The sequence below is a fragment of the Capra hircus genome, chromosome 2 (genome assembly GCF_001704415.2).
Source record: "Capra hircus breed San Clemente chromosome 2, ASM170441v1, whole genome shotgun sequence".
Taxonomy (NCBI): domain Eukaryota; kingdom Metazoa; phylum Chordata; class Mammalia; order Artiodactyla; family Bovidae; genus Capra; species Capra hircus.
In genome coordinates this window covers 738153-869573 of record NC_030809.1, presented here as the reverse complement: position 1 = coordinate 869573, position 131421 = coordinate 738153, and the positions used below count along the sequence as shown (strand labels likewise).

Sequence of the window (131421 nt, the reverse complement as noted above, 5' to 3'; positions counted from 1 at the left end):
ACCCCATCCCCTCCTGGAGCCACGGACACCTGGGTCCATCCAGACAGGGTATCAGAGAGGAGAAGGCGAGGCTGAGGTCACAGGCCGGGCGACACCTTCAAAGAGGAGCCAGGGAAGACAAAAGCGTGTATGAACGCACGTGTACGGAATCTGGGGAAATGGGACTGAGGAGCCTGTTTGCAGGGCGGGAATAGAGGCGCGGACCTGGAGGACCGACGTGTGGACACAGCGGAGGAAGGGGCGTGGGGGCGAGCTGAGAGAGTAAGACTGACGCACACGCGGCCGTGTGTGGAGCGGACGGCGAGTGGGAGCCGCTGCACCCCGCAGGGGGCTCGGCTCGGCGCTCTGCGAGGGCCTGGGCGTGGGGCCAGGGGCAAGCAGGAGGAGGCTCCAGAGGGAGGGGGGGTGTGTAGCCGATGCTCTTCGCTGTACCGCAGACACTAACACAACTTTGTAAAGCCATTATACTCTGATTAAAAATAAACAACAAGATAAAAGGGACTAAAGAAGAAAAGCCTGACCAGGTTTGGGACAAGTCACCCCAGGCTGGGTCACCCCCGCGACGGCTGTCTCCTGGGGTTTCTCCTGGGTGTGCGGGGCATCTTTCTCTGGCCTTCGCGTGGGAAACTCCCTAAGGCGAGCTTGTGAGATGGGTTCTGCTGTGATTCCCTCATTTCACCCTCACAGAGGCTCTCTGGGGTCGGCGCCATTATCATCCCCATTTTCCAGAGGAAGAAACCGAGTCACGGACAGATTTCACGGCTAGAAAGCGGCAGAGCCAGGGTGTGAGCCGAAGGCACCCTGCCCCGGGCCAACATTCACCGCCTGCCCGTCCAGGTGAGGAGTGGCGGGACAGGCCCCAGAGCCAACACCCAGAGGAGGCCTGCTCGGGGATCTGGAGCAGCAGAGCCTCTACTGGAGCCTATGGGTCTGCAGTGGCGTCTGGGTTCTGCTGAGCCGCGAGGTGAGCCGGTCATGCAGATGCGCGCCGCCAGTCCTCTTCGGACGGTCGTTACAGAGTGCTAAGTCGAGCTCCCTGTACACATAGTGGGTTCTGCTACACGCGGGTCCTCATTATTAATAGTTCCCTGGTTCACACCCAGTCATACGTATGCATCGATCCCAGTCTCCCAGCTTATTCTTCCCTCTGTCCTCCCTCGGTGACCATGTTTGTTTCCTACATCCGTGACCCCATCTCTGTCTTGGAAGAACATTCGTTTGTACCATTTTTTAAGACTCTGCATATAAGTGATATCATATATTTGTCTTTCTCTGTCTGACTTTGCTCATTATGACAATCTCTAGGTCAACCCATGTCACTGCAAATGGCATTATTTATCCTTTGTTACGGCTGAGTAATATTCCGTGGTGTATACATACATGTATGTATAAATACACACCATATCCTCTTTACTGCTCTCTCCGTGGCCATTTTGCTTGCTTCCGCGTCCTTGCTATTGTAAATACTGCTGCAACAATCGTTAGGGTACACATATCTTTTCAAATTATGGTTTTCTGGCAGCTCTATTTTCAGTTTTATTTTAAGGAACCTCCACAATATTCTCCATAGTGGCTGAACCAATTTATATTCCCATCAACAGTGTAGGAGACTTTCCTTTGCTCCACACCCTCTCCAGCATTTATTGTTTGTAGACTTCTTGATTATAACCATTGCGACTGGTATGAGGGGATACTTCACTAGAGGTTTGATTTGCATTTCTCTAATAATGAGCGCTGCTGACATCTTTTCATGTGCCTTTTGACCATCTTTGTATCTTTGGAGAAATGTCTATTTAACATATATGGAAGTTTTTTTGTTTATTTTCTCTGGCTTTGAAGCAAAGCATTTGCTTCATTAATTAAGAGCAGGACTGTGGGATTAGTCAGGCCTGAGTTCCAAGCCTACTTCCTGCCAACGGCCCCATGAAGTAGGTCCTATTGTGATGCCCCCGTTATAGATGGGACCATCAAGGCTTTAACACGTGAACTGGGGGTCAATCAGTTCAGTTCAGTTGCTCAGTTGCTCACCCCATGGACAGCAGTACGCCAGGCCTCCCTGTCCATCACCAACTTCTGGAGCTTGCTCAAACTCATGTCCATCGAGTCGGTGATGCCATCCAACCATCTCATTCTCTGTCGTCCCCTTCTCCTCCCACCTTCAATCTTTCCCAGCATCAGGGTCTTTTCTAGTGAGTCAATTCTTCACATCAGGTGGACAAAGTATTGGAGTCTCAGCTTCAGCATTAGTCCTTCCAGTGAATATTCAGGACTGATTCTTTTAGGATTGACTGGTTTGATCTCCTTGCAGTCCAAGGGGCTCTCAAGAGTCTTCTCCAACACCACAGTTCAAAAGCATCAATTCTTCAGTGCTCAGCTTTCTTTATAGTCCAACTCTCACATCTATACATGACTACTGGAAAAACCATAGCTTTGACTAGATGGACCTTTGTTGGCAAAGTAATGTCTCTGGTTTTTAATATGCTGTCTAGGTTGGTCATAGCTTTCTTCCAAGGAGCAAGTGTCTTTTAATTTCATGGCTACAGTCACCACCTACAGTGATTTTGGAGCCCAAGAGAATAAAGTCTCACTATTTCCATGTTTCCCCACCTATTTGCCATGAAGTGATGGGACCGGATGCCATGATCTTAGTTTTTTGAATGTTGAGTTTTAAGTCAGCTTTTTCACTCTCCTCTTTCACTTTCATCAAGAGGCTTTTTAGCTCCTCTTCACTTTCTGCCATAAGGGTGGTGTCATCTGCATATCTGAGGTTATTGATATTTCTCCTGGCAATCTTTATTTCAGCTTGTGTTTCTTCCAGTCCAGCGTTTCTCATGATGTACTCTGCATAGAAGTTAAATAAGCAGGGTGACAATATACAGCCTTGACGTACTCCTTTCCCAATTTGGAACCAGTCTGTTGCTCCATGTCCAGTTCTAACTGTTGCTTCCTGACCTGCATACAGATTTCTCAAGAGCCAGGTCAGGTGGTCTGGTATTCCCATCTCTTTCAGAATTTTCCACAGCCTGTTGTGATCCACAGTCAAAGGCTTTGGCGTAGTCAATAAAGCAGAAGTAGATGTTTTTTCTAGAACTCTCTTGCTTTTTCCATGATCCAGTGGATGTTGGCAATTTGATCTCTGGTTCCTCTGCCTTTTCTAAAACCAGCTTGAACATCTGGAAATTCACAGTTCAGGTATTGCTGAAACCTGGCTTGGAGAATTTTGAGCATTACTTTACTAGCGTGTGAGATGAGTGCAACTGTGCGGTAGTTTGAGCATTCTTTGGCATTGCCTTTCTTTGGAATTGGAATGAAAACTGACCTTTTCCAGTCCTGTGGCCACTGCTGAGTTTTCCAAATTTGCTGGCACACTGAGTGCAGCACTTTCACAGCATCATCTTTCAGGATTTGAAAGAGCTCCACTGGAATTTTGTCACCTCCACTAGCTTGCTCTTCGGTAGAGTGTTCTGTGGACGCCAGTTCAGTTCTGTTGTGGAGTTCCTCGTCCTCCTGAATTTCTTTTTGTCTAGTTGTTCTCTCAAGCGTGGAGAGAGGAGTGTTGAAGTCTCCGGTTATTGCTGTGAATTTGTCTATCTTTCCCTTCCGTTCTATCAGCTCTCCACACCTCCGCAGCGCTTGTTTGGAGGATACACATGTAGGCTCGCTGTTTTCTGGTGGACTGACTCTTTTGCGTCCCTCTCTGCTCCTTGTAAACTTTCTGCTCTTGAGTCTGCTTGGTGCAGCCGTGCTCAGTTGCTCAGTCGTGTCTGACTCTTTGCGAGCCAGGGGCTGCATCCCGCCAGGCTCCTTTGTCCACAGGATTTTAGAGGCCAGAATACTGGAGTGGATTGCCATTTCCTCCTCCAGGAGACCTTCCCAACCCAGAGACTGAACCCAAGTCTCCCTCATTGGACAGACAGATTCTTCTCCACTGACCCACCCGGGAAGCCCCAAGTGTACGTCATCTGATATTCGTAAAGCTGTTTCCGGCTTTCTTTTGGTTAGGATTTGCATGGTAATCTTCTCCGTTGTTTTGTTTGTCAGTCTACTTACTTTTATATGTTTGAAGTAAGTTTCCTGTAGACAGTATATGGTTTTAAAGCTTATTCTCCTAATCTCTTTCAGTTGGTACCTTTAGAACATTAATATTTAATGTTATTATTGACATATCAGGGCTGAAATTTGTCATTTTATTATTTATTTGCTTCTGTTTTGTCTTCCCTGCCTTCATGAAGGTTACTTCAACATTTTTGAGGATTTCATTATTTTGATTTATCTATGGCACTTCTGAGTTCATCTCTTGTCATAGGAGATGATGGTGGGGATTCTGGTCTCAGCCGATGCCATCCTGGTCGGGAGACACAAGCGTGCCTTGTTACTGCTCTCCACCCCCGGCCCCGAGTGTGAGCAGATGGTCACGACAGTCCTGCCTCCTCCACTGGCCTCCTGTAAAATAAAGCAGTTTTATTATCTCAAGAAAATAGCAACTAGATGTGTTTTGGGGGCAGGAACCCAAAACATAAAGTGATTCTCCCCTGGCCATAGAGGAACCACCGAGCCTGTGGTTTTTAGTTACTATGACAACAGAGAACTCCAAGTCCGCGTCATTTGGAGGGGTAACGATTTACCTGAATTCAAGCTACACCTTCAAGGCAATTCTTTCATTTGCTTTGAGTCTGGAATCCTCTGCACGACTGAGGCTAACTTTTTTCAACTAATTGCTTTGCTGCCTGGCTGAATTCCAAATGCTGTCTTTCTCTTCTCTGGTTTTCAGCTATTTACATTTCATACAGTTGGGTTGTGCAGACCTCAGGCGTTTGTCTGGACTGCCAGGGGTCTGAACCGGGGTGTGGACCCAGGCAGGCTCAGAGCCCAAGCTGTCTTCCCTCCACCACTGCCTGAACTGGATGGTGGAGAGTAAGGGCTCAGATCCACTTCCCTCTGTGGGGAGGAGGCTTCCCCGCTTTGGCAGGGATTCATTCAAAGGGCCAGTTCTTTTCATCTTTGGGGAAAGCAACCAGCTCATTATTTGAGAGTCTAAAGTAGGCATTTCCTCCCACCCCCGTGGTTGAGGTTCTGTCTGTAGCTGCTGGAGGAAACTCGGAATGCCTCCAGGTTGGGGCTTTGTATCCTGCGGATGGGTACTCCCCAGAGAAGACTTCATATTTCACATGGTAGGGTTACTGAGTTCCACAGTCTCCTTTTAAAAACAGTGACGGGACATTTCCCCCTTCTTACTACACGTGGCTGATAATAATGAGTCCGTGGGGGAAAGGCTAGTTGGAGGGAACACAATAAAAATACCCCCCGAGCCCATCAGTCACCTTTGCCGTTCGGTCGCTGTCGTGCCCAACTCTTTGCAGCCCCATTTCTGGCATATGATTCTATTCCCTTCTATGTTTTATACACAGAATTTTAAATTTCATATCTCATGGATTCTTTTCTGTTCTTATACAATTTTGTTTAAATGTCCAGTCCTTATCCCAAAGGTGATATTATTTTTTTAAGTAGAAAGAGAAATTACCCCTCTTTCATGCCTCCTTGTTCCACTCTCCACTGGTAACCTCTGTTATCAGTTAGGCGTGGATTCTTCTAGAGCAGTATAAATGGTTGGATTAAGGCCAAAACTACTGTTGCACAGCTTTTTTCACTTTACAGGACACCGACAACTTTCTATCTTGTACATTTAAATCTGGTTTTTCCCTCTTTTTTCGTACATTTAAAATTTTTAAAATGTGTTCAAAGTAAGTCATGCCCAATTAAAACTATTTCCATAGGTAATGATTACTACAACCACCCCAACTAATCCATTTAGTCATTTCACGGGTCGCTTCCTTTTGTAGCCAGAGTTTTTTCACTTAACGCAAAGCTATTCATCCTGATGTTGTAAAGACCTTGCAGGTTCCATGTGGTGGTGGCTTCATATAACCCATCAAACGAAAGGACCACAGTTTTCCTGCCCATTCCCAAATGCCTTTACATTTTGAGCAAGCATGATTCTTGTTTTTTGTTATTACGAAATAAAAAAAATAGACATCTATCTCTGAATAGGATCATACCTTGTTTTTTTCGGGAAGATAGCATTCCTACTATTTAAAACTGTTTTCCGAAGGGTGATATGAAACCACGCCTCTGTAAGCAGCTCGCAGAAAAGCTCGCTTCTTCCCGGCCGTCCCAGCAACGTGCGCTTTGTTTCCGTTTCTGCCCTCTTGACGGCTGCGTCTCGTGTCTAGCCCCTAGTGAGGCTGAGAAATGCTCCAGAGCTTGCCGCCTGGCTTGCCTGCCACTCATGCTCTGGTTTTAGAGCACTTTTGATCAGGCGGGAGCTTAGGGAGCTAAAGGGCCAGAGCCAGGAGCCGGGCCCTGCGGACAAGCTGTCGCCTCCCGAACCCAGAGCTTTGCTCTTTCTGGGTAGACCGTGACTGTCTTTCTGCGGCAGCTTGACAGTTGAAACTGGAGCTGCGTTAAAATAGCACTGCCATGCAAGCTTGAACCTAGAGCCGGTTTAGAATAACACCGACGCCTCACGTTCCTCTCAGCCAGGCTTGTGGGGCCAGCTTGCCTGGGATTTGTTTGTTCAGTGGTTTGACTCCCGGCCGGAAAGCCGGCACGCGGGGCTGGGCAGGGTCGTGGGGGTCTGGGCGCAGCCTGCCTGCCTGGGGACCGGCTTCTCCCGCGCTCCCTCCTGGTTGCTCCAGACCTCACTGTGCAGCCCGCTCACCAGGCAGGGCTGCCACTCAAGGACTCTGCGAGTGCGCGTGAACCGACCTCTGGGTCCTGTGGCGTCCCGGGCTCAGAAGCCTTCACGGGGGAGGATGAGCCCTGGCTGCCGCTTGTGTTTGCACCTGGGGCTCTTGTCCCGTCTCTCACCGAGCGGGGCCCCCGGTGGCTGCTTCATGCTCCCTGAGCACGCCTCTTTCACTCAGGTATCAGACGTTTGCTGTGTGCCAGGACCTCTTCCTTTGTTGAAGAGGGAAACCTTCGATTTTTCTGGGATGTCCTGCTTTCACCTGTGATATCCCAACAATGCTTTCTTGACTGCCTTTGGGCAGAGAATTTTCCAGTACTGTGTGCCCAACTAACAGCGTTGACTAGCGAGTCCTGGGCTCCGGGCAGGCTCCAGGTGAACCCTTGGCACACATCACCTCAAGTGACCCTCATGTCCACCCCAGGAGGAAGGGGTTGCCACCGTCGTTCTGTAGGCAAATAAACTGAGGCTCAAAGAGGTGAGAGGGCTCAAACAAGATCATATACTGGTGGTAACGGAAATCAGGATCGGAACCCATATCGAGCTGATGGCAAAGCCTTCACCACAAGGCTCTACTGGCCAACTAGGGGGGGAAATAAAAGACCCCAGGCCCGCGGGTCTACTGACTGAGATTCATTCAAAGACATCAGCTGAGCGCACTTCTGCACCTGGTATTGTGCCGGGTATTAGGGACACAGGGACCAAAGGGCTCTTGCCTTCAAGGAGCAGCAAACAGAAGCCAAAGACGCAGAACCAACAGGAGACCCCTCTCTCTCAGAATATGTCTATGCGGCTCCCCAGCGGCTCAGCGGCCAAGAACCCGCCTGTGATGCAGGAGACGGGGGTTTGAACTCTGGGTGGGGAAGACCCCCTGGAGGAAGGCATGGAAACCCACTCCAGTACTCTTGCCTTGAGGATCCCCTGACAGAGGAGCCTGGTGGGCTACAGTCCATGGGGTCTCAAAGAGTCAGGCCCGACTGAAGCTCCCAAGCAGGCGTATACACACTGGGTGCACAGCGGAGGGATTTTAAGGGTCAGCTCACATGGCTGGAAGCTGGTGAGCCTCCAGTCTGCAGGGTAAGCAGGAAAGAGCCCCAAGGAAGAGCAGACTTCGTGGCTTGAATTTGAAGGCAGTCCACTAGAAGAATTTCCTCTTCATTGGAGGATGTTAGCCTCTAGTCTGTTAAGGAGAGAAGGAAATGGCAAGAACCCACTCCCATATTCTTGCCTAGAGAATCCCATGGACAGAGGAGTCTGGTGGGCTGCCGTCCATAGGGTCATACAAGAGTTGGACGTGACTGAAGCGACTTAGTGGCGGCAGCAGCAGCAGTCTGTTGAGGCCTTCAGCCGATTGGATGAGGCCCACCCACATTACAGAGGGTGGTGTGCAATGTTAATCTCAGCTAAAAACACCTGCGCAGCAACATCCGGGCTGATGCGTGACCAGACGTCTGGGTGCCGTGGCTTAGCTAAGTTGACACATAAAATTAACCGCCATAGACCATGTAATTTAAGACAGGTGTTCCATTTTATCCCCCTTATCTTAAAAAAAAACTTTGTTGAGCAGCAGTTGGCAAATGTAATTGTGGACATTTAAAGTGTTCAGCATGATGACTGGTATGTGTGCACACTGTAGGATGATTACCAGGATCAGGATAACTAGCACAGTCGCCACCTCACACAGCCAGCATTCGACAGTCTGTGTGTGCGGGTGTGTGGGAGAATCCTTACAGTCCACCCTCCCAAGCTTCGAGTGTGCAACACTCGTTATTAGCCAGGCGCCATGCTGCACGTCAGATCCTCGGAAATTGTTCTTACAACTGAAAATTTGTACTCAAATCACTCTATTTTGATTTAATAGAGTTAATCACGGAGAAAGCAATGGCACCCCACTCCAGTACTCTTGCCTGGAAAATCCCATGGACGTAGGAGCCTGGTGGGCTGCAGTCCATGGGGCTGCTAAGAGTCGGACATGGCTGAGCGACTTCACTTTCACTTTTCACTTTCATGCACTGGAGAAGGAAATGGCAGCCCACTCCAGTGCTCTTGCCTGGAGAGTCCCAGGGACGGGGGAGCCTGGTGGGCTGCCGTCTCTGGGGCCGCACAGAGTCGGACACGGCTGACGCGGCTCAGCAGCATAAGCAGCGTGAATCACTCTGTTTTGACTTGAGCTTGAATCACTCTATGGTTTTCTCCGCATCCAGTCTCTGGCCACCAGCTTTCTCGTCTCCATTTCTGTGAACCAGAATTTGTGTCTATGTCTTAGATTCCACATATGTGTGGTGCCATACAGCATTCAGGACAGGCGCTCTCTCTCTGTTACTTCTTTAAGCTTTTTATTTGAAATAGAAGGTTCACAGGAAGTTGCAAAGGTATTAGAGGGAAGCCCCATTTACTCTTAAACAAGTTTGCCCCACATCTTGTAAAAATATAGCACCCAAACCAGGACATTGACAGGGGTCCAATCTGTGTGTATTCGGCGTCAGTTTATGACACAGTACATTACTCTAGCTATCACCTAGACTGTCCCTCACTGCAGAGACACCCCTTGGCGCTATCTCTTCAGCCACACCCACCCCCCCACCCGCCCTCCCGCCCCTCCACCCGCCCAAACCCCTGGCAACAGCTGTGTGTTCCGCATCATCACAATTTTGTCATTTTGAGAATACGGCAGGTGGTCATTTTTATTGTACACTGGCGTTTAGCTGATTAAAGGACAAGGTATACCTGATTAAGGACAGGTGTTCTTAATGCTTATGGCGTCACTTTCTCTTTTGAGCATTTAGAGGAACCGAGAGAGGTGCCCTTAGCTTCCCTTCATTTTTGAATGGGGAAACTGAGGCTCGGGGCAGAGCCGTAACTGGCCTGAGGTCACGGTTGAGTTGGTGCAGAACCAAGGCAGGCGTGCTTTCTTGGCTGCCTGTGAGCAGTCTCCATCTCCCGGCAGGGGCCCGGGGCAGTGCTCTTGGCTTTGGTTTCCCCAGAAGGAGACGCCAAGACAGGAGTTGGAGTGCAAGTCTTTATTTGGGAGGCGCTGCGCCCACTGGAGGGCAGGGGGAAAACGGGGCAGGGAGGGAAGCCAGGGAAGGCGTGTCAGCGAGCCTGTCTCCACGGTTGCCGCCTGTGGCTGCCGGGAGCTCGACCCGCCGGGGAGCCTGGGAAGCAGAGTGGAGCTCACGACCCGAGCGAGCCCGCCCAGGGGCACCGGTGCGCTCACTCCCACTGGGCTTGGTTAAGGGCTGCTCCTGGGGGGCGAGTCCCCTGCACCCCAGGCCCAGTACTCAGAGGATACCTCGGGCGGGGAGCAGGAGCTGGCACTCGGGGGCTGGAGCTCTGTGAGTTCAGCAGGGGATGGAGGGCCCGGGCAGTGTCTGTCAGAGGAGGAAGAGGTGTCTGCCCCCTTCAAGGAGCAGAGGACACAGGGGACACCCTCCACCCTGCAGTGCGACGGCTCATTCCACTGGGGACTCTCCCTCCAGCGACCCTTCCTTCCTCTCCCCGTCCCTCCCACCCAGAGAGAGTCAAGGCTTTCTGACCACTGCCCCCACCCACACGCGCTCAGGATCTCTCCTGGAGAGAGGCGCCCGTTATTACAGGCTGGTCGCCCACGTGTGGGCACCTCCTCTTCCCTGAGCTTCAGAGCAGCTGGACTCCTGGCCGCCCACCCTCAGCTGCCCTTCCCGAGGTTGGCAAGTCCTCTGCCATCTGCTGCCGGAGGTGGGGATCTGCACTGGCTCCGTGTGGGCCCTGTGCGTGAACTTGAGCCACGCGTGCGTGCTTTCTGCAGTTGCCGCTATCTGTGTGCACCTCTGCAAATGGCAGAACGTGTCATGCGTTCAGAGGAGGGCGTCACATGCGGCCGTTTCAAGGAGTGACAGCAGGGTGAACGTCATGCCAACCCCGCCCAGGCTGAGGAATACAAGGCCTTTCAGTTCAGTTCAGTTCAGTTCAGTCGCTCAGTTGTGTCCGACTCTTTGCAACCCCATGAATCACAACACACCAGGCCTCCCTGTCCATCACCAACTCCCGGAGTTCACTCAGAGTCACGTCCATCGAGTCCGTGATGCCATCCAGCCATCTCATCCTCTGTCGGCCCCTTCTCCTCCTGCCCCCAATCCCTCCCAGCATCAGAGTCTTTTCCACTGAGTCAACTCTTCGCATGAGGTGGCCAAAGTACTGGACTTTCAGCTTTAGCTTCATTCCTTCCAAAGAAATCCCAGGGCTGATCTCCTTCAGAATGGACTGGTTGGATCTCCTTGCAGTCCAAGGGACTCTCAAGAGTCTTCTCCAACACCACAGTTCAAAAGCATCAATTCTTCGGCACTTGGCCTTCTTAATAGTCCAACTCTCACATCCATACATGACTACTGGAAAAACCATAGCCTTGACTAGACGGACCTTAGTCGGCAAAGTAATGTCCCTGCTTTTTAATATGCTGTCTAGGTTGGTCATAACTTTCCTTCCAAGGAGTAAGCGTCTTTTAATTTCACGGCTGTGATTACCATTGCAGTGAGTTTGGAGCCCCCCAAAATAGTCTTTAGCACCCTTGAAACTGTATGAGCACACCTCCCTCCCCGCTTATGGCTTATAGACTGCTTTGGATTTCTACATAAGAAATCATCCTCTTCAAACCTTCAACCTTGTATTTCTTTCTCTTGCCTTACTATACTGCAAGAGCTTTCTGTTGAATGCTGAATAAAACTAATGACCGTGGACACTCTTCTCTTGTTCTGTACCTAGAAGGAATGGTTCCAGCATTTCATCATTAAGTATAGTTTCTGATGTGGGTTTCTTGTAGATCGGCGGTTGTCAAGCTCTACCAGCACTAAAGTTACCTGGAAGGCTTATTAAAACCCAGACTTCTCCCCGACCCCAGCCCCCAGGGTTTCGGATTCAGTAAGCCTGGATGAGGCCTGAAGGTCTCCATCTCAGACAAGTTCCCTGGCCATGCGGATGCCCTCTGAGAACCACTCTGGTAGAAATTCTTTATCGGGTTAAGGAAGTTCCTTTCTAGTCTCAAAGTTTTATTTTAAAATCGTAAATGGAAGTTTTTTTCAGCTTTTTTTGAATTTATTGAGACAATAGTGTCTTTTCTTCTTTGCTCTATTAATCTACCAAACTGATTTTCTGAGATGAAGCTTGCGTTCTTGGGACCCGTTTGATTTGCTCTGATGGTGTATAATCTGATCTTACCCTCCTGTTTGCATGCAGCTGCTAGAGTTTTACTGGGAGTTTGTTTTCTTTCATGAGCCCCTGCCGTGTCTATAGGTCCCCTCTCTCGTGCTCTTCCTGTCAAGCACCGTGCTGCTGCTGCTGCTGCTGAGTCACATCAGTCGTGTCCGACTCTGTGCGACCCCAGAGATGGCAGCCCACCAGGCTCCCCTGTCCCTGGGATTCTCCTGTCAAGAAGGCTGGAGTGGGTTGCCCTTTCTTTCTCCAGTGCATGAAAGTGAAAAGTGAAAGTGAAGTCGCTCAGTTGTGTCTGACTCCTGGCGACCGCATGGACTGCGGCCTACCAGGCTCCTCTCTCCATGGATTTTCCAGGCAAGAGGAATGGAGTGGGGTGCCATCACCTTCTCCGAAGCACAGTGCTTAGCTTGGGCCTAATATGAAAAATACAGAAGTCATTATAGTCACTATTATACCCTTATAACTGAGCTTATCCTGCCATGTTGTCCTTGCCTGTCGGCCTCACCTCTCTGCTAACCTGTGAGCCTCCTAAAGGGAGGGTTCACGCCTGCTCACTCACTGCTTCATCCGCAGAACCTGCCACTGAGCTGGATAGAGAGTAGGGATGGCTGTGCTTATTTAGAGCAGTGTGGAGTGGGTCACAGGGAGGCTCCAAAGGAGGGCACGTGTGTACACACGGCTGATTCACAGGCTGCCCTGGCGGCTCGGTGGTGAAGAACCCTGCGTGCTGGACAGGAGAGGAGGTTTGATCCCTGGGTGGGGAAGATCCCCTGGAGAAAGAAATGACAATCCCCTGCGGTATTCTTGCCTGGGAAACCCCGTGGACCGGGGAGCCTGGTGGGCTACAGACCACGGAGTTGTAAAGAGTCAGACTCAACTTGGCAACCAAACGACAGTGAGCTGATTCCCGTTGTTGCACAGCAGAGACTTACACAGCGCTGTAATCATAGTCCAACAAAAATGTGAGAGCGTGGGTTAAATAGAATAAAACGAGGGTTACATAGCCGTGCACTAAGAAACCAGCAACTATAGTAAGGCGTTCATCCTGCGGGGGGTGAGGGGGCACAGAAAGTAAGGAATAGGTTTTGGTTGGATGCTTACTGTCTGCCAGGAGCTGGCCCAGTCCTCAAACCATCCAAAAGGTCAGCGCTGTTCACAGTTTACAGATGAGGAGACAGAGGCCCGCCCCAGGCAGCCTCTCAGCAGAGCTGTGAGGTGGCTGAGGACGCTGACGCTGCCTCATCTTTGAAAAACGTGTGTGTGTGTGGCAGGAATCGTTTCACATGCCGCCTGCCTTCTAAAAATGAGAAGCAGATGCCCAGCTCTGGTCCGTTCTTGCACGGGCTGCTAGGAAGCTCAGAGTCTAATTACGAGCCTCACCAAAAGCGCTAGTGTGATCTTCATGGTTACAGATATGCTTGTTCTTTCCCACGGCCTTTATGTCTGAGATTTTCTCCTGCTTTGACGTCTTTATTTTTCTCTACTTTTTAGTCACTTTTTGCTGAACGTTCCCTTATTCTAAGTGGGCTGGAGTCCCTTGAGAAATGTGTCAAGGGAATAGAAAATGAAAAATAGGCAACAAGTGGCCCTCCCTGGTGGCTCAGTGGTAAAGAATCCGCCTGTCAACGCAGGAGACGCGGGTTCCAACCCTGGCCTGGGAAGATCCCACATGCCGTGGGGCAACTAAGCCCGTGAGCCGCAGCTACTGAGCCTGTGCTCCTGAGCCCGGAGAGGCAACGACTGAGGCCAGCCTGCGTGCCCAAGAGCCCGTGCTCTGCAATAAGAGGACGCGCCGTGACGAGGGCCTGTGCACTGCCACTGGAGAAAGCCCTGCTCCCGGAGGAAAGGCCTGCACGTGACGAAGACCCGGCACAGCCAGCACACAGAAAGGAGCTGCCTGCAGAACAGGCAGCGAGCACACTGGGCCCGCACGAGTGCTCCTTCCTGAATGGCGCCCTGTCCATGCCCGCTCAGGTCTCTGCTCGCCCAGGCCCTGGGAACTGCCTGGGGCAGCTATCACTTCTGTGATGAAGATGTTTCAGATTGAGATAATTAACACTGAGATGCTGTTCCTCAGGATGCTGAGACTCATTTAGAGACCCAGGAAGTGTTCAAAAAAGAAACTACGGAGCTAACTTTGCTGTTGGCCTTAAACCCTTCAAAGACAGCTCACTCCAGGGAGTTACTGATTGCGCTTTCTTTGCAACTGCTGGTTCACCACATACACACACACACACACACACACACACACACACACACACACAGCTGATGAGCACAGCTGATGAGTGCTGATAACACTCTTGGGGTTTTCCAAGCATGCGCTCCTCTCTAGGAATTCCAAGGGTGACTCCTGTCCCTGAGATCGTATCAGCAACCACCTCAGGTCCTTGCTACCCGCCTGACAAAGTGCGGGGAAGCAGGAGATCCAGCTCTGCTGCCCAGAACTGACGGGACGGACTTGGAGTAACAGAGTTCAGCCCCTCTTCCACTCTGAGCCTCGTGAAAACCTGCCCAATGCTGGATTCGGCCTCAGCTTGTAAGGGAGTAACCGCTGGCACATCGTGGTGGACAGACGGGAGACGCCACCGCCTGCCCGCCAGGGAGCAGCCAGTGCTTATACCTATGGCTTTTCTCGTTTATTTTTTATGTAACTGAAGGATAATTGCTTTACATGGTTGCTTTGGTTTCTGCCCTACCTGTTTCTTAATGAAGGCTTTGCTGACCCAGCTTCTTATGGTAGTTCAGCTTCCCTGTTGGCTCAGCTGGTAAAGAATCTGCCTGCAATGCAGGAGACCCGGGTTCCATTCCCGGGTCGGGAAGATCCCCTGGAGAAGGGATAGGCTACCCACTCCAGTATTCTCGGGCTTCCCTGCTGGCTCAGCTGGTAAAGAATCCGCCCACAATGCAGAAGACCTGGGTTCGATCCCTGGGTTGGGAAGGTCCTCTGGAGAAGGGATAGGCTACCCACTCCAGTATTCTGGGCTGAGAATTCCGTGGACAGTCTATGGGTCACGAAGAGTCAGGCATGACTGAGAGACTTTCACTTCACTTTCAACATCTTATGTGTCCAGCTTAACCTAAAAAACACTTATCATCAGAAAAAAAATAAAGCAGGCAAGGGGCTTCCTTGGTGGTCTGGTGGTGAAGACCCACGTTCCTGATGCGGGGCCCCAGCTTAGACTCCTGTTCAGGGAGCTAGATCCCACTCGCTGCAACTAAGACCCTGCACAGCTAAATAAATAAGGTGGAAAAGCAGGCAAGAGGCTCCGAAGCGGGCGGTGCAGAAAAATCAAGGCCTCACAGATCAACACCCCTGCCTGTTTCGCTTGCTCAGGCAGCTTACTTCAGGTCACAGCCTCCCTGTCACACGGCTGCAGCGTGCCAGGCCCTCTGCCAGGCTCCTACTCAGGCCTGCCACCCTGCTCACAGCAGCGCCTTGGTGTGCGTACTGTCACTGTGCCCGTTCTGCCAGGAGGAGAGTGAAGTTCAGAGAGCTGAAGCCACCCGCTCGAGGCCTCAGACCGGCAGTGGCAGAGCTGGAGAGCACGCCCTGGCCGCCGGGCCCCAGAGCCCAGGCTCCGGATGATGCCGCCGTCCTCGTGGGCACACAGTCGGTGCTCACCAGGCATCCAGGGTCTAAACGCGGGCGGGCTGGGGAAGCAGTTCCGGCTCCTCCCCACCTGCAGAGCTCTCCTGCGCTGGCAGATGAGCCTCAAGCTGCTTCCACGCTGGCACAGCGTTGGCTTCACGGCTGCAGGCAGGGGAGCAGGAACCATGGGGACACGTCCCCGTGCACCTCCGGCCGCCCCTGAAGCCCTCCCTGAGGCTGTTCCTCCACTTCCCTTGCAGAGACCCTTGACTCTTTCATCTCTCACCAGGAAATCCCACTCTCAGGGGCCCTCGCTCAGCAGGCAGGACCCAGGACCACCGCATGGATGGGGCTGGGGGTGGTGAGGGGCAGAGAGGAGCCTGCGGGGTGGGCCCGCGCCGTCTGGCCGCCGGAGAGGAAGACTCGTCTGCATCCTGAAGGAAGGACACGAGGGGATTAGGGATGAGACTCGAGCTGAAGACAGATGGCGGGGCCCCAGCAGGCTCCCTCTGTGAACCAGGTTTCTCTCCTGGCCCAGCCTCCTTCTCCTCCGGCTTCAGGGTGGCTAGGAGCTGACAGGGAAGCCCTCTCCTGGTCTGTAGGGCGGACCCAGCACTGGAGGTGGTTGCCCAGCTAACGGCCACATTTCCCAGCGTCCCCTGGGCCACGCGATGCTGAGTCCTCACCCCTGGAGAGGAGGCAGGGGTGGCGTGGCCCCTGGTGGTTCAGTGGCGGGCGTGATTCTGCAGCCTCTCTCTTCTCCTCCGGAGGCTCTTGGTCAGGGCCCAGAGTGGAGCTGATAGCGCCTCCATCAGCCTGGGCCCCTGAGTGGTGGCGTGGAGCAGTTCCCCTCTGCCCCAGACATGTTTTCACCATTCGGAGCCGAAGCACCTGGGACTGTTGGCCTGAGCAGGAAGGAGGCGCAGAGAGCATCAGGGCCGCCACACACGTCGTAGTCTCTCTGTTAGAGCAGCTGACCTCCCTGGACCCACGCTGCTGCTGCTGCTGCTGAGTCGCTTCAGTCGTGTCCGACTCTCCGACCCCAGAGACGGCAGCCCACCAGGCTTCCCTGTCCCTGGGATTCTCCAGGCAAGAACACTGGAGTGGGTTGCCATTTCCTTCTCCAATACATGAAAGTGGAAAGTGAAAGTGAAGTCGCTCAGTCGTGTCCGACTCTTAGCGACCCCATGGACTGCAGCCCACCAGGCTCCTCCGTCCATGGGATTTTCCAGGCAAGAGGACTGGAGAGGACTGCCTTCTCTGCCCTGGACCCATACTTGCTCCCAGACCACGCCTGCGCCTTTTTCCTGCCTGGCATCACCCTTCTTAGCACAGTCGGTAGAGCTGCACACCTTGCAGACACTCGTTCTAGGCAGACTCGTGGGTGCGCGCACCAGGGAGCAGCGCCAAGAACGGCCAGAGTCACGTCGGCCGCCACAGCAAACGTGGGAAGAGCCTGAGAGGCGCTGGCAGGAGGTCTCACTCACAGAACAGAATGCTATACAGCAGTGAGGAGGAACGGATCGCAGTGACCGGCCGTGTCAGAGCCGTCCGGGAAGCTTCATAACACACAGATGCCTAAGCCGAGAGATTCGGTCTCGGAAGGCTTGGCTGGAGGGGTTGTGGCCCAGGAATCTGTGGTTTAATGACTTTTCCAGGAAATCTTGTGCAATTTGTTTAAGAACCTCTGGCCCAGCAAGAACATTTGGACGCAGCAGGAACTGCCTGGTTATCGGAACGCCGTCACAGCCCAGGTGGCTGCCGTGAAAAGGAAGCCGCGTGTGAGCTAAGTCGTGTCCAGCTCTGCGCGACCCCGCGGACTGTGGCCCACCAGGCTCCTCTGTCCATGGGATTCTCTAGGCAAGAGTACAGGAGTGGGTTTCCAGTTCCTTCTCCAGGGGACCTTCCAGACTCAGGGATGGAACCGACGACTCTCACGTCTCCCGAGTTGGCAGGCAGGTTCTTTACCACTAGTGCCACCTGGGAGGCTTAAAAGAAGACTGGAGTGGGTTGCCGTGCCCTCCTCCACGGGCTCTTCCTGACCCAGGGATTGAACCTGGGTCTCCTGCACTGCAGGCGGGTTCTTTACTGCTGAGCCACCGAGAAGGCGCAGAAGGAGGCCAGGGCCCCCCGAGACTGCTGGCTGCAGACGAGGGGAGGGGTACTGGGTCAGGGGAGGGGCAGAGGTGCCCAGGAGGACAGTATGGTGGGCAGGGGTTGCAGACTCTCCATCCTGGCTGCGGGGCGGCGTCATCGGGCCTCTCTTGGCAACACCCCAACCTCCAGACGGAGTCTCCAAGGGGGAGGAGGACTCTGCCAGGTTTTGAAAGGCTTCCAGGTGATTCCAATTTGAGAACCACAAGAATGTCTGGTTAGGAACCAGGTTACGGAGGTCGCCCACCCAGGCTCGAACTTGACTCCCCCACAAATGTGTCATAGCTCCGTGACCCGGGCAGGTTCCGTCATTCGCGCCTCAGTGTCCTTGTCTATAAAGTGAGACTAGTAATCGCAACTTCACGCCAGCCTGTCGGGAAGAGCAGGCAAGATGTGTGTAAGCAGCCTGGCGCATGCCCAGCGCAGCCCACGCGCACCCTCACTCCGCCGTAGGGGGTGGGCATGACGGTGACCTTGTAGGAAAGGACAGCTCCGTGGACTCTGTCTGGTTGTCCAGAATTCCTGTCCAGCCACCCTCGCCTGGAGCCTCAGCCATCCCGCCCGATGCTCCCGTCCTGCGGGGCTGCGGGGGAAAGGTCAGGAGACCACAGCATTGGGCAACCTCCTGCCAGGGCCCTGCAGTTACTCTTTACTGATTCTGAACGCAGCGTGAGTCAGGGAGGCCCAGGGCCGCCCAGGTCAGTCCCTACGAGAAAGACAGGCTCCCCTTCTGTCTGGGAGGGAGCCCCCCCCGGGTCACCCTCGGGCTGCTGAGTCCAGCAGGCTGTGACCTGGGAGTTGCCAGGAAGCCTTCCCTTCTCTCCTCCCAGCTCCGACCTCTGGGTCTCCACGGGTCTCTGTCCTCTATTAGAACGCAGACATTGGGAGCGTATATACGCAGCGGTCACATGGAGAGGGCCTGGGTGTGTTATATAACAGCCACCATTTATCAGGTGTTACATGCCGGGCACGACTAAGCACCTCATGTGACCCCACACAAGCTCGGTGAGCCAGACAGTCTCCACGCCCACTTTATGGAAGGGGAAACAGAGACTCAGAGAGGCAAAGTGTACCGCTGAGGAGGGCCAGTTCAGCATCAGGCCATCCGACTCGGGGGCACGTGGCCCTTCCGCTGCGCGTGATGCTTTGTGCCGGGGCTGCGGTGTGCAGGGTGTGCGGGCGGAGTGCCTGGGCAAGCCCCGTCCTCTCTGCCCTGAGTCAGGCCCTGGCGGGGAGTGGAGAGTGGCAAGCCGCTTCAGACTGGGCGCAGCGAGGCTGCAGGAACGCGGGCCCTCCTCCTCCAGCTCTCCACCCTGCAGGGCTGCGGGCGCTCCCCTGCTCCAGGCCTCGGCACGGCCTTCCCAACGCCCGGAAGCTGGCTCCCTGCTCACCCACCACTCCAGGCCACCCTCCAGAGTCAGCTCAAACAGCACCCCGTCCCGCCGAAGCAGGTCGCCTCCCCGGTATTCTCGCGCCCTCACTGCCCCCACTTTACGGCACTCGTCACAACTGCTAGCTATTTGTGCTTCTTTTCTTGCTGCCTCCCTGGATACGGACTCCTGAGGGTAGAGATTGTGTCTGGCAAACAGTAGACGCGCGTTGAACATTTTTGGAATGAGCGAACGAGGAGTTAACAGAGGTTTTGAACCAGCTTTTGCGAGGATGTAACAGCTGGCCCAGTCAAGCCCCCTTCAGGCTCCCTTGGGACCTCCGTCCTCACTCCCCAGGGTCAAGCTGACCCCGTGTTGAAGGAACCACCCTATGGGTGGGGGAGGGGGAGGAGCTGCTCCACAGGAACTCAGGCCTCGCTCTGGTCTCCCCGGGGCTTTCCAGGGACCAAACGGTGCGCTGCAGGCAGCTGTCTGGGGTGGCAATGTGGAGGGGACCCTCGCCCCAGGCTTGATGAGGCAGCCCGCGGTGCTCTCAGGAGCCACCCAGCCTGTATCCACTGGGCCCCGGGTCTCAGGCCGGTGTTGAGGGTCAGGACTGAATGCGAGTGCTGGAGGAAGAGTTCACGGACGGCATCTCTCTCCTGCTGACTCCACGACACCTGTCCAGAGGCCAAGCTGGATTTCGGAGGGGGCAATTGTGGTCCAGATTGTGGAGATCAGAAGGGCCAGTCTGGTTGTGGTGGCCAGAATAACCGCCCCCCAAGGGGGTCCATGTCCAAACTCCCTGAACCTGTGAACACGTTACCCTACATGGCAAAGGGGAATAAAGGCCACAGGTGGGATCAAGGCTGTGAATCAGCTGACCCAGAGACGCCGGAAGAGCCTGGCTTATCCAGCTGGGCCCGATCACAAGGGTCCCTGGAAGTGGGAGAGGGCAGAAGAGTTGGGGGAATGTGTGATGCTACAACGCAGGCCCTGGAGCTGGAGGCAGGGGCCACAAGCCAAGGCGCGCAGGAGGCCCCTGGGAGCTGGGAGACAGGAGAGGAGAGAGTCCCCGCTCGGGCTGCCCGGAGAAGCAGCGCCTTCCAGACTTCCGACCTCCAGACCTGTAAGAGTATAAACCCGCTTTGTTTTAAGCCACTGTTTTAAGCCACTGAGTGGTGGAGGAAACACGCGCGCTGGCTATACTGTCGCGGTGTGGACAGGTGAACGGCGTCTGCAGGGGCCCCGGTGGGGACTGATGTTGCTTCCTCTGCCATCGAGGCCAGGCTCCTGGGCTGCAGGAGCCTGAAGCACAGGAGTCACGCTTGCGCCATGAGAAGTGTCTCAGACTTGCTGCTGGGCCCACCGCGGCCTCACGAAGAGGACCTCGTGGTCAGTCTGGGCGCATCCGGGGCGAGAAATGCCTGCTTGGGAACCCATCTGAGTTCTTCCGATTTTAGGCACTTACCATCTGGAGGCATGTACCTCCACTGAAACTCTTTCAAAAAATACAGTTTTCTCAACACTCTCATTGGTCTCAGCTTCCCTTGGAAGTGGGCTTATTCTGTCGGAATCCAGTCATGTGAAGGGCGGTGGGAGTCTATTTCAGAGATTCTAGGTAAACGGTGGCCAGGAGGGGTGCTGGGGGGAGGCTGTGGGATCTTCACTAACCACCCGGAAACCACCCAGCCCTGGGGCTGAGTGAGCTGTTCTGAAGCTTGCCTCTGCAGAGAGAACACGGCGGTTTGCAAGGAGGGGCACAGGGAGCAACCTCCCGGGGCTCCAGAGCAAGCCCGGGGGGCCTTCACGGGGTGGCCATGGCCTCCCCGTGGACAGGAAGGAGGGTGTCCCTCAGGGCACACGCAAGCTTCCCCAAGGTCCACACCCTGGCTTCCCATTGCCACACTCACAATGCAACTTTCCGGCCACAGCCCAGACCCTCGCCCTGCCATGCTCGCTCGGTCCTGGCAGCCTGGCATTAGACCCCTGGGCTTGCATTTTCACATCGTATCATTGCAACTGGCCATGGTGACCCATGGGATGAGTCCCGTGGCCAAGATGGAACAACCTCACAGTCTTAACCAAAGTTTGGGCTGCTCAGCCTCAAATTCCTGGAGGCCTAGGCAAGCAGATGCTTCAGCTGCAAGAAAGTTCCCTGCTCCTGCTGTCTAGAGGGAGCTGAACGAGATTCACGCTGTTCGTGTTTCTGTCGATTTATTAGCCAGTGACGGAAGCACAGCTGGACCCACACAGAGCACCCACGGAACGGACATACACCTGGGGAAAGCACCCCGCCCCTCTCCCTGCCCACCTGAGCTCAGACTGGCCCATCCCCAGAGCCCTCCCGTCCCGAGTGGTCTCGGTGGGTTTGGCCCCACCAGGCCCTCTCTCCTGAGGCAAAGCAGGACATGGAACGTTGACCTGGGGTCAGCAGAAAGCCCAGGACTGATTCTACCAGGGGTCTCCCCTCCTGCAGAGAGGCCCAGGGCCACTAAAGCGTCTCACATCTTACGAAGGACATTCTTCACCCTGTGGCCAGCCTTCCCGGTCTCCGGGAACCCCCCATACAGTTTCATCTCAAGACTCTCCAGGAGGGTTTGGAACCAAGCCAGATGATGAGATGCTTCTCAGGCTAAGTAAGGAGTCGCTAACGTTGCTTCAACATACGTCTGGAAGCACGTACTATGCTGGGCGCTGGGCAAGGGAGATTTCAACAGCTGGTCAGAGGCTTGGGAGCTGGAATGCTGGTCCCACCTCCATCTACCAGACCTCTGCTCCTTCACTGTGGGTGAGGCTCTGGGCTAAATCTCAGACCAAAGCAGGATTGTGGGTCCTTCCTTCATGAGGACACACAGGCCAAGAGGGCAGAGGAGAGGCGTGGATGTTTCTAGGCTCCAGAGGGAATTAGGCTCCACACAGAGGATTTGGGGGTGGAGAGGGGGGTGTTTGGAGGAGTCCCCGTGGGTCACGCTGATCTGCAAGACAGACCACAAGAAATGAGGTCCCTCTCGGGAAGCGAAGGGGGTTAAGTCTGAGAACCGCATGGGCGGCAGGCGAGGCGTGAGCACTGGGAGGAAGAGGCTTCCGCGCGGGTGCTCCACCCGGAGCCCTGGGGTCTCTCGACACTGCCCGGGGGCTGTTCCGGCCTCCGTCGCCCAGGCGGACGGCCCACCCCAGGGGTAAAGGGTGGCGGGCCCGGCTCAGGGCTCCATGCACCACCACTTGAAGGCGAAGGGCTGCCGGCGCACGTTGGTGCCGCAGTGCACCTCGCCGTGCAGCATGTGGTACGGGGTGAAGTCGTCGATGAAGGTGCAGCGGAGGCCCAGCGGCTCCAGCAGGGACCGCACCTTCTCCTCCAGGCAGCAGCGGCCGTTGATGACGGGCCCGAAGGGCTTGGGGATGCCCAGGTGCTTGCCCAGCACCAGCATGTTCACCTGCAAAGGGGGCGGCCAGGTCAGGGGCAGCATCAGCTCCCACCCCAGCACCTTCTCTATGCTCAGCAGGACCTGGTGCTGTCTTTGAAGCAGCCTTGCAAACAGCCACTCGCCCCTTCAGGTAGCGGGGGAGGGACGCGGTCTGGCAAGAACTCTAGCCAGCTGCGCACGTGCAGAGCTCACGGCGAGAGCTTCTCCCTCTGGCGGCTGCCCTCCTCGCTGGTAGGCTGTGGCAGCTGCCGTGTCTGTGCTGTGGAATCCCGAACTCCCAGGCTACAGCCGATGGGACCAGGGTAGATGTGTACCCCGAGCTGGGCCAATCAAATTCCCTCCTCGGGTGGCGCCGTCACCGTGGTGGGAGAGCTGAGTCTCTCTCCCTGTGTCTGCACTTCTGTGTGGCCATATTAATGTCTGTCCCCAGGGACAGGGAGGCTAGGGAAGCCAAGCAAAGGAGGAGGCAGTGGGGTGGGGGAGGAGGGATGAGGGGGGTAGCCGTGGAAACAGGAGCTGGTTCCAGGCCCTCCTAACGCCCCCCACAGCGGCCACCCCTGCCACGGGCCTTCCTGGGGTCCTTATGCTAAATCTTTGGCTCTGGCCGAAACCCACTTTGGTGGTCTTCCGTTTCCTACAAACACAAGAATCTGGAGCGCTGCACAAGCTTCTGGGGGCGTGGACCTTATTGCAAGGCCTTCCTGGAGATGCAGGAAGGAAAGGGAGTGATAAGAGGCTTTGCAAGTGGGGAAATCAAAGAGGGCAAGCAGTCAGAAAGGGGAAGGAGGAGGAGGGATGAAGCAAGGGTGGTGTGGACAGGCTGCCCGCAAGCCTCTGCTGATGGCGGAGTCTGGTTCCTCCAAGGGACGGAGGTAGGGAGGGTTCGAGAGGGAGGGGAAAGAGGCAGCAGGGAGCTGGCTGACTGTCGGCTGCGCTGCCGGAAGGGTGGGCCTCAGAGAGCGCCCGGGGGTTCGCTGTTAGAAAGGCAGCGAGTCTCAGGCCCCTGAGGGATCAGAACCCCTGGGGTGGGGCGCCGAGGTCCCACTGTTCCAGATGCAAGTTCAAGTTTCAGAGACACCAGGGGCAAAGCCCCCAGGCTCAATCAAAGGCCACTTCTTCCACAGAGCCCTCTTGGGTTTCCAGGCCTACCTCTCGGGCTGGAAGTGGTTTCACCTCTGAAATGGCACATTACTTTATCACACAAAGTAGATCTTTGGGACAAACCCTCAGAGAGGTGAAGCGAGTTTCTCCTCGACCAGATTTGACTGGCAGCTCGTTGGGAGCAGGGAGCAGCCAGAGTCATCTCTGCATCTCACACAGGGTATGTGGCGGGTGGGTGAGTGTCTGGGAGCTGGGAGAAAGGGCTGTCTGACCTTCCGGTGGGTGCTCCACGCATGGCCTCATGTAATCTTTCGCTCACTGCACAAATACCGAGTGGGTCCCCGGGAGGAGAGAAGGGCCTTCCCAGATGGCCCCGGAGTGCGGGCTTGGCCAGGGAGCATCTTGTGGTGACTGACAACCGGTCAAGAAGAGGTCCTTCTGCTGGGACCGTGGGGCCTCTGAGTCTCCGTGCCCCCAGCCCCGGCCCCTCAACCCCAAACACAGAGGCAGCGGGCGCTGGCCCCCGGGGGAGTGAAGGCTTGGCACCTGATCTGACAAAATCAGAAGCCCCGGCTGACGGCCTCACCAAGTCTGGGAAGAAGGCCACGGCCTTCCTCCTCTCCATCTTGAAGAGCTGCGGGATGTCCACGATGTCGCGCTCGGCCAGGCCCAGCTCCCGCTTCAGCACCTCCCGGTTCCAGTCGATGCAGCTCTGGGGAGGGGGGGGGGGAGTCAGGGAGGCCTTGCGGGTGCAGGGTGCGGGGGGTGGGGAGGCCCCACGGGGGCACGTCTCGCTGAGGACGGACAAGATGCCCAAGTGCCCACAGGTCAGCCCTCCACACGAACCTCCTCCTTGTGCGCCTTCATCAAAACACACCTGCTTGGGTCCCCCCGCCACAGCCTCACCCCCTGGCAGGGCGCACGACAGCGTGGCTCAGGGTGTCCCGTCCTCCACCCGCTTCCTTCTCCAGAGCCTCACTCCTCCGGGATCTCCTCGTCTTACCGTTCAAAACACCAGACACCGCCAACTCACACATTTCTACCTCCCAGCCACTATCCCACGGACAGAGGAGCCTGGCGGGTGTCAGTCCACAGGGGAGCAAAGAGCCGGACATGACTGAGTACGCACATGGGAGCCACTTTACAAAGCCCAGCGCCTTCCCTCGGCTCAGACGCGCAGGTGCAACCAGCCCCCGCGCACCTCCACTTGGGTGTCTGACGGGCACATCAGATGTGAGGAGTCCAAAGACAGACTTTCATTTCTACCCACCCTCCAGCCATCCCTTCCGCATTCTTCAGCTCTGGAAATGCGTCGCGGCTCAGCCCAGATGCACTGACATGCGTACTCTACCACGCACAGCTAGCGGGAGCTTGCCTACCGCGCAGGGAGCTCAGCTAGGGGCTCCGATGACTTGGAAAGGCGGGTAGGGGGTGCGGGAGGGCAAGGGGGCGTGTTATACAACTGACTCCTCGTAGAGCAGACGCTAACACCCCATTATAAAGCAATCAGGTTCCCGGGTGGCTCAGTGGGTAAAAAAAGGTCCGCCCCCAATACAGGAGGCGCAGGAGAGGTGGGTTCCATCCCTGGGTCGGGAAGATGCCCCGGAGGAGGGCCTGGCAGCCGCTCCAGTACTCCTGCCCGGGGAACCCCATGGACAGAGGAGCCTGGCGGGCTACAGACCACGGGGTTGCAAAGGGTCGGACACGACTGAGCGGCTAACCGCGCGCGCGCGCACTCCAGTGAAAGAGAAAGCCCTGCAGTCACTCCCGGCGCCTCCATCTGCTTCCCAAACGCGCCGATCTGACCCCGTCCCCACGCGGGCGGAGCGCCGTCCCCGGCGGCCTGGCCTCGCGGCCTCCTCCGCCACGCGGTGACCCGACCAGGCTCCTCACAGCTGCCCCCTGGCAGGAGTGGAGCCGCCGAGGGCCCGCCGCGAGCTCCAGCCGTGCGAGCCAGCCCACGTGGGCGCCCGAGGCCCCACCCGCTGCGCACGGCCAGTGGCTAAGCGCAGGGGCAGAAGGGCAGGCCTGACTGGCTCGCGGCTCACCCCACTTTGCTGAGCCTGACCCGGGCTGCCGGCCGTCAAGGACCCGCCCGCCCTGCCTTCCCCCCACCAGCTCGCCCTGCCTCCTCCACTCGCTTCCTCCGTCCCTCCTGCAGGCATGGTCCCTAATTCAGTCCCTGAGAGGGTCACCCCCGTCCGGGCGTGTGCTTCTTGGAGGGCCCTGCGCTGGATGCCGTCTGTTCTTCTAGACCCATTGCCCCCTTCTTCCCTGCACTGCGTCCTGGGGGACTGACCCTTGGGAACCAGGGGTTCCTGTACCCGCAGGCTTCCCGCCGGGCTCAGCCCGCGGGGGCGGTGGCATAAGGTGGGGCGCTGCTGGGACAGTGTACTTGGGGTCACGGCAGGTTGGCTGTGCAGTCCCAGCTCCCGTCTTACAACCTCTTTTTAAAATTTAATTAATTGGGGGCTAATAACAATATTGTGGCCCTGTTTGGAGCGACCCACCCAGGCTCCAGTAACATGCTCCTCAGCCAATTCCTCCAGGCCTGGGAGAGGTGAGAGCGCCCCTCTTCCTACCTTGGGGATGCAGAATAGGCCCTGCTGATTTCCTTAGACCCGCCCTGCACCTCTGCAAACACCCTTTTCTGAGCCACTCTCTGGTTATCCGCTTCAAGTGCCCTTGCTTCCTGCTGGGACCTACAGTCACTACCCCTGCCCCTTGCCATAACTGAAAACAGATCCTCAGCCCAGCAGCAGAGAGGTCACTCCAAAGCCTAAGTCAGATCGAGTCCTGTCCTGTGCTCAGATCCCCAGTCGCACTCAGAGTCACAGCCAAAGCCCCAGCACTGCCCTGTGGGGCCCTGTCTCTCCTCATTCCTCTTGGGCCCCCAGCTTCATCCTTAAACGCTCCAGGCCTCTTCGTTCCGCCTCAGGGCCATCATCTGTGCTGTTCCCTCTGCCTGGAATGCTTGTCCTTGCATGCACCTGGCTTGGCCCCTCATTTCTCTCGAGTGAAAGTGGGGATTTAGAGACTCTCTGGGCCTGTCACCGCCCCCCCGCCCCCCGCCCCCCGCCCCCCCACCCCCCCTTCCCCCCGCCCCGAGCTGTCCTGAACCATGAGCCTCAGACCTCTGTCCACAACCCCATCCCCAGCCATGCCTACCCCCATGCCTGGCCCACGGCCCTGGTACCTGCACAAACTTATTGTAGCTGATGAGGCTTCCGTTGGAGAGGACCTGGCTGATGGAGACGGTGTTGACCTGCTGGTTGCCTGTGAAGGAGAGGGGCAGGGTGGGAGTAGCCCAGCAGAGGCCAGGCTTGCAGGCGAAAGGCTTGTGAGTCGGCAGCTCCCTGGCGTTTCCTCCTGGCCTCTGAGCAAGCCTGGGTGTGTGAGGACGGCAGGGGCGGGCTGCTGCAGCGCATGAGCGTGAGGCCTTCACCCAAGCACATCAGAAGTGGTAATGCTCCTTACTGGAAATGTAACCCCCAACCCTCACCGGGCATTGGATGATGATGGCTCTTTTTTTTGGCTAGTGGTGGGGCGTGGAGCTGGGTCACCCACCTGCCCACCAGAACCTGCCCTGATGGACACTGCTGAACCCTGTTCCTGACCTCCAAGAGGCGACTGCAGGGCAAAGGGGCTCTCCCAGACCCATCTCTCCTGCTGGCCTGATGAAGTGTTCATGGAGACAGGCAGGACACGGGAGGTCAGAGCCAGTATCTTTTGAAGCTCACAGCTGCCATTTACTGATCTCTTACCCTGCACAGGCCCCAAGCCAGGGCTCTACACTCAACACCTCATTTAGTCCTCACAGCAACCCCACAAGGCATGCATTTACACCCCCATTTTACAGATGAGGAAACTGAGGCTCAGAGAAGTAAAAAGATTTGCCCCACGTTTTGCAGCTGGGAAATGGGGGTACTGGTGATTCAGACCCAAGCCAAGTGCTCATGAAGGGCTGAAGCCTCGACCAAGGGCTGGACCCACCTGCCCACGTGCAGGCTCGGGTCCCCCCACCCTGGTCAGAGTAGAGACGCAGGTCCACGGCATCCCCACTGAGGCCGCTGAGCCAGCGACTTCCCCTTGCTGAGCCCCACATCCTCAGGTGTAAAGCAGATGAGTCACCCTCACAGGCCCTCCTGAGGTCAGATGGGGTCAGATGCCTGGAGCACGCAGCCCGGGGCCTGGCACACGGTGGGGGACCACCGAGGTGCCGGGCCTCTCCAGCCGCTGCGCTATCAGCTCTCTGGGGCCACCCAGTGGTTACACATGGCCCGACAGCTGTGAATCCCCTCGCTGCTCAGCTCAGCCTCTCTCTGGGCCCTGCTCACTGCAAACCCCTGCTTCTAAAGAAGATAAAGATGGCTTTCCCTCTGCCTGGTACATGAAATTTGGATTTGAGAATTTTCCAGGTTTGATCTGAGCTCAAGGAGTCTGTTCACAGGCCCGATGAGAGAGGGGGGGATGAGGGCAGTTGTATTTCTTCCATTTTACAGCTGGGGCTCCAGGCGGGTGGGAAATAGATGTGGGAAGTTGCACTTGGGAGCTTTTAAGTTCTGTGAATGCTTTTCGCTTGGAGGGAGGTTTGGTCCAGGGCAGGAATGTTCCTGAGCCCGGGCTCCAAGCTCCCAATAGATGTTCCACTGATCAATCAGATTTCACTCGCAAAACACACATTATTCAGACTTTCAAAACAGCGAGGGGCTGAGCATCAAATCCCAAGTGCTAGGCCCTTCGGCACAGAGGCCCCTATATGACTGCACTGGTCACGTGCCCCAGAGCGGAGCGCGTCTCTGCTGTGCCCACGGCCAGACCCCATCGTCCTCCGTGGCGCTCCCTGCCAGCTCTGCCCGAGCTGTGGACAGCGGGGCCTGCTGAGCCAAGGGGTCTCAGACCTGGAGGCCAGGCCCCCTTCCAGTGGGACGTCCCTCTCTCAAGCCGTGATGTGGCAAGGGGGGGGGCAGGAACGCGGCGACGAGGGGCACAGCACCCACCGGCAACCCCTTGGAACAGGAGGGCGCTCCCGTGGCCCCACTTCTGCTTTTCCTGGAAGAGCTTGAAACAGGCGCTGGGGCTGGCCAGGAGCATTCGGAAGCCCTGTGTGCAGAGAACAGACTCAGCTGAGCCCCGCGCCTCCGCTCGGCTCAGCCCCGGGCCCAGAGCTGTCCCTGGGTCTTCACCTTCCCATCAGCGGCAGGGACGAAGCTCAGAAACTCATCCACGTGGCCGACCGCCAGCCAGTCCACGAAGAGCTCCACGGGCGGCTGCACCTTCTGGGCGTGCAGGAAGTCCCGGACCACCTGGGTGACCCGGCGGCCCCTTGACCTGGGGCCCAAGGGGCCAAAAAAAAGTTAGCTGAAGAGAATATACACAGAAACAGAAGGACGAGAGTTCAAGATTTCAGCAATGTCTGTAGAAAGCTTGCCCTGCCTTTGTAATTCGGAAAGATGATAAATAAATATATATTTAAGTTACACTCAAGGTGAGTTCTCTAAGAGGCAGACACAGGCAGGTCAATCACAGCTTACCATCCCGGTCTCCTCATCCAGGCAAATCCTCAGGACCACCCTCAGACCCCACCCTCGTGTTCTCCAAGTGGCAGATGTCACCCGCGTAGTCAACCCGCGGCTGGGCAGTTCTTCCTAGAATTTAACTGACCTCTCTCTCACTACAGACTCAGCTTCCCACGCATCAGCAGGGAAAGAGGGTGATCTTGTCTCACAGCCCCAGCATTTTACTTTTGTGAACTCAAACCCCCTTTTCCTCTTGCCTTCTGAGAAAGTATTGAATGGCATGGCGCAAACGTCCTCTGTCGGTGAGATCATGTGTCTGAGGACAGGTGGTCCCTTCAAAGCTTCTGGTTTCACCTGTTTCTGATCACAAGTCTGTTCTAACCACTTTGCTGAACTTGGTGGGCGGTCTTGGCCTATTCCCATGGCAAATAACGCTGTCGCACGGTTCCTTGCGTCTTCCATCAGCACCCCTCTGCCGTGTTACCCCCCTTCTTTAGGTCACTGCTGTCTCCGTTTCCACGTCCTGTACCTCCCTTTCGCTCTCAGGGAAAGATCTGATGTTAGTCATTTGTATCGTAGTGTGAACAAGCCTTGATTTAAATGCAATTTCTCCTGGGACTGTTGAGGCTTAAAACCGTTCTCTTCTATAATTAGTCACTGGTATCGACATGGATTTATTTTCTGAATCAGAAGACCCAAGTCTAGCCATGACTCTGCCTCCCGTGTGACTCACCCTCTCCGGGCCCACTTGTGAAACGGGAGTGTTGGACTGAATGGGCTCTTGGGGCCTGCTTGCTCTGGGCATCTCAGACCCCTTGAGAGGAGTGTGGACGACGTCCGGGGGGCAGCCCTCTGCCCCTAGCAGCACTGCGGCCTGGACTGCCATTTCATCACTGGCCATCTCTGCTTCTCTCCCAGGAGTGGGACGGCCCTCCCCCAGCCACCATCAACACCCACCCTCAGTCTCTCACCCAGGCAAGTTGCCCCCGAAGAGGATCCGCCCCAGGGGGTACTCCTTCCCGTTGGCCACCACAGGGGGGCTGACCTCCAGGTTCCCGAAGGAGTCCAGGCCGCTCACAGAGTTGTCTCGTGGTTCCCGGGTCACGTACCCGAAGTCTGGACCCTGGTGGGGAAATAGAGTCAGGCTCGGGGTGGGAAGGCTCACCAGGAAGCACTTGAACCAACCTGCTGGGCTCTAAGCTCCTTAAAGATGGGGCGTGCATGGCCACCCATTCTTCAGATAGAAACACTGAGTCCAAGATGGACATCTGAGCTGACTATTTCCTGCACACTCAGATGCTCATGCTCCCTCCAGCCCTGCTGCCGTTTCAGAGCGTGTTATTCCCCCGGTCACGGGGATACAGGAGAGAGGGCCAGGCGGTCCCCACACCCCCGTGAGAGGTGGAGCGGGGGCTGCGGCCACGCCTGTGTCCTCTGCGTGGCCTTCCCGTCAAGTCTCGCCCCGGGGCGGGTATCTGGCTGCTCTAGAGGGCCCTGTTCTCGGGGCCTAAGGGGCGGGTGATGGTCCTCTGAGCCTCAGCTTTCAATCTAGGAAAAGGAACAACTCCCCAGGGCCGTCTCTTACAAGGAATTTAGACAGTGCTGAGGCCAGGAGAGAGCTCCTCCCACCTTCATGCCCAGCGAGGGGTGGGAGAAGCCTCCACTCTCTATGGCACCAAGGGGACCGCCCCTTTTTTCTCAGGAGGGGTCGGTTAGGACATATGCTCTCCCTTTTTACGGAAGTAGAGTTGAGCACAATGGTCTGTTGATTTCTGCTGTAAAGCAAAGTGACTCAGTCATACATATATGTCTATGCATTCCTTTCCTTATTCTTTCCCACGGTGGGTCATCGCAGGATGTTGAGGATGGCTCCCTTGCTGTTCAGCAGGATCTCGTCGTTTATCCATTCTGCGTATCATAGTTTGCATTCAGTTCAGTCGCTCAGTCGTGTCCGACTCTTTGCGACCCCATGAATCGCAGCATGCCAGGCCTCCCTGTCTATCACCAACTCCCAGAGTTCATTCAGACTCATGTCCATCAAGTCCGTGATGCCATCCAGCCATCTCATCCTGGGTCGTCCCCTTCTCCTCCTGCCCCCAATCCCTCCCAGCATCAGGGTCTTTTCCAATGAGTCAGCTCTTCGCATGAGGTGGCCAAAGTACTGGAGCTTCAGCTTTAGCATCATAGCCCAAACTGCCAATCCTCCCCTCCCCTCTCCGCGTCCCCCTGCCAACCACAAGTCTGATCTCTGTGTCTGTGAGTCTCTTTCTGTTTCCTAGGTAAGTCCATTTGAGGACACCCGCTTTACTACCGATAACAATGCCAGCTATCTACGTTTGTGCTTTCTCTGTGTTGGCATGAAGAAGCTTCACAAACATCTCCGAGACCTGGGCTAGCATATTTTTACTGATGAGGAAATTGAGGCTCAGAGAGGGGAGATTACTCACGCAAGGTCACACAGCATGTGGGTGACGGAGCCGGGCTGCTCTGACTCCAGAGCCTGTGCGCTTTCTGTTTTAGTTGGAGGATAACTGCTCCACAGTGTTGTGCTGGTCTCTGCCACACAGCGTGAAGCAGCCCTAAGTATACGCACGCCCCTTTCCTCCTGAACCTCCCTCCCATCCCCCACCCCTAAGCCTGTGTTCTTAACAGCTGCACTCTCCTGCCTCCTCTCCCCATCTGGGGTTGCCAGATTTAGTAAATAAATATAGAGCATGCTCAGTTCAATTTGAATTTTATATAAACAATAAATGTATTTTTAGTATACTCCATGCAGTGGCTGACTTTATTTTTCTGGCCTCCAAAATCACTGCACATGGTGATTGCAGCCATGAAATTAAAAGATGCTTACTCCTTGGAAGGAAAGCTTTGACCAACCTAGACAGCATATTAAAAAGGAGAGACATGACTTTGCTGACAATGGCCTGTCTAGTCAAGGCTATGGTTTTTCCAGTGGTCATGTACGGATGTGAGAGTTGGACTATAAAGAAAGCTGAGCACAGAAGAATTGATGCTTTTGAACTGTGGTATTGGAGAAGACTCTTGAGAGTCCCTTGGACTGCAAGGAGATCCAACCAATCCATCCTAAAGGAAATCAGTCCTAGGTGTTCATTGGAAGGACTGATGTTGAAGCTGAAACTCCAATACTTTGGCCACCTGATGCGAAGAGCTGACTTACTGGAAAAGACCCTGATGCTGGGAAAGATTGAGGGCAGGAGGAGAGGGGGACGACAGAGGATGAGATGTTTGGATGGCATCACCAACTCAATGACATGGGTTTCTGTGGACTCTGGGAGTTGGTGATGGACAGGGAGGCCTGGCGTGCTGCAGTTCATGGGGTCGCAGAGAGTCAGACACGACTGAGCGACTGAACTGGACTGATGCAGAGTATGGGACATCCTTACGCTAAAACAGTTCTCGCAGTTCAGCCGACATTCACCTTAGCCTGGCTTCTCCTACATTTTACCTGGCAGCCCTGCTCCCATCCCTGAAAAGCGTGGCTCCCAGTCTGGCCCTCGGGGCAAAGCCCCCCGGCCTGTAGGCCCAGCTGCGGCCCGAGCACTCACCAGGATTCTTTCGTAAGGGAAGTTTTGCAGCTCGCCATTCCTGGGGGAGTCGAAGACCACTGGGAAGGTTTTGTGCGGCGCCTGGGTGTAGCCCAGCTCCATCTCGTCCTGCAGGCCCGGGGGGCACCAGTGGTGGACGGTTAGCAGCTTATCCCCCTCGCCTGGCACTCAGGGCTTCGGGGAAGACTCTTCACTCTGCCTTGGGCCGGCTCTACCCTTTGAGGACTGAGGCGGGCAGAGGCCGTGATGCCCGCTGGCTGGAGGAAGGGCTGGAGGTTCGGGGGTGGGGCCCTGCTTACCTAGGGCCACAGAGCAAGGCAGGTCGGCAATGAACAAGCACATGGTCTCGGGGTGTCCCTGTGCTGGGTCACAGGGGAGTGGGGGCAGAGAGGGCTTTGGGGTGGCCTGAGTTGGACAAAGAGGCTGCTGGGCACCAGCCATCACACATGGCCTCCGCGTGTGGCCCTGGGGGACTGACAGCAAGCGGGGTGGAGGTGGCCTGAGGAGGCACAGACCCGCCTCCTTTCAAGCACGTGCCATGCCCAGGTCAGTCCTGGAGGCAAAGATAACCCAGCACTGATGGACTGTGTGTCCAGCGAGAGGCTCACTAGGATGTCCCCGGCCCTGCTCCAAGCATCTTACAAGTGCTAACTCCTGCAGACCTCACAATATGCCTATGTGGGGGCACCGCGATCATCCCACATCACAACAGATGGAAGTGAGGAACAGCGGGTCTAGGTATTTGCCCAAGGGCACACAGCCAGTCAACAGCAGAGCCAGGATCCAGACCGGGCCAGTTCTTGTCCTAGTGTCTCGTCCTGAAACAACTCCTGGGAGGAACTTCCAACTGAAGCAAAAGCTTCTTAGCTTGGTGTTCAAGGCCTCTCACCTCAGTTCTTACCCTTTGCAGAAGCTTGCGTGCACGCTAAGTCGCTTCAGCCATGTCCAGCTCTGTGCGACCTTATGGACAGGAGCCCACGGGGCTCCTCAGGTTCTCCAGGCAGAACACTGGGGTGGGCTGCCATGCCCTCCTCCAGGGGACCTTCCCGACCCAGAGGCCGAGCTGGCGTCTCCTCTGCGCCCTGCACTGGCCGGCAGGTTCTCTACTGCTAAAGAGATGGAGCTGGCGTCTCCTCTGCGCCCTGCACTGGCCGGCAGGTTCTCTACTGCTAAAGAGGTCGAGCTGGCGTCTCCTCTGCCCCCTGCACTGGCCGGCAGGTTCTCTACTGCTAAAGAGGTTGAGCTGGCGTCTCCTCTGCGCCCTGCACTGGCCGGCAGGTTCTCTACTGCTAAAGAGGTCGAGCTGGCGTCTCCTCTGCCCCCTGCACTGGCCGGCAGGTTCTCTACTGCTAGTGCCACCTGGGAAGCTCTCGCAGAAGCTTGATCCTGGCCAAGGAGAACAGCTGAAGCCCCTTCTCACATCTCCCACCTCTGGGCCTTTGCACAGGCTGGTCCCCTGCCAGGACCACCGTTCAGTGAGCTCCAGCACCGCCCTCACCAGCTCTGTGGCCCGAGGCATCTTGCCTCTCTGAGAGTTCCTTCTTCACTGACAGGGCGCTGTCAGGAAGGTGAAACGATGCTGGGCATGGCCTGCAGGGAGTGCTTGATAAACCGCACAAGTCATCATCCATTCGCCAAATCTGGTCCAGCTCAAATGCCCCTTCCAGGCAGTCCTCCACTGATCTGCTTCACGGACAAGGGTGATTCCACCCGCCTCCAGGCCCCACTGGCACTTTGCCAGCACCCCTGCTTTGTTTTAGACAGTTGGAACAGCGACTTCCATCCCAAACACTCTCTGTACCAGGGCTTCTCAGCCTCGGCTTTCTTGACACTTGGAGCCAGCTAATTCTTTGTCGTGGGGGCTGTCCTGTGTATTACAGGATGTTTGGCAGCATCCCTGGGGCAAAAACAACCTTCCATGGAGGATCACTGGTCCAGGCCATTGAGGGCAGGGAGTGGGCGTCCCCAACTCTGCCATCCCGCACCCCCCGCCCCAGTACCTAGCCCAGATCCTGTGGGTGAATGGATGTCATATTCAACGTCAGTGTGCCTGAGTCTCCAGAAGGTTCTGGAGAGGGGGAAGAGCTCTGGGTCTAGAATTAGGAAGAGCAGGGCCCTGGGGAGGGTGGACGCAGCCCCGGTCCTCCTGGATATTCCCCGCAGCCCCTGTGTTGGAGCCAGCCTGCAGGCTGGGGTCACTCGAAGTGCTCACTGCCCAGGGGCTGCGGTACCTGGATCCAGCGGTCGTTGCGGTTCTCGGCCTGCGGGCAGATGGTCAGCTTGCAACCGGCCCTTCTGGCCAGCTCTGCCACCGCGTCCACGAAGCACGTGTTGTTCCTCACGCTGTGGACGAGCCCAGGGAGAATGCTCAGGACACAGGCAGACGCAGGGGCCAGAGGACACCCCACGCCTCCGACTCACCGGCACACGTACACCTCCAGGGGCGGCTGGGTGCTGGGCGTCATAATCCAGGGGGCCACTCGGAACACCACGGTGTCGGTGAAGATGGGGGACTCAGAGAAATCCTGCAGGTTGAGACCGGAGGGGAAGCAGACTGGCCTCGGGGCCCAGCGCTAGCAAGGTGCTAGCTACTGGAGCAAGCTGCTAGCTCCTTAGTTTCTGGAGAGGCAGCCGCGGGTGGCCAGGATCCTCCACACGGGGGCGCCCGCCTCTACTGGGCATGGAGGCCATTGCCCACCCTGTCTGTCCCGGACGCCCCTACCTCGTTGGAGTCATCCAGCAGGGTGACGTGGAAGGTGACGAGCCCCGAGAAGCCGGCGTCGGGGAAGGACAGGCCCTCCACGAAGAAGCGCTCCTCGTCCCCGTGGAAGCGGGGCACCTCGTAAGACACCTTGTTCTGGCCCAGCACGTGCCGGTACGCCTCGCAGGAGTCCTCGGGGCCTGGCAGGGGGCAGAAGGGCCTTGCGAGGGGGCCCCGGGGGCAGGAAGCATTGCGCAACCTCCCCGACACAATGGAAGCCACACAACCACCCCCGCTTCTCACCTCCCACTCGCAGAGGAGAGAGAGAGAGGCTTAAACCCGAGTTCGGGCAGGTCTGGGTGGGGCAGGGAGGGTGTTCCTAAGGCGGCGCTGAGATCTTTCAGAGGGCAATTTGGTGGCATCTAGCAAAGCAATGTTTACCCCTAACCAGCAAGTCCATGCCCAGGTAGTGTCTTTCCTATAAGATACAAGTGGGAGGTGTTCGCTGATTATTTACTGAACACCTACTATGCACCTAGGAGGTGTGGTTCAGGACTCAGGACACCGCCGCGAGCACGGTCCCTGCCCTCCAGGAACCGAGATTTCTGAAAAATCGAAACACCGCAAAAAACCGTACGTTCATGGGACCAGATCAGTTACAGCACCTCCATGCTTTGAAATACGACGCGACTGTGGAGGAAGGCAAAGCAGAGCTACACAAGAGACGTGTAGGATGCATAACTCGGCGAGAGAAACCATGCGGAAAGCAGAAAGTGGGCGCACGCGCGCACACGCACACACACGCACGCGCACGCGCACGCCAAGCACGTTCAGGGCACTTAAAAACACGTCAGCAAGAACACACAGGAAATGGGTCACAGAGGACACACCTTAAGAGTCAGGCTCGGGAGTCGGGTAGAGACTCTACATACTTCCGTATTTCTAAACTGAGCACATTATTACTTGCGTTGCCCAAAAAGGTACATCTTACAGAAAAACCCAAATACATGTTTGTATGTTTTGGAGATATTATATATCCTTGCTTGCATCATGCTAATGACATGGTAGCTAGGTAAAGCAACGGTTTGGGGTTTATCGGGGTGGGCGAGAGATGCAGGCTGAACAGAGAGGCAAGGAGCCAGGGTATCTGGGACTGGCTTTAAAACCCTTCACCAAACAAGGACGGACGCATCACGTAAGAGAAGCAGAATAGCGACCCTTGTTGGGTCCGAGTGGTTGGCATAGAGGGGTTCTTCACAGTGTTCTCTCTGCTTCTGGGTATGCTTGAAAGTTTTGATAATCTAAAATTTTAAACGTGCTTAAAATATATTTAAAAATGCATTCATCTGCTAAAACCACCTCGGGCACGGCTGTGCCAGGGACGCCAGGCAACCAGTCATGAAACCTGCGCATCTGATGCTTCTTCCTCTGGGCCCTCAAGGAGGCTCCGGAGCCAGAGCAGAGCCTGCACCCCAGCCTGGGTGGGGTACTGAGCACCCCCCCCGCCCCCCGGGCAGGGAAGGAGGGGCATCAACTCACCGCAGGCATGGAACACCCGCGCCCGCTCGGCGTCAGCGCTGGAGGTGTGGAGGACGAGTTTGTGGTCATCAAACAGGGCGTCGGGGCCTTGGGTCCGCAGAATCATCACAGACATGTCTTCCAGGTCTGGGCAGCCAGACACAGGGCCACGGCTCAGGAGGCCTCCAGCACCCCAGCCCCTCCCCAGGGCAGAGGGTGCCAAGACCTGGGTCTCTGCCCCAGCTCTGCCCGCCCGGTGGAAATACTGAGAGCCACCAAGACCAAAGCAGGAACATGTCTGTGCGTGTGACGGGGGGAGACGCTTCCTGCCCTCTCTGTGCCTCCGTTTCCTCCTCTGCCCATAGAAACCGAAGTTCAGAGTGGCCAGCCTGCTGCCTGGCCCGGGGCAGGTGAGCAGGAGCAGCGTGCAGTGGGAAGGCGGTCCAGGCAGCAGGCGGGTGAGGGCTCTCCTCTCAGGCCCAGTGTCACTCGCTACTGCCCTGGGCCGGCCCCTCCCTCCCGGGGCCTGTCTCTGAAATGACCCTGCCAACTTTCCGAGTGGCTTGGGCATCTCGCGGGTGAAGCCCCTGACCCACACCCAGGACACTGCCACGGCAGCCTTCATGGGGCTGTGCACGCGGCTCAGGATGGACTTAGAATGTGGAAAGTGCTCAGTCGTGTCTGACTCTTTGTGACCCCATGGACCATACAGTCCATCGAATTTTCCAGGCCCCCATGAACTATACAGTCCATGGAACTCTCCAGGCCAGAATGCTGGAGTGGGGAGCCTTTCCTTCCTCCAGGGGACCTTCCCAACCCAGGGATCAAGCCCAGGTCTCCTGCATTGCAGGCGGATTCTTTACCAGCTGAGCTACCAGGGAATGTGGGGCATCTCTGAAATCCAGGCCAGCGATGCCAGCGGGAAGGAGGCTGGATTTGGGCTTATAGGAACCTTGGACCTGCCTCAGGCTGACTGAGTGACTTCGGGGATCCCCTGACCCCTGAGTGTCAACATCGTCATCTCTGAATTTGGGGGAGGCTGCCCTCCCGTGTGGATGCTTAGATGAGAATTTGGGGAAAGGCTCTGATGCAAAGTAGGTGCTCAGCATTAGCACTTTCCAAGCCTGGAGGGGGAAGAAGATGAGGCCGCTCTTCTCCAGAGCACTGCCCTGGTGGGGTGCCCGCTGGCGCTGGGGTGCCCGCTGGCGCTGGGGTGCTGGGGAGGGGCAGGGTGGCTGGGCGGCGGCCCTGGCGCCCCTCACCTTGCAGGCAGCGCACGTGCTGGTCACAGTTGTCCTGGTCGTTAGAGCTCATACTGTCTCTGTCGCAGTTCACCAGCAGGACGGCTCCGTGCCCGCTGGGTCCCCAGACCCACTGCCGCTGCAAAGCACAGCCGGTGATGGGGGCTCTGGCCAGGCCTGCGCCCCCTTCCCCAGCTCCCTCCTGGCCATGTTCCTCACCCCTCCTCTCTTCTCTGCCCTGAGCCAAAAGAGGCGCTCCCGCTGAGGAACCAGCAGCTCCTACTACTCATTCGTCAAGTTCAAACGACAGCCTCTTTCACAGCTGTCTGCGGCATGCCTCCAGCCAGCATCCCCTTTCCCAACAGGCAGCTTTCTGAGGGTGAGGTCCATCTTCCCTCCTTGGCCCCTGCTCCTCCTTCCAGCTGCAACGCCCCGCCTCCTGCAGAACTTTGGAGCCCAGCCCCGGTGGACTTCTCCCTTGCTCACAAAGCCCAACGCGACCTCCTCTGAACTCCCAACATCTTCACTGCCACCACAATTCAGCGCAAAGGTCTTTTATAGTTTCAGACTTGGTAGATTTCCTTTTCACATAGATTAGGGGGTCCACATGCTACAAATCTAGCTTACTGCCTATTTTTCTAAATAAAGTTTTATTGGAACATCGTCACACCTTTCCCCCTCGTATTGACTATGTAGCTCTTTCATCCTACACTGGCAGAATCAAACCATTGCAACAGAGACAAGATTGCCTGCCAAGCCTAAAACATTTACTATCTTGCTCTTACTGAAAAAAGAAAAAAAAGTTTGCCAACCCCCAACCTAGATTGAAAATCCAGAAGGACTTGTCTCTACAAAGGGAGGCCTAGCCCAGGGCTGGACATGCATGTGCTTAAAACTCTTGATGATGCTTTTTCTGCCAGTGAAAGAAGATCCCCAGCCATTCTTGGGTTGGCTCCACTGGCCTTGACATCAGCTGGGAGGCAGGGGGATACCTCTAATGACCTCACCCCTTTGAATCCAGCCTAGAGCAGCTGCGAACTCCATGCCCCTTTCTGGGTCCAGGCCGAGATAGCCTACCTTGTCCACAAAGTCCCTGTCCTGCCTGCCTTCACAGTTCAGGTCACAATCCAGGGTGATATCTGCAAGGACAGGGCAGAAGGTGAGTCACGACAAGCCTCCTAGGGGCCCAGCGCAGGCCCATGACCTCCACCTTTTAGCCTCAGTCTCAGGGCCCATTCTGGGGCCAGACAAATGGAAGTCATTTCCAAGAGGTGGGAGCATTTGGAGCCTCCCTGCCCGGGCTGGGGAAAGAGGCCTTGGGGAAGATACAGGGTCAGAGTGAAAACCCAGGTCAAATGCTGCCCCCTCCAGGAAGCCTTCCCGGAATTCTCCCTCTTCTGCCCCCCGGTAGCCCTTACTGTCTGGGGGCACTCTGCCCCGTGCCTGGGTTGCCTGGTTCTGTCTGAAGCTCCCTCGTCTCCCAGGGGTGGGCCAGTGAGCCCGAGCGTTTGCGCCAGACCACCGCGGATCTGGACCTAGGCTCTGGAGCCAACTGGCTGTGTGGCCCTGAGCCTCAGCTTCCCCTCACATCCCCGCCTCCACCCCACCTTCTTAACCACTCTCCCCAGAAGGTGGGGGAGGTTTTACAGCACACATGAAACCTTCAAGGGAGCGAGAAAAAAAACTGAAATGATTTTTAAATATGTGAAAAGATATTCAACCGCCATACAAGAAGGGGATGAGTCTCAGAAACGCAAGGTGGAGTGAAAGGTGTGTACAACGTGACCCCACCCAGACAGCGTGCCAAGGCAGGCAAAAACAGACGATATGATTTGGGTGTGCCTATTCAGATGACAAAAACATGCAGAAAGGAAGAGTATTTATCACAAGACAGCGGGTACCGTAGGGGAGGGAGCAAGTTATGATCAGAGAGGGGCTTGGGGGTACTTCGGGGTGCTGGTCATGTTCCCTGTTCCATTTCTCAACCTGGGTGATGGCTGCTCGAGGGCTTGCTTTCTAACTGTTCTTGTATCCGCCACCCCCCACCACCCGCCCACCCCCCTCCCCGCCCAGCCAATACACACACAGTCATATCGGGTTGGCCTAAAAATTCGTTCAGGTTTTTCCATAAAGTGTTAAGAAAACCCAAACAAACTTTTTTTGCCAAACACATACACATGTATTTTCCTGTATGTGTATTTTCCAGTAAACAAGGTGTGGGTGTGTGTCCGGGGAGGGGGAGGCAGGGAGACCCCCAACCTCAGTCCTAACTAAAGGGAGGCAAAGGAGAGCAGCAATGAGACGCTGACCTCTCAGGCTGGAAAAGCAGAAAAGGCTGGAAATGGACAGTGTTGGCTAGACACTCCCCTGCGCGGCTGGCAGGTGTATGAGAAGGTATGGCCTTTCGGGACAGCCATCTGGCAGTATCTATCACAGCTGAAACGTTCACTCCCTGTAACTCAGTGGTCCTGCTTCCAAAAACGCCTCCTGCAGGCAGAGCGTCTTCAGCTCTCCTGGTAACTTTCTTGCCCTCCGAAATGGCTGCCCCAGCGTGAACCCACCCCTAGTAGAAGGAGTTTCTGGTCCCACATCCTTGGCAGTTGAGTCTCTTTTCATCTGGGTTCTGAGCACTAGGGTTTTCTCCACTGTGATTTGCTGGTTTCCGTTTTTTGCTTATTTCTATTAATCGTTTGGTGGTTCTTTCTTACTGATCAGCATCCTCCATTACCTGCAAACGCTGATCCAGGCATACGCATGGCAAATTGCTTCTCCATAGCCTGACTTTGTACTTGTCCTCTGTTGTATAGATTTCCATTTCAGTAGAGTCTAATTCATCAATCTTGCCCCCACTGGCTTGTGCTTTTGTTTTGCCTTGTTAAAGAAAACGTCTGACTACTTTGAAGTTGAAGAGACATTCTCTTCTAAAAGCTTTAAAATGTTGACTTTCACCTGGATGCTTTTTTAAATTTTATTTTATTTTCAATTGGAGGATGATTACTTTACAACATTGTGATGGTCTCTGCCACACATCAGCATGAGTCAGCCAGAGGTATACATCCGTCCCCTCCCTCTTAAACTCGAGTCCTCCCACCTCCCTCCCCATCCATCCCTCTAGGTGGTCACAGCACTGGCTTTGGGCTCCCTGCATCATACAGCAAATCCATCTGAAGTTTGTTTTTGAGGATGATATAAGGCGGGGACCCACGTTCACTGAGCATTACAGGATAGCTACATGCGCCTGGGTCTGAGTTCTGGTTCTCTGTTTGTCCCAGTGGTCTTTTTCCAGCCCGGCACCACCTTCACTCTGCCCTTGGCTGAGGCCCCCGACTTACCCACACAGGTGAGGTAGAGCACCGCGTAGGCCAGGGGCGAGGAGTCTCGGCTGGAATGGTAGGAAATTTGAACCTGTAGAGAGATGGGCCCAGGGTCAAGCTGGCTGCAACTAGGAGCCTGGCCCCAAGGCACAGGTCTTGGGGGATCTGGCAAGGAGGGGCGGCGCTCCCAGGAACCTCTGTGCAGCCACCAACCCAGCTCTTCCTTTAGCCTTCTCTGCCACCTATTTTTCCGTGCCTCGGTTAGCTCATCTGTAAAATGGGAACTATTTGTGAGGGATTCCATGGAGACCTGCATCCCAGTGCTGCTGCTGACTCCTGTGTGATTTTAGCAAGCCCCCGTTCCCCTTTGGATCTCAGTTTTGCCATGGATAAAACGAGGAGCTTGGTGCTGCAACTAAGACCCGGTACAGCCAAATAAATCAATACATTAAAAAATAAAGTAACATAAGGAGTTTGCACTGGGCAGGGTGTAGGGACACCCCTGTAACTGTGGCATTTGGACAGGCCTTTACTTGAGCCCAGCGCCTCCACGTTCTGTGACTTCGGCCGAGGCCCTTCACCTTTCTGAGCTGCCTCAGTTTGCTCCTCTGCAGTACGGGTTTTATACAGGTCCCTACAATCAGAGGACGGTAGTTCAGATTTGAAACAATCCATGGAGAAGGCTGATAGGGTAGGAAATGCCCAAGAAATACCAGCTCTTGTTATGAGAGGGCAGGGGGCGTGGTGTATGAGCCGGAGCAGCGCTCCTGAGTCAGATGGCCTGGGCTGGCAGAGGACACCCTGGGAAAGTTACTGGGCTGTCCGGGTCTCCCTCTCCTCCGCCGTGGATGGCTCGGAGGGACTGATGACAGGTTGTGCGGATTAAAGCCGGAAAGCGTGGGACGTTTGGCACCGTGCCCACAGCACACGCCCAACAGCTGTTTAAGGTGAGGCTGAAGACGGTGATGACGATAAAGCGAACTCCAGGCGGATGCACCGAGGCCGTTTCACCCTCCGCCCTCCTCCGGTACCTTCCCTCCTGATGCGGTCCCTCAGCTCTCCGGCTCCGATGTCCTGGCTCCCAGGGGGCTCAGGAACTTACCAAGACCCATCCCTCCTCAGTCCTGAGAGCCCCGAAATCCTGCAGCTGCGAACCCCCGAGAGTCAAGCCCCGCGGGATGCTCGCTTCAGGCACACGGTTACCCGGACCCTGGACAAAGGCAGGGACGTTCTGATGACCCTCCTCTGTCCCTGTGGTCCTCGGGGCCAAGGAATTCAGAGCGCGGCCGCCCCCGCACCGTCTCTGGCTCAGGGCTGAGCGCCCATCGCAGGCCGGCCCACCTTCTCGCCGGGCTCCAGGGGCCTCTGCCCTGACCCTCACCCACGCGGCTACTCACTAATCACGTGACCTCGCGTAAGGCACGCCCCTTCCTGGTCGATCTCCTTGTAAAATAGATTCGTGGAGTCCTGCCCCACCTGCTGCAGGAAACTCCCCGGATGGGCTAATTCGGATCCCTGGGTGGGAAGGACGTGGGGCTGACGGAGGGAGCTTGTCCCCAGGAGTTAGGCAGCTCTGACCCCTGAGCTCTAGATTCCCCACTGACCAGCTCTGTGGCTGCGGGGCGGTTGCTCTGAACCCTAGTGGCCTCCCCCGAGAACCGCGCACGAGACCCCGCCGCTGAGGCCGTGGTCAGGGCGGGCGAGGGCACGCTGCCTAGCACTGGGCGCCCGGTCAGGGCTCCTTGAAGGGCCAGTTTCCCGAAACGGCGCCCCTGACCCAGCGGGAGCCTGCCGCCTGCACGGCAGACCTGACTCCCACTGCGCCAAGCTCGCGGACCACCCCATCCCCCCCATTTTTCAGACGCCCCGTGCCCGAGGGCCAGAACACTGCCTCCAGCCCGGCCGCGGTAGACTCGCTCTTGTGGCTGACTGGGCAGAGAGAGGAGAGGAGGGCAGGCATCCTGCCTGAGAAGGGAGCGGGGTCAGGAAGGCGGCGGGTTAGGGAAGGCGAGGCCCTGAGGGAAGGGGCCCCCGAGGCAGCTGCTCCCCTCTCCACCTCTGCTTTCTCTCCCCCATTCATAGTACCGGGGACCACGAATCAACCCTCAGCCACAGGCGGGGAAACAGGCTCCGAGAGGCGATGAGAGTGGCCAGCAGACCCACAGTTTGTGTTCCTATGTCGCAGAGCTGGCGGCCCCAGGGCCAGGCTCTTGCTCTCTGGGTTACCCCGCATTCTGGATAAGAGAGGGCACTGGGCCCTCGTGGAGCTGGGTCGCCCCCCACCCCCAGTCACCCCCAGACAAGGGCGCGCGCTCACGTGACTGTCGTTGAGCTCGTTGCTGGGAGAGTTCATGACCACGACGATCTGGGAGCCCACGTCAAAGTGCCACCGCCGGGCCTCCGCCCGCTCCCGGTCCCTCTCCACGCTGGGGCAGATGTAGACGTCCACGCCGGGGGTTCCGTAGACCTCGAACATCTCTGTGCCCTCAGGAACTGACCTGGGAAAGACACAAGCCGTGGGAAGTGCTAGAGGGCAGCCCTCGCTCAGATGCTTGAACTCTGGCTCGAATGCTTGCTTCCTCCAGGAAGCCTTCCCAGACTACCCCAGGCTTCTCAGATCCTTCCAGCAAGCTCCTAGGAGTCAAACTTGGACCCCGACCACATATACACAGTCTCATATTCCCAGGTTCTGTGTTGATGAACATTTCCCTTGTGAGTTCTCCAGGTATTCATTGTAGGGTTAAAAAGTCCGTGCTGTCCGTCCGATGGCCCTGGGACTTCCTTTCAGCCCTAGCTGGTCTGGGCATCTTGTTTGAAATCAGTCTCCTCCGTAGGGTGCCCATGCACCTGCGGGAAGAAGCACCCACTGCCCCAGAGCCTTCAAGCCAGCTGGAGTGCTGAGGACAGCCCTGCCCAGGGCAAAAGATGGGTCAGGAGGCAGTGGGATCACCCAGGGAGAGGCCTCTGTGGGGAGAGGACCCGGAAGGCTTCCTGGAGGGAGAAGCACACACCCAGCGGGGGGCACTGGCTGAGCTCTTGCTCTGTGCCAGCCATACTGAAGTTTCATAACGTGCATTGTCATGTAATCCATTTTAAAAACCCAGGTAGGTACTATTATCTCCCATTTTACAGACAGGAAAACTGAGGTCAAAGTAACCTGTCTAAGGTCATGGAGCTAGTAGGTGGCAGGACTGGGATCCACATCCAGGCCTCCTGGCTCTTGAGTCCACATTCTTACCTGGGTGTAATGACAGCAGAAGTCGAAACCCCCAGGCCCCTGCCCTGCACAGTTAGTGTGGGGGGCTTGAGGGGGGCTTGACTGAACCTTCCCAAATATCGCCTCATCTAGTCTTCTGCACAGCCCCATTTAATGTGGGGAAACCGAGGCTCAGGACGGGCGAGGGGCGTGCCCAAGCTGCACTGCGGCCACAGCCCCCGCTCCGCCCCAGGCCCTCTCCCTTCTCTGCCTTCACTTGGAGGAGAGCAGGCCTCCTTCACTCCTCGCTGGCATGATTCTGGCACTTCTCAGCACAGCTTCCCTTTATAGAAAGAGAAACATACAGAGCCCAGACTGGACTCCATCAGGCGGCTCTCCCGCCAGGGCGCGGCCTGCTGGGCGTCCTCGCCAGGTAGGAGGAGCTGACGCACCTGTGTCTCCTCCCAGGCAGGGCTGCCAGGTTTAATAAAACAGAGCGCATGCAGTCAGACCCGAATTTCAGGAAACCGGCAAACAGTTATCTTCGCCTAAGTATACCCTGCGCAATATTTGGGACATCCCTCGACTGAAAAATCACTCATTGTTTGTTTGGACCGCCAGTTTAACTGAGTGTCCTGGGTTTTATCTGGTAACTTACTCCCGAAGCTGACGTTTCCAGAGCTCTATTCTGCTGTGCCCTGGGTCTGTGAGCCGGACCGCCGGGGGACAGGGAGAGCCTGCAGTGGGAGGCGTGGGGACACAGAGACAGAGAGACAGATACGGAAGCGAGAGAGACGAAGACTCAGGCAGCTGGAGCCGGGGGTGAAGGGCCCCCAGCGGCCCCCCACCACCCAGGTGCTCCTCGGGCCCCAGGCCTCCGCAGCTAGAGCGGCACACCTTGGGTGGTCCTTCAGACATGACGCCCACCCAGTTCCCAGGCTGCAGACTCTGGTTTGGGGTATTTCAGCCTGGCTCTCCTGTACCTTCCCAGCCCAGGCCCCGTGTGAGCCTCCAGGGGGACCCCAGATGAAGACGGAAGCAGCCCTGTGCAGGAGGGTCCCAAAGAAGCCAGGGGCTCAGGGGTGCCAGGACCAGGGTCAGGACCAGGCCGGGCTGCCCTACAGCCAAGTGGCCTGGAACAGCTCACCTGGCCCTCGAGCCTCGCCTTTAAAGTGGGGTAATGACACCCGCTGGGCCAACCGCAGGCAACCATGAGGCTCAAACACGGTTAACAGATGGGGCAGTCTCGGAAAACCACTGGCCAGGAAGGGGGACGGGGTTATTAAGGTAAATTAGGACATAGGAGGCAGGCGTATGGGAGCAGGCTGAGGCTGGGACTGGGGCATCTGGGGAAGCTTCACGGAGGAAGGAGTGAACTAAGGGCAAGGAGGAGACACAGCTAAAGGGAAGGGGTTTCCAAGTGGAGGCTTCGGAGGTCAAGGGCAAGCTCAGGCTGCAACGAGCTTGCTGTCATGTCGTTCCTGGGTAATGGGAGCCAGCGGTGGCTCCTGAGTATGAGGGCGACCTGCAGAGCCGCGGTGAGGTGGCTAAGCCTGAGGGCTCTGGGGCCAGGTCGCCCAGGTTCAAATCCAGCTCCACTGCTCCCTAGCTGCCTGGCCTTGACCTCTCTGCGCCTCTGCGTCGGCATCGATGAAGGGGGGTGATGAGCAGATGAAAGCAGTGTGTTTGTATGATGAACAGAATGAGCGAAAGCTGAAGGCCCCTGCACCCATGCCGCTACTTCCCTGCTGGAGAAACTGAGGCCCAGAAGAGATCGGACTAGAAGGCAGTGCCCTGGACCCCCGGTTCAGGGTGTATACCCCTCCCCCAGCTGTGTGTTAGGAAGACTGAAGCGGCGGCTGCTGGGGGAAGCCCAGCGGCAGGATGGGAGGATCTGAGCTCCCTGGTGCCTGGAGGGCACGGGAGGTGGCCCGAGGCTCACCTGGATGAAGTCCCGCCTCCGGTCAGGCTGCCCTGAGCACAGCCTGCTGCTCCAGACAGCACCCCAGCCCAGCCCTGGGCACACATAGCTGGGGGCTGTGCCCTCCCCCACATGCAGAACCGTCCAAGACCCTCTCCATCACCAAGCCCTCTCAGGCAGCTGCAGGACTCCACAGCCTAGGAGCTGGTGCGCACTGGGGAAAACACGGTGGAATGACCCACAGTTCTGGTTTGCCAGGGACCAGGACATTTCCTGGGGCGCAGGCCATTCAGTACTAAGACCTAGAAAGTCTTAGACAAACAAGGACCACTGGTCACCCTCACAGCATCAACCTCAGACCTACTTGTTGAAAATGCTGATTCCAGAACCATAAGTTTTGCACGCAGAGCTCTTTTAAAGCAACTGATGTCCAGTGAAGTCTGAAGACATGGCTAAGGAGGGCTATCTCAGAAATGCTGGGCCCTGCTGCCCCATCCAGGGGGCGTGGGGGGACGCAGCGTGACCTCATGCATTCCTGGGCGTCCAGATAGCTCAGGCTTGCCTTTAGACTCATCCACCCTTTCAGCGGCGAGGATGATGGTGACAGTGATGATGCAGACGGCAAGCCACCGGATGTCAGTACTACTCCCCCACCTTACAGGTAAGAAAAGGGAGGCTCAGAGATGACAGGTGACTTGTTCAAAGCCACACAGCTGGTGAGGGACAGAGTCAGGACTCCAGCCAGCTCTGTCCCCACTCCCTTGCAAACCCAAGCCCACTCTCTCCCTCCCAGCTCCTAGGACCTCCACCTCTGGGAAAACAAAACTAGACATTTTAGAGCCGGGAAACTGATGGGAAAGGTTCTCTGTGGCTGAGAACAGAAAGGTTGACGAGATGACCACCAAGGTCCCCAACGAGCTGGCCCATGGCAGCAGGGGAGGCCAAGGCCCAGAGCGCTCCGGATGCCAGCTATCCCTCTCTGTTCGGTGAGGTCCCAGATTCCCAGCCCCACCAGCTTCACCAGAAGAACGTGGTCCAGGAACTCACTGCCCTTCCTTAGTCCTATGTCTTCCTGTCCCTGAAAAATGGCGGCCACACACACCCCTTTTACAAAGTCCAGGTAGTTGAGAGTTAAAGATGTGTCTGCCTCCCAGACTCTGCTCTCCACACAGGCAGGCCAGAGCTGTACACCAAACAGAATTTGGTGGAGACCAAGGGGAGCTGCTTTGCCAAACCAAGGAGGAGGCTCAGAAGCCTCCGTGAGCAGAGCCTGAAAGCCTCTCTTTGATGCCAGCCTCTCTGGGGCACACATGTGGAAACTGAGTTCCAGCAAGGAGCAGAAATGTGCTCACGGCAACATAGCAAAGGCTGACGGAACCAGGGTCAGCACTCAGGGTTCCTGCCCCAGGCGCCGCAGCCTCTTCATTCTGTAAGACTGCCTCTGCTGAGCACGCGGTGAGCTGTCTGCCCTTCCGACTAGGGACAGCATTCTCAGTCCTGGCTGCAAGCCAGTGCGTGGCTCATCACCTCTGTGTATTACCCCTCTCCCTAAGAATCCCTAACAGGGAGAGCAAAACCCCTTTACCAAGCCGGGACCATCTCCAACTCAGCGGAAAGAAGGAAGACAGGGTTTAGTCCGCTAGTGATTAGAGATCCCCAGGGGTCTTGCTCATCCTGCAGGGGTCTTCCTCCAGGGAGCCTGCCCTGACTGCCCAGCCCGTGCTAATTTCTCTCCTCTCCTCTCTTCCTTCTCCCAGCGGGGCTCAGAGGTTATTTCCCTGCCGTCTTGTGGATGGTTTGGGGACACTCGAGGCTGTCTAGAGAGCCAGGAAAGATGGTTAAAATGATGATGGTGGTGGTAATAATGGCAGCAGTTACCATAAGTGAACGCTCACGTGCCAGGCACCGCCTGCGTGCCCTCCATGCACGATCTCATTCGTCCCAACAGCCCTTTGAAGTGAAGGCCACGGTGCTCGGACCGCATCCTGGCCCTGCCTCCCCTCCCTGGCTGTGTAACAGGGGGCAGATGACGCAGCCTCTCTGTGCCTCAGTTTCCTCATCTCTGAGACGGGGAGGAAGACAGTACCCACCTCACAGAATGGTTGGAGTGTTAGTTAGCGTTAGTCACACACACTCTAGGGCAAGTGACAGGCAGGCGGGCTCTAGGCATCATTGCTGATATAATTACGACCTTCATTCTACAGATGAAAGAGTGACATGGGAGGTTAAGTGACTTTGCCAAGGTCAGACAGCTCTCAGGAGGCAGAGCCAAGACCGACCACACGTCCACTGCCTTCCTCCTGTTGGCCCACAGTCTGAGCACCCAGGACTGCCAAATCACAGCATCTCCGAGTCGGAAGGGGCTTTAGAAGTAATCTGGTCCCGCTTGCTTGCAAGACAAGAATCCTTCCCGCAGCACCCCCACGAGGTGGTCCGGCCTCGGCTAGAATTTCAGGACAGGGTTCTCAGAGGTCAGAGGCCAGAGGCCGCGCGTGCTTGTTCACCGCTGTGTCCCCATGCCTGGCACACGCTAGACCCCGAAGGAATGTCCTCACCTGATGAGAGTGCAGATGAACAGGCTGGGAGCTCCCCCCATCCCCGAGACGGGCTGGCCACTGGGGGCCCGAGAGTCTCTCTGTTGAGGCAGAGGCTCCCCCCCACCCCGTGGCTGTCCCACCCGCAGCCTCCTCTGGGAACCCCAAGGATGGCCTGTCTATCCACATCACCCCAAGATACGCTGCCTCTGCCACGCACGGTCCAAGGCCATCCTCCATCCTCTAGAAAATTCTGCAGGGGAGGAGCCGGTCTCAGGCTTCCTGTGGCAGGTCAAACAAGAGACACAGCTGCCCGACGGGCATGGGGTAGGCAGGGCAGGTGAGTCACCCCCACGGGTATGCAGAGCTGGGGGAGGCGGTGGCGCCAGCTGGCACGGGCACCCCTCCTCATCATCTGGGGCTTCTGTCTGTGTCGGGAGCAACCAAGTCCCCTTCCCAGTCCTCACTGCCCACCCACCCTCAGCCTGCTGCAGACCAGCGCCTCAGCTCCTCTCCTCTAGTGCCCGGGACCAACCCCGTCTCTGCTTCTAAGTTAACTCCAGTTTTTAAAGTCCTGGTTTAAAATGCTGGTTCTCAGGTGGGGGTGACCTTCCCTACAGGGCACACTGGGTGATGTCCAGAGGTGTTTTTGGTGACCACAAGTGAGGGGTGATCACTAGCATCTGCTGAGCAGGGGCCAGAGATACACTGCTTAACATCTCGCAGGGCACAGGCTGGCCCCTCAGCAAGCAGTGACCGTGCCAACAGTGCTGAGAAATGCAGGCTCGTCTCAGGAGAGCGCGGAGAGCTTCGCGATGGGAAGCCCACGGTGCGGGCTTCTCCTCTCCTACCCCCAGAGTACCTGCCTTCCCCGCTCAGCCTTGGACCTAGGACCCCTGAGGACGCCTTAAGAAGTAAAGCGGCCGGCTTCCTGGTGGTTCCCAGCGCCCAGCTCCCGAAACCCTGCCTGAAGTCTCCTTTTCTTCCAAGACGAGAGAGAGAAGACGGGGCCTCCCCCTAGCCTCTGGCTTTACGGCCACGGTCACGGCGGTAGCAGGGGCATAAAGCGCGGGTGCTGCTCTGTAAGCAGAGAACACCGCCACGCGCGGCTTTGAGCACTGGATTTGCCGCTTTGTAGCTGTGTGGCTGAGCCAATGGCTTGCTCTGCCTGTGGCTCCATTTCCACATTCATCACACAAAAGAAAGCTAGTTATAAACTCAGCCCCTCGGGTTGTTGTGAAAGTCAAGTTTGGGAGTTAAAGTTCAAGGATTAAATTCAAGAGGCTTGTCAAGCTCTTAGAACAGTGCTTGGCACAGAGTAAGTGCTTTGTTGAGTGTAAGTGATTTCTTTTTCTTTTTTTTTTTCAAAAGGACTGATGCCCAGTTTGCAGAGCTCATAAGCTGGGGATGTGGGTACCCCTCTTCCTAGTCTTGTGTGCCCAGTGAGACCCCAGCCCAGCCTGCAGGTTTGTCAGGACAGGGGCAAGTGCCCAGCAGCCTCCGAGGCCCTGAACCAGAGCTACAGGGCCTTTCCCCCCATTTCAGTCCCCCACACTTCACGCCCCCTGGCTGGGGTCTTGAAGAAGCCCGGCTGAGAAGGCAAACACCTCTTTCCACGCCTGGCTGCTGTTCCAAGGCCAAGACTCAGGAGAGGGCAGCCAAGACAGGAAGCGCCCCAGACGGTCTGCAGGGAGAGCCCGGGGTCGGCACCAGGGGCCCGCAATGCCCACCCCCAGGCTTCTGGCTCTTACCCATAAATGTCCACCAGGGTCTCGACTCCAGCCACACACACGGCACTGGTGGGGTGTTCCAGGGACACGCGCACAATCCTCTGCAGAGACATGCTGGCCTCCACCTGGGCTTGAGCCTCAGATGCCCCTTGGCGTGTGGTTTAAAAGACCCTGGCCCCACCCCACCAGCCCCAGGTGCTAGCCCATTGGCTCCAGTCCCAGAAGCCCAGCCCCTTCCCCGAGCTGCGAGCTCAGGATTGGGGGGAAGAAGCCGGGAGTTTGCATATGACCCTATGGCTCTCACCCAGGCCCACAGACAGTTAATTTCTCACTTTAGGGGGAGAACATTAAGTCCCTTAGGTACCTGGCCAGGGCACCAGGACCCTGGAGGGGTCACAGGTGCAGGGTGTTGATCAGGGGACCGTTCTCGATTTCCACTCTCAGCCTCTTCACCCTCTTTTTCTGTCTGTCTTTTCAGAGACAAGATGCTGTCAGTGGGGAGCTTCTCTGCCGTGCTGGGAAAACTGGTGGAAACGCAGATCCCGGGTCCAGCCTGCAACTTGATGAGCAGCCTGGCACCTGGAGGCTTTTTTTTTGCACCACTTTTCCAGTCTTTAGTGAATCTGTTACGCTACTGCTCTGCTTCATGGTTCGGTTTTCTGGTCGTGAGGCATGTACAACCTTAGCTCCCCATCTAGGGGTCAGACGTGCACCCTCTGCCCCAGAAGGTGAAGTCTCAACCACTAGACCCCCAGGGAAATCCCCCAGAACTTTTGTTTTTCACAAGCAGCCCTGTTTCTGAACTGAACTGAACTATAGCGTTTCAAGGCATTTTGAGGAACACCAGTCTTTTTCTTAAGAGCATGGATTTTTCAGGCTGGATTGCCGCCCTGCCGCAGTTACTTCCTGAGTGACCAGGGGCAAGTCATTTAATTGCTCTGTGCCTCAATTTGGCACCTGAAAAATGGTCATTGTGAGGGTTAATGGGGACAACGTGAGAAGAGCTCTAGTGTGGAGCTCAGCATTATTTTATTATGGGTGTTGTTGTTATTGTTACTATTATTATTAGATGCCAAAAGCTTCTGGAAACACTCTCTGGCCAGGAGGAGCTTAGAAGGTCAGAGCAGGAAGGCTCCCGCTTGTCAGGTGGGGAGACAGACCAGGGAGGGCGTTTGGCCGCCTGACACAGTGGGAGCAAGGTCTCTGGGAGAGGAGTCTTGGGCTTGGACCCAGGCTCCGCCGGGCGCCGGCTGTGCGGCCCTGGGGCTTTGTCCCCTCGTGGTGCCCTCATCCGTGGATGGTGCGGCTCGGCACCAGCCCAGCAGAGATAATAGCGGACACACCCTGCCCAGGGAGGCCCAGAAGGTGCTGAACAGAGGTTTCCTCCCTCCTCCCTGGTGATGCTAACAGTTTGGGGCAGGGTGGGGACAGGGTCTGATTCCTAGAGTCCCTGGCTGGGGTGTTTGCACAAGTTCCGGGATCTCAGCAAGTCTGAGACTGGCGCTCCAGTGCCCAGCTCGGTCTGCAGAGGGTGTTCTTCGCAAGGAGAGATGCTGGGTCCAGGGACAGCTTCGCCTTCGGGCTGTAAAATGGCTTTGGGGGCTGAGCCTGCTCTGGGCAGCAGTCAGAGCTCGGGAGGAAACGCCAGGCAGGGGCCTTAGCCTGCCTGTGGACACAGCTGGGAAACAGATGCACAAGCCAGGGCATCCCTCTGGGCCTGGCCTGCTGGACAGGACCAGCCTCCTGCTCAGAGCCCCGGAGCTCTGTACGTGGAGGTGGACCCCTGCTTCCCCTCTCCCCAGAGAACGCATGACAGCTTTTAGAAAGAGATTTGTGCTTTCGTCACACTTAAGTGTCCATGACTGACAGGCAGCCACTTTTTGCTTTTTAGTCCACAACAAACCTCAAATAAGGTGAATGAGTGAGCGAGTGTCAAAGGAGCATTTCAAGGCAGCACCAAGGACGTAGGATATCTTCAGGCCTCCGAAATCAGACCACTGAGGCCAGGTAGCTTAGCAGGTTTCGAGGCAAGAATGAAAGGGAATTACGATGGCCTGTGGCCCTGAACATCAGTCCTGCTGGGGACTGTCCCACTCTGTGGACAGGACCCCCGCCCCCAGAGGAAGCAGACAGCCCAGGGAAGGGAGAGGGATGAAGAGACACTGATAACCATCTTAGCAAAGCAGGAAGCCTCACGACGGGCATGTGCCAGCCACTCTGCTGTGTCAGCCTGCCTGCCTGGCACTGGGGGCTCTCCGCTGGGTAGGAGCTGCCCGTGGCCAGTGGAAGTTGAGCCCAGGAGCTGATAGCATAGAGGGTGGAACTGAAAACAGCCCTCCCCGCCCCGCCCACAACCTCCACCACACTGACTTCCCCCAACTCCTGCTCACGGCCCAGAGAACAGAAGCAGAGACCGGCCCAGGGAGACATGCGTGTTGACATTTTTATTCATCAGAAGGAAGGTGACCGGTCACCTGGAACATTCTCAGAGGGAACATCGGCCCCACCCCAGCCCAGCAGCCGTTCCAGAGCTCCCGGCCCCCAGCGCCCTCCGGAAGGCCCGCCCCGCCCTACCCGTCTCTCGTAATGCCTGCTCCCCTCCCACCCGCGGCCTTTCCCCGGAACCCTGGCTGCACACCTTTGGCAGCTGAAGAGCCCCCTCCCCCTCTTGGCTCAGCCCGGGGGCATCAGGATGGTGAGCGGAAGGCACCCAGGTTAGACCAGCAGGCAAATGTTGTTCCACCGAGCCTCCTGGAGGGGGAGGAGCCAGGCACACCGCCCCGCCCCCGAAACCAGAGCCGCTCCGTTTTCATCAATTTCACAGGCCAGTGTCTGTGGTCGCCTCTGATGGCCAAGTGGTCGCGGCTAAGAGGGTTTAAAGGGCAGGAGGCTCGGTCTGAGTCTCAGCGGGAACCAGGGGCTCAGAGCTTCGGAGCTGGCCCCAAAGACTGGGGGGATGAAGGCAGGCGGGTTCCCCCCTGCCCTGCTTGTCCGGGGAGGCACCCAGCCCTGTACGCCGCCCGCTTGTCTGTGCCCATCTCGGTACCTCACCCAGGGCCAGGCTGCCAGCTCCCCGTGGCAGCTCTGCCTTCCCCCCTGGGGGTGGGGGGCTCACAGGGGCCTTCCTCACAGGTGGAACCCAAGCCGCAGGCCGGGTGGCAGAGCTGCTGGGAGAGAATGGGCGAGCCTTCCCTCCCACTGCCCGCAGAGCGGAGGGGAATAATTAAGGGCTATTAAAGGAAATTAAACCACACCCGCAGAGATAACCTAATGGTCCCTCCCACCCTCTCTGACATCTGGGCCTCCCCTCCTTGTTGGGTCTGGATCAGCCAGGCCTCATCGCACCGGGAGCCCAGACTTCAAAGCCTGGGAGGCCGCGGGGGCGGAAGCGGGTCCCCCTCGCGCTCAGCCTGCCTCCTTGCTCTGGCCTCTCAGTGTTGTCTGAGCCAGATAATTAAAGGCTTTCCAAACAGGAAACAAGCGCCCTTCTGAGGATGGAGGCAGGCATTAACAGGGGTTTTGATGCCTTTTCTTTTTAAAACAGGCCCACGGACACCAAGTTTTCCTGTCCTGATTTGCCTATGTAAATATGGCTGAGGGGTGCCGGGAGGTTACAGCCTGGGGGTCCGCAGGAGACAGTAGCTGGTAAAGGAAAGAGGGGCCCCAAAGCCCCCTTCCTGGTCTTACTCGAGTCACAGGTGGCCTAGAGACCCAGGGCCCAGGCCCTGTGGGCCCCATTCTTGGTGCAAACATGGAGGGAATCATCGCAGAACGGAGGGGGGCAAGTGGAGCTGGGGCACCCGCCGAGGGCATGCGTGGCCATGTGTGGCCACCCCGGACGGTGCTCAGGCTGCTGGCGGCCTCCAGAGCCTCTGTGAGCCGTGGGTGGGGAAGAGGCGAGGGGGCAAGGAGGGCCATCCTTCTCAAGCTGAGTGTGCCGTGACCCTCCCTGTATCCTGGTACCCATGGCGACCAGCACGCTTGGGGGCGTTCGGAGGAGGCGCGCACGGCCCCCCGAGGATGGCGGCCAGGTGGAGGCTCTTCACGCTGGCTGGCTTCCCTGGCGGGGGGCCGGGAGGACGCTGGGCGGGCTGGCTCAGGGCACCACGTGCCACCATTTGAAGGGGAAGGGCTTCCGGCGCACGTTGGTGCCGCAGTGGACCTCCCCGAGCAGCTTGTGGTAGGATAAGTAGTCATCGATGAAGACGCAGCAGAGGCCCAGCGGCTCCAGCAGGGACCGCACCTTCTCCTCCAGGCAGCAGCAGCCATTGATGATGGGCCCAAAGGGCTTGGGGATGCCCAGGTGCCTGCCTAAGACCACCATGTTCACCTGCAAAGGGGGCGAGAGAGAGGCCTCGCTGCTGGGGCCGCGCTACACCTGGGCCCCTTCTCGGTCCACGGTCGGGCAGACCCACCCCCAGGGCCTGCTCGTCTCCTCTCATCCCTGGGCACCAAGCGTGGCCCTCGGAACTAGGGCCTCTGGAAGCAGCAAAGATACAGATTCTTATTTGGAAGACAGGGTTGATTACAGGCAGGGCTTGGGATTTCCCTGGCGGCCCCGTGGTTAAGGTTCTGCACCGTCGTGTAAGGGGCGTGGGTTTGATCCCTGGTCAGGGAACTAAGATCCCACATGCCGCACGGCCAAAAGTTAAAAAGTAGCAACAATACCAGGCAGGGCTGCCAGTAACATACATGGTAACGTCGCATCAATAAAAGTCACCCCTCCTCCAACACTTTCCTTGTATCAGAAGATCGGATAGCAGCTCTGTTAGAACAAGACTTCACCGTCATCTGCCAGAAAACTTGTCGAGCAAAAGTGCCCGTCCGCAGGTGTGCGGGTCACAGGTGCGGAGCGTCTGTGCAGAACACACCTGCTCAGCGGTTCCTGGAGCCCTGATCGTGGTTACCGTCTCCCGAGCATACGCCAGGTGCCAGGTATAGCATCAGAAACCGCACAGCCTCGCTGTGAGGCCACGCCTTGGACAGGTTACATAGCATAATAAGGGCACACAACCAGAGGGCAGGGAGACGGAACTGTGACTCAGGCCTGACTCACGCCAGTGCCGCGTGCCCTTTCCTCTGCCAGAGCGCAGCGCTGCGGCTGCCAGGGGCACTCAGGGGCGGGGGGAGGGGGGCAGCTGTGTTTGTCTCCCTGGAGGGGCCGTAACGAGGGGAAAGGAAGTCTGCCCGTTGCAGCCAGCCAAGGCTTCTCAGAGGTAGCATCGGACCCCAACGGCGGGCCCGAGGAGCCGTCCGTGGTGTTCAGGGGGGACACTGGCTCGCTGGGTCCTCTCGGGGTCGGGTGGGCGGTCTGACGGGCGCCTCGCCCCTGGCCCCACTCCCTCCAGCCTGCCCTGCAGGGCCATCCGCCACCAGGACCGATGTGGAGCTTGGAGGTCCAGTGGTGTCAGGCCCATGGCCTTGCCGGGAGCTGCCTCACTGCCCGCCAATGGGCTGGAACATCAGGGGTGGAAGGGGGGCATGCAGAGGGGCACAGGGCGGGGGGAGGACCGGGGGTGGCATTCAGGGCTGTGGCCAGCCCGGCCCTGCTCCCCGAGGACTTGGGGGACAGCAGGCCGATCCATTTGCTCCCTGGAGACCCCAGGCAATGACCTCTGCTCCAACGGCCTCTCTCCACGTCTGACAAATGGGGGGTTAACCGAGCGTTCCCTGAGAGTCCTCCAGTGAGGACACACCGGGATCCTCTAGCTGGGCCTGCCCTGAAGCCGGGAGATTCCCATAAAGGGTGGTGTTTCGGGGAGGGGCTCCCAGCTGGTGTGGACAAGGCCACAGCCCAGAGAGGGTAACCACATTTGAAGCGCTCAGAAACCACACGTGGCGGCTTCCATGTTACACTGGTATAAAAGGCTTTCGTCGTCCGAGAAGGTTCTGACAGCGCCGCCTCAGAGCAGCGGTTCTCAGCCAGGCTGACGTTACCTTTCGGGGTGCTTTGCAACCATCCTACGATGCACAGGACATCCCCCACCCCCAGCAGACTGTCTTCAGCTCCGAATATCAGCGGAACCGAGGGTGTGAAGGCCTGTCTCCAGAGGCCCTACAGGGAGCCCATAGCGAGGGGTGAGGAGTGAACGCGGTCCTGCCTGAATCCAATCAGGATCTCATGATTCACGCCCCGTCCTTGGCTTGTCCAGCGACGGGGATTCGAGCTAGAGGCCCCAGGCTGAAGGGGGAGGGTCTCCCGTCCTGGGAGCCCCCACTCGCTGTTGCTGATGCCTCCGCATCCTTCCCCGGGGGTGGAGGGGCACTCTGGGCAGCAGGGGCCCCAGCCATGAGACCCCAGTGGCTCATCTGCTGCTCAGCTGCCCGCGTTGCTGACAGCTAGGGTGCCCCTGGGGAGCAGGACAGGCAGCCAAGGCCCCCGAGCGAAGGCCAGGGGCACTGGATCCAAGCCAGGCTCCCGCTCTCCATTTTCAGGGGAAAGTGCTCCGGCCTGCGGCCGCCCTGGGCACCACAGGGTGTCTGGCCGTCCGTGGCCTCCACCCACCAGATGCCGTGGCGTCCTCCTCGTGGGGCAGAGTGCCCCGAGGCAGGCAGAGTCATCCTGGCGGGAACTAGTGACGGAGATGCTCTCTATCTGCCCCCACAGGTGAGCCCTGCAGAGGCCCTCGGACAGGGAAGGCTTCTCCCCCAGACCCCTGACTGCCCGCCCACCAGGACCCCCGCGCCCCCAGGGCGGAAGGAGCCCCACCCCCTCGGCGCCCTCACCATGTCGGGGAAGAAGGCTTCTGCACAGGCGCCGTTCAGGGAGAACAGCTGCGGGACGTCCACAATGTCCTGCTCAGTGAGGCCCAGCTCCCGCTTCAGCAGCGCCCGGTTCCAGTCGATGCACCTCTGGGGGCGAGGGGAGAGGCCCCGGAGCCCAGGGAGCCGGGAAGGGGCAACGTCAGCTGGGCCCCGCAGCCAGGCCACCCCCACGCAGGCCCCCTGCGCCCTTCAGCTGGTATGAGCCCCACAACAGCTCTCTGCAACTGCTACCCCAGACGGGACCCTGAGGCTCGAGAGGCCTGCCCAAGGGCACCGAGCGAGGAAGGCGTGGGCCTGGGGCCTGCACCCCACCGGTGTCTGGCTCCCTGAGTGCCTGCTGCCACCCCCCGGCCACAGCCAGGCTCATCCTCTCGCCCAGCTCCGTGGGCAGGGGAGAAGGGGGCCTCCTCCCACTGACTGCGTGGACTCTGTGCCAGGCCTGCCCCGGGCACATTCAGGTATGAGCCCCCCACTCCTGGGGCCTCCTCCCACCCCATCTCCTCACTAAGTCTCCCGGACCCCCACCACCCCATCCCTCACCCCTGCAGACCCCCACCTCTCCCGTCTCACAACACTTCTCGGGGGAGTCAACGTTACTCCATAGAAGCCCATCGTTTCCCCAGAATGGACCAAGATCTCCCGTCAGACTAGCACGGTGGTGTCTATTCCATCAGACTGCGGGTTCCCAAGAGAGAGGCCCTGCCCGGCCCACAGGCCTCTGCAGTCCTCAGGAGAGTCAGGGGTCCCAGCGGAACCCCTCGTCCCCACCCCAGCGGTTCCCGGGGCTGCTCCCCCCTCCGCTCCCCTCACCTGAGCATAGAGGTTGTCGTCCCTGAGACGCCTGTCTGCCAGCATCTCGTTAATGCTTCTCTTTACCTGGTGCTCTAAGCCTGCGAGAGAAACAAGTCTGTGGCCGGCTCAGCGAGTCCTGCCTCGGGCCACCTTGGGCCTGGGCTAAATAATCTGGGCCACAAGCTTCTTCCACCCCAGCCCCAGGGTCTGAAGCTAGGACAGAGAAAACCAGGAATCGGAAACCCTGATGGGGCTAAGGTTTGGCATCACAGGGGACTGGAATGCAAAAGTAGGAAGTCAAGAAACACCTGGGGTAACAGGCAAATTTGGCCTTGGAATACGGAATGAAGCAGGGCAAAGGCTAATAGAGTTTTGCCAAGAGACCAGTTTTGCACTGGTCATAGCAAACACCCTCTTCCAACAACACAAGAGAAGACTCTACACATGGACATCACCAGATGGTCAACACCGAAATCAGATTGATTATATTCTTTGCAGCCAAAGATGGAGAAGCTCTATACAGTCAGCAAAAACAAGACCGGGAGCTGACTGTGGCTCAGATCATGAACTCCTTATTGCCAAATTCAGACTGAAATTGAAGAAAGTAGGGAAAACCACTAGACCATTCAGGTATTACCTAAATCAAATCCCTTATGATTATACAGTGGAAGTGAGAAATAGATTTAAATGACTAGATCTGATAGACTGCCTGATGAACTATGGACTGAGGTTTGTGACATTGTACAGGAGACAGGGATCAAGACCATCCCCATGGAAAAGAAATGCAAAAAAGCAAAATGGCTGTCTGGGGAGGCCTTACAAATACCTGTGAAAAGAAGAGAAGCGAAAAGCAAAGGAGAAAAGGAAAGATATAAGCATCTGAATGCAGAGCTCCAAAGAATAGCAAGGAGAGATAAGAAAGCCTTCTTCAGTGATCAATGCAAAGAAATAGAGGAAAAGAACAGAATGGGAAAGACTAGAGATCTCTTCAAGAAAATCAGAGATACCAAGGGAACATTTCATGCAAAGATGGGCCCAATAAAGGACAGAAATGGTATGGACCTAACAGAAGCAGAAGATACTAAGAAGAGGTGGCAAGAATACACAGAAGAACTGTACAAAAAAGATCTTCATGACCCGGATAATCACGGTGGTGTGATCACTCATCTAGAGCCAGACATCCTGGAATGTGAAGTCAAGTGGGCCTTAGGAAGCATCACTACGAACAAAGCTAGTGGAGGTGATGGAATTCCAGTTGAGCTGTTTCAAATCCTGAAAGATGATGCTGTGAAAGTGCTGCACTCAATATGCCAGCAAATTTGGGAAAACTCAGCAGTGGCCACAGGACTGGAAAAGGTCAGTTTTCATTCCAATCCCAAAGAAAGGCAATGCCAAAGAATGCTCAAACTTTACCGCACAATTGCACTCATCTCACATGCTAACAAAGTAGTGCTCAAAATTCTCCAAGCCAGGCTTCAGCAATACCTGAACCGTGAACTTTCTGATGTTTAAGCTGGTTTTAGAAAAGGCAGAGGAAACAGAGATCAAATTGCCAACATCCACTGGATCATGGAAAAAGGAAGACAGTTCCAGAAAAACATCTATTTCTGCTTTATTGACTATGCCAAAGCCTTTGACTGTGTGGATCACAATAAACTGTGGAAATTCTGAAAAAGATGGGAATACCAGACAACCTGACCTGCCTCTTGAGAAATCTGTATGCAGGTCAGGAAGCAACAGTTAGAACTGGACATGGAACAACAGACTGGTTCCAAATAAGAAAAGGAATACGTCAAGGCTGCATATTGTCACCCTGCTTGTTTAACTTCTATGGAGAGCACATCATGAGAAACGCTGGACTGGAAGAAACACAAGCTGGAATCAAGATTGCTGGGAGAAATATCAATAATCTCAGATATACAGATGACACCACCCTTATGGCAGAAAGTGAAGAGGAACTAAAAAGCTTCTTGATGAAAGTGAAAGAGGAGAGTGAAAAAGTTGGCTTAAAAGTCAACATTCAGAAAACAAAGATCATGGCATCTGGTCCCATCACTTCATGGGAAATAGATGGGGAAACAGTGGAAACAGTGTCAGACTTTATTTTTGTGGGCTCCAGAATCACTGCAGATGGTGATTACAGCCATGAAATTACAAGACGCTTACTCCTTGGAAGGAAAGTTACGACCAACCTAGATAGCATATTCAAAAGCAGAGACATTACTTTGCCAACAAAGGTCCGTCTAGTCAAGGCTATGATTTTTCCAGTGGTCATGTATGGATGTGAGAGTTGGACTGTGAAAAAAGCTGAGCGCCGGAGAATTGATGCTTTTGAACCGTGGTGTTGGAGAAGACTCTTAAGAGTCCCTTGGACTGCAAGGAGATCCAACCAGTCCATTATGAAGGAGATCAGCCCTGGGTGTTCATTGGAAGAACTGATGCTGAGGCTGAAACTCCAGTACTTTGGCCACCTCATGTGAAGAGTTGACTCACTGGAAAAGACCCTGATGGTGGGAGGGATTGGGGGCAGGAGGAGAAGGGGACGACAGAGGATGAGCTGACTGGATGGCATCACTGACTCGATGGACGTGAGTTTGGGTGAACTCCGGGAGTTGGTGATGGACAGGGAGGCCTGGCGTGCTGCGATTCATGGGGTCACAAAGAGTCGGACATGACTGAGCGACTGAACTGAACTGAACTGAAATCCTGGTGATGGATTATAAGCTCCTTGGGAAAGGACTCCTGAGCTCTTGGAGGCCCTAAATAATTGCAATGTGTGTGCATGCTAAGTCGCTTCAGTCCTGTCTAACTCTTTGGGACCCTATGGACTGTAGCCCGCCAGGCTCCTCTGTCCATGGGATTCTTCAGGCCAGAATACCAGAGTGAGTTGCCATGCCCTCCTCCAGGGGATCTTTCCAACCCAGGGATCGAACCCACGGTTCTTACGTCTCCTGCATTGGCAGGCAGGTTCTTTACCACTAGCGCCACCTGGGAAGCCTACAATGCAGCCACCATTATTGAGCACCCACCGTGCTCTGGGCCTCCTGTTGTATTTATTAGTGATGATCCTTCCAGCAATGCTGGATCGGGTTGGTTATCACAGCACATTCAGAAAGAGGACACATAGCACTGGGAGGTTCGGAACGCACCCTTGAGCCCAGAGTCAGCAAGCGGAGGCCAGGCTCTGGATCCAGACCTGCCCTTGCTGAAGGCTGTGCCCATGCCTTCCAGCGCTGCACGCCCCAGGTGAGGACACTGAGCTCCATGGTGGGGAAGGCGGAGGTGCTCAGGGGCCAAATGGGTCTGTAGAGGGGGCTCTGCAGAGAGGCCCCGAGCACCCTCCTGGCTCCGCACCTCTCCCCCTCTGTGCTGCACAACCCTGGGCCAGCCGCTTCTCCTCTCTGAGCCTCAGTTTCCTCCTCCGTGGAAGGGGATACAGAGAAGAGGGTGGATGATCTGATTGGGCAAGCGGGCGGAAGTGTCTGCAGACAGGTATGAGGGAGGGCCCATAGATTCCTGCTTCTTTCTCCTCTTGGGCTGTGGCCAGAAGCAGCCCTGCACTGGAGGGGACCACCGTGCCTAGGGCAAGCCGCGGGCCGTTGGCTTCCATCCCTGGCCCAAGCAAGGGAAAGCCCCCATCTTTGGCTCCCATAAGAGGGAAGATCAGATATGGACTCTGAGCTGAGAGCTGGCAGACAAAGGGCCTGTAAGCGCAGCCTGGCCGTGACTGGCATCAGCAGTGCCCAGGGCTGGCAGCCGGAGGACAGGGTCTGGTGGGGTAATGGGCTCGCTGGCACTCACCGTCAAACTGGGCTGCTTCCCCGTAGCCCTCCTCTTTCTTCTCTTGGAACAGCTTGAGGCATGCACTGGGGCTGGCCAGGAGAAGCCGGAAGCCCTGGCACAGAGGAGGAGGAGTGGCTCGGTAGACAGGTCTCCCCGAGGCATGCGCCCCCGACCCAGGAGGGGCCTGGGTTCCCAGGCCACACTGCACATGGTGCTCCCCTGTCCATCTCCCCCACCAGCCACAGGCCTGTCTGAAGTTCTGATCCTCCAAGCCACGCCACACTTCCAGACCTTTGTCCATGACCTTCTGCTCACCCGGAAGCCCTTCCCCATTTTGTCCACCAAGAAACTCGACCACTCGTCACTAGGAGGCCTCCCCTCCTGGCTGCCTGCCCCCCGTGGGCTGTGCCCTCCTCCGTCACCTCTGTAAGGAAGTGAGTGTCTGCCGTGTTGGCCCAGAGCCTGCCATCTGGAAATCTCACCCTGCTGGTTAACTACCCTTCTGAGCCTCGGTTTCTCCATCTATAACATGGGGGCAATGATAACAGTGCCCTCTTCTCGGGCTGCTAGAGGAGTAAACACTCTAAGACATGGACACCTAATACGTGCTCAGTGAATGTTGCCAGTTATTACCAGTGCCATTCCCGGGTCTTGGCTGAGAGGTTCGGATCAGAGCAAATACCCAGTAAGTGTGAAAATGGGTACATGGATCATCAGAATATGAGTGCCCTGCCGACCTGGGCTCTGACCTCCTCCAGGAAGCCTGCCCCGATGCACACTGCCTGGCCCAAAGGGCATCTGACCCCAGGCTTTCTGTGGACGGAGGTCATGACCTAGCTTCAGGTGGCCTTGCCTTATCCCGCCCCATCGGGTCAGGGTGGGGCAGGGTGGCTCAGGCAGGACGGGGGGGACTTACCTTTTGGTCGGAGGTGGGCACGAAGCTGAGGAACTCGTCCACGTGGCCCACAGAGAGCCAATCAGAGTAGACCTCCACGGGCGCCTGCACCTGCTGGGCACCCAGGAAGTCCCGCACCACCTTGGCCATGCGCCGCCCGCCAGACCTGCCGGGGGAGAGCGCAGGGTGCCCTTGTGCCCGCCGTGTGCCAGCATGCTGCAGGCCCTTCCCGAGCCCCGCCCAGGCCTCCATCAGCCCTCTGAACAGGCCTCTTCGGTCCCCACGTCCCGGCCCATCTCCAGCTGCTTCCAGGGACTGTCCATCCTGAGCACCACCCGAGAGCCTGTCCCTCCCTCACCCCGAGGTACCCTCCCCTGCCCACAAAACAGTCAAACGAGAGCCCTCCCTCTGCCAAAGAGAACTGGAGACCCTCATCTCAGCTCCCGAGACGCAGAGAGGGTCAGGTCCTCACCAAGGCCCTCAGCCTTTGGTTCCCAGTACAACCAGAACCTGGCGAGCCAGCCCCACCTGCTCGGTCCAGCGGGTCCCCTTGGTGCCCATCTCTCACTTTCTTCATATTTAACTCCAGGGCCACCTTCTTTCTCTCCGTGGACTTTGGAAATGGCAATGACCCTTCCACTCATTCCCTAGCTGTGTTTTTCTTTATAGTCCTTGGTGCTATTTGGCATACTGGACATTTCGTTTGCTGTCTGGCATCTCACTAAGCTCTGGAAGAGCCTGTATTTCCCTGTATCCCTAGTACCTCTTATAGAACAGATGCTCAAACGTATTTGTGAAAGTCGTTTGGACAGCTGTGTGAGAGCCCACAGTCTATATAACTCGAATGCCTCATCGACAGAACTAGAAGGCGCCCAACCCGCGGTGACACGTGACAACGTTGATTTGATTTGGGGGATGGGAACATGGACAATGTCTTTCCTGTATCTCTATTATTTTAACGTAGTGTTGGCAGTTTTAAAAGACCTCTTCAAAACAGTGAGATGGTGGAGAGGAATGAGGCTTCAGAAATCACTCGTGAGCACAAAGCCGGAATCGGAGACGAATCAGGGGGAAGGGGGCAGAGCCCTAACCTAAGCCTGGCCCTCCCTGGGGCTCTGCAGCCCTCTGCCTGGTGGCCGGGGGATGGACCGGATGACTCCCGCTCTAGGAAGCGTCGGACCTGGTCTCTGAGTCACATCAGAGCTGCCACCAGGAGGCAGCATCGCCCCCAGATCTTTTTAAATGTGACGCGCAGAGCGCGGAGAACCCGGGGCAGGAGGGCAGGAGGGCCTTTGCTGAGCCCCTACTGCACGTCTGCCCGGGGCTCCTCACATTCGGCATCTTACTTAACCCCCAGGACGACCCTGTGAGGTGTGTACAAGCAACAGGTCCAGGTCCTGCTCTGACCTCAGCCCCACACACCCTCTGTTCACTCTGCTCCCCGCTGGCCTCCTCGCTGGTCCTCTGACGTCTCCAGCACATCCCCGCCTCAGGGCCTTTGCGCTCGCTGTTTGCACTCCCTTCACATTCTCCTCCCAAACTGCCACGTCTTTAGCCTCTCACTTCCTCCAGGGAAACGTCAGCCTCTCAGCAATGCTTCTTCTCTCTAGCGTACTGTATTTGCTTTGCTCATTTATTATGGTGGCTTGTTGTCTGTCTCTCTCTGCTAGAATGTATGCAGGTCATCCGTTTTGTTCACTGCTAAGGTCGGAAGCCAAGAGAGGAACGTAGGACAGCAGCCTGGAGTTAAATTTTGATTTGGGGCCCACACGGGAATCTGGTTTCTGACTCTTTGGCTCACTTGCTGTGTGATCCTAAATGGTAGAGGTCCCTCTCTGAGCCTCAGGGCTCCATCTGTCCACCAAGAGCTTTGCTCCTGGTTTTCAACACGATGGCCAATGGGCTGGGACCCAAATGTGCTGGAGACCCTGCCTCTTCCTATCTGGGGTCCTTGCTCGGGGCCTGGGAGTTTCTAGAACATTCTTTAAATCCCCAGCACTGGGCCTCAGGCCTGGCATATAAGAAGTCTCAATCCATATTCACCGAATTGACAGATGCGTGCATGAATGAGTGTGCTCACTTCTCTTATCTAAACCCCAACTTTCTCATCTGTAAAATAGGGATCACAGTCCTCCCAGCCTCATAAGGCTGTTGTAAGAATTAGCGGGTGTGATCTGGGTAAAGAGCTGTGTTCATGGCGTGTAGGTGATCCATTGAGTTCCAACCTGCTTCGTGGCAGACCCACTGCTAGGGGTCCAGCTAAGTAATATCTAAGCAGCTAGAAGGTGCTTAACCTGAGTCCTTTTATCCCCAGGAACAGCTATTACACAGCTTCAGATCAGTTCAGTCGCTCAGTCATGTCCGACTCTTTGAGACCCCATGAACCGCAGCACGCCAGGTCTCCCTGTCCATCACCAACTCCCGGAGTTTACCCAGACTCATAGGACAGGGGTTTTTTTTATAAGCCCATTTCACTGATGAGGAAACTGAGGAATGAAGTACAGAATAATTTGTTCATTTAATAATGTGCCTGATTTATCCCCAGTTCCTTCACCAGTGCCTGGCACATAGTTGCTGTTAAGTCGCTCAGTCACGTCTGACTCTCTGCAGCCCACTAGACTGTAGCCCACCAGGCTCCTCTGTCCCTGGGATTTCCCAGGCAAGAATGCTGGGTTGGGTTGCCATTTCCTCCTCCAGTGAATCTTCCCCACCCAGGGAGCAAATGCGTCTCCTGCATTGCAGGCAGAATCTTTACCACTGAGCCCCCAGGGAAGCCCTGCACATACTAGGCATATAATAAATATTTTTAAATGAAGTAATCAAGCACCTACGAGGTGCCAGGCCCTGTGGAATGCACTGGCCAGGTGATGCACCCCAAATCATATGGCCAGTGAGCGGCAGAGCCAGGACTCAAACCCAGACGCACTGGATGTGCAGAGCCTGTGCGCCTTCCCCTCGGAGCCCTCTGGGAAGCTCAGAACGGCTGCCCAGACCGGCAGGGCCTTCTGTGCCCAGGGCTGTGGGCGGGATCCGGCCCCAGGGCGGTGCTGGGCTTGAGTCACCAGCAAGATGAATGGGCTCCTCTAGTCCTGGCCAACCTCAGCCCGGGGCATCCAGCCTGGGCACCCAGCTTCACACCTGGGTTGGCACCAGGAAGCCTCACCTGACCTAGAACGCTGAGGCTGCCAAGGTCACCATTTGAGGCTGGGTGACCTTCCCTCAGCATCTGAGGCTGCTCCAGGCCCAAGGCCAGACAGCCAGGGCTTGGAGAGGCAAGCTGGGGTACACCTGGGCTCCAGGCCAACCCCACACACAGGGAAAGGCGGCCTTTGGGGCCTGCGGTGGGCTCAGTCTTTAGGCAGGAAGCAGGGGCTTACACTGGGATCCCTGGGCTACACACCCCATTCTTCAACTGCCAGCAGCCTGGGTGGGGATCCTGGGGACCCTCCCAAGAGGGTTTAGCAGACACTGTCATCTGTCTGGAGCCCTAAACCCTAAACACCTGTTTCCTGCTCGATGACAGCTGCCCAGGGTGGGGCCCATCGATCACCTCTGTCACCCAGGTGTCCTGATTACAGCCACGTGGTGATGCCAGCACCCTTTCCAGCTGTTGCCAGGACAACACTGATTTTATCTCCTCCCCAGAGAAGTCGAAGGATCCATTCCTACTTCCGTGCCGGATTATACATCACCTCCTCGCTCTTCTGATGTTTCCAAAGCAGCCAGAAATTTGCTTTTTATATGAAGGTTCCTGATATATATATATTTTAATGTTGGTGACTGGGCTTCCCACTGGCTCAGTGGTAAAGAACCCGCCTGCGAGTGCAGGAGACTGGGGTTCAATCCCTGGGTCACGAAGATCCCCTGGAGAAGGAAATGGTGACCCACTGCAGTGTTCTTGCCTGCAGAATCCTACAGACAGAGGACCCTGGCGGGCTACAGTCCACAGGGCCACAAAGAGCTGGACACCGCTGAGCAGCTAAGCAGCAGCAGCAACACTGGGGCCAATCACGCCCGTAAAATTCTAGGCAGCTCAGAAGGCTGTGGCCACTAGTGTGTTCTTTCCGAAGATTCTGTGGGCTTTTCGACCTAAGAGTCCAGTCCTCTGAGTCCTTGATTCTAGGAGTCCATGCGGCAAGTTAGGACCACTTCTCAGACTGGAGAGCTGAGTCTGTGTCTGTGGAGGGGGTGGGGGGCAGATGTTGCCTTGCATGCCCCGGGGCCCTCCCCGCCCCCCGGCTTCTCACCTGGGGAGGCAGCTGCCGATGAGGATCCGGCCCAGGGGGTACTCCTTGCCCTCCACCACGACTGGCGGGCTGACGTCCAGGTTGCCGAAGGAGTCAAGGCCAGAGGCACCGGCGACCTGGATTTCCCGGGTTACGTATCCAAAGTCGGGACCCTAGGGGAGAACCGGGAAAATCCACACCCCCCGCCCCCCGAAGGAGGGGTCAGTTAGAACAGGAAGAGGCCGCTCTTGGGGTGGGGGCCGAGTGGTGCTCCTGAGGGAATCTACTCCCTAAAACAACCTCTGCTGGATTTTCACAAGGTCTCCCTAACCCTGAGCATTGTGCTATTGAAACCCCCCTCCCCCCCAAAAAAAACCCCAATAGATTCAGGCACGTGCATAGCTGAGCCGCTTCGCTGCTCGCCTGAAGCGAGCACAGCACTGGTCACCGACTACCCTCCAATAGAAAGAAAAAGTTAAGAAAGTAATTCCACTTGGTAAGCAATACCCAAGCCAATAACAGAACCGTAAGTAGAAAAATCTCAGATGCTTGGAAATGAGACAACACGTGGGTCAAAGAAGAAATCAAAGGGGAGATTACACCGTATTTTGAAGTGAGAGGTATTAAGCAGGCAGCACGTTAAAACCCGTGAGCAGCATTCCTTGGGAATGACACATTAGGGAGAGAAAGGGCTGGAAAGTCTCCGTTTCCGTTTCCAGCTAGGAAGAGAAGAGCAAGTTAACCCTAAAGGAAGCAGAAGAAAGGACACAATCAAGACAGACCAGAAAGGCAGTCGCTCAGTCACGACCGACTCTGTGCGACCCCATGGACTGTAGCCCGCCAGGCTCCTCTGTCCATGGGATTCTGCAGGCAAGAATCGTGGAGTGGGTTGCCATGCCCTCCTCCAGGGGACCTTCCCGACCCAGGGATGGAGCCTGCACCTCCTGTATCGCAGGCAGAGTTTTTACCGTCTGAGCTCCCAGGGTAGAGCAGAGATCAGTGGAAAATACGATGGACGGGTCAAGCCCAGGGCTTGGGGTCAGGCCCTTTGTTGATGCAGACTCAGCCTGCAGGGCTCACGGTCACCTCCCCGGGGACTCGCCTCTGACCCCTCTAGGGTGGGGTAACGCCCCTGTTCTGTGTGACCAAGAGCTCCTGGACATCCCTAGTGGAGCATTGTCCTGGCGGTGGGGGAGGGTGCTGGTAAACAGGTGGAGACAGGTGCTCTGGGGCAGCGACCCCCTCAGAAGGCGGCTTAGCCTAGCGGTCAAGAGCAGGGGCCGTGAGGCGGCCCCTCTGGTTCTACATCTTGGCGCTGCTGCTACCTAGCTGTGTGGCCGCGAGTAGGTTGCTTAACCTCTCTGAGCCTCAGTAAGGAGGCAATAATAATGGTACTGGTTCGCAGGAGTCCATGTGGATTAAACGAGCAGCTGTGAGAAGCTGCGGGGAGGGCCTGGGGCTCAGGGCGTGGTCGCTGGAGCGGCCTTGCTGCCCTCCTGTGCCCGGCAGGCGGCGTGGGGCCTGGCACGTAGTACGTGTTCAGAAAACACCGTTACCAAGGAGAGGCCCCGGCGCACGAGCAAGAGCTGTGAGGGTCACTAAGGATGCGTGCCCTCCAGAGGGCAGTTTGCTCTCCCCGGAGCTGACTCGTCTGTTCACAGCCCCTGGGGGAGACCAGCGCCCCTCCCAGAAAAGGGGTGGTTTCCATTTCATCCACATACTGCTCCCCAGCCTCCCCCTAACTCCCCCTCGCCAGAGCCCTGCTCCTGTGTCCCTTTGCAGCCCCTGAAGCACTAGGGCCAGGCAAGACGGAGCAGCGGGTCCCGCGGGGCAGGCACCCACAGTGGCCACACGCTGCCCTCTGCCGCCTACCAGTATCCTCTTATAAGGGAAATCCTTCAGGCCTCTGTTTCGGGGGGAGTCGAAGACCACGGGGAAGGCTTTGTGTGGGGCCTCAGTGTAGCCAAACTCCATCTCATCCTGGGAGGGCGAGAGAAAAAGGCCTCCGTGACCGCCTCGGTCTCACATTGAGAAGGGGCTGGCACCCCAGGCCCGCGGCGGGCAGGGCAGCAGACCCTCCCCAAGGCCTCAGGCGGGCAGGAGGTCCCTCAGGGACCCAGCAGGGGAGGGCTCTGCGCCCTGGGGGGAAGCAGGGGACACGGAGGCGGTGGGAGGAGGGCACTCCCAGGCTGCGCCCACCCGAGTCCTGGCGCCTGGCCCAGCTTCTCTAGGGAGACTGAAGCCGGGTGAGAGCCGCAGAGGCCACTGCCCGGAGCCGGGGTGGGGGACGGGGCTCGGGCTGCCCCCCGCACCCGGGCTGCTCCTCGCCCACCTGGATCCAGCGGTCATTTCGGTTCTCAACCCAAGGGCAGACCATCAGCTTGCAGCTGGCCTTCAGCGCCAGATCAGACATGTCACTCAGAAACTTAGCGTTCGAGCCGTGAGAGTCTAGGACACTGCAAATCACAGGAGAGGGCGGGGAGGTGGGGCTGCTGGCCGCAGCCTGGGGGGGTGCAGAGCGGCCTGGGTGCCGTCCGTGCTGGGACGATGCAGATCACAGGAGAGGGCAGGGAGGTGGGGCTGCTGGCGGCAGCCTTCGCGGGGGGACAGAGGGGCCTGCCCCAGGCTGCCCCCGGCTTCAGACGCAGTCCCCGCGCTGGAGAGGCTCGTGGGCGAGAGACAGAGACGGACCCCGTCTCAGGCGGGAGTGACGGGCAACGGCAGGCCCGGGGCTCTGGGCCCTGCTGAGGGGACCGGGGACCGAGTCTCATGGCCACGGGGACAGTGAGGGGGAGGTGCCCATTTCCTCCCTTCTCTCACAACTGGCCTCAACAAAGGCGAGTGAGCAAAGGGAAAGAAAGGGCCCTCCTGTCTGGACACCTGAGCCGGGCCACCAGGCAGACCCGTCTGACCTCAGCCTTCCTTCTGACTTAAGCTCCAAGTCGTCTGCGGCCCTTTCTGGTGGTCTGACCTCCTCTGCAAGGCCCTGGAGTAGCCGTGCCAGTCCAGGCTGCCCTGCCCATCCAGGGGCTTGATGAGGATTCTGAGAGATGGCAGAAGGACCAGGGACCCAGGTATGCCCGGGGCTCACAGACAGTCCTGGAAGCTGAGTTCTCACATGCTCTGCAGGCCCAGGGGCACAGCCCTGTCAGAGGAAGGCTGGGACTCCTGCCACCCCCAGGAACCTGAATAGGGCCTGGCCCCTCTGCCTGGGATAAACCCAGGATGTTCCGGGACTGCTCCAGGCAGGGCACAGTAAGGATGGGGAGCTGGGGCTGGGGCCTTTGCCACTCAGAGCCAGCGGGCTGATGGCCCAGCCAGCTCACTGCTGTCCCGCACCCAGGTGTGCCCGTGGGGGCCCCTCAGTGAGCCCGGCCGGCGAGTGTGCAGGACCAAGCCCAGCACCGCGCTCTGCTCCCGTCTCTGGGAGTCCAGAGGCGATGGGTGAGCTGCAGGAGGGAGAGGCCTCACCTGCACACATACACCTCCAGGGGGGGCTGGGTGTTGGGGGTCATGATCCAGGGGGCCACGCGGAAGGCCACGGTGTCTGTGAAGAGGGGCACCTCGGGCAGAGTCTGTGGGGAGAATGGGGACTCAGTGGGCCCTGCAGGGAGCTCCATCGGGCCTCGGGAGCCCCGGCCCCTAGCCTCCCAGCCCTGGAGCCTCCTTGGGCCCTGAAGCTCCCCGACCCCGTCTCCGCCCCCAGCACCGCACCTACCTTGGTGTCTACCAGGCTGACGCTGAGGGAGACCAGCCCCAGGAAGTTAGCGTCGGGAAAGCTGAGCCCCTCCACATAGAGCTGGATCCTCTGCTCCCCAGGCTGACGGGCCACTTCGTACGACAGGTGCTGGGGTCCCAGCACCTGCTCATAGTCCAGGAGGGAATTCCCGCCTACAGAGACCCGAGTCAGCATGGGCGCAAGGCTGGCGCAGGGCCATGTGGTAGCCGGGGGGCACCCACCATCACCGTAACTCTGGCTGCCCAGCGCTGACGCAGGGGTGTGGGGGCATGGGGCAGGAGACCCGAGGCCAGGAACGCAGGGGCAGAGCCAGTCTGCATCAGAGAGACTCGGGCTCCTCTCCAGCAGTGTCGAGTGCTAGCTGAGTGACTTCAGCTCAACGACTCAACCTCTCTGCACCTCAGTTCCTCATCTGTAAAATGGGCTAACGTTACGTTTCTCACGAGGTCGGTGCAAGCTTTACATCGGACAAGGAAATAAAAGCAGCTGGCCCGGAAGGTGGAAACAACCCAAATGTCCGTCAGCGGATGAATGGATAAACAGAACGCCCACGTGCCGGCGTGTCCTTCATCCGTGAGAAGGAACGTAGTAGCGGTGCGTGCTACAGCGCGGATGACCTTGAGGACACTGCGCTACGTGACAGGAGCTCGACACAAAAGGCAAATACCGCCGGGCTCCATTTGCAGGAGCAGGTCCGTAGGCTCAGAAAGCAGATTAGCGGTGGCCTAGGGCTGGGGATTGGGTGGCGCTAGTGGTGAAGATCCCACCTGTCAACGCAGGAGGCGTGAGAGGCACGGTTCAGTCCCCGGGCCGGGAAGGTGCCCTGGAGGAGGGCACGGCAACCCCCTCCGGTATTCTGGCCTGGGGAATCCCACGGACAGAGGAGCCTGGCGGCTACAGTCCGCGGGGCCACAAAGACTCGGACGCAGTTCAGGGCTGGGGTCGGGGGATGGGACTGTCGTTGTTTGGTCGCTCAGGCGTGTCCGACTCTGTGATTCCACGGACTGAAGCCCATCAGGCTCCTCTGTCCATGGGATTCTCCAGGCCAGAATACTGGAGGGGGTAGCCTTTCCCTTCTCCAGGGCATCTTCCCAACCCAGGGTCAAGCCCAGGTCTCCTGCACTGCAGGCGGATTCTTTACCGTCTGAGCCCCCAGGGAATGTCACTAAATTCTTTACTTGAAAATGGTTACTTCTATGTTCTGTGAATGCCATCTCAATTTTTTAAACAAAGCTCCTGGCGCTTAGCAGTTCTGGCCCGCCTCCTTTCCCTGCCTCTCAGGGTCGTCTGGGAAGCGGTACCCTAGCATGTTCTTACAGCAGGAAGGCTTGTCAGCTCACCTACGGAGACGGAGCTTATGTTCCGCAATCACAGTGAGTATTTCCAAGCCAGACCCCTCCCCCCCGCAACTTTCCAACGCGGGTGCAGAGAAGCAGCATTCTGGCTCCTGCTGGAATTTAGCTGCAACGAGTTCTGAGTCAGTGTGAACAGAGAGAGAAGAGGAAGAAGGAAGAGGCAGGAAGGGCTCTTGCTATTTATAAAGATGAGTAAGGTCACCTCAGGGTTAAGGATTGGTTTTGTTTGGTTCTAAGCCACAGAATTTGATTAATAAACTCTCCGGCAGAATAACTGGATTCCAAAGGCAGGGCTGGGCCTTGACTTTGCTGGTCCCTGCCCCCACCTAGCCTGGACAGCACTTGTCAGCCCTTGAGAGCTCAATCTGTGCTGACTCAGCAGAGGAGGGATGGGGTCGGCGGGAGGGCCAGGGCCGTGGAAAGAAAAGGGGCTTTGGTGCCCAGGAGACTGACTTGGAATGCCTGCTCTACTCCCAGCTGGTTGTGTGAACTTAGGGAAGTGAATTCACATCTCTGAGCCTCAGTTTTCCCATCTATAAAATGGGTCTAGCTTGAGACCCTCTTCCTTGGGCCAGTGGCTGCTTTTAAGTGGTAGTGAGAGTTACAAAATGATGATGGAAGAAGGGAGAAATGAGGATAAGAGAAGAAAGAAACAATTCGGGAAGCAGAGGCTGGAGCAGGAAGGGCAGAGGCCCCTCCAGGCCACTCACCCCGGGCACAGAAGACCCGCATTCTTTTGGAATCAGAAAGCGGCACGTTCAAGACCAGCTTGTAGCTGTCAAAGAGCGCATCAGGGGCGTCGCAGGTCAGCACCACTGGGGACATGTCCTGCAGGTCTGGAGAGTGTGGTCCCCATGAGACAGCCCCGCGCTGCCCCACGCGCCATCCCGGGCAGCCCGTCCCGTCTGTTGCTCACCATCCTGCGAGGCCAGCTGGGTGTTGGTGAGGTCCATCCCCGTGGACCTGAGGCTGTCCCGGTCGCAGTTCACCAGCAGGATGGCCCCATAGCCCTCAGGGCCCCAGCGCCAGCTTTCCTGTGCAAAACGAGAGGCCTTAGGGCCAGTGGGCCCCAGCAGTCTCTGGGAAGGGGTTCTGGACATGGCTGGAGCTGTCTGCCTTGTTAGCTTGGAGACTTGTATTCCAGGTTTACTTGAAGATTTAAAGAGGGAAAATAGATTTGGGGACTGGAGCTCCAGCTCTCCAGACCCAGAGTCACGCCATGCTTGTGCAGTGAGCAACCTAAACAGCCGTCCACAGCAGCCCCTCCCAACCATCACACCGCAAAGGGAAGGGTGACAGCGGCAAGCCCAGAAATGGCCTCTGCCAGCCTCCTGAGTTTTGGCCCTGCCTGGGGGCCGAGACTGCGAGCGGGCGAGAGAACTGCTGGGACTCTCCCCACCCGGGTCCTCTCCTGGGGCCTGTCCCAGCGGTCCCTGATGTTCACCTGTGACCCTGCAGGCCCTGCAAGGAGGATGGAGCTGACAGGAGGGGAAGGTGGCTGGAGTCCTGCCTCTGCGATCAAAGCTCTTCCTGACCTGCCTCTGCTTTATTCTCACCAAACTCCGCAAGTCAGAGCTCATTTTCCCCAGTTACAAGAGAGGGGAAAGAGGCTCTGGGGAGGTGAACCCTAAGTCACAGAGGTGGGATTCACACCTGGGTCTGGGGGGCCTCTGCTAACCTACATGGCACTCCTGCCCACCGTCTCTGTATCAGGGCCCAAGGCATGCTCTGTGTCATAGGCCGCACTCACTGCCTTGCTCAGCAGCCTTGTGCAGTGAGCAACCTGCACACCCTTCCAGGGCGGTCCTGCCCCGTCTTGTCCACAAAGTCTTGCGTGTGATCCAGGCTTCCTCCCTGGGGTCCTTCCTCACAAGTGTTACTGTCTCTCCTCCCAGGATAGCCTTCAGACACTTCCTGCGGGAAAATGCCTGGAGCCCACCCCACCCTCCCTCCCTCTCTTCGGAATCTAGCCAGGGTAGTCCACACAGCCTCCTCTACCGGAAGCCTTCATTCAGCCACTTGACAACATTTTATGAAGCACCTATCATGCTTAGGGGTCCAAATACAGCCCAGGAAGTAGAAAAGACCTCAAGCAAAAGATCCTAGGTGTAAGGTGGCACTAGAGAGACCCAGAGAGGGTAAGCTGTTTTCCAGGAGTCACACAGCACGCTGATCACACAGGGTCAGGCCCACTCATGCTGACTGGGAGTCCTCAGATGGCTTCCCCACACTGCTGGATACACAGAGCCCGGGAATCCATCACCCTTCTGGAGGCAGAGCTGCCCCGCCCTAGGACCACCCCCAGGTCTGCCTGCCGACCCTGCCATCTTGGGATAGCTGGAGGCGGCCCACCTTGTGGCCTTGGCTCCTTTTCACCTTGCCCGTGCGGCCAGTGTCAGCATCGAGGGAGATGTCTGAAAAGAGATGGGGAGAGGTTAGCTGGGCGCCCCGGTTCCCCGTCCCACCATAGCGTCCAGGTTGGGGCAAGCTTTGACCCCGCCCCAAGCGCAGGAGAGCTGGGCAGCCCTGTTCTGGGGACCATACCCAACGCCTGGGAGGCCTGCCTCTGTGGCTCTGGGTTTCGAGGGACCCGAGCCTTGGGCTCCTGACTTTCTCACTCGTCTGCATGCCCCGAATTGCTAGCCCTTGCGGGCCCTGACTCTGGAGGCCAGCACGAGGCCTGAGCTTCCAGCTGCTGGCTCCGCAGTTAGGGCCGCTGCGGGGGATCTGGCTGAACGCAGCGTGCATCTCCCCACATTTAGTGACGAGCCTTGAGGCTCCGGGATTCTGGATGGAGGAGGCCTGCTGTGGTCTGGCTGGAGACCCGTGGGCCGTGCAGTTTCTAGGTTCCTGTGGCTGTAAGCACGGCTGGGCTCCAGGGCTGGGGGTCTGGAGCAGATGCACGGCCTCTGAAGAAGCCGAGCTCCTCGGTGGACGAGGAAGATGGCCATGGGCCTCCCTAAGCCCCTCAAGCAGCCAGCGTGGTGGGGAAAGGGCAGGGACGTGTGCTGGACTACACGCGGTACTTACCGACGCCCGTGAGGTAGAGCACGCTGTGGCCCAGGGCCCGGCCCACCGGCTCCCCGAAATAGGAGATCTTCACCTGTGAGGACATGGTTAGCCCTGCGGGGATGGCTGAGGAGGGGGGTGGAGGGGGCACCCCAAGGGCCCTGCGTAGATGGGGGGGTGGGGGCCCCGGCTGCTCCCTGCTGGTGAAGGCCCGGGGCCCACGGGCTCTGCGCCCTGATCCAGAGCCACTTTCTCCAGCTGGAGAGAGCGGATGCCTCCCCGGCTCCCAGGGCTGGGCCAAGGGGCCAGGAGGGCCAGACAGAGTGGGGGTGGGTCCCCAGGGGGCAGCCGGACCCTTAGGAATCCATGGGGAGGCCAGGGTGAAAGACTGAGGGAAGGGGCAGTCGTCGCCAATGACTCAGGCAAGGTAATCAGTCTCCCCAAGCCTCTGTTTCTTCATCTGTAAAATGGGAACAACGACCCTTCCCACCCCACGGTCGCAGCCCACGCGCACAGAGCTTTTCCCACGGCCCACAGGCCATGCAAAGGGCTCGACCTGGGCCTCTCAGAGAGCCCCCAGGCTGGGCCCAGTAGTCGGGGCTCAGAGGGGCAGTCTGAGCTCCAGGACCCCTGCTCTCCACAGCTGCACGGCTCTCACTTTCCCCGTGTCACTGGAGAAAAAGCTGAATCGGTGAGTCTGGGGTCACTGTGTGTGTGCAGGCGCCTGGGGGCGAGTGAGAAGGCGTCGCATCGTCTGTGAGAGAGGTTTCCCGCTTCCTTAGTGGGAGACACGCGTGCATCCAGGTATGCGCCTGTGTCCGATGCACGCGTGCGTGTGTGCGTGCACGCACGGCTGTTGCTGAGGGCGCCTGTCTACATGGGAGCGGGCGGGGCCTGTTCGGGGTCGGTGTGGAGCTGGGATCCAAGGGGGTGTCTGTGAACTTGAGGGGGCGAGCAGGCAGGCTGTGACTTTATGGGAGTACTCACTCCCTCATGTGTGGATGCTGGCGTGCTGGGTGGCTTTACAGGCTTAGGAGTCTGTGAGCTTGTGTCGGGATGTGCCGTGGGTGTGGATTTGGGCATTGTAGGCTTGTGGGGCTGGCTGACTAGGGCGGTGTGTGAGTGGGGCGTGCGTTGTCGGGGGCTCTGACCTTCTGCGGGGAAGGGACCTCTTACCTTGAGGTCATTTAAAGCCTTACTGGCTGCGTCCACGGATATGACCACGTCCACGCTGGCATCCAGGGGCCAATGGGCCCTGCCTATGGGCTCCGTCACCCGCGCTGGGTCATAGACCATGAAGATCTTCACCCCGGAGCTCCCAGACACCCCAAAGTTCTCAGCGCCCTCGGGCACATCACTGACAGAAAGGAGAGAGGGGAGCGTCGTGGGCGCAGAAGAGACTAGCAAGGTGGGGGGCTGCCAGGCCTTCAGACAGCACCCCCATGGCTGGGGTGGGGCGTGGGGTTGCCCCTGGACAGGAGGCCAACCCGGTTAGGCCCCAGGGCCCCATCCCAGCTCTCTGCTGATGCCCACGTGACCCACCCTGAGCTCAGCACCCCTGGCCTCGGTCTCCCCATCTGCAACACGAAGGGCTTGCGGCAGAGCAAGGCTGCAAAGCTTTGTTTCAGGGGCAGAGTTGCTTCCCCGGACCTTGAATGGAACCCTGGGCAGAAGGCAGACAGAAGGGGCCTGGGGGTGATGACGGATCATAGTGTTTAACCGTTCCGCTCCCATAGCTGCTCCTGAAACTCCAGAGAGCAGAGATGGAACCCCTCTGGACAACCCCAACCCCACCCTTCTCCCGAAACTTCTAGCTCCGATGCTTCCAAACTCTCCAACCCAACTGGAAACCCACCTCTCACGTCCTCTGCTGCCGTCCCTGACCCCCTAGAGTGTTAGACAGCTTCCTCGGCCCGCCTGCAGGTGCTCCAGGCTGTTCCCCAACAAACAGAGCACGCTCTTCCTACGCTCAGAAGCGCTGGTCCCAGCCACACGCAGCATCATCCCAGACGGCACACGAGGCCCCCCCTTGTCAGCCCTCTCCCGCCTGCAGCCCCTCCCCACTCCCGGGGCCTGCTCTTCCCCACTCACTCTGCTCAGGCCTCACTGACCTTCCCGATGTCCCCTGAAGCTGCCGGGCTGTCCTGCCGCAGGGCCTTCGCACTGGCTGTTTCCTCCGTAGAAAATGCCCCTCCCTCACCCTCTTCAAGGCTCCAATGTCGCCTTCTCCGTGAGGCCACCTCCCCCCGAACACTCAGCCTTTCCCCGTCTCCCCTCCCACTCTCCTTGCCTCTGTCATTCGGTTCTGATTCTTTCTTAAAAAATATTTATATTTATTTATTTGGTTGTGGTATGTGGGAGCTTAGACCTGGGCTCCCTGTATTGGGAGCACAGGGTCTTAGCCGCTGGACCGCCAGGCAAGTCCCTCTGTTCTGATTCTTAATCACACCGTTAGTCACTCAGTCGTGTCCGACTCTTTTGTGACCCCGTGGACTGTAGCCCGCCAGGCTCCTCTGTCCGTGGGATTCTCCAGGCAAGAACACTGGAGTGGGTTGCTGTTCTCTTCTCCAGGGCATCTTCCTGACCCAGGGATCGAACCCAGGTCTCCTGCATTGCAGGCGGGGTCTTTGCCATCTGAGCCCCCAGGGAAGCCCCAGTCAGACTGTTACCTGCCGCTCATCTCTCCTGCTAGGAGCTCAGGTCCCTGAGGGCACGGAGTTTTCTCTATTTTGCGCGTTGCTGCAGCCAGAGTCTATAACAGTGTTTGGCATGTAGTCCTCCTCACAAACACTTATTAAACGAATGAATGGATTCAGTCTCCCCTACTCCGCCAGGGCATTCAGGCCCATCTCTACCCAGCAGAACAGCACTTGACTGACGCCGGAGCCCAGCGCAAACTTCTCCTGTTCCCCTGACGCCCCGCAGCCACCTGGTAGCCCGGAACTCGGGGCTCCAGAAAGGGAGGGTCGTGGAGCTCCTGGTGTGCCAGCCCCCAGGCGGGGGCTGCCCTCATCGGGGCCTGCACGCTGCTTCTCACACCACAGCTGCTCCCGGCCGCAGCGGAGAGGGGCCGCTCTTCTGGACCAAAGACCCAGAGGGGTGCTCTGCAAGCTTGGGCCGCAGAGCACCTGAAGCCAGGCCGGCGGGCCTCCGAGGGCGCACCTGTCCTTCCTCGCTCCCTGAGTGACCCTGAGCTGGGCACCCTCCTCTGCCGTCCCTGGGGGAGGCCCCAGGTTTCCGTGAGGCCCTTGGCTGTGTAGAGTGCACGCTAGAGGGGAGCTGGACAAGGGAACTACGTGTCAAGCTTCTCCACTGCCGTCCCCCAGGACAGAGCCATCAGCCTCAAGGCCACCACCCAAGGTCAAGGCCATGTGCAGACGTCCACCCAGCTGCCAGAGGGGTCCTTCGATATAGCTCCTGTCTCCATTTTTCCCAGACCCCTGAGAACCCAGCCAATATAAACCCCCCTGGAGAAAACAGACAGGCCTCCCTAATCCCCAGCGTGCCCTGGGCCCGGTGACAGTGGCAGCGACGATCACGGTTCCGATAATCCCTAGTCCCACGCAGGATCTGGTGCTTTGACGTACACCACAGCCCCACAAGGTGGTTATTATTCTCCTTGTTATAAAGGTGAAGCTGGAGCGAGGGGCAGCCCCGGCGGTCCAGTGGTTAAGAGCCTGCCGGCCAACGCAGGCGCCACGGGCTTGATTCCTGGCCCGGGAGGGTCCCCGTGTGCCGCTTCAAAGCCATTAAGCCCGTGCTCTGCGCCAAGAGGGCAGCCCCGCTCGCTGCAACTGGAGGAAGCCCGGGGACAGTAGCAAAGGCCCAGAACAGCCAACAATAAAAATAAACAGTTTTTAAAATCTCTAAAGATAAGGCTTTATCTCGCTGAGTCTCGCTCCACCGAGACCGCTGACTCTAGAGAATGCCTCACCTGTGACTGGAGCCTAAGGCGGCTGCAGCGCTGTCCTGATTCCGTGCATGGAGTTGCGCCTGATCCGCTCATTCTTTCCCAGATACATAAGCTGGCCTAAATCCACAGTCACAAACGCATGTGGTGTGAAGGCTGAAGGGTCTTCGCATCTGCGCTCGGGAGGAAGAAGAAACCGAGGCGATGGGGACTCTGCCCTCCACCAGAAAGCCCCAGACGAGGACCTCCTCACGGCTCTGCGTCCATCTCAGCCAAGCAGCTACAGACACCAAATTCAGTCTGCGTTATTTATCTTGTCTTCGTCAGTAGAACAATAAACGGAGTCCTGATTTGTAGACTTTGCCAATTTCCCTGGTGTAAACACTCCCACTAAGGTCAGTTTCAAGTTATCATCGCAACATCATTGAACCCAGAGTTGCAGAGAGGTGCAAAAGAGGCCCCTACATGCCACTCTCCTACACAGACAGAGGGGGTGCTGGCGGAACGCAGGTGATGGCGGGAGGCAGGAAAATACCTGGAAACCGATGCGTGTTAAGTACTTTTTATCTTTTTCTCTTCAGTTCAGTTCAGTCCAGGCGCTCAGTCATGTCCGACTCTTTGCAACCCCATGAATCCCAGCACACCAGGCCTCCCTGTCCAGCACCATCTCCCGGAGTTCACTCAGACTCACGTCCATCGAGTCCGTGATGCCATCCAGCCATCTCATCCTCTGTCGTCCCCTTCTCCTCCTGCCCCCAATCCCTCCCAGCATCAAAGTCTTTTCCAATGAGTCAACTCTTCGCATAAGGTGGCCACAGTACTGGAGTTTCAGCTTTAGCATCATTCCTTCCAAAGAAATCCCAGGGCTGATCTCCTTCAGAATGGACTGGTTGGATCTCCTTGCAGTCCAAGGGACTCTCAAGAGTCTTCTCCAACACCACAGCTCAAAAGCATCAATTCTTCAGTGCTCAGCCTTCTTCACAGTCCAACTCTCACATCCATACATGACCACAGGAAAAACCATAGCCTTGACTAGACGGACCTTAGTCGGCAAAGTAATATCTCTGCTTTTGAATATGCTATCTAGGTTGCTCATAACTTTTCTTCCAAGAAGCAAGTGTCTTTTAATTTCATGGCTGCAGTCACCATCTGCAGTGATTTTGGAGCCCCCAAAATAAAGTCTGACACTGTTTCCACTGTTTCCCCATCTATTTCCCATGAAGTGATGGGACCGGATGCCATGATCTTCGTTTTCTGAATGTTGAGCTTTAAGCCAACTTTTTCACTCTCCTCTTTCACTTTCATCAAGAGGCTTTTTTTGCTCCTCTTCACTTTCTGCCATAAGGGTGGTGTCATCTGCATATCTGAGGTTATTGATATTTCTCCTGGCAATCTTGATTCCAGCTTGTGTTTCTTCCAGTCCAGCGTTTCTCATGATGTGCTCTCCATAGAAGTTAAATAAGCAGGGTGACAATATGCAGCCTTGACGTACTGCTTTTCCTATTTGGAACCAGTCTGTTCCATGTCCAGTTCTAACTGTTGCTTCCTGACCTGCATACAGATTTCTCAAGAGGCAGGTCAGGTGGTCTGGTATTCCCATCTCTTTCAGAATTTTCCAGTTTATTGTGATCCACACAGTCAAAGGCTTTGGCATAGTCAATAAAGCAGAAATACATGTTTTTCTGGAACTGTCTTCCTTTTTCCATGATCCAGTGGATGTTGGCAATTTGATCTCTGGTTCCTCTGCCTTTCCTAAAACCAGCTTGAACATTAGGAAGTTCACGGTTCATACATTGCTGAAGCCTGGCTTAGAGAATTTTGAGCACTACTTTACTAGCGTGTGAGATGAGTGCAATTGTGCAGTAGTTTGAGCATTCTTTGGCATTGCCTTTCTTTGGGATTGGAATGAAAACTGACCTTTTCCAATCCTGTGGCCACTGCTGAGTTTTCCAAATTTGCTGGCATATTGAGTGCAGCACTTTCACAGCATCATCTTTCAGGATTTTAAATAGCTCAACTGGAATTCCATCACCTCCACTAGCTTTGTTCATAGTGATGCTTTCTAAGGCCCACTTGACTTCACATTCCAGGATGTCTGGCTCTAGGTGAGTGATCACACCATCGTGATTATCCAGGTTGTAAAGATCATTTTTGTACAGTTCTTCCGTGTATTCTTGCCACCTCTTCTTAATATCTTCTGCTTCTGTTAGGTCCATACCATTTCTGTCCTTTATTGGGCCCATCTTTGCATGAAATGTTCCCTTGGTATCTCTAACTTTCTTGAAGAGATCTCTAGTCTTTCCCATTCTGTTCTTTTCTTCTATTTCTTTGCATTGATCGCTGAAGAAGGCTTTCTTATCTCTTCTTGCTATTCTTTGGAACTCTGCCTTCAGATGCTTATATCTTTCCTTTTCTCCTTGGCTTTTCGCCTCTCTTCTTTTCACAGCTATTTGTAAGGCCTCCCCAGACAGCCATTTTGCTTTTTTGCATTTCTTTTCCATGGGGATGGTCTTGATCCCTGTCTCCCATACAATGTCACGAACCTCTGTCCGTAGTTCATCAGGCAGTCTGTCTATCAGATCTAGGCCCTTAAATCTATGTCTCACTTCCACTGCATAATCATAAGGGGTTTGATTTAGGTCATTTGTTTTTTGATTGATTTTTTTTTTAATTTGGCTACATCTCACAGCATGCAGGATCTTAGTTCCCCGAGCAGGAGTCAGACCTCCCCCGTGTACGGGGAGCACAGAGCTTCCACCACTGAAGCACCAGGGAAATTGCCGCCATTGCCTTTTCAGGTTTCTTATCTTTGGTTCTGCTAGGTCTTCACCTGGCGCTCAGGGTTCTGGTGGTGGGTCCTCTTGTTATTACTGTTAAATAAGCTGCATTTAAAACAATGGTGGGGGGCTTCCCAGGTGGCTCAGTGATAAAGAACCCACCTGCCCATGCAGGAGACGCAAAAGACAAGGGTTCGATCCCTGGGTCAGGAAGCTCCCCTGGAGGAGGGCATGGCAACCCACTCCAGTATCCTTGCCTGGAGAATCCCATGGACAGAGGAGCCTGGTGGGCTACGGTCCATGGGGCTGCAAAGAGTCGGACACAACTGAGCAACTGAACAGGCAAGCAATATACAGTTTAATTTTAAATAATGGCTGTGTTTGACCACAGGCTTGTAAACTTCCTTAAAAAAAAAAAAAAAAAAGACAATCAGGTCCCCTTGGGGAAGCATCCTGCTATGGTAGCTTGCCGCCGCTCTCCTAGCCTTCCCTGGAGCGACTCCACCTTTTACCAGGGTGACTGTGCGCTTCCTAGTTGCGCCGGGCACTGGCCCTCACTGTCTTTGCTGTGCTGGGTCTTTGTTGCTGGCGGCCTTTTCCCTGGTTGCTGCGAGCGGGCGCTGCCCTCTGACTGCGGTTGGGCGTCTCTCGTTGCAGTAGCGTCTCTTGCTGGGGAGCGCGGGCAATGCTGCGCCTGCCTTCGCGCTTGGGTTGTCCGCATTTGGAATGTTCGGCCGGGAGCATCCCCGGGGGCTCAGTGCCTCGTCTCTTTCCCAGAGGTGCCCTGACTGCCCTGTTTAAGGGTGGCACCACGGGCCTCACATCCCCTAGCCGCATGACCAGCTGCATCTCCTTTCAGCCCGCGGCACTTGTCACCTGAACGCCACGTTTACTTCACACATTTCCCTGGTGTCTCTCTGCCATTTCTCCCCCTAGAATGCACTTGCACTAAAACTGTGGTCATCTCAGCACCCAGTGCGGGGCCTGGTTGTGGGCAAGAAGTACAGGAAGCCCTTGTTTTATAGATGAGGACAAGACAGCCCAGGAACGTGGAACGGTAACCAAGCAGAGCCTATGGACCTCCTGGAGCAGACTTCCCTGCCCTCCTCCACATCCTCCATCTGCCTCTTGCTCGTAATAGAACCTTAGCCTCCTAGGCTTTCCTTCAGTTCCAAAGAATAGACTTAACCAGGAAATCGAGATGCAGAAACGAAGGAAGACAGCCAAACAAGACCAATAACGTCTTAGCCATCCAAACATTCGAGGACCTCTGCTCCTCCTCATAGACACAGACAGGGTTCTGAGCCACACCCAGGAGCGGATGTGCAGACACTGAACCCCCCACCAGGTGGAAGAAGTTAATTGTATGCTGCCCACAAGCACGTAGACCCAGAAGGCTGATGAGGCTGACTCATGAGAATGTCCACGATCACACACCCTACAGCCCTTTCCCTCACTCTGCCTTTAAACACCTTTCAGTGAAATAGAGCACACCCTCTCACCTCATGCAGAAACTCAAGATGGAGTAAAGGCTTAGACAGAAGACACGACATCATGAAAGTCCCGGATGAGATCATAGGCGAAACATTCTCTGATATAAATTGTACCAACGTTTTCTTAGGTCAGTCTCCCAACCAAGACAATAGTAATAAAAACAAAAGTGAACAAACGGGACCTAATCAAACTTTTAAGCTTCTGCATAGTAAAGGAACCCATAACCAAAACCGAAAAGACAGCCTACAGAACGGGAGGAAATATTTGCAAATGATGCAACCAGCAAGGGCTTAATTTCCAAAATATACAAGCAGTTCATAAAACTCAGCAATGAAAAAAGCAAGTAACCCAATTGAAACAGAAGACCTAAGATAGACATTTCTTCAAAGAAGAAATGCAGATGGCCAACAGGCACCTGGAAAGATGCTGGACATAGCTGATTACTAGAGAAATGCAAATCAAAACTGCAATGAAGTATCACCTCACACCAGTCAGAAGGGTCATCATCCAAAAAAGCTACAAACAAGAAATGCTGGAGAGAGTGTGGTGAAAGGGAACCCTCTTGCAAACTGTTGGTGTGAATGTAAATTGAAACAGTCACTTGGAGAACAGTATGGAGGTCCCTTAAAAAAATGAAGAATGAATTATCATATGACCCAGCAATCCCACTACTGGGCATATACCCTGAGAAAACCGTGACTCAAACAGACACATGCACCCCGAGGTTCTCCGAAGCACTGTTTACAACAGCCAGAGCGTGGAAGCACCCTAGATGTTCATCGACAGAGGAATGGGCCTAGGTGTGGTGCAGATACACCGTGGAATATTATACAGCCCTAAAAAACGGAGTCAGGTCACTTTGGTGATGTGGATGGACCTAGAGCCTGTCATACAAAGAGAAGTGAGTCAGAAAGAGAAAAACAATGATGATACACTAACCCGTCTACATGGAATCTAGAGAAAAGGTACAGAGGAACCTATTTGCAGGGCAGGAATACAGAGGCTGGCTTAGAGAAGGGATACAGGGGAGGACGGGGAAGGCGGGGCACTGCGGGGGCAGCATTTACATGCACAAACTGCTGTCCGTAAAGCAGACGGCCAGTGAGGCGTGAAGCATCACTGAGAACAAAGCTAAGGGAGGCGCTGGAATTCCGGCTGAGCTATTCAGACCCTAAAAGATGACGTTTTAGAGTGCTGAGCTCAATGTGCCAGAAAATTTGGAAGACTCAGCAGTGGCCACAGGACAGGAAAAAAGTCAGTTTTCATTCCAGTCCCAAAGACAGGCAATGCCAAAGAATGTTCAAACTAGACTTCATTTCACATGCTAGCAAGGAAATGCTCAAAATCCTTCAAGCTAGGCTTCAGCGGTACCTGAGTTGAAGGTGTACAAGCCAGGTTTAGAAAAGGTAGAGGAACCAGAGATCAAATTGCCAACATTCGTTAGATCATAAAGAAAGCAAGGAAATTCCAGAAAAATACCTACTTCTGCTTCATCGTCTATGCTAAAGCCTTTGACTGTGTGGATCACAACAAACTGTGGAAAACTCTTCCATTGATGGGAATACTAGACCACCTTGCCTGCCTCCTGAGAAACCTGGATGCAGGTCAGGAAGCCACAGAGCTGGGCATGGAACTGTGGGCCGATTATAAATTGGAAAGGAGTACGACTAGGCTGTATATTGTCGCCTTGTTTATTTAAGTTCTATGCAGAGTACGCCAGGCAAAACACCAGGCTAGGTGAATCACAGCTGGAATCAAGACTGCCAGGAGAAATATCAACAGCCTCAGATATGCAGATGAGACCACCCTAATGGCAGAAAGTGAAGAGGAACTAAAAAGCCCCTTGATGGGGGTGAAAGAGGAGAGTGAAAAAGCGGGCTTAAAACTCAGCATTCAAAAATGAAGATCATGGTATCTGGTCCCATCACCTCACAGCAAATAGATGGGGGAAAAACGGAAACAGTGGCAGATTTTATTTTCTTGAGCCCCAAAATTACTGTGGATGGTGACTGCAGCCAGGATATTGAAAGATGCTTGCTCCTTGGAAGAAAAGCTATGACCAACGTAGGCAGTGTATCAAAAAGCAGAGACATCACTTTGCCAAGAAAGGTTTGTATAGTCAAAGCTATGATTTTTCCAGTGGTCACGCACAGATGTGAGATTTGGACCATAAAGAATACTGAGTGCTGAAGAACTGATCCTTTGAACTGTCTTGCTGAAGACTACTGAGAGTCCCTTGGACTACAAAGAGATCAAACCAATTAGTCCTATGGGAAATCAACCCTGAATGTTCATTGGAAGGACTGATGCTGAAGCTGAAGCTCCAATGCTTTAGCCACCTGGTTCAAAGAGCTGACTCATTGGAAAAGACCTTGATACTGGGAAATATTCAAGGCTGGAGGAGAAGGGGACGACAGAGGATGAGACGGTTGGATGACATCACTGATCCATGGACATGAATTTGCACAAACTCCAGGAGATGGTGAAGGACAGGGAGGCCTAGTGTGCTGCAGTCCATGGGGTTGCGAAGAGTCAGACACAACTTAGCAACAGAGCAAGCAAGTGGGAAACTACTGCAGAGTGCAGGGAGCTCAGCGTGCACTCTGTGATGACCCAGGGGGGTGGAGGGAGGCTCTGGAGGGGGGGATATGTGTACACACACAGCTGCTTCACCTTGATGCACAGCAGAAGCCAGCTCAACATTGCAAAGCAATTATATGCCAAAATGAATAAATAAATAAGTCTACAAGCAAAACTAAAAATGAAATTACCGTATGATCCCACATCCACACTCCTCGGCACACATCTAGACAAAACTGTAATTCAGAAACATGCGTGCATCCCTGCATTCACAGCAGCACTGCTCACAGTGGCCGAGACGTGAGAACAGCGTGAGTGCCCGCCAGCAGGTGAACGGATAAAGAAGACAAGGAACATGTACACAGCAGAATACTACTCAGCCGTGAAAGAGGAGCTTCCCAGGGGGCACAGTGGCAAAGAGCAGTCCCGCCAGTGCAGGACACGCGGGAGACCCGGGTTCCATCCCTGGGTCGGGAGGGTCCCCTGGAGGAGGGCACGGAAGCCCACTCCGGTGTTCCTGCCTGGGGAGTCCCATGGACAGAGGAGCCTGGCGGGCTGCAGTCCGTAGGGTCTCAAAGAGTCGGACACGACTGACCAACTGAGAGCACACAGCCTCAAAGAGAATGAAGCGATGCCTTCTGCAGCAGTGTGGTGAGACGAGAGATTATCACACAGGTGAAGCAAGTCAGGAAGAGAGAGAGGTCCTGCATGGTATCACTTACACGTGGACTCTAAATTACGGCACAGATGAGCCTGCCTGTGGAGCAGAAACAGTCACAGACACAGAACAGGCTGGTGGTTGCCTGCGGGGAGGGGTCGGGGGAGGGCTCGAGCGGGAGGCTGGGTTAGCAGATAAAACAGACAGCAAGGTCTCACTGGATAGCGCAGGGAGCCACCTCCAGAATCCTATGATAAGGATGTCCCTGGGGGTCCAGAGATTAAGAACCCGCCTTGCAGTGCAGGGGACTTGGGTTTGAGCCTTCGTCAGGGAACTAAGACCCCACAGGCAGAGCGCCACAGCTGGAGAGTCCAGGTGCCTCAAGGGAAGATCCTGCATGAAGCAATGCCACTGAGATGCGAGGCAGCCAAACCAGCTTAAAAAATACTCCACGATAAACCATAATGGGAAAGACTATGGAAAGGACGTGTCTTCATGCATTACTGAATCACTCCGCTGCACAGCAGAAACTAGCACCTTGTAATAGATCAGCCAGACTCCATCCAAAAAATACTAGGAGACACACCCAGCACCCATCTCCATTACCCTGTCTTTAAAAACCTTTCCCTCCGCACTGCCCAGGACTTCAGGTCTTCCAAGCAGCAGCTTCCCGGACCCCTCGCTGTGCCTGCAGCTAACTCTGTGCTTTCCTGCACCACAGCCCCGCGTCAGTAGGCTGGCTTTCCTGTGCGCCGGGGAGCGGGCCCAAGTGTGGCTCCGGGGACAGAACAGCTTTCCCTGGACCACCCAGCTGGCAGGTTGGTTGAGCATGAGTCTGAATTCAATCGACCCAGCCCCAGGGCCCCTGCTCACACAACCTAAGAGCAAGTCAGCAGGAGCCCAGTGCGTCTAGCTGACTGCAGAAGGGTTTCCAGCTCCGTGGAGAGCCTGTCACTGCTGACGCAGCCCTTTCAAGGGAAGCAGGGCTCCTTGGAGCCAATCCCCAGCTTTGGGCACAGGTTGCCATTTCCAAGTCATAGCCCTGGGCACACAACCCTTTATTTGGAATCTTGGTAGGACACAATAATAATAATGATGTAAGAAGGGGTGGGAAGGGATAAATTGGAAGGCTGGGATATAAACACTACTATATATAACATGGGCTCTCCTGGAGGCTCAGAATCCATCCACCAATGCAGGAAACTCAAATTCAGTCCCTGGGTCAGGAAGACCCCCTGGAGAAGGAAATGGTGACCACTCCAGGATTCATGTCTGGGAAATCCCATGGACAGAGGAGCCTCGCAGGCTACAGTCCATGGGGTTGCAAAGAGTCGGACACAACTTAGCAACCCAACAACAGCAAATGTATAAGATAGGTGACTAATAGGGCCTGCTGCACGGCGCTCAGTGCTCTGTGACGGCCTGCAGGGGAGCGGAGTCTGAGAGAGAGTGGCCATATGCGTACGTGTAACTGATGCACCTTGCTGTACAGCTGAAACCGACACGGCACTGTGAATCAGCTCAGTCACGTCCGACTCTCTGCAAACCCACGGACTGCAGCCCGCGAGGCTCCTCTGTCCACGGGGCTCTCCAGGTGAGACAACTGGAGTGGGCTGCCGTTCCCTTCTCCAGGAGACCTTCCCGACCCAGGGATCGAAGCCGAGGCTCGTCGGTCTCCTGCACTGGCGGGCAGGTTCTTTATCGCTAGCAGCACCTGAGATCAGCTCTAACTCCAATAAAACCTTCAATAATAACGTAAGGAGAGGGGCCGTCAGGGCCTCCTGAGCCCAGCCTGGCCCCCTGCAGTCTGGACCTACCTCCAGCCTTCCCCCGCCGCCCCCATCCAGCTCACCCCTCTCCAGGTGCTGGGGCCCTGGTCTTCTTTCTCCCTCCAGGGGCCAAGGGAGTCGCTACAAGGATGGACGCTGGGGAGAGGAGGCTTCCTGCAGGAGGCGCCTGACGGGCAGGCCGGAGGCCGGGCAGGCCTCCCTGCTCTCTGGGAGGCGCCTGTTCAGGCCCCCCTCCTTCCCCCAGCCGGGTTCCTTCCCTAGTGCTGCCTCTCAGGGTGAAAAGGACAGGTGTCTGCGGTTGGCCCAGCAGGAGGGGTTTTTGTTGTTTTGTGTGTGTGCGTGTGTGTGCATGTGCGTGTGTGTGTGCCAACCTCCGGGGAGGGCCTCTGTCTCCCGCATCCACAGGCTGTGCCAGGCCGGCCCCTGGCCGTCCGGATTCTCATTCCCTTGGTGAGCCCCCTTCTCCCCTGTCCCAGGCCTTCAGGACGGGCTCTCAGAGCCTTTCCTCCCCTCGCAGACTCCTGGGTCTGTGGGTGGAGCTGAGCATTAAGGGCCGCTCTGGGGGTGCAACAGGCAGGCGTCGGCATCGGTGGGCCGCAGGCCGCCCACAGTGGGACTTGTCTCCGCTGCTCCTGAGCTGCTTTGTGGCTCATCCTATCCACGAGCCAGAACCACCTCCCCGCACTCTCACTCCCCAGCAACTCATCGGCAGCTGTGTGGTCCAGGCTCCCGGACCAAGCCCCGGCGTGCAGCTCTGGCGTGTCTCCAGACCCGGAGTCAGGTGAGGACCTGGCTTTGGAAGCGCCCCTTTATTAAATGAAGGGGCTCGGTCAGCACCATGCCAGAGGCACCCAGTCTCCCGGTGTCGTCACTGCCGTCACCTTTATGCCACTGCCACTGCCAGGCTGATGAGCCTGTGAGCGCGCCCTCCAACGCACAGCTGGGGTGCGGATGAGGGAGGCAGCCTTCGGCACTCTTCAAAATGAAATGAAATGGAAGTCGCTCAGTCGTGTCCAACTCTTTGCGACCCCAAAGGGATTCTCCAGGCCAGAATACTAGAGTGGGTAGCCTTTCTCTTCTCCAGGGGATCTTCCCAACCCAGGGATCAAACCCAGGTCTCCCCCACTGCAGGTGGATTCTTTACCAATTGAGCTTCTCCAAATGCCACCCTTCCGTGGAGCAGACTACGGGCTGTGTGAGGCGTATGGCCTGGGATTCGGTCACTCTGCTGCTCTGAGCCTCGATTTCCCTCCTCACTAAAATGGATGTAATCCAAAGAGCTACTCCCCAGGGCTGCTGGGCAGATTCCGTTAGAAAAGTACTTGGCATGGGGCTTCCCTGGTGGTCTGGTAGTTAAGACTCTGATCTTCCAAAGCAGGGAGCATGGGTTCAGCCCCTGGTCGGAGAACTAAGACCCCACGTGCCTTCTGGTGTGACCAAGAAGTAAACATTTTAAAAGGAGCGAGATACACTGAAGTGCTTGGCATACAGTAGGTGCTTAAGAGTTTGGTGCCATCACCGCTGGTACTATCACTCTTCCCGGAGCCCCCAGCAGCCCAACCCAGTCGGGCCAGGACCCTGTCTCCTTCACGTGCCCTGCAGCCCTGGTCCAGACTCTCCTTGCAGCCCCTTCACAGTCTGTGTCACCCAGAACAGCGCCCTGACTCATCCGCACCCTGGGCCCCGGCTCAGAGCAGGGCCGGGTTCACCAGGTTAATCAAGAGGCTGCGAGGAGCATGGAGTCAGCTCTTAGAGGATCTCACAAGGGAGGCACAGAGGATGGGGAAGGGAGTCAGAGCAATAGGCATTCCCACCCGGCTCACTCGCTTTAACTACGTGTATGCCCACCCGCCTGGTCAGGCATGAGGGCAGCATGCTCCATGGGCGATATTGGGTAGGGCAATACCAGGGTGGCATTTTCAAGCACCTAGTATGTGCCAGGGGGCTTCCCGGGTGGAGCAGTGGTAAAGAACCCTCCTGCCAATGCCGGAGGTGCGAGAGGCGTGGGCTTGATCCCTGGGTCAGGAGGATCCCCTGGAGGAGGAAATGGCAACTAACCACAATATCCTTGCCCAGAAAATCCCAGGGTTGGAGGAGACTGTCGGGCTACAGTCCATGGGGGTGAAGAGTCAGACATGACTGATCACGCACACCCTATGTGCTAGGCACGTTCTCAGCTTCTGACACCTGTGATCTTATCTACACTTTACAGCAACCCTCTTAGGTACGTGTGGCTGTCCTCGTTTAGCAGCTGAGGAAATCTTCTCAGCGAGGCTGAGTACCCTTCCTAGGGCCACACAGCTGGCAGAGAATGGAAGGGGCAGCAGGCTTGCCTTCTCTCCTGTGCCGTCCCGGCCAACGTTAAAAGGCATGTGCGTGCCCTTAGCGTGTTCCTGGTGGGGACTGGAGGAAGGAGCTAGCCAGAGGGGATGTGGGAAGGGAAAAGGGAAGCCCTGAAACCTTGCCACACAAGCTCTTTCATAGGGTCCCCTGGGAGCTGGCAGGATGTGGGGCTCTAGGGCAGGAGGACCACGTGCCCTCTCCCTCCACGCACCCCAGCTTTGCAGCGGTGAAGTCTGTGCCAACCAGCAGGATGGCATGACCTTCCGGCCCCTTTCTACCCTTAAAACAATGAGACTCTGGAGTATCCCCACAGGCCTTTGGTGAGAGAATGGTCCCAGAGGTCATCCTGGCCAGCTCCCTGCCCACTGCAGAACTCTGTGCTTGAACACTTCCTGTGACAGGGAGCTCACTACCTGACACCCTTTGGTGCTTTGACAGCTCAGGGAAAGAAATTAGGAAGTCTTTCCTTTTGCTCGGCTGCAACCTGCACCCAGAAGCTTCCTCCTACTGTGGTGCCACAGGCCACACTCCATCTCAGCTACTCGGAAACTGACCGCCTGGTCCCTGGGGAGGGGAGAGACAGGGCAGTCATGGGGCCTCTCCCATGCTGTCCACCCCATGCTTGGACCACACCAGCGCCTGGGGATGGGCCTGGGAGTCAGGGGGCCCCCCTGCCCAGCCGACGGTCTGGGCGGGCAGGGCAGACTGGTGCTGACCCAGCCTCAGCTGGGGGAAAGGGTATGGGCTGGCGGCAGAGAACCAGGGTGTGCTGGAGGCTTGAGCAAGACACTGTGCTGGAGAGAGGCCGGGATGGAAGGGGGCTAATGCGACCGGATGGAAAGGCTGAGGAGCAAGCTGGTAGGCAGCCCTTGGGCAGAGCAGACTGGCCAAGCCTGTGGCTTCCCCTTCACACCTGATCAGCCACATGCCTGCCCAGGAAGGGCCGCCCTCCAGGTGTCCTGGAGTTGACCCGACAAGTCCTGTCTGGCGCGGCCAGCTCTGGGGGTCCTTCTGCTGGGGGCCGAGATCTGCTATGGCCAACAGTCCCCGGAGGCGGCCAGCCCTAAAGGACGCAACCCCCCAGGAGCTCACGAGGGCCACTCCGCCTCCACACAGATTTCCTGAGCACCCGCTGTGGCAGGGGCCACCTGGGCACAGGAAAGCAGAGATGAATCACCCTAGCCCGCCCTCACGGGACCCGCCCAGGGCGGGCACAGCACGGTCTCCAACGTGCTTTCGCGCTGCTCTGATTCCATCCCTGAGGCCCCTGCCTGCTGAGCAGGGCGGTGACCAGGCTTCTCATTTTACAGGTGACGGGAAAGTCACAGGGAGGCCACTCATGGGGCGGGGCCTGAGATTTGCCCTCACTCGGGTCTGACCCCAAAGCTCATCCTCTGCCCTGCGCCCACCACCCCCGCGGAAACCCAACCACACAGAGGATTCCCCAGCAATGAGCGGGCTGTGTGACTCTGCGCAAGCCTCTCGGCCTCTCTGTGTCTCCGTCTTTGTCCGCAAAACGGGGATCTCAGGAGTCGTCACCGCGTAAGCTCGCTGTGAGACTTGGCTGAGAGAGTGCCGTCTGCGTCACGTGACACTGTCGCCAGGGGCCTGGGCAGCAGGCAGACCTAGGGAGGAGGATCCTGGCTCCCCCTTCACTCTCCGGCCTGGCCAGAAACCAGGAGAGCGATTCAGCGGTGAGCGTCCACATCCTGAAGGCTCTCTTAGCCCCCAGACTAAGGAGGGAGCCCCTCGGGGGTGGGCATAGGTTGTCTCGTCTCCAAGTGCCTCAGCACAGCACAGAGCTGGACAAGGAGCAGCTGTCTCGAAACGTCTAAGGGGCCGCAGCGGGGTAAAGGGCACAGACGGCTCAGAGCCCCTGCGGCTTTCTCTTTGGGCCTGCCCAGGTGCTGGCTGTGGCTGACACAGCTGGGGGGGTGACGAGGCTGGCGGACGCCCCGTCACAGGCTGGGATCGCCCCCTGCGTGCAGAACCACCCCAAGGGCAGCTGCGTCATGCCCCTCTTTCTTTCCTTTCCAGAGAGACCTGACGCCCTGGCGTTGCTCGGCTAAGGCTGCACCCAGGGAGCCTCCACAGAGGGCCTGGGCCGGGCCCTCCTCCTCTGGAACCCCTGCCGGCCCAGGGATGGAGGCTGGAGATGGCGGGGGGCAGCTCTCATCCCAGCAGAGGCAAACAGGGGCTGGGGGCCAGGACATCTCAGAGACGAGCCCTGAATGGAACGTCAGATTCGCGGCTCGCTCCTCTCCGCTCAGACTGTCCCCCCTTCTGCTGCAGAGGGACTGCACGGCTGTGCTGCTCAGATCATGCCGCCGCTCATCTGCGGAAAGCGGGCCAAACTCACAGGCAACGCCACCCCTTCCAGCATGGGAGGACACAGGCACAGAGAGGCTGGGTGACTAGCCCAAGGTCACACAGCCCGCAGGGCCGCGACGGGTCATCAGCCCTTCCGTGCTCAGCGGTCACCAAGCAGCTGCATCAGTGGGACCTCCTCCTCGGGGCCCAGTCAGCGTGGGGTCCAGCCTCCTCCCTCGTCTGTGTCCGAAAGCCCCAGCCTCCTCCCCCCGACGCCTGTCAGCCTGGCGCAGACCACAGCCTCGGCAGGCTCCTCCTGAGGAATTCCTAATCTTCCCTTTGCCCACGCTCCCAGCAAAGTGATGGAGACCCAGGTGGGGGCCGAGGGGTCCTGCACATGGTTGGGAGGGTGCGTTGGAGAAGCGCTTGGCAGGGCTTCAGGCGGCCTTGGACTCAGACGCAGGGTGGCGGGGTTCTCTGCTCTGGGCCCGGGTGTGCTGCAGACTCAGCACGGGTCTGCCCCTGCCAGGCTCCAGCAGGCCCCAGCTCCCTCACCCCGGTGGCGGCATTTGGGATCCCCACCACCACCCGCAGCCCACAGCTGAGGCCCCTCCTGGGCTCCCCGGGGGCTGAGGTCCTCAGCTGGGTGTGGCCTTGCCAGTCCCTTCCGGCCCCACACCCTACACCCCACACACCTTTGAACATGAGGACCACTTGGCGGATGTCCTGCTTAGAACCCTCAGCAAAGGGAAAGAAAGCGTCTCTGGACCAAGCAAATTGGAGGACCACACATCACAGGGGAAGCGTCTGGGGGCCGAGGAGGCACCTCCGTCGGGGGCCGAGGAGGCACCTCCGTCGGGGGCCGAGGAGGCACCTCCGTCGGGGGCCGAGGAGGCACCTCCGTCGGGGATGAGCCGCCACCGCCCTTCCCTCCTCTTCGGTCTTTTCTCAGGGTCCACCGCCGGACCCTACCCGCCCAGGGAGAGAGGAAGCTGGGAGCTGCGGGGGAGGAGAGGAGGTGGGGTTGGAAGAGGTGGGAGCAGGAGGCGGAAGAGAAGCCGGTCAGGCACAGGGGGAGGTTCCGGGGGAGGTTCCGAGACCAAACAGCGGGAGGAGAAGCGGGGCGGGGGCGGCGCCGGGCAGCGGCTGCGGAGCGGAGGCGAGAGGAAAGAGAGACCGACAAGCTCTGTCTCAGGACAGGGGGCGGCGCGGGGGCCAGGAGGCCGGGGCATCCAGAGACTCCGGGGCTGGCTGACCGCCGGTGCCCTCTCTGAAGCCAGGATTGCACGTTTCAAGAAGTCACCGTCCATCATTTCACATCCAGATTGGGTGTGGCCGCTGCTGGCTCCCAGGACCTTGCAGAGGACCCCAACTTCATACCTTCCAAGAACCCTCCAATCTGAACGCTAGCATCACTTCCCGGAAAGAAATGGTACAGTCGCAGGAGGGAACGAGGAGGAGGGGGGTTTCTCCCTGGAGCTTAAACCCGTGTCCCCGCCTGGCACCGGGAGCCTGTTGGTCATCATGAGCTAGTGTTGGGCACCAGGCCTGTAATCACCCCACGAGGAGCACAATTACACTTCACTGTACTTCTGCACAAGTTAAAAGCATTAATTTACTCAGTATAAACATCAGAAATACACAGACCACAAGTTTTACAACTCCGTTTAGGCATTTCGGGTTCTTGAAAAGCAGGGAACCCCAGAGAAAGAAGCGGTTTGGATCTTTTCTCCTGCTCACCTGAGAGGCCCTGAAGAGACCCTCCCCATGCCCTGCGCCCGGGCTCTTGGAATTCCAGCCATCTCGGGTCTAAGAGTCTATCTGGGTTTGAGGCTTGTGCGGGGCTGGGGGAGGCTTAGAAAAAGCTCCCATCCCAGCCTCACCGGGCCAGCCTTCCCCTTCATCCCCAGGGACAAATGTTCGCGTGGTCTCCAGCCCGGGGCTCTGATTCTGGGCAGACACGGAACACCGGCCAGGATCACTAATGCATTCCCGACGCCACGTCCTCCTTTTTGGCAGAAGTCCTCTGGGGACCGCCTCCAGGCAGGGAAAACAGAGACGGTCCGGACTGTCTGGCCTGACGCAGGGGGTCGCCAGCCCTCCAGGTTGAGAGAGCAGGGTCTGTAGCACACGGTATTTCTAGGGCTCCTCAGCCTGGGGCACCTCAGGACACACTATTCTCCCAAAACAGGTGTTTCCCCAAATAACCAGTCTGGAGCACACACGGGGGTGTTAATCGCTTCCCGTGACATCACTCCCACACGCCCATCTCCAGCGGCTCCGGAGGGCAGGACCTCAGCCCAGGTGACTGGCACTCCCCTCTTTGGGGGGCGTCCCCCTTCTCCCAGCAAGGCCAATCAGAGGCCCCTAGCTCAACCTCAGCTGGGGTGGGAGAGCCTCGGGTTCACCAAGCACAGCCCCTTCCTCTAGCCAGCCGGGGCCCAGAGTGGGCTTCAGGACCCCTGCTCCCGTTCTTGGCCACGTGTGGGATATTTGTTCCTGGACCAGGGATCAAGCCCACAGCCCCGGTGCTGGAAGCCTTAACCGTTGGACCTCCGGGAAGTCCCAGGCGCCTCCTCAAACCTTCCGAGGGAGACGAGCCACGCCCCTCCCTCCACCCGGCTCGACGGCTCCACCTCGCCGGGTCCCACCTATCACAGACCTCAGAGGCCAGAAGTTCTTCTCAAGGTCTACTTTGGAAACAACTTGTCGCAGAACTAACTTCTGTTTCCCAGAGACCCTCGCGGCTGTGACGCTAGTGCCCGTCAGCATCCAGGGTGAGGGCTCCTGAAGGACCTCGGGCGCGGGTCCCCCACGCTGCTCACCAGGACCCCACAGCAGCCCCTGGGCGCAGAGTCGGACCACCAGGCAGCTTCCCTGTGCCCGCAGTGGGGCTGCAGCCCTCCCTGGGGATGCCGAGGGGCTTGGTGACCCCAAAGGAGGTTTCCAGGCGCATTGCCCCGCGTACCCACCACACAGCCCATCTGCCTTCTGCTCCTCCACCCTCTGAGACATGATGGGAGGAAAGCGGCCCCAGAGAGCTGTCAGAGCTGTGGCACGGCCCCTCCCACAGGGCAAGGGCCCCACACAGGCAGGCTCACATTTATTGCCCTCCCCCAACCCACTACCGGCGTTTCCCAGGTGGCACAGTGGTACAGAATCCCTCTGCCAATACAGGAGACGCAAGAGACCAGGATTCCAGCCCTGGGTCGGGAAGATCCCCTGGAGCAGCAAATGGCAACCCGCTCCAGTGTTCTTGCCTGGGAAGCCTCATGGACAGGGGAGCCTTGCGGGCTACGGTCCACGGGGTGGCCAAGAGAAGGACCCGGCTGAGCACACACGCACCCTCAACCCGTTACCATCAGTGATCTTGCTCCCCCATTTGTCAGATGAGGAAACAGGCTCAGAGAAGCGCGGCAGCTTGCCCAGGGGCCCCCAGCCACCAACGGAGCTAGAAGGAGACCCCGAGCCTGTCCAAGCCGAGTGTGGGTGCTTTACCACCAGCCTGAACTGGACAGGGGACTCAGCTCACCCTGCCGGGGCCCAGAGAGGGCCTGCGGCTTGGCACACGCCAGACAGCAGGTCAGTGGCCGAAGCAGAAGCAGACTCCCATCTCCTGGCTCCCAGGCAGAGGCTTCTCGGAAGGGCCTGAGGTTCTGCAGTTCCCTTCCAGAAGCAGCCATCCCCTGGGAGAAGAGCAGGGGTGGAATAGGAAGACGGGGCTCGCTAGAGACCCTGTCCCCACTCTTGAGGGTAAAGCATAGTCGCCAGGTAAAGTGCAGGACGCCGAGCTAAATCTGAATGTCAGTTACTTCTAAAAATACAAGTATGTCCCACGCAATACACTAAAAAAAGTTATTTTTCAACCTGAAATGTAGACTGGGTGTCCTGCATTTTCATTTGCTGAGTCTGGCAACACTGTGTCAAGAGGACAGGAGAAAACGGGGTCTCCACTGGCTGCCCAGATGCAAGAGAACCGCCCTAGGCCAGGGCCCCCAGGACAACCGGGAGCTGAGGCCTGGCCCCTGGGGCACCTGGCTCCCCGCGCCCCCGAGGTCCCCGCCCCAGAGCCAGGGCAGAGGCGGCAGAAGGGGCCCCCTGACCCCAGGTGAAGCTGGGCCGGCTCAGATCCCAGCTTGTACCAGACCCCAGCTCCCACCTGCTCTGGGAGGCAGACCCTCCTCACCTTGACTGTGCCCTCCCCGCCGACGGGGCTCTGGGTGCATCTGGTCTAGCAGGACTAGAGTTGTGTCAGAGCTGGAGAGACCCCCGGAGGCCCCCAAGTCCAGCCCCCCCGCGGCTGAGCGGGGAAACATACTGGGCTGAGTCCTGGGCCCTGCCCCCAGCCCCACCCCAATCCCCCTCTCGCAGACACAAGCGCCAGGCTCCGCTGGGCGCCTCCCCTCAAGCGCAGACGGGAACAGACACCCCTGGCCTGCTCCCAGTCCTCTCTTTGCCGGCACGCGCAATCCTTCCCTGCTCGTCCCTTCTCATCCCAGTGGTCCTGGCTGGCCTCCAACCGCCAAGCTGCCACACGCCGCCCCTCCGCCTCAGAGAGAGGGGCCATCGGCCAGAAACGGAGGGCAGAAGCAGCGACAATTCGTTCTGATGCTCCGCCCGCGTTCCGCTGGGATGTCAGAACGCAGAACCCAGACCCCAGCGCGCGGCCCCGGGGCTCAGAGCTGGAACCCTCGCCCAAGGGCTCGAGGCCAGAGACAGGACCCGTGCCGGAGCCGGGGCCGCAGCAGGGACCTGCAGCCGGTGCTGGAGCAACTCCACCGGCTCTGCCTTCACAACGGCCCTGCGCCAGCATCCTCCACTGTGCCAGATTCGGCCTCTGGGGGCCACCCGCTGCTGCAGGTGCCCAGCCCCGCCCAGCCCTCTGCCAGCCAGGTGGGTGCCCCTCGGCTCTCACCTGTGAACGTCCAGGTGTGTCTCGACCCCCACAGCACACACGGCATAGCTGGGCTTCTTCAGGGACAGCCGCACGGCTCTCTGCTGGGCCATCTCGACCCACTGGCGTCCAACCTCTGTGCACCCTGCTCCCTGGCTCCGCTCCCAGGCACCTCGTTGCCAGGAAGGGGCGTGAGTTCTGACAGGCTGGCGCTTTCCTCCTCCCTTTTAATTTCATCCTGTGACCTGAAGAGCCGGCCCGAGCCCGGTCCCCACCTCCTGGCCCCATGCCATCCCTCTTGGCCTGTCAATCCAAGAGGCTCAGGGAGGAGGTACCAAAAGCCTCCCTGGGGAATGGGTAAGGGAGGCTTCAGCTGAGGCCCCCGGCGGAGCAGAGCTCGGCTGCCAGCAGAAGACAAGCCCCCCCAACACCCGCCCCCTGCTCCAGCTTAGCTTCCATCCTCAGACTCTCGGCAACTGAGTCCACACGGCAAGGACGCGGTGATGGCAGCCGTTTCCGAGGTCCTGCGCTGCCTGAGCGGCCTGCAGATGTCGTCTCGTAGGCGAGCACTTCACTGACCAGGGGTTCTCGCAGAAACTGTTGCCCGTGGGCTTCCCTCGTGGCGCCGATGGTAAAGAATCCACCTGCCGTGAAGGAGACCCAGGTTCAGTCCCTGGGTTAGGAAGACCCCCTGGAGAAGGAAAGGGCAACCCACTCCAGTATTCTTTCCTGGAAAATCCCACGCGCAGAGGAGCCTGGCCGGCTACAGTCCACGGGGTCACGAAAAGTTGGACACGACTGAGGGACCAACACTGCAGTTCACTTCAGGGCCTGTGGCCAGTGATTTGTTACATGGGTAAATACTGAAACATCTCCAGTTAATAACTCTGGGGTAACAGAAGACCTATTAATACATCCCTGGTCAATAATACGTTAAGGAATCAGCTCATAAAAGCACAGAGCGATCAGGCTGTCCGGGTTCAAATCCCAGCTCTGCCACTTAACAACCTATGACCTTGGCAGGTTTGCCAACGTCTTTAAGGCTCCATTTCTCCACGTGTAGGATGGTGGTTGTAGCCTGGTACCTGCTCCATTGGACTGATGTCGGCATTACCTGAGCTAAGTGTAGGAGGGTTAGCACAGTGCCTAGCGCCTAGTATTCACTAGAAGAAATGCTGGCAGCTATGACTGGTCTCCTCATTTCACAGGAAGAGAACCGCGGCTGCCGATCACGCCACTCGTCAGCACCAGAGCCATGGCCAGACCCACTGACTCAACACACCGTGCCATCCCCAGGGCTGGCGCCTTTGCCCCCGACTCCAGAGACGGCAGGAGCCGCCCCAGGTCGGCTTCCTCGGCCAGCCTGTGGGGAGGACACTTGGAAAGGGGCTCAGAGCAGTGGGCTGGGTTACGTGTTTCTGAAAATCCCCTCCTTGCCTCTCCAGCAAGCACTGGCCTCCACCTGTTCTCAGCGTTGGTGGAATTTCGTTTGTTCGCTTGACAAACATCCATGGAGCACCTACTCTCTAGGCGCCCCTTTAGGCGATGGCGGCGAACTGTGAGCAAAACAGACCACCGTCCCTGCTCTGGTGCCATTTATATCCTCGGACAAGTAAAGGTACGTAAGTGAGGTGTGGGAGACGTTAAGCAGTGTAGCGATGCTCTTCTGCGTTATCCAGGCAGGAGCTGGTGATGGCTTGGTCCTGGCGGTAACTCTGAAGGTGGTGAGAAGTGGCTGAATTTTGAATGCATTTGGAAGATGGAGCTGAGGTTTGCTGATGGGTTGGAGGTGATGTGAGAGAAAGAGAGGGGTCAAGGGTAAATGGAGTGGTTTGGGTCCCAGTAACTAGGTGGCTAGAGTTGCTGTCAGAGAGACGGAGAAGGGGTGGGCAGGTTGGGCCGGGGGATCAGCCATTCAGGGTTGGGTCTGCCAGACGTGAGGCATCCATTAGAGTCCTGAGTGGGGACAACTAATTTCAGAGGACACGCTTCCTCCGTGCTGGGCAGAGGACACGCTTCCTCCGTGCTGGGCGTGGGCGGGGGCGGGGGCACTGAAAAGGAGGAAGCTGCCCCAGGAATTACAGGTTCGCCCTTCAAAGCCACAGGTCCTCTCACTCCAGGAAGTCACTGTGCAGAGTGGACATCCCACATCCACAGGTCCAGGGTGGGAGGATGAGAAGCTGAGAGAGACAGAGAGAGGAGAAACGCCTTGCCCCGGGAGCTGCCGTGCTGATGGGGAAGGAGGGGGACACAGTCCCCGCCTCCAGAAACAGCAGCCTGATTAGGGAGATGGGGATCACAGGAGCGGCATAAACGTTTATTTGATCTCCAAGGTCTTCCTGGAATGGCCTTGCTTGCGGCCGGCACGCCTGATTGCAGATGTTCCCCTCTTCTTTTCGCTGCACTGAGTCTTAGTCGCCGTGTGCCGGGTCTTAGCAGTGGCATGCAGAATCTAGTTTCCTGACCAGGGATCGAACCCATGCCCCCCGCTTGGGAGTGCAGAGGCTTAACCCCTGGACCACCAGGAAAACCTCGTACCTATTGCAGATGCTCTGGATCTGCGAAGTTCATCCCACCCACAGGCACTCAGGCAGTCTGGGTTTGCCCCCACGGGAACGGAACCTGGCAAAGCAGCGCTTGAGGGGTACGTGATGGTGTTGTTTCCCTCACCTTCACTCCTCTGCATCAACCAAGATCTGAGCCATTTTATCGGTAATGCAGTGTGGAGTGTGAAAAGCGGGTTCCTGAAGAGTACGTGGGGATAGTCTCATTAGAGCAGGATGGCTGGCTGGATGGATGGGTGGATGGATGGGCGGGCGGGTGGGCGGGTGGATGGATGGATGGGCGGGTGGATGGGCGGGTGGATGGATGGATGGGCGGGTGGATGGATGGATGGGCGGGTGGGTGGGAGGGTGGATGGATGGATGGGCGGGTGGATGGATGGATGGGCGGGCGGGCGGGCGGGCGGGTGGATGGATGGGTGGATGGATGGATGGGTGGGTGAATGGATGAATGGATGGGTGGGTGGGTGAATGGATGGATGGATGGGTGGGTGGGTGAATGGATGGATGGATGGGTGGGTGGGTGAATGGATGGATGGATGGGTGGGTGGGTGAATGGATGGATGGGTGGATAGGTGGGTGGGTGGGTGAGTGGACAGAGGGGTGAGAAGGAGGAAGGCAGGTTGGAGCATAATGAGCTGCCTGCGAAGGTGATGGTACCAATGGTGCTGACCCAGTGCCAGCGGTGGGTGGTGGGAACACTGACGATGTCAGCCGGCGGCAAAATGCCCGCCAGTGCATCCACAGCCGCCGCCACGCGCCAGGCACTGTTCTGGCCCTTCCATGGGTCCACTTTTCTAATCCTCACAATTATACCAGGTGACAGGTTCTGATGAAGCCTGGATCCCAAGTTCAGACCACAGCCTGGGTGTGCAGGATGTGCCTTTTACGGGTGGTAGGCAGCGCAGGGGAAGGTCAGGTCACCGTGTCCTAAACAGACACGCTCTCAGAGCTGGAGGAAGGTAAGAGGAAATAGCTGAGAGGGGGCAGAGAGGCTGAGATGAGCACGAATGTCCCCATTTTACGGGTGAATAACCTGAGGCATCGAGAAGTTAAAGCCCCCTCCAGATCTGCAGCTGGAAAGTGGTCAGTGTCGGACCTGAGCCCAGGCCTTCCGGCTGCAGACACACTCGTCCTGTAGGCCAGGCCCTGGAGAGGCAGAATGCGTGTCCTTCCCACCCTCTTCCTCATGCTTGTGCACGGGGTTTGCACAGATTCTGTGAGCAAATATTTTTACTTTTGAAAAAAATAAATAAAGTCTCTTTTGGTGGAAAAATAAGGAGCGTTTCCTGCTCTTGGCCTCCCTGCCCACCCCCTTCCTCTAGTTCTCAGAACACGTAAGATACAAAGACCCACCCTGGCCCCTGCCCTGCCCACAGCCCACAAAAGGTGTACACCCAGGCTGTGGTCTGTTTGAGCTTGGGATTTCAGGCATGACTGGTCAGATTTGGGAGGAGGGGCGGTGGGAGAGCCTAAGGACATCAGGACCGCCCCCCCCCCCCCCCCCCCGCCCTCTGGCCGACAGGACACAGCTGGGCTCGCCTCACACACGACGCCCAGCAGGGGAGGAGGCCTGGGGACCGCTGGGCGACCTGGGAACAACAGCACGGCTCCAGGATGTCCCCGGAACAGCCCAGGGAAGCTGAGGCAGGGAAGAGGTCTGGGGGCGGAGCTCACACCCAGGACCTCATTTTCCCTGCTCTTCGACAGTTTTGAGGGGCTTGACATGTGCCAGGCATTACTCATCAGTGAGAAAGACCGGCCGAGCCCCGGTCCTCAGGGCACAGAGAGCAGCTGCAGGAGTAAACGGGGGGCCGGAGGCTGGGGTGTCGGGAGGAGGCGAGAACGCACAGCAGAGGGCCCCAGGCAGAGCGGACGGGTGCCGCTGGGAGCAGTGTGATCAGGGAAGGCCACTCCGAGGAAATGGCACTGGAGCAGAAATCTGAAAATGAGACCTTGGGGATCTCAAGGACTCTTCCGACCTCAGATAGCCCAGGGTTCCATTCTGCCTGCACAATCTCCCTGTTTACAAAGTAGAGTTGTTCAGCTCTGAGTTCCCAAACTCAAAAGCCTTCAGGGGTCGGGTAGATAACAGGTGTGGAGCTTCCAAGTGTGAAGCAATAGGGATGAACGTCAACTGTGAAAGAGAGAAGAAAGCTGGCTTTGACCAGTGTATTGAAATTCAATATTTCTCAGAAACAGAACTCTTTGGTTCAAGCAAAACTAACTCATCGGCAAGCCAGAGCTGACGCTTGGGTCTTTAGCTCGAGACCCCAGCATTGAGGGTTTATGAGCTGGTAGGGGCCCCGTGCTCAGTCCCTCCAGCCGTGACTCTGTGACCCGTGGACTGCAGCCCACCAGGCTCCTCTGCCCGTGGGATTCTCCAGGAAAGAACACTGGAGTGGTTGCCATGCCCTCACCCCAGGGGATCTTCCCCACCCTGGCATCGAACCCTCATCTCCTGCATTGCAAGCAAATTCTTTACCCACTGAGCCACCTGGGAAGCTGATGGGGAAGTCATATGATGCCCAAGGGGATAAATTACCTGGGCCCAGGTGAGTCTTGGCACCTCCAGGGCGTGGAACCCGCCAGTCTCAGACCTTGTGGCCAGTCAGAGTGGGTTCTGGACGGTTGCCATGGTTGCTGACTCCAGCTGCGGGCTCTCCCTCTCTGGTGGGGTGCCCCTCAACATGCACACACACAGAGTGTGTGCCCGAGCTTACAGGGCCAGCCTTAGAGGGCGGGAGGGCTGAGGAGTGCGCAGAGCTCAGCTCCTAGACCCCCGCCCCGTGGCCTTCTCCAAAGCCCGCTCTCCTGAGCCCCACGGGGAGAGCCCCTCTGCCCTCCAGAATCCTCGCTGTCAAGCTGGAACGGCTCCTGGAGACCATCAGGCCAGCCCCTCCATCCTCCAGCTGGGTGCGCCAAGATCCAAGGCTTTCCTTCCTTATTCATTCCTTCCCTGGAAAACAAACACCTACTGGGTGCTTTTGGTATGGAGGTGCTGCTCTCGAAATCAGAGCTCTCGACACGTGTTGAGTCCTCCCAGGTCCTTATATATGGATCACCCTTCTGGGGTCTCCCAGGCCACCCCCAATCCCTTTCTGTGCCCTTGATACCCAGAGTAGAATCCTGGACCCCCAGGTGGGTGGGGGAGGCGCCCCAGGGACTCTGACTCAGCCACAGTGAGAAGGCAGGAGACCCACCGATTCCCGCAGGGCCAGAGGGCCGGCAGCTAGTGGCTCTAGTGGCAGGAAGTCGTGAGGGCCACGAGCCACCCAGTCCAGTCCACTCTGTCCCCGCAGAGCCTGAAACCCCAGCCCAGGTCACCGGGGACCTTCGGGAATCACCTGCCCTCTCCTGGGCTCTGGGACATCCGTGGCTCCACGTCGCAGCGTCAGCAGAGCTAATGACACCACGTGGGCGGTTGGGCTGGGCAGGGTCCAGGCCTGGTGGGGTGCTGTGGTCAGGCCACATCAGCCCCGCCTGCACAGGTGGCTGCTCAAGCGCTCAGCAGCCTCCGGAGCGCTGGCTTCTCACCGTCTCAGCAGAGGGTGCTGTCTCCACCCCAGGAGAGCGAGACCGAGGCCCAGGCAGCCGCGCTGGTCCTCTTTCCTCCCCACCAGAACAGCTGTGATTGTGGCCAAGAAAACAAGGACAGTACCTCATCTGCTGCTTTCTATGGTAAATGAAGATTATTTCTAAATACGTAATGGTCATGCGTAAATATTGCAGTGTTTAGAATTTAAAAAAGAAGTCACCCTGCCTGACCTGTCAGCTCCACTTCCCAAGTCTGTCTCAGCCCCACCCTCCCCTGTCCCCCGCTTCACCCCACGGCCACCTTGGTCCCGGCCTCCGTCGTCTCTGTGCAGAGATCTGAGCACGCTCCTGGTCCCCCGGCTCCAGACTGACTGCACCCCACGCGGTGGGCAGCAGAGATCCATCTGAAACGTGCACCTGAAGACGTTGTTCCCTGAAAAGACTCCCACAGCTCCCTGTGGGCCCGGAGAAAGAAAGGTGGGCAAAGCCGAGATTTGGGGGTCCCATGGTTTGGGGTTCCAGTCTGGGCTCTGTCACTTCTTAGAACTTCTCTGAGGCTCCATCTCCTAATCTGTAAAACCTGGAATAATGCAGACGTTATCAATGACATCTGTAAAGTGCCTGGGGTACAGCTGATCCTCAAAACCCAGAGATTTCGCCTGGCATTCAAGACCCCTGAACCAGCCCCCTGATGACCCCTCCCTCCCTCAAAACCCAACCCCCATCTGGACCGTTTTCCCTGGGCCGCCCTCCCTCCCTCCCGGGGCCCCATTCCCATGACCCTCCCATCAGCAGCCTCCCCCCGCCCACACTGCTGTTTCTCCAGCGTCCACTCCACACAAACGTTCAGCGTAGCTGCTTCCTTCATGGATTCGTGGCCCACATCCTGATAAAAAGGATGAGACAGCTTACAAAATACAGCCTGGATGTGATGTATCTTGTAAGTGACAAAATGAAGTCAAAGTGTGTGGAAAGAAAGAGAAAGACAGAAAGAGGCATCCTATCTGGTGGGTAGATTTAGCTGTGAGTTTCCCGGTGGCCCAGGGAAAAAAGGAAGATACAATCAATTCTGGGAATTGTGGTGCTCAGAAGGTAAAACTAAAGCCATTGAGGATGAGAAGGCTGGTTCTTCCAGGCCCTGAGAACTGAGGGAAATACCCCCACCTGGGATGGAGTTTAATATTAGTAAGTGGGGCAAGGGTGGGATATTAAACCAAGCGACTCACAGCATCCTTACGGTCGGGTCTGGCTTGATCCGCAGATGGACTGGGGAGGGGACTGTCTGCAGAAGTATCTGCTTTGTGTTTTTCTGACTCTCCTCCATGAGCACGTTTGTTTTCTCCGAACTTCTGATCAAATAGGAAGAGGCAGAGAGTTGAGGGATATCGTCTTTGATACTGGATCTTCCTTGAGCTAAGAAGGCAGAGATCCAGTATCTTTCAGGGTCAGCCAAGCTGGCTACTGCTGACACCCCACTGTGAGACTAAGCCTGGGTCTGCGCTTTCTCCCAGCTTCCCCTGGGCTGGAGAATTGTTCCTGGAGAGGGGCATCGGGGCAGGGATGCCTGAGAGTGCGCCCCTGGTGCACAGCTGCACATTTCAGCGGGCCCTTCCAGAAAAGTTGGTCCGCCAGCCTCACAGAACACACAGAGACAGGGAGCCCCAGAGAAGGCTAGAAAGACACAGCCAGGCGGGGGCAACGTGGGGTAAAGGACAGAGAATCCCCTAGGACTAGAGACGCGGACCCTCCGGTCATCTGACACTCCTCTGACCTGTCCGACTGCGGTCCTTTTTCATTGTAGTGTTCATTTGTTTGCTTGGCTCTTACGTATTTGGCTGTGGCAGGTCTCCATGCGGCATGCAGGATTTTAGCTGAGACATGCGATCTGTTACCCATGGCACGTGGGCTCGAGTTCCCTGACCAGGGAGCGAATCCCGGCCCCCTGCATCAGGAGCTCAGTTTTAGCCCCTGGACCGCTAAGGCAGCCCCCCAGTTGCTGCTTTTACCATCCATGTTACTGTGAGACATCTTCGGCCAAGACCCCCGGTGGAGAAACCAGTGAACAGAAGCGTTCAGCATCGTTTATTCAAGAAACGTTTCTTGGGCATCTACCGTGGGCCAGGCTGTGAGTAGATGAAGAAGACATGGTTCCAGTTTGTCTTATAGGAAAGCACGGTTTGCGGGGAAGGGGGACGTGTGAACACACTGTCTGTAGGAGCCCCATGGCCAACGTGCCGAGCACCCAGGACGTGCGCTCGGAGGGGAGGGGTGCTCGCTGGGGCCTGCCCTGCGCTCAGCGCACAGCCGGCATCTCCTCTACCCTTGCATCAAACCTTGGAGACAAGCAGTACTCTGTTGCCTCTGCTTGGCAGGAAGGAAATTTAGTCTCGGGGAGTTTAAGCGACGTGTCCAAGGTGCCCTGCTATTGAGGCTCCATGGGACTCGCCTGTGGGACTCAGACCCTCTGTTAATCAGCTCGGTCTGCTGCCTCCAAGGAGGAGGAAGCCAGGCTGCCGCGGCCACCGGCCTCAGCCTCTTCTGTTGCCTCCCACGCGCCCCCAGCTCTTGCCCCGGGAAAGGCAACGCTGTCCTGTGTCTGGCCTCCTGGACCCAGAGCAGCCCCGACCCCCGCACAGAGGCCTGATGGCAGGAGGACCCAAGAGACACCAGGCCCTAGCACCTCACACTGTTAAGGTCCCTTGGACGCCAGCCACCCAGCTCCGGCTCCCTTCAAGCCCTGCAGCCTCCCAGTCTGAGCCGTCCAGCCCCTGCTGGCTTTGGCGCGGCCAGAGTCGTGGGGCTGGGGGCTGGCCTGGGGGCAGAGGGGGCCGTAATGTCTAGGCTGGCGGAGTAGGGGCACATATACTTCTAGAAATTCAGGAGAAAAGGGGGCTGGAGCGGTAACCTGGAAACGCAGGAGGTCACGTCTAAAACAGATTAAGACACTGGCAACCGAGCAGGGTTGTAGCAAGCCTACCTGCCGTCCCCTCCCCACTCCGGCAGGCTCTGCAGCCCTGCTGTGGGAGCCGGCGCTCCTCGGATCCCCTCAGAAAGCCACCGGCCTGGTTTGTCACGGGTGACATGCCCAGGGAGGGCCAGCAATGGATCCAAGGCCACCCAGCCCAGCCTTACCCCACATGCAGGAAGGAAAGAAGGGGCAGTGGGAGCCAGGGGGTCAGTGTCGCAAAGGCTCTACCAGCGCTGGACAGAGCGTGGGCCCAGCCTCGGCTGCAGGGCCAGGGGCAGCCCCTCGACCGCTCTGGGGCCACTTTCCTCATCTGCAAAAAAGATCTCACGTGCACACCTGGCTGGAGTGCCGGGGTTTGTAACACATCCCCACTGACATCCTTCAGCTGGTGGCCGTGCCTGTCCCCACTCTGCAGAGGAAGAAACCAGTGAGATTTCTAAAGCGCCTGATGCCAGCCAGCTTCCTGAGCTTCTGAGGCTCCCCCCTGGCCCCTCGTAGACCACCGCCTCCAGGAAGCCCTTTCATGTCGTTCTTGCTCCCAGAAGTGTTCTCTTCTCTAAGTAGCCCCTACAGGCTCTGCCCTGGGAAACCACCTGCTTCAACCACATTCTCATCCTCACTCTGGCATTTCACAGGGACCGGGAGCTTCCAGGCCTTTGGAGCCGGGGATCAGGAAGCTGGCTTAAACTCAAAAGTCTAGGCCGTCAGTGACATGAGAGTCTGTGGTCGCCTGCTCACAGCTGGTCAGCAGGCCCTGGGCTCCCCAGGCAGAGGACCCAGGCATCCTTTGAAGAGCCCTGGGGCTTTCTGGTCCTCAGCTTCTTGGCCCTGGCACTGAACTGAGCCCCACCAGGGGCCCCAGTGCCCCTGTGGGCAGAGCCCTGACCTCTCCCCACCGCAGCCTGGCACCCCCAGAGAGGAAAGAGACAGGGAAGGGGGCAGGGAGACAGAGCAGGAGAGGGTTCTGGGGGCTCTGGGGTCCTCCTGCTTGCTCCCCGGTGTCTCTGTGCCTTTTTTTCATAAATGAGATTTTATTGGTTGTTTTGAGGACCAGTACACAGACATTTCAATTTGTACCCAATTTTTAACATATGTACCAAAAAAAAAAAAAATCACGTAGCTGTGATTCTTCTCTGAACAGTTATGCCAGTGGCTTTCCAGCTTAAAATATAGAGGCAAATTTTCCTTAACAGGATAACAAGTACCAATATCTTCAAACACTGATACTCTGTTACATCAAAAGTCCCGCGGATTCAGTTTAATATCATGTACACTACATACCCAAATTGTCAACCGTTCAGAGCACAGCGGGCTTCCCAGGTGGCGCTCACGGTGAAGAAGCTGTCCACCAGTGCAGGCCTCATAAGAGGCGCAGGTTGGATCCCTGGACAAGGAAACTGCCCTGGAGGAGGGCCTGGCAGCCCACTCCAGCACTCTTGCCTGGAGAATCCCATGGACAGAGGAGCCTGGTGGGCTTCAGTCCATAGGGCCGCACAGAGTCAGACACAGCTGAAATGACTGAGAACGTACGCACGCACAGCACGTTAACAAAATCACTTAGGAAAACTGGGCTACCAAGACCACAGATGGTACAGAGTGCACAGAATCTTGACAGGGAGAGCAAGGCCGAATGAGTGGTTTGCGATAGGAAACAACCGTACCAAAACCAGCGTGAAAGTGGAAGTGAAGTCGCTCAGTCGTGTCTGACTCTTTGCGACCCCGTGGACTGTAGCCCACCAGGCTCCTCCGTCCATGGCATGGGTAGTGTTTAAAGTATTCAAGACACTAAACGCACAGCTGACTCCAAACTGCCATTCAGTACGCTTTGTATTACAGTATATAAAAGCTACCCCCTCATCTGTGGGAATCTTAAGCTGATGCCCAAGACAATCAAAGCCTCCCATATTCAATATCCCACCATTTTCTGGTTGTACCAAGAAGTAAACAACCAGCAAATTATTTCAGTTCTAAACAAAATGCATCTACATTTTAAAAATGGGATGAGATGGGTTTATTTTCTTTTTTAAAAGGTAAGTTTCTAGAGCTACTAAAAAATCCCTGAATTTACAAAATAGTTGCTAGAAATATTCTTCCGGCTTATACAGGAAGGGTGACGGGGCCGCTGACGGCAGTGGGTGTGCGATATTAATCAGAATTAGTCTCTCTCCTGCTCCATTGGAGGCTGGGCTCCCCTCGCTTTGGGTCTTTTCATCTTATGCACGTCGCCTCCTTTGGTCTCCTGGCGGCCACTTCCGCCTGTCTTCCCTTTGCTCCCCTTTCCCCTTTTGTTTGGACCTTTTTGTCGGAAGATTTATCCTTTCCTGCCGCCCTTTTCGGCTTGTTTCCGCTTCTGCAGGAGCCTGTTTAGCTGACGGCCTCTCTGATCTCTTGGGCCCCTCCCCTCACTGGACGCTGGGGGGTGGGGGCGGCGCATGCTGAGAGCCTTGGAGAAGCCGGGGCCTGGCCACAGCTGCCCAAGCCCTGGGACGCTTGGCGGGGGGTGGCAGGAGAAGCCCGATGCCTTTCAGCCTCTTGGTTTCTGCCCCTCCCTCTGTCTGTCGATCGTCTCTCCCCGCGTCTCGCTCTGTCTCTGCTTCTCCCCCACTCTCTCTCTGTACCGTTCCCCGATTCTCCTGGTCCACACCCTCAGACAGGTACGGACCACCTACTGGGCCCCTGGCCCCCGTGCAGGGGACACCGTGTCCTCCTCGACACCTCCCAGGGGATCACTGTGTTTATCCCCACTGTGCAGATAAAGAAACTGAGGCTGGGCACCATCAGGTGACTCGGTCACATAAACTGGGTCCGCCAGTGCTGGGGTGCAGGCGGGAGGATCAGGGCCGGGAGACTGAGGCCCAGAGACGGGCGGTGGCTGACTCGAGATCACACAGCAGTGAGCCGCCGGCCTCGGCGAGGGGCCAGCTCCCCCGGCACCCTGCCTGGCTCCAGAGAAATCACGTAAATCTCAGGAAGTCTTTGGCAAGGAGGCTGCAGGTCTTACCAGATGGGCTGTGGCCAACGCCCCCGGCCTCATCCTGTCTGCCTGCTCGCCGCCCAGAGTCTTTTCTGGGGCTGACCGCGGGAACTCAGCCTCTCTCCTCCCGAGGCAGGCTGGGACCTGGGACTTGCACCTGCGACCCTTTGCTGCATGCTTGCACCTGGGCAAACATCTCATCTCCTGGAGCAACAAAGTACAAAGACGCTATATGAGGCTTCCCTGGCGGCCCAGACAGTAAAAGCGTCTGCCTGCAGTGCGGGAGACCCAGGTTCGATCCCTGGGTCAGGAAGATCACCTGGAGAAGGAAATGGCAACCCACTCCAGTATTCTTGCCTGGAAAATTCCATGGACGGAGGTTCCTGATGGGCTACAGTCCATGGGGTTGCAAAGAGTCGGACATGACTGAGCAACTTCACTTTCACTATAAGGGACTAAAATTAACCTCACGTGCGGTTGGGGGAAGTTATGGACAAGATCAAAAAGACCAAAAAAAGCCCCAACTGCCACTTCTGAAGCACAAGCAGGTACTGTGCATGCCCCCTGCACTCAGCACCACTACAGGGGTGGGCAGACCACCTGAGCCACGCCTCCAGCCTGACCCCTGGACGCGGTCCTAGCCTCGCCCCGTGTAAGGAACCGGACTGAGCAAGGGAACCTGCTCCTTGTCCTCAGGGCCTGCTGCGGCAGCGGGGGCCCCGGCAGAGCCTCGCCTGCGCTCCTGGCCTGGCCTCATACCGCTTCCTTCTGATCGGGGAAGGCCAGGAGCCCCAGTGGCCGGCGCTAGGGAGCAGCCCCAGCAGCAGCATCCCCGGCTCCCGTCTCTGCCCTTGCACCTGGCCTCCCGTGTGGAGCCGACGGGAGGCAGGCTGGCTGTCCCTACAGCCCTAACTCGTGTCCCCAGCCTCCCCCGAGTGCCCGGGCCTGGGGGACGGAGGGGAGGATGCACCGGAGTCTCTGAGCCCTCGCTGCAGCTCACCGGGTCCCTCAGACCCAGCAGGGCCAGCATGGGCGAACAGAGCCCGGCCCAGAGAGGGCCAGAGGCCGCCCGGGGCTACATAGCGCGGTCAGGACGGGCTTGTCTGTCCCCCACCCCGGGGTGACAGCACGGTCAGGACAGGCCCATCGGCTGCCAGGAGCCGCCATGGGAGATCCCACCCATGACAAGGTCATGTGGAAGAGAACTCTTAAGCAAGGCTTCAGAACTCAAGGGGCTCCCTAGGCTTTCTCGAGCATCTACCCCAGAACCAGAATCGGTCTGTTTCACTGTTTCGTGACTTTCCCCAACTCCTCTGACATTAACAGGGGGCTAACCCTGACCACCTTTCTCTGGAGAAAATCAACTTAGGGCTATAGCTCATAAGTCTCCTGGACACGAGAGGAATATTTCAAATCAAACCCCCTCTGTTAGCATTCTAGCTTGCTCGGCAGGTATATCCAGACTCTTGCAGCTACGCATGTGACTATTTACAGCCTCCCAACTGTGAGAGGCACGGAAAGCCTAAAACATAGAGGCTTTCGAAGAGTTAAAAGTTATTCGAGTAGTGCTAGTGCTGATGTAGGATTTCATTACTGGGCCAATGCTTGCTGCCAAGTTCCCGTATCTCTTATCCACTGCGCACCTGGGAGTGCATTAGTCAACATAGTGAGAATGCAAGAAAAACACGTGTAGCCTTGAATTTAACCATATCAGACTTTTGAGCTAATTGGTTCTTTCTTGTAACTCACTGCACCTTTGCTCTGTGAAAAACGTAACTCTGTTTGGCATTTTCTGAGGCTGACATAGATTAGAAATATAAAGAAAAAACACTCTGAGGGAAAATAAGTTTTCTGGTTGAGCAGCCTTTGTCAAAAGAGGGTCATAAAATGTTCACAGGCCTCCAAGGCCAGGAGATACTGTGCACAACATCTTTTGTGGAAAAGGTATGCAGAAAAAATCCTGGTTTTGATAAGGGCAAAACTGCTGGAATGTCTGGGCTGACTCTGTATGACCTTGCATCTTTCATTTCCCTCTATGCATAAGGCAAGGTGTAAACGCACCTTTTGAAAAATAAAGCTTTTGGGCCTCGCAGAAGCTTGGTCACCCCGTGTTTTTTCTTCTCTCTATCTTTCTCTCTCTCTCCCTCTCCCTCTCTTTTTCAGGCTGATCCCTTGGAGCATGGGGGCTCCCTGTGTTCACTTATCTGCCCGGGTTTCTAAGACCTGAACGGGAAGACGTTCTGCGTCTTCACTCCCTCGGGAGACCGGGAGGGCACCTGTGGCCTCCGTGAACAGGGCAAACTTCTTGTCTTGAAGTATTATTGGTTCTCTATGTAAACCAAGGAATATCAGCCTTTTTCTCTCCTCTATTTTCTTATCTTCAACTCTCTTTCCTTCTCTCTCTAAATCAATCACCGACGCCGTTTCTCCTCCAGGTTTCCCTGGATCCTGCAGGGGCTGGACCCCGGCAATCGGCCAGTGCCCCCCAAGGTCACACAGCTCAGACAGGATGGGCCTGTCCGCCCCCCACCCCGGGGTCTCACAGAGCGGTCAGGACAGGCCCGTCCAGCACCCCCTCCCTGGCCCTTTCCTCTGAAGGTTGGCCTCTATCCCTCATCCACTCAGAGCCTCCTGAGTCCCCGTCAGGGTTGTCCCTGAAGTCCCCGAGGGTGGTGGGGGAGTCTGGTTCTGCCTGATGTGGTGCACAGTGACCCCGGGACCGGTGAGGAGTTCTAAACCGACCCAACTTCGCAGGATATTCATCAGGCCTGGCCTCACCCCTAATCCCCACCCTCCCAGGCTGTGTGACTCACCTCCACCAAACACCAAAAACCGGGTTCCAGGGCTGAGAATTAGACCATGTCCTGGTGAAGCCACCCAAAACCAGGGCAGAAGCCAGGGGGAGGTCAGGAGTTGAGCACACGTTCAGCCAAAGGGGCTTGTAGCCAAGGAAGCATCTAGAAGCCGTGCTCACCGAGGAGGATTACAGACCCAGCCCAGAAAGCAAACATGGGGAGAGCTTCTCAGCCTGCCTGGGCTCTGAAGAAAGTTCCGATTAAGCTTTTGTAAAGAAAATCATGTTAGCTTGGGGAGAGAAACTAGCCTTTCTTCCCTTCTCGTCTGAACGTCTGTCTCCTCCTCCAGAGGGGCGCTCCCTTTGAGGCCACATCACAGGCTGTGGAGCCCCAGCACTCAGCACAAACAGGGCCCAGCCCCTTCCTTATGTTTCCTGATTTTCTAAGCTGGAGTAGAGTTGGTTTACAATGTTGTGCTAACTACTGCTGAACAGCAGAGTGATTCGGCTGCCCACCAGGCTCCTCTGTCCATGGGACTGTCCAGGCAAGAATACTGGAGTGGGTTGCCATGCCCTGCTCCAGGGGATCTTCCCGACCTAAGGACCAAACCCAGGTCTCCTGCACTGCAGGCGGATTCTTTGCTGCTGAGTCGCCAGGGAAGCCTGTATAGCCGTGCCCTTTTCCATTATGGCCTGTCATCGAAAACTGAGTGCAGTCCTCTGGGCTACACAGGGGGACCTCGCCATTCATCCGCTCTACGTATGCAAGCTTTCATCCGCCAGCTTCAGCCTCCCAGGCCATCCTTCCCCCAAGGAGAGGCCCCTCCTGGCAATCTCCAGCCTGTTCTCCGTGTCTGTGATTCTGTTTCCGCTTCGTAGGCAGGCTCACTCGTGCCGATAGGCTTCATGTGTAAGTGACATCAGGCAGTATTTGTCTTTCTCCTTCTGACTTGCTTCACCTGGTGTGACAATCTTCAGTTGCATCCAGGTTCCTGCAAGTGGCATCGTTTTGTTCTTTTCAATCACTGAGTAGCTCCTTTCTGTGAGCTTCCCAGGTGGCTCAGATGGTAAAGAATCTGCCTGCAATGCAGGAGACGTGGGTTTGATCCCTGGGCCGGGAAGATCCCTGAAGGAGGAAATGGCAACCCAGTCCAGTAACCTTGTCTGAAAAATCCCATGGAGAGAGTCTTGCCAGTCCGTCCATTATGATGCTCCAGGAATCAGCTGACTATTTAATTTTCCGAGTAGAAGAGATAATCCATATCTCTGACGAAGGACTCGTGTCCAGAATACACCAGGGACGTCTACAAATCAACACGAGAGGGATAAACCACCGGCCCTGCATGGTAGGGTCAAGCTCAGAACCCACGCCCCACAGACGTCAAGGAGGAAACTTCCAGAAGCTTCTGAGCTCACAGCTAGCCTCCCTGCTGCTGCCCTAGAGTCCCCCTGCACCCCCCACCCCCGCCAAGGCACGCGTGGCCGTTCCTTAGGGTAGACTTGGGGAAGTATCAGGGGAGGTGTCCTTGGTCAGAGACGCCTTCCAGGCTGTGCCAGACTTGCCACCAGGTGTCCAGTGCTAACAGTGAGGAGGCCGCAGGGGCTGCTGCCCACCCTCAGGCGGGAAGAGAGGCCCCTAAGAGCGCTAGCTGGTCTCCCTAAGAAGCACGCTAGCAGAATGGAGGGGGCACCGGGCCAGGAGTCAGGGCCTTCGGTTCCAGGCTTCACGCCCTGCAGACTGGCTGGGTGGGCTTGGGCACCCTCTGTACGACCTTGATCTTTACATCTGTCCAAGGGAAGGATGGAGTAGCTCCGTTGTGCGGAGTGCTGTCCAGCACTGACTCGGTGAGGTGAGGCCAGGCCCACCCCTCCTGCCACCCCGGCAGTGACGCCCCAGCACCCCCAGCCTTGGGGACTCCCTGACTCCAAACAACCCACGGCTGGGGTGGGGCTGAGTCTGAGAGCCAGCCAGCCCCAGCGCAGGCCTGAATCACCCAGCCCGACTCTGGCCCTCTGCCCTGAGCTCTGGGTGCCAGCTCGGCCTGGCAGGGCGGGCCTCTCGTTCCGAGCCACTGCTCTGCTTGAGTGCCTGCTTCCTGCCCCATGTCCGCTGAGCCCACGTGTGGCCCCCTTCGTCCTGACGTTCACAGGGCTGGTCCCCAAAGGCAGCCCCACCCCCAGCGGCTGCCCACAGCACAAGCCCCTGGGTGCTGGCTGGGAGGAGAGAGATAAGGGGGGCAGTGGAGATCCAGTCTGAAGGGGGCACAGCCCATCCTCAGAGGGACCCCGGGAACGAGAGGGGTGGCAGACTGCTCCCTCTCTGATGGTGAGGCACGGCCCTGCCCTCTGGAAGCTTCCCTGCTGATGGCGAGGAGCAGCCCTGACCACACAGGCCCCTTGTCCGACGGGGGAAACACCGCTCCTGCCTGCAGGAGGTGAGGGTTCGGCAATGCCCAAATCCTTTTTCAAAGCTTCTGATTTCACAGGCAGGAGAGGGACAGACCCTGTCCTGGGGGAATCTCCCGTCTGCTGGCGGCGGCGCCCTCAGGAAACCGACTTCCTGCCCATCTGCAGGACCCGCCCCGTCAGTCGGTCACTCGTACACGGCACACGCGCTCGGCCCTGGCCCTCGAGCCTCATCAGCATCCAGGAGCAAGGCCAGCAAAGGACTGACCCCCTCGTTTGACAAATGGGGAAACTGAGGCCCAGAAGGGGAGGGAGCAGGGCCAAGGCCACACGGGAGGCAGGGCTGGAGCCAAGATCACCTCCGGAGGCAAGCAGGCGGCGGGGACAGGGCGGGTGACTCAGAGAGCTGGTTCCTGTGCCCTCGACCTGGGAGGCCAGGCCGCTGGACGCCCTCTGCCCCACTGGCCCTGCCACAGCCTGACTCGGGGCAGCCCAGAGCCAGCCTTTCTCAACCCTGTTTGGAAAACACGTTCCATCTCAGGGAAGCCTGCTGCCTGCCAGGCCTTTACAAGCCTGGTTCGTGGGTCTGGTGCTGGGAGCCTGGGGCGCACGTTTTGTGCGAGCCAAGGACGAGGCCCTGCTGGGGCGCAGCCCTGGCCCAGGCACTTCTCTGAAAGTCACGGCTGGTGGAGGCTGGAAATCTCCGACGATCAGCGTCAGAGGGACCCCAGGGCTGAGCTGGCCCAAGCGCTGCCTGTTTTAGAAGGGATCAGGGAGGACCGCAGACGGGTGGTGACTTTTCTCAGGTCGCACAGCACACCAGCAGCAGAGCTTGGACCTGCCGCCCACCCCTTGCCCTCAGCCGTGGCCCTTGCCTTGGGGCAGCGGGGGGCTCTTTGTCTCAAGCTGTCCTTGTGCGGACCACTCAGGGGTCAGAAAGAGGGTTGATACTGAGGGTTTTCAGGGATCGTCTTGGGGCTGGACCCCCACTCCCGGCTCAGCCCCCGAGCCTCCCCTGCGGAGGCCCACCCAGGTCCTGGCCACCATAGGAATTCACCAAGGTGGAGGTCGCGCAGCTTGGGGGGGTCACCTCACTCCTCTGCCCACCCCTGCACGGTCAGCCGGCAGGATGCCCTGAGCAGGGGAAAGGCTCGTCTGGAGGAGGAGAGAGACTTGCTGCTTATTGAGCACCTCCTGTATGCCCGCCCAGAGAAAACACTTCAGCGTGACGTCCTTCGAGCCTCCTGCCGTTGTGAGGTGGGCATCTTTACGAGAGGAAACGGGGGTTCGAAGACATTGAGACACTTTGCCCAAGGCAGTTGGATCGCCAGCCCGGCTCTGTCTGCTTCTGAAGCCCACGCTTTATTTCTCCATCGTACTGACGCCTCCGGAAGGGCCTCAGGGGACACCCGCCTGCTCTGGAGAGTGTTCAGAACCACGTGGAAACCTCCCCTGATGACTTGGTCCTGCGGGGGATGGGCTCTCCCCGCGGCTCAGAGCTGGCCTTGCTGCCCCCCACCCTGAGACATAGCCCTGCCCATGGGGTTTCCCAGGTTTCTGGGGAAGGAACAGAGAGAGCCCCCAGACCTGGCCTTGGTGTGTGCATAACCCACTGGCATCACGGGCCAGTGCAGGGCAGCGTGCGATGGCCAGCACCTAGCTAAAGAAGGCTCACGGACCAGACTCAGATTTGCACAGCTCCGAGGCTGAGAGCGGAGGCGTGGGTTCCACCTGAACTCTGCCGTAGGCTGCTGTGTGACCTCAGCCGTGTGGCTGGCCCTCTCTGAGCAACTGCCAGAAGCTGGTTACTGACATTCTGTGATACAAGAGTCCCGTTAGTTTCAGAGGTTCAGACCATTGGTCAGAAAGAGAGCCAGGCCAGGAGAGGGTTTGAGAGTCTGGGCTGTCCCTCTCTGCCAGCTCTCCGCCAAGGTCATTTCTCACTAGCAACAACGTCACTACTACCAGAGTGGAGGTGGGCTTGATGAGACCTCGCTTGCAGAAAGACACGGCAGGCTTCCGTTTCTTGTGTTAGAGCTCAGGGGTGTGATGGAGGCCGTCTCTGCGCTCAGTGATGCCATGTGAGGAACTGGAAACTGGCCGTGGTGGGAATATTTACACCGTGGAAACTGGTAGTCTACAAATGAGTGGCTTGTGTGTGTGTGTGTGTGTGTGTGTGTTTGGTTGTTTTGGAAAACCAGCGGTTAAGCATTGCTAACGTACCTCTGGCTGTATGGATAAGTCACATTTTTCTAGAAATGTGTCCATTTCATCTTACCTTTCACTATATAAGCACATTTTTCTTTTCATTTAAATTTATCAACTAAAGAACAAATCCATCAGACTTCATCTAAATTTTAAACTTTTGTGATTCAAAAGGCGATATCAAGAGAGTGAAAAGACAGTCCTCAGAATGGGAGAAAACATTTGTAAATCATATTTGTGATCAAGGTCGAATAGTCGGACTATATGGAGAGCTTGCAGAACTTGACACTAAAAAGAAACTCCACTTCCAAGATGGACAAGGGGTTACAGCAGACAGCTCTCCACAGAAGAGACACAAATGGTCAATAGCGCAGAAAAGGGTGCTCAGTGTCGTTGGTAGTGTGTGTGTGTGTGTGTGTGCACGCACGTGTGTAGTCACTCATTCATGTCCAACTCATTGTGACCCCCTGGACTGCAGCCCGCCAGGCTCCTCTGTCCATGGGATTCTCCAGGCAAGAATACTGGAGTGGGTTGCCGAGCCCTCCTCCAGGGGGTCTTCCCGACCCAGGAACTGAATCCAGGCCTCCCACACGGCAGGTGGACCGTTTACCGTCTGAACCACGAGGGAAGCCCAAGAACACTAGTGTGAGGTGCCTAGGCTTCTAGAAGGTTCCTTGCCTTCTCCAGGGAAACTTCCCGAGTGCGAGGTGCCTAGTCTTCTAGAAAGTCCCTTGCCTTCTCCAGGGAAATTTCCTAACCCAGGAATCAAACCAGGGTCTCCTGCATTGCAGCTAATTCTTTACCAGCTGAGCTACCCAGCAAGCCCCGTTGGTTGTAGGGAAACAAATTAAAACCACAAGGAGATGTTATCCCACACCCATTAAGATAGCTACTCTCAAACAGCAGACGATGACACGTGTTGGCGAGGATGTGGAGGAACTGGAACCCTTGGACACAGCCGGTGGTGTACTCTGTCACCGGTGGGGTGCTCCATTACTGGTGGGGTCCTCCGTCGCTGGTGGCGTGCTCCATCGCGGTGGGGTGCACCATCTCTGGTCTGGTGTGTGCCATATACAATGGTATGCTGCTGCTGCTGCTGCTAAGTCGCTTCAGTCGTGTCCGACTCTGTGCGACCCCATAGACGGCAGCCCACCAGGCTTCACCGTCCCTGGGATTCTCAAGGCAAGAACACTGGAGTGGGTTGCCATTTCCTTCTCCAGTGCATGAAAGTGAAAAGGGAAAGTGAAGTCGCTCAGTCGTGTCCAACTCCTGGCGACCCCATGGACTGCAGCCCACCAGGCTCCTCTGCCCATGGGATTTTCCAAGCAAGAGTACTGGAGTGGGGTGCCATCGCCTTCTCCAACACAGTGGTATAGCTGCTCGGAAATGCAGACTGGGGCAGCCCTGTGAGAGTCTGAGAGCGCGCTCAGCCCTCAGGAAGAGGAGGCTGAGGGAGGAGGTGTGAGAGGGGGGGACTGTGGCCCTGGGGACTCTCACTGACAAGCAGGCAGCTGCTTCTCTGGAGGCTGGGCTCTGGTGTGCTTGCCTGTAGGCCTGCAAAGGTTGGCCTCACAGACGGCTCCCAGAAACCCCGTGAGACACAAGCGCCCCTCCCAGGGATTCAAAGGCCAGGTCTGAGGTGAGGGCTGTGTCCCCGCCCCAGGCACCAGGGCGGCTCCCTTGGGTTTTCCAGCACATCTTCTCTCTCCCGTGCCTGCTCATTAGGTCCCTTTGCTCATGCCTCTCTCTTTTCTCCAATGAGTCTTTTAAAATTATTTTAAAATTTTTTATTTTTTATTGGATTTAGCTGCTTCACACTGCTGAGTTGGTTTCTGCTGCGCAGCTAAGGGAGCCAGCTGTACATACACATGTATCCTCTAGGTCATCACAGAGCATTAAGCTCCCTGCACTGTATAGTAAGGTCTCATTAGTTGTCTGTTTTATACAGAGTGAAGTAAGTCAGAAAGAGAAGAACAATTTGAGGTTTTTTGTATTTCCATACAAATCTTGAAATTATTTGTTCTAATTCTGTGAAAAATATGGCTGGTAGCTTGATAGGAATTGCATTGAATTTGTAAATTGCTTTGGGTAGTATACTCATTTTCACTATATTGATTCTTCTGATCCATGAACATGTATATTTCTCCATCTATTAGTGTCCTCTTTGATTTCTTTCATCAGTGTTTTATAGTTTTCTATATATAGGTCTTTAGTTTCTTTAGGTAGATATATTCCTAAGTATTTTATTCTTTTCGTTGCAATGGTGAATGGAATTGTTTCCTTAATTTCTTTTTCTACTTTCTCATTATTAGTGTATAGGAATGCAAGGGATTTCTGTGTGTTGATTTTATATCCTGCAACTTTACTATATTCATTGATGAGCTCTAGTAATTTTCTGGTGGAGTCTTTAGGGTTTTCCATGTACAGGATCATGTCAAAAAACCTCGAATTGCCAAAGCAATCTTGAGAAATAAGAATGTAACTGGAGGAATCAACTTGCCTGACTTCAGGCTCTACTACAAAGCCACAGTCATCAAAACAGTATGGTAATGGCACAAAGACAGACATATAGATCAATGGAACAAAATAGAAAGCCCAGAGATAAATCCACACATATGGACACCTTATCTTTGACAAAGGAGGCAAGAATATACAATGGAGTAAAGACAATCTCTTTAACAAGTGGTGCTGGGAAAACTGGTCAACCACTTGTAAAAGAATGAAACTAGATCACTTTCTAACACTGCACACAAAAATAAACTCAAAATGGATTAAAGATCTAAATGTAAGACCAGAAACTATAAAACTCCTAGAGGAGAACACAGGCAAAACACTCTCTGACATAAATCACAGCAGGATCCTCTATGATCCACCTCCCAGAATTCTGGAAATAAAAGCAAAAATAAACAAATGGGATCTAATTAAAATTAAAAGCTTCTGCACAACAAAGGAAAATATAAGCAAGGTGAAAAGACAGCCTTCTGAATGGGAGAAAATAATAGCAAATGAAGCAACTGACAAACAACTAATCTCAAAAATATACAAGCAACTTATGCAACTCAATTCCAGAAAAATAAACGACCCAATCAAAAAATGGGCCAAAGAACTAAATAGACATTTCCTCAAAGAAGACATACGGATGGCTAACAAACACATGAAAAGATGCTCAACATCACTCATTATTAGAGAAATGCAAATCAAACCCACAATGAGGTATCACTTCACACCAGTCAGAATGGCTGCGATTCAAAAATCTGCAAGCAATAAATGCTGGAGAGGGTGTGGAGAAAAGGGAACCCTCCTACACTGTTGGTGGGAATGCAAACTAGTACAGCCACTTTGGAGAACAGTGTGGAGATTCCTTAAAAAATTGCAAATAGAACCACCTTATGACCCAGCAATCCCACTGCTGGGCATACACACTGAGGAAACCAGAATTGAAAGAGACACATGTACCCCAATGTTCATTGCAGCACTGTTTATAATAGCCAGGACATGGAAACAACCTAGATGTCCATCAGCAGATGAATGGATAAGAAAGCTGTGGTACATATACACAATGGAGTATTACTCAGCCGTTAAAAAGAATTCATTTGAATCAGTTCTGATGAAATGGATGAAACTGGAGCCGATTATACAGAGTGAAGTAAGCCAGAAAAAAAAACACCAATACAGTATACTAACACATATATATGGAATTTAGGAAGATGGCAATGACGACCCTGTATGCAAGACAGGGAAAAAGACACAGATGTGTATAACGGACTTTTGGACTCAGAGGGAGAGGGAGAGGGTGGGATGATTTGGGAGAATGGCATTCTAACATGTATACTATCATGTAAGAATTGAATCGCCAGTCTATGTCTGACGCAAGATACAGCATGCTTGGGGCTGGTGCATGGGGATGACCCAGAGAGATGTTATGGGGAGGGAGGTGGGAGGGGGGTTCATGTTTGGGAACGCATGTAAGAATTAAAGATTTTAAAATTAAAAAAATAAAAAAAAAGAGAAAAACAAGTGTTATATATTAACCCATACATGCGGAATCTGGGAAAATGCCCCAATGGATCTTAACCGAAATTTATCGCTTTTTTCACACAGAGACTTTGATTTGTTAAGAATTCCATTTTGTGTTTTTTAATAACTCTCATTTTTGCATTGACGTCTCTTTTCTTTGGGTCAGTCTTATTTTTCTAATCTCTCAAGCTGAGTTCTTAATTCATTGATTTCTTATCTTTCTTGTTTTCTTCCACAGACATTTAAGGCTATGTATTCTGTTTTAAGAGCCATTTTTAGCTGAGTCCTGAGTTTTCATATGTTGTCTTTTTATTATTGCTCAGTTCAGTTCATAATTTCCATCCAAGTCTCACTTGATCAATGAGTTCTTTAAAAGACTTTTTAAAAATTTCAGACAAATGGAATTTTCCTATTGTCCTGACTGAGTTCTAAGTTCATTGCATCAGAGTCAGACGAGGTGGTCAGGATGATACAATTTATTCCGGTTTTGTTGAGACCTGCTTCGTGGCCGATACTCACCATCGGTTTTCACAGACGTTCCCTGTGCTTGGATACGTCTGTCCACAGCTGATGCACAGTTGCACACACGTTGATTGGATAGAGTTTGTATCTGTGCTTGTCAAATCTATTGGCTACTGGTTTTTTTTCTGTCTTATCAGTTAGGGATATGTGTCAAAGCTTCCCACTCTAGAGGACTTGTCCAATCGCCAAAGTTCAATACACTTTGTGCGTGCTAAGCTGCTTCAGTCGTGTTCAACTCTGTGAGACCCCCTGGACTGTAGCCCACCAGGTTCCTCTGTCCATGGGATTCTCCAGGCAAGAATACTGGAGTGGGTCGCCACTTCCTTCCTTCCCTGAATTTCCCAATCCAGGGATCAAACCCGAGTCTCCCAACGGAGCTACTAGGGAAGCCCTATTGCATTTATACGTTAATGTATAATTACATAGTATTGTATACAGTATTATATATCTTGTAGCTCAGGAGGTGAAGAATCTGCCCGCAATGCAGGAGACCCAGGTTTGATTCCTGGGTTGGGAAGATGCCCTGGAGAAGGAAATGGCAACCCACTCCAGTCTTCTTGCCTGGAGAATCCCGTGGATGGAGGAGCCTGGCGGGCTACAGTCCACGGGGTCCCAAGAGCCGGACACGCCTGAGCGACTAAACCACCACCCAGTATATACGTACAGTATATATAATAGCTTGATGAAATAAAAATTCATATTCTAAGCAAGTCAAGGAAATGTTAAACATGAAAATCTCCTCTGCCCTTTAGCCTGCTCTCTGCCCTCTGCTGTGCTTTGTATATCTGCATTACGCCTTGAGCAAACCTCCTCCCCAGCAGAAATACCTGCTCGACCATGAAGAACAGCATTCTCCTAGCACTAACAAGCCTCCTTAAAGACAATCTTTCTTATTCTCGTGAGGGGTCATGATGACCCACCACTTCACACCTGTAGATCTGGCTTGTGTGAGTTATCCACGTCACTGTACAGTCCTCTGTTTCAAAGGCAAGTGTAATAGAGCTCTGGCCTCTCGGGGCGGACCAGCTCTTCAGAGTTTCCAGGTTGTAATCCTCATCGTGGCTTGAATAAAATTTCCCATTTCTTTCTTAGACGGATTGATTTTTAATTTGCTGATAGACCATGTTCTGCTCCCTCTGCTGCCCTGCAGAGTTATTCAGCTGCGCGAGCATCTATGCGCGCTTCTCACATTCTCTTCTGCTGTGGTCTACCACAGGCTATTGAATATCATTCCCTGCGCTATACGGACAGATCTTTCTCTTTGATAGTATACATCCATTATAATGTATAAACTTAATTACGTTTTTGTTTCCTAATAATGTTTTATCCACAATTAACAATGCGACACCAGCTTCCTCGGGCTTGGCTTTCCTTCAGCTACATCCTTTATTGTTCTTTTACTCTTCAAACTTTCTGTGACTTAGTGTCTTGGGAGTTTCTTTAATGCAAACGAGTGTTTGTTTTTACCCATCCTGACCGTGCGTGTCTTTAAACTAGATAATGCAGTCCATCCCTAATTGTTGCTGTTGCTGACTCACTGTTTTGTTCATCAAGAATTCAGGTACCTACAGTGTGCCTAGGTGCTAGGTTCTAGGTGCTAGGCTTTGCCAGTGAACCAGCAAGCTGAAATCATGGCCTCCAGAGTCAGAGTCTCGTTGGGGGAAACAGACAGTAAACAAATGCCCAACACGGGCACTGTCCGTGGACGAGAAGCCCAAGCAGTTTATACAGATACTCGCCCCTCAAGGAGCTGAGCTTCCCAGGTGGCTCAGCGGTAAAGAATCTACCTGCCAACAAAGGAGACGCAGGAGACACGGGTTCGATCCCTGGGTCAGGAAGATCCCCTGGAGGAGGAAATGGCAACCCTCTCCAGTATTCTTGCCTGGAAAATTCCGGAGGAGCCTGGCAGGCTACAGTCCACAGGGCTGTAGAGTCAGACACGACTGAGCAACTGCTTACACTCTCACAAGGGGATAGAGCTTAAGTGTGAGCCCCACAGGACGACTTCCTTCCGAGGCGTAGAAGATGGAGACAGGCCAGAGAGTGGTTTTAGAGCACTGTGTTGATGTCCTAGGGCAACCCTAACAAAATACCAGGAACTGAGAGGCTTGAACAGCAGAGATCTGTTGTCTCAAGTTTGGGAAGCTGGAAGCCCACAGCTAAAATATCAGCAGGGTTGGTTGCTTCTGAGGGTTGTGAGAAAAAGATCTTTTCCAGGCTCTCCCGTGTGGCTTGCAAATGGCCGTCCTCACGCTCACATGGTGATCTTCCGGTGTGGAGGTCTGTCTCCAAACTGCCCCTTTAATTATTAGGTCACTGTCATGTTGGATTAGGTCTCACCCTTCTGAACACATTCTAACCTGATTGCCTCTGTAAAGACCCTATCTCTAGACAAGTTTGTTACTGAAAGGTACGCGTTGGGGAGTCTGGCTGCTGGCCGCTCAAAAGTCAGTAAACAGGTCAGGTTGGTAGAAAGGAAAGTTTGATTTATTTCAGATGCTGGCAAAGGTGGGAGGAGGGTGGTGGACATCTGTCCCAAGGCCGCCTCTGCGTCCTCCCCACCCCCGAGCAAGCAGGGGGTGAGAACTTTTACAAAGTGGGGAGGTGGTGCGTGCAGAACCGGCACAGCCGTCTCTAACAGTCGTCTTCAGATCGGTCCTCAGCGGCCTCACGAGCGTCATCCTGATTGTTTTAGGTACAGCTGACCCTCAGCTCTGGGCGTGCTTGCCCCCGTTTCTTAGCAGTCAGTTCTCAGAACTGTGGCAGCCCCTGGCTACACTCTGGCCACCAGGCAGTTACCTTCTCCACTGGGTGTGTCGGTATCGGTAAGACAGCTCTCCGCATGTGGCTCAGAACATCGTCTACAGCCCTCGAGAAAGAGCTGAAGCTCCTTGGCTGTGTTTGATGACTACGCTGTTACTCTTCAGTCTCTTAGACTGTTCTCCTCTATTTCAGCATTTCTCACTGCTCTGATTAAACGTATTCTTCGAATAACATTCCCTGCAGGCTAAAGGCAGGCAGAGGACATGGTGCGGTGGGGTCCTGCTCCGTTTGAAGACCGCATTCTGAGGTTCCGAGGGCTGGGACCTCCACACGTGAATTTGGGTGGGGAAACAATTCAACCCATAACAATGAACCCACATACAGCGGGTCAGCCAGCCGATCGGGACCAGCATCAGCAGTGATGAGACGTGCTGATCGATGCCACAGGGCAGGGCAAGGCTGCTGCTTATACCAGGGCCAGGGAGGCCCTCTGGCAGAGTGATACTCGAGCCGGGAATTGGAGGAAGTGAGAGAACAAGAAGGGGTGTGTCTGGGGCATCCAAGCACCAGGAAGGGCAGCAGGAGGTGCAAAGCCCGAGACGGGGGCTTGGTTAGCACGTTCAAGGACCTGCCGGGAAACCAGCATGATGGGGGAGGAGGAGAAGGACGAGGTACTTGGAGATGAGGGCAGAAAGGTAGCCGGTAGAACTGTGTGACCTTGAGGCCAAAGAAACAGTCTCAGGTGAGGGATCATTGGAAGAATTTAAACAGAATCCCTCTGCAGGCTTTTCTGACCGAGGGGGGAAGCAGAGAGACCAGCTGGAGGTGGTGTGAATAATCCCAGCCAGAGACAAGCAGGAGCGGGAAAAGAGGGCAGATCGAAACCATGGTTTGGAGGCAGATCCGACAGGTTCACTGACGAATCAAATGCAGGGTGTGAGAGAAAGACAGGAGCCAAAAACGACTCCCAGTTTGGGGTGTAAGTAACCGGAAGCACAGCTCTGGGGGAGGCGTGAGTTTGCAGGGAGGGTGGCCTTCCAGGTGTTGACGCTGCGGTGCCTACCAGTCCCTCCAGTGGTGATGCGTGGGAGGGGACGGGCCACCCCGCTGGAGTTCAAAGGGGAGGGCTGCGCTGGAGATTGGAATATGGGAGTTGCTGGGCAGCTTTGAAGCCCAAAGACTGGGTGAGAGTTCCTAGGAAGTGTTGGGAAGAGAGGGACAAGGCGCGGGGGGCTTCCCAGGCGGCTCAGTGAGTAAAGCGCCCACCTGCCATGCAGGAGACGCGCGATTGATCCCTGGGTCAGGAAGACCCCCTGGAGGACCGCGCAGCACCCCACTCCGGTATTCTTGCCTGGAGAATCCCATGGACAGCGGAGCCTGGCAGGCTGCCGTCCGTGGGGTCGCACAGGGTTAGACACGACTGAAGCGATGAGCACGAGGCCCAAGGGCCACATCCTGCAGCCCTGCAATGGTGAGAGGCCGGGGAGAGGAAAGGAGCTGAGAACGAGCAACCAGGGCGGCGGTGGGGGGGAAACCGAGGAAGAGTGGGCACGTCTCAGAGGAGAAAGGCTCTCCAGAGGGGCACGGTCCGCTGCAGAGCGTGGCAGAGGAGTCTCAGAGAGGGAAGGAAGACAGACGCTGAGCAAGCCTCCCAACCTCTTTCAGGCCACGGCACACACAGAAAGCACCAATACTTGTGCAACCCGCAGGGACACAGACGCGCCTGTCAAGGAAGCAGGTGGTCAGCTGGGGACCTCTGGCCACCCAGGGGCCTGCCCAGTGCCTCACGAGTGGAGAGGACCCACATCTGGGTCCCTGAGACCTTTCCGTGCTCGGGACTCCAGCTGGAAAACTGGACAGCTGGAGTCAGCGACAGGGAGGTCGTTGGCGCTCTTGGCCCAAGCTGGGACAGCGGGCCACGAGAGCAAGCGCCTGATCGCAACATTTTGGGAAGACGCGGGAGGCAAGTTATGCAGACTGCGTGCAGCCGCCTCTGCAGAGCTCTGCTGAAATGCAAACAGGAGCAGTGGGCAGTGGCTAGAAGCATCTGGCTTTTCTTCAGCCACCTCACTTTGGGCTCTCTATTTTCTTGGTTTTAAAAAAATCTTTCTTCTTTTCTTTTGGACCGAGTGTTCACCTCATGCTTTCGTCCCCCTCTGTTTCTTTAAATGTTATGTCCTCTATTTCTGTTCTTTCTGTAGTTAAAAGCTTAAAAGCAGAGGTCAGCAAACATTTTCTAGAAAGTGCCTCACAGTAAATACTTTAGGATTTGTGAGCCTTACTGTTGCTGTAGCAACCACTCACGAAAACAGCCAAAGAGCGCATGTAAAGAAATGGCCGTGGCCGTATGTCAATAAAACTTTATTTGTAAAAGCAGGCACCAGTCATAAATTGGTGAAGGTGTCATATTTTGCAGACTTCTGTCTTAAAGCATATGTAACACATCACTACATTTACTCTCCTCCAGAATCATATTGCAGCCTTCAGTTCAGTGCAGTTCAGTCGCTCAGTCGTGTCTGACTCTTTGTGACCCCATGAACCGCAGCACGCCAGGTCTCCCTGTCCATCACCAACTCCCAGAGTTCACCCAAACTCATGTCCATTGAGTCGGTGATGCCATCCAACCATCTCATCCTCTGTCCTCCCCCTCTCCTTCCACCTTCAATCTTTCCCAGCATCAGGGTCTTTTCAAATGAGTCAGCTCTTCACATTAGGTGGCTAAAATATTAGAGCTTCAGCTTCAACATCGGTCCTTTCAATGAACACCCAGGACTGATCTCCTTTAGGATGGACTGGTTGGATCTCCTTGCAGTCCAAGGAGTCTCAAGAGTCTTCTCCAACACCACAGTTCAAAAGCACCACTTCTGTGGCGCTCAGCTTTCTTTACAGTCCAACTCTCACATCCATACATGGCCACTGGATAAACCATAGCCTTGACTAGACGGACCTTTGTTGGCAAAGTAATGTCTCTGCTTTTGAATATGCTGTCTAGGTTGGTCATAACTTTCCTTCCAAAGAGTAAGTGTCTTTTAATTTCATGGCTGCAGTCACCATCTGCAGTGATATTGGAGCCCAAAATAAAGTCAGCCACTGTTGCCACTGTTTCCACTGTTTCCCCACCTATTTCCCATGAAGTGGGATGCCATGATCTTCGTTTTCTGAATGTTGAGCTTTAGGCCAACTTTTTCACTCTCCTCTCTCACTTTCATCAACAGGCTTTTTAGTTCCTCTTCACTTTCTGCCATAAGGGTGGTGTCATCTGCATATCTGAGGTTATTGGTATTTCTCCCGGCAATCTTGATTCCAGCTTGTGTTTCTTCCAGTCCAGCGTTTCTCATGAGGTACTTTACTCTGCATATAAGTTAAATGAGCAGGGTGACAATATACAGCCTTGACGTACTCCTTTTCCTATCTGGAACCAGTCTGTTGTTCCATGTCCAGTTCTGACTATTGCTTCCTGACCTGCATACAGATTTCTCAAGAGGAAGGTCAGGTGGTCTGATATTCCCATCTCTTTCAGAATTTTCCACAGTTTATTGTGATCCACACAGTCAAAGGCTTTGGCATAGTCAATAAAGCAGAAATAGATGTTTTTCTGGAACTCTCTTGCTTTTTCCATGATCCAGTGGATGTTGGCAATTTGATCTCTGGTTCCTCTGCCTTTTCTAAAACCAGCTTGAACATCTGGCAATTCATGGTTCCCGTACTGCTGAAGCCTGGCTTGGAGAATTTTGAGCATTACTTTACTAGCGTGTGAGATGAGTGCAATTGTGCAGTAGTTTGAGCCTTCTTTGGCATTGCCTTTCTTTGGGATTGGAATGAAAACTGACCTTTTCCAGTCCTGTGGCCACTGCTCAGTTTTCCAAATTTGCTGGCATATTGAGTGCAGCACTTTCACAGCATCATCTTTCAGGATTTGAAATAGCTCAACTGGAATTCCATCACCTCCACTAGCTTTGTTTGTAGTGATGCTTCCTAAGGCCCACTTGACTTCACATTCCAGGATGTCTGCCTCTAGGTGAGTGACCACACCATCGTGATTATCTGGGTCATGAAGATCTTTTTTGTACAGTTCTGTGTATTCTTGCCACCTCTTCTTAATATCTTCTGCTTCTGTTAGGTCCATACCATTTCTGTCCTTTATCGAGCCCATCTTTGCATGAAATGTTCCCTTGGTATCTCTAATTTTCTTGAAGAGATCTCTAGTCTTTCCCATTCTGTTCTTTTCCTCTATTTCTTTGCACTCATCACTGAGGAAGGCTTTCTTATCTCTCCTTGCTACTCTTTGGAAATCTGCATTCAAACAGGTTTATCATTCTTTTTCTCCTTTGCTTTTCACTTCCCTTCTTTTCTCAGCTATTTGTAAGGCCTCCTCAGACAGCCATTTTGCTTTTTTGCATTTCTTTTTCTTGGAGATGGTCTTGATCCCTGTCTCCTGTACAATGTCATGAACCTCCATCCATAGTTCATCAGGCACTCTATCTATCAGATCTCGTCCCTTGGATCTATTTCTCACTTCCACTGTATAATCGCTAGGGATTTGATTTAGGTCATACCTGAATGGTCCAGTGGTTTTCCCTACTTTCTTCTATTTAAGCCTGAATTTGGCAATAAGGAGTTCATGATCTGAGCTACAGTCAGCTCCTGGTCTTGTTCTGCTGACTGTATAGAGCTTCTCCATCTTTGGCTGCAAAGAATATAATCAGTCTGATTTCAGTGTTGACCATCTGGTGATGTCCATGTGTAGAGTCTTCTCTTGTGTTGTTGGAAGAGGGTGTTTGCTATGACCAGTGCGTTCTCTTGGCAAAACTCTACTAGTCTTTGCCCTGCTTCATTCCGCATTCCAAGGCCAAATTTGTTTGTTACTCCAGGTGTTTCTTGACTTCCTACTTTTGCATTTCAGTCCCCTATAATGAAAAGACATCTTTTTTGGGTGTTAGTTCTAGAAGGTCTTGTAGGTCTTCCTAGAACCATTCAACTTCAGCTTCTTCGGTGTTACTGGTTGGGGCATAGACTTGGATTACTGTGATATTGAATGGTTTAACTTGGAAATGAACAGAGATCATTCTGTCGTTTTTGAGATTGCATCCAAGTACTGCATTTCAGACTCTTTTGTTGACCACGATGGCTACTCCATTTCTTCTGAGGGATTCCTGCCCACAGTACTAGATATAATGGTCATCTGAGTTAAATTCACCCATTCCAGTCCATCTTAGTTCGCTGATTCCTAGAATGTCGACGTTCACTCTTGCCATCTCCTGTTTGACCACTTCCAATTTGCCTTGATTCATGGACCTGACATTCCAGGTTCCTATGCAATATTGCTCTTTACAGCATCAGACCTTGCTTCTATCACCAGTCACATCCACAGCTGGGTATTGTTTTTGGTTTGTCTCCATCCCTTCATTCTTTCTGGAGTTATTTCTCCACTGATCTCCAGTAGCATATTGGGCACCTACCTACCTGGGGAGTTCCTCTTTCAGTATCCTATCATTTTGCCTTTTCATACTGTTCACGGGGTTCTCAAGGCAGGAATACTGAAGTGGTTTGCCATTCCCTTCTCCAGTGGACCACATTCTGTCAGACCTCTCCACCATGACCCGCCCGTCTTGGGTGGCCCCACAGGGCATGGCTTAGAGAGCTTTAAATCTGGTCATCCCTCTTCACTTACCATGCACCTGGTATTTTTACTCTGGTGATTTTCTTTATATAGACTCTCAAAAAAAGACATCCCCCCACCAAGTGCAGACTCGGTGTCTAGCTCAATTCAGTCTCGTGTCTGGCAGGCACATTATTCACGTTTCCAATGGGGCTCAGACTTTCCTGTTAGAATCAGTTTCTTTCTTTCTGAAGCACATTGTGACTGCTTCCTCCGAAGCGCTTCATTCAGAGCTAATCTCTACTGCGTCTCATTCGGAGCCAATGTGCAGCTTTCCGTGGTCGAGACTGTTTGCCTCCCCCTCGCGCCTCAGAAACGGTTTCACTAAGTGCCTAGTTCTGATCAATAGCGATTTTTCTCAGCACTTTGAAGGTGCCGTTCTACTGCCTCTGTCTGGTGAAAAGTCAGTTATCAGCCTAACTGGCAGTTCTTTGGAGGTAGTCTGACTTTCCTAGTCAATTCTAAGGCCTTCTCTTTACACTGGATATTCTGAAATTTCAACATAACTGAGAAGGTGGATTTGCATTTCGCTTTCCCGTTGAGTTTCTGAATTTGAGGATTCATCGCTCATTACTTCTGGAAAATTCCCAGTCGTCATCCTTTTAGAGCGTGTTTCCCTTTTTCCTTCCTATTGTCCTTATCTGCAATTCTCCGTCAGTTTGTTTCAGGTCTTTTCCTGTCATTCCCTTAACCTCCCTTTCATGATTTCTTGTGTCTTTCTCTGCTGCAGTCTGGAGATGTATTCAGCAATCTTTCAGTTCACTGATTTTCTTTCCAACTGTGTCTGATCTACTCTCGACCATTGTATTTTCTATTTTGACTTTATATATCTCATCTCTACAAAGTTCAATGTGGGGACATGGGTTTGATCCCTGGTC

At 55.9% G+C, this 131421-nt stretch overlaps 2 protein-coding genes and 1 long non-coding RNA gene across 3 annotated transcripts; all 3 read right to left on the bottom strand.

Moving 5' to 3' along the window:
* PADI3 (peptidyl arginine deiminase 3) lies at window positions 21230-50947 on the bottom strand. Its single transcript, XM_018054698.1, has 16 exons — window positions 50839-50947; window positions 43754-43934; window positions 41455-41527; window positions 39200-39261; window positions 38144-38261; window positions 36903-37028; window positions 35385-35563; window positions 35084-35187; window positions 34894-35005; window positions 32663-32770; window positions 30068-30219; window positions 28764-28908; window positions 28578-28680; window positions 26774-26853; window positions 24164-24289; window positions 21230-22485 (listed from the first exon to the last, which is right to left on the bottom strand). The coding sequence occupies exons 1-16, from the start codon at window positions 50928-50930 to the stop codon at window positions 22252-22254; spliced, it is 1995 nt and encodes a 664-aa protein (XP_017910187.1). The 5' UTR covers window positions 50931-50947; the 3' UTR covers window positions 21230-22251.
* On the bottom strand, window positions 53247-98348 carry PADI1 (peptidyl arginine deiminase 1). The gene is made up of 16 exons (XM_018054675.1): window positions 98159-98348; window positions 76558-76738; window positions 75403-75475; window positions 74725-74786; window positions 73289-73406; window positions 73083-73208; window positions 70997-71169; window positions 70750-70853; window positions 69611-69734; window positions 69151-69258; window positions 67300-67451; window positions 63074-63218; window positions 62176-62269; window positions 58393-58472; window positions 57544-57669; window positions 53247-55147 (listed from the first exon to the last, which is right to left on the bottom strand). The coding sequence occupies exons 1-16, from the start codon at window positions 98248-98250 to the stop codon at window positions 54914-54916; spliced, it is 1992 nt and encodes a 663-aa protein (XP_017910164.1). The 5' UTR covers window positions 98251-98348; the 3' UTR covers window positions 53247-54913.
* Window positions 102222-104888, bottom strand: LOC108637078. Its single transcript, XR_001918744.1, has 4 exons — window positions 104537-104888; window positions 104046-104326; window positions 103244-103657; window positions 102222-102835 (listed from the first exon to the last, which is right to left on the bottom strand). It is a non-coding gene; the product is annotated as an uncharacterized LOC108637078 (long non-coding RNA).

Coding starts and splice junctions, on each gene's coding strand:
- PADI3 (XM_018054698.1), bottom strand. CDS start 50,930: ATGTCTCTGCAGAGGATTGTGCGCGTGTCCCTGGAACACCCCACCAGT. Junction 41,528..43,753: donor ACGAGCTCAACGACAGTCAC/GTGAGCGCGCGC, acceptor ATCTCTCTACAG/GTTCAAATTTCCTACCATTC. Junction 38,262..39,199: donor ACAGGGACTTTGTGGACAAG/GTAGGCTATCTC, acceptor TGTGCTTTGCAG/CGGCAGTGGGTCTGGGGACC.
- PADI1 (XM_018054675.1), bottom strand. CDS start 98,250: ATGGCCCAGCAGAGAGCCGTGCGGCTGTCCCTGAAGAAGCCCAGCTAT. Junction 74,787..75,402: donor GCTCTACCTCACGGGCGTCG/GTAAGTACCGCG, acceptor ATCTCTTTTCAG/ACATCTCCCTCGATGCTGAC. Junction 71,170..73,082: donor GCGGGTCTTCTGTGCCCGGG/GTGAGTGGCCTG, acceptor GGGTCTCTGTAG/GCGGGAATTCCCTCCTGGAC.